The following is a 121,896-nucleotide window of genomic DNA, read 5'->3' on the forward strand; positions in this document are numbered from 1 at the left end:
AAGCCAAAGGCAGACGCCCAACGACTGAGCCACCCAGGCGCCCCAAAGGAATATTCTTACACAGTATGCTTTATGTGAAAATTTTCTACATCTCTGTATTTGCTGATTTTAATATTTTGGATTTTCCTTATTGTTAGTGCGTAGAAGGAAATGTTATTTTTTAAAAATGCTTTATACATGGTTTTCAAAGTAAGAGGTTAAATCAAGTAGGAACAATAGGATTGTGTCCTCATATTTTTCCTCTTTCTCCCTCAGATAGACTGAGGGGAGTCAAAGGAACAACAAAACTCCTGAGATGAGGAAATGGTGGGTATGGTCACTATCACAAATGATATACCCATTTCATCCAATTTGGGTAATTTAATAGAATCCTTTTGATTTTTGTGGGCCATCCCTACTTAACTGCTCCCAAAAATGTCATCGTGTTGTGTGTTTTTTTTTTTTAAGATTTTATTTATTAGAGAGTGTGTATGTATGTGCAAAGGGGGGAGGGAGGAAGCAGAGGGGGAAGGAGAAGGAGGGGGAAACAATCCCAAGCCTCTTCCCTAAGCCCAGCCTGGGGCTCAATCTCTCCAGCCTGAACCAAAACCAAGAGTCAGATGCTTAGCCAACTGAGCCACCCAGGTGCCCCTGTCATTGTGTTTTTAAAATCAGGTGTGTATAGAGAAAAATTATGCTTTTCTTGATTTTGGTAATATTTAAACCACTTTAAAAATATTTGGTGTTTCTGGGTTTTTAAGTGGATTTAAAAAGAATTTTATTAGAGAACGAGCAGGGGTGAGGGGCAGAGGGAGAGGGACAAGCAGACTCTCCACTGAGCAGGGGAGGACTCGATCCCAGGACCCTGCTGAAGGCAGACGGTTAACTGACTGAGCCACCCAGGTGCCCTAAATATTTGGTGCTTCTGGGTTCTTAAATGTCATTTTATAAACAAATGCAGATCTTGGGTTCTAATTCTTGAGATAATCCTTAGGATTGTATTAATTTTTGAAGTCTGCTATATTAGATTTAGTGACTTAATATAAATTTCTTCTTAATAGTTCTTGAGGTCTAAAGCTTGAAATCAGTTTTACTAGGCTAAAATTAGTTTCCTGGTTCTTTTTAGAAGCCCGGGGAAAATCCATTCCTTCCCTCTTTTAGCTGCTGGGAGTTGCCGGCAAGCATTCTTTGCCTTGTGGCCACATCATTCTCGTCTCTCCTTCCATCATCACATTGCCTGATCTTGTGTAGTGATCTCTGCTTCCTTCTCAGGGGATTTGTGATTATGTCACTGGGCCAACCTGGATAATCCAGGATAATGTCCCCATCTCAAGATCCTTAATCATGTCTGCAAAATCACTTTCGTATATAAAGTAATAGTCACAGGTTCTGGGATTATGAAGTGGACGTTTTAGGGGGCTTTTATTCAGCCTACCACAGCAATCCTCTCAAATTCATTGTTAATTTCAATTCTCCATGCTACACACTTAATTTTTAATCTGATAGTGGTACTTTTTGTTTCTTGTATGTTACCTACTTCTTTATGCCTTCCAATCACATGCTTCATTTAAGTCTCTGATTGACAAAGCTGAACTTGAGATCATTTCCTCCAGGTTACCATTTACTACAACTTCTTTGTACTGATGCGTAAGTAGCTAAGTTTTTGATACATAAAACATAATTCTGTGATTCAAAGACCTTGCTTACCAGTTTGTGAAAGAGTAGGAGAGTTGCAAGACAGTGGGGTGGAAGAATATTTCAAAAACCTCTTTGTACATAAAAAAAAACAAAGGAAGAGTTTAAAACTATAGCTTGCTGGGTTCTGCCTTTCGAAACTGATTTGATTGAGAATGGGAGGCTCAGAATGTCAGTTTTAAAGGCTTCCTGAGGGGCGCCTGGGTGGCTCAGTTGGTTAAGTGTCTGTCTTCAGCTCAAGTCATGATCCCAGGGTCCTGGAATCGAGCTCCACAGCAGGGAGCCTGGTTCTCCCCCTGCCTGCCTCCCCCCCACCCCCCTCCGCTTGTGCTCTCTTTCTCTGACAAATAAAAGCTTCACAAGTCCCTCTGATGTGCTATCAGTTTGGAAAACCACTGGGAAATTTAGGAGATGAGGTAAAAGGTACACCTATTTCAAAACAATGAGTAGTAATTGTAGCTATTGTTTCTTTAAAGAGAGATAAATCTGATGATAGCAAAAACATTCACTTCTAGGGTATGTTCCTAGGGGAAGGAGTGAGCTTGGGGCATAACCATCTGCTTTTCCCAGGGTTGCAGAGGGTGATGAAAGCTACATAGAGCAAAAAGGAGGGAGAGCGTAGCCCCTCAGCTGACCTTCTGCCTCTTACCAGATTGTTGTCAGAGTCAGTAGTTACCTTGTTTTGTTTTTTAAATGTGATAGACTATTTCAGACACGTTGAATCTTAATAGTTTGGTGGATTTCAAAAGTCTTTTTTTTTTTTTTTTTTTTTTTAAGATTTTTATCTATTTGACAGAGCACAAGCAGCTAGAGCGGCAGGCAGAGGGAGAAGCAGGCTTCCCACTGAGCAGGGAACCCAATGCAGGACTCGATCCCAGGACCCTCGGATCATGACCTGAGTCGAAGGCAGACGCTTAACTGACTGAGCCACCCAGGCACCTCTAATAGCCTTGTTTCATGAGATTAATACTATATGAGAATCTTTAATCATGGCTTTGGGGAGAATAACCCTCTTGTATTTTAGGTTGATTTGATTGAGGGAAATCAGGTAAAATTTCTCTCTATTTATATATTTCTTTGACAGAACACAAGCAGGGGGAGTGGCAGAGGGAGAAGCAGGCTCCCCACCGAGCAGGGAGCCTGATGTGGGGCTTGATCCCAGGACCCAGAATCATGACCCAAGCTGAAGGCAGATGCTTAACTGACCGAGCCAACTAGGCGCCCCTAAAAAAATTTTTTTTTAAAGATTTTATCCATTTATTTTAGAAAGAGAGCAGGGGGGAGGGGTAGAGTGAGAGGGAGAAAGAGTCCCAAGCAGACTCTGTGCTGACTGTGGAGCCTGACCGGGGGCTCAGTCCCATGACCCCAGGATCACAACCTGAGCCAAAACCAAGAGTTGGCCACTTAACTGACTGCACCACACAGGCACCCCGGAAATCAAGTAAATTTTAACGGATCTGTAATGTTTTGGCTGCTTACAAAGATTGCTGCCATTGCAGAATTTCCAGGTGCATTTCAGATAGATACGGGGTGGGGATAGAGGAAATTGCTATTTAGTTTTTCTTTTTGAAAGACTTGAGTATGCCCCATACCAGCTGGTCTGGAATCTTTAGGACACTTAGGGCCATCAGGCTTGTGCAGTCTTGTTTAGCACATTCTAGACCTAGGAACATATTTTTCTGCTTGGGAGCAGCATGGATGTTGAATCCATATCATCACTCTTTTTTTTTTTTTTTTTTTTTTTTTTTTTTTTTTTTTTTTTTTAAAGATTTTATTTATTTATTTGAGACAGAGAGAATGAGAGAGAGAGAGCACATGAGAGGGGGGAGGGTCAGAGGGAGAAGCAGGCTCCCCGCCAAGCAGGGAGCCCGATGCGGGACTCGATCCAGGGACTCCAGGATCATGACCTGAGCCGAAGGCAGTCGCTTAACCAACTGAGCCACCCAGGCGCCCCATATCATCACTCTTGAATCGCTTGGGTTTGCTTAATTTGGGGACTTGAATCTAAAGTAAGAGCTCTTCTTAGCACAACTGAAAGGGCTCTGTTATGCTGGTATTAGCAAATCCCAAGGAGAAGATAAGAAAATATATTTAGAGCCAGAAAAGAACCTTAGGAATTGGTGAGTTGAGGCTCCCTTGTCCTCATTTTACAGACAAAACAAAAACTCCAACAACAAACCAAGGCCAAAGAAATTAAATGCTGGTCCAGAATTTCCACAGATAGATAGTGAAGAACTGGGGTCTCAAATCCCTGAACAGTGTGGAAGTTAATGTAGAAAAGACGAAGAAAGGAGAAGAGTTCATCTGATGGGGCCTAGAACACCAGCATCCCTTCCCATATGACTTCTCAGTAGTACCAGTACTATAAAGATGCATCATCAGGTAATCTCCATTTTTTTGTTTTAAGACTCATGACTTCTATTTTATTATTATTATTATTTTTTTAAGCTTTTTTTTTTTTTTTAAGCTTTTTTTATTTTTACTTATTTGTCAGAGAGAGAGACAGAACACAAGCAGGGGGAGAGGCAGGCAGAGGGAGAAGCAGGCTCCCCACCAAGCAAGGAGCCCGATGTGGGACTCGATCCCAGGACCCTGAGATCATGACCTGAGCCGAAGGCAGCAGCTTAACCGACTGAGCCACCCAGGCACCCCTATTTTATTATTTTTAAATTTAAATTCAATTAATATATAATGTATTACTGGTTTCATAGGTACAGGTCTGTGATTCATCAGTCTTATATAATACCCACTGCTCATTTCATCACATGCCCTCCTTAATGTCCATCACCCAGTTACCCCATCCCTCCACCCCTCCCCCCTCCAGCAACCCTCAGTTTGTTTCCTATGATTAAGAGTCTCTCTCTTATGGTTTGGATCCCTCTCTGATTTCCTCTTGTCTTAGTTTTTCTTCTCTTCCCATATGAGCTTCTGTTTGTTCCTTAAATTCCACATATGGGTGAGATCATATGATAACCGTCTTACTCTGATTGACTTATTTCACTTAGCATAATACCCTCTAGCTTCAACCACATCATTGCAAATGGCAAGATTTCATTTTTTTTGATGGCTGAATAATATTCCTGTGTGTGTGTGTGTGTGTGTGTGTATATATGTAGCACATCTTCTTTATCCATTCATCTGTTGATGGACATCTGGGCTCTTTCCACAGTTTGGCTTTGTGGGCATTGCTGCTATAAACATTGGAGTGCAGGTGCCCTTCAGATCACTACATTTGTATCTTTGGGGTAAATACCCAGTAGTGCAATTGCTGGGTTGTAGGGTAGCTCTATTTTCAACTTTTTGTGGAGCCTCCATATTGTTTTCTGAGCGGCTGCACCAGTTTGCATTCCCACCAACAGTGTAAGAGGGTTCCCCTTTCTCGGCATCCTCACTAACATTTGTTTCCTGAGTTGTTCATTTTAGCCATTCTGACTGGTGAGAGGTGTATCTCATTGTGGTTTTGATTTGTATTTTTTTCGGTTGGCCATTTGGGTATCTTCTTTGGACAAATGTCAGTTCATGTCATCTGCCCATTTCTTGACTGGATTATTTGTTCTTTGGGTGTTGAGTTTGATAAGTTCTTTAGATTTTGGGTACTAGCCCTTTATCTGTTATGTCATTTGCAAATATCTTCTCCCATTCTGTTGGTTGCCTTTTGGTTTTATCGACTGTTTCCTTTGCTGTGGAGAAGATTTTATCTTGATGAAGTCCCAGTAGTTCATTTTTGCCTTTGTTTCCCTTGCCTTTGGAGACGTGTCTTGAAAGAAGTTGCTGCAGCCGAGGTTCTCTAGGATTTTTGTTCTCTAGGATTGCTGCTGCCTGTGTTCTCTAGGATTTTGATGGATTCCTATCTCACATTTAAGTCTTTCATCCATTTTGAGTCTATCTTTGTGTATGGTGTAAGAAAATGGTCGTATGTTCTTCTGCATGTGGCTGTCCAATTTTCCCAACACCATTTGTTGAAGAGACTGTCTTTTTTCCACTGGATATTCTTTCCCGCTTTGTGGAAAATTAGTTGACCATAGAGTTGAGGGCCCATTTCTGGGCTCTCTATTCTGTTCCATTGATCTATGTGTCTGTTTTTGTGCCAGTACCATACTGTCTTGATGATGACAGCTTTGTAATAGAGCTGGAAGTCCGGAATTGTGATGCCGCCAGCTTTTCTTTTCTTTTTCAACATTCCTTTTGCTATTCAGGGTCTTTTCTGGTTCCATACACATTTTAGGATTATTTGTTCCAGTTCTGTGAAAAAAGTGGATGGTATTTTGATAGGGATTGCCTTGAATGTGTAGATTGCTTTAGGTAGCATAGACATTTTAACAATAATTTCTCTTCCAATCTGTTAGCATGGAATGTTTTTCCATTTCTTTGTGTCTTCCTCAATTTCTTTCATGAGTGTTCTATAGTTTTCTGAGTACAGATTCTTTGCCTCTTTGGTTAGGTTTATCCCTGGGTATCTTATGGTTTTGGGTGCAATTTTAAATGGGATTGACTCCTTAATTTTCTCTTTCTTCTGTCTCATTGCTAGTGTATAGAATTGCAGCTGACTTCTGTGCATTGATTTTATATCCTACCACTTTGCTGAATTCCAGTATGAGTTCTAACAATTTGGGGTTGGAGTCTTTTGTGTTTTCCACATAGAGTATCATGTCATCTGTGAAGAGTGAGAGTTTGACTTCTTTACCGATTCAGATGCCCTTTATTTCTTTTCGTTGTCTGATTGCTGAGGCTAGGAATTCTAGTACTATGTTGAACAGCAGTGGTGATAGTGGACATCCCTGTTGTGTTCCTGACCTTAGGGGAAAAGCTCGCAGTTTTTCCCCATTGAAAATGATATTTGCTGTGGGCTTTTCATAGATGTCTTTTATGATATTGAGGTATGTTCCCTCTATCCCTACACTGTGCAGAGTTTTAATAAAGAAAGGATGCTGTACTTTGTCAAATGCTTTTTCTGCATCTATTGAGAGGATCATATGGTTCTTGTCCTTTCTTTTATTAATGTAGTGTATTGCATTGACTGGTTTGCAGATGTTGAACCACCCTTGCAGCCCAGGAATAAATCCCACCTGGTCGTGGTGAATAGTTCTTTTAATCTACTGTTGGATTCTATCGGCAAGTATCTTGGTGAGAATTTTTGCATCCATGTTCATCAGGGATATTGGTCTGTATTTCTCCTTTTTGGTGGGGTAGGTCTTTGTCTGGTTTTGGGATCAGGTTATACTGGCCTCATAGAAATTGTTGGGAAGTTTTCCTTCCATTTCTATTTTTTGAAACTGCTTCCGAAGAATAGGTATTAATTCTTCTTTAAATGTATGGTAGAATTCCCCTGGGAAGCCATCCAGCCCTGGGCTCTTGTTTGTTGGGAGATTTTTGATTACTGCTTCAATTTCCTTGCTGGTTATGGATCTGTTCAGGTTTTCTATGTCTTCCTGTTTCAGTTTTGGTAGTTTGTATGTCTCTAGGAATGCATCCATTTCTTCCAGATTGCCTAATTTGTTGGCATATAGTTGCTCATCATATGTTCTTATAATTGTATTTCTTTGGTGTTGGTTGTGATCTCTCCTCTTTCATTCATGATTTTATTTATTTGGGTCTTTCTCTTTTCTTTTTGATAAGTGTAGCCAAGTTTTTATCAATCTTATTAATTCTTTCAAAGAACCAGATCCTAGTTTTGTTGATCTGTTGTACTGTTCTTTTGGTTTCCTTTTTTTTTTTTTTTTTTTAAGATTTTATTTATTTGACACAGAGAGACACAGTGAGAGAGGGAACACAAGCAGGGGGAGTGGGAGAGGGAGAAGCAGGCTTCCCGCCAGGCAGGGAGCCTGACTTGGGGCTCAATCCCAGGACCCTGGGACCATGACTTGAGCTGAAGGCAGATGCTTAATGATTGAGCCACCCAGGCACTCCTGTTCTTTTGGTTTCTATTTCACTGATTTCTGCTCTAATCTTTATTATTTCTCTTCTCTTGCTGGGTTTGGCTTTATTTGCTGTTCTTTCTCCAGCTTCTTTAGGTTTAAGGTTAGGTTGTGTATTTAAGACCTTTCTTGTTTCTTTTTTTTTTTTTCTTTTTTTTAATTTTATTTATTTATTTGAGAGAGAAAGAATGAGAGACAGAGAGCATGAGAGGGAAGAGGATCAGAGGGAGAAGCAGACTCCCCGCCGAGCAGGGAGCCCGATGCGGGACTCGATCCCGGGACTCCAGGATCATGACCTGAGCCGAAGGCAGTCGCTTAACCGACTGAGCCACCCAGGCACCCAAGACCTTTCTTGTTTCTTGAGAAAGACTTGTATTGCTATATACTTCCCTCTTAGGACTGCCTTTGCTGCATCCCAAAGATTTTGAATGGTTGTGTTTTCATTTCCATTTGTTTCCATGAACTTTTAAATTCTTTGGTTGACCCATTCATTCTTTAGTATGATGCTTTTTAGCCTCCTGTGTATTTGAGTTCTTTCCTAATTTCCTCTTGTGATTGAGTTCCAGTTTCAAAGCATTTGGTCCAAAAATATGTAGGGAATAATCCCAGTCTTTTGGTACTGGTTGAGACCTGATTTGTGACTCAGTATGTGATCTATTCTGGAGAATGTTCCATGTGCACTTTAGAAGAATGTGTATTCTGTTCCTTTAGGGTGGAATATTCTGAATATATCTGTGAAGACCATCTGGTCCAGTGTGTCATTCAAAGTCCTTATTTCCTTATTGATCTTCTTTTCTTAGATGATCTGTCCATTGCAGTGAGGGGGGTGTTCAAGTCCCCTAATATTATTGTATTATTATTGATGTGTTTCTTTAATTTTATTATTAATTAGCTTATATAATTGGCTGCTCCCATGTTAAGGGCATAAATATTTACAATTGTTAGATCTTCTTGTTTGATAGACCCTTTAATTATGACATAGTGTCCTTCCTCATCTCTTATTACTGTCTTTGGTTTAAAATCTAATTTTTCTTTTTTTTTAAGATTTTATTTATTTGAGAGAGAGAGAATGAGGGACAGAGAGCATGAGAGGGAGGAGGGTCAGAGGGAGAAGCAGACTCCCTGCCGAGCAGGGAGCCCAATGCAGGACTTGATCCCGGGACTCCAGGATCATGACCTGAGCCGAAGGCAGTCACTTAACCAACTGAGCCACCCAGACGCCCCTAAAATCTAATTTTTCTGATAGAAGGATTGCCATCCCAGCTTTCCTTTGATGTCCATTAGCATGATAAATGGTTTTACATCCCCTCACTTTCAATCTGGAGGTGTCTTTGGGTCTAAAATGCAGACAGCATATTGATGGGTCTTGCTTTCTTATCCTATCTGACACCCTGTGTCTTTTGATTGGGGCATTTAGCCCATTTACTTTCAGAGTAACTACTGAAAGATATGAATTTAGTGCCATTGTATTACCTGTAAAGTCACTGTTTCTGTAGATTATCTCTGTTCCTTTCTGGTCTATGTTACCTTTGGACTCTCTTTTTGCTTAAAAGATCCCTTTTAATATTTCTTGCAGGGCTGGTTTGGTGATCACAGATTCTTTCAGTTTCTGTTTGTCCTGGAAGATTTTTACCTTTCCTCCTATTTTGAATGACATCCTAGCTGGGTAAGGTATTCTTGGCTGCATAGTTTTCTCATTTAGCACTCTGAATATATCATGCCCATCGTTTCTGGCCTGCCAGGTTTCTGTGGATAGGTCTGCTGCCAATCTAATGTTTCTACCCTTGTATGTTACAGAGATCTTATCCCATGCTGCCTTCAGGATTTTCTCTTTGTCTCTGAGATTTGCAAGTTTTACTATTAGATGTCAGGGTGTTGCCCTATTTGTATTGATTTTTGAGTGGGGCTCTCTGTGCCTCCTGGATTTTGATGCCTGTTCCCTTCCCCAGTTAAGGGAAGTTCTCTGCTTTAATTTGCTCCAGTATACCTTCTGCCCCTCTCTCTTTCCTCTTCTTCTGGGATCCCAATTATTCTAAAACTGTTTCACTTAATGGCATCACTTATCTCTTGAATTCTCCCTTCGTGATCCAGTAGTTATTTTCTCTCTCTTTCTCAGCTTCTTTATTCTCCATCATTTGGTCTTCTATATCACTAATTCTCTCTTCTGCCTCATTTATCCTAGCAGTTAGAGCCTCCATTTTTTGTTGCATCTCATTAATATAGCCTTTTTGATTTTGACTTGGTTAGATTTTAGTTCTTTTATTTCTCCAGAAAGGGATTCTCTAGTGTCTTCTATGCTTTTTTTCAAGCCCACCTAGTATCTTTATAATCGTTTTTCTGAACTCTAGTTTTGACATCTTATTTATGTCCATACTGATTAGGTCCATGGCAGTCAGTAGTGCCTCTTGTTCTCTTTTTTGAGGTGAGTTTTCCTGTTTTGTCATTCTGTCTAGAGAAGAATAGATGAATGAGAGAACAAAATACTAAAATGGCAACAACAACAACCCCATAGAAATACACACTAAACAAATCAGAAGAGACCCAAGACTAGGGGGGAAAAAAAAACAATGAAAAAAAAGAATATACTCAGACAGGTGAGCAGAATAAAGCAGTACACTGGATTCTGTGTGTATTTTGGCCTGTTTTTTTACAAAACTAGTTCCCAAAATTGTAAGAAAGAAAAACTTATAATGTACAAAAATAAAATTTGTATTTAATTTTATTTTTGTACATATATAGGGTGGATGAAAGGATAGAATGTAACTGTAAAAATGGAAATTAAAAGACAAGAAAAAACAAAAAGAAAAAAAACAACAAAAAAGGAAGCAATATAAACAAATAGGTGAACAGAACAGTGTAATACACTATCTCCTGAGTGTATTTTGGTCAGTTTGTTAGAAGAAACTACATCTCAAAATTGTAAAAAAGGAAAAACGTACATATACAATGATAAAATTAAATACATTGAAAGGCTAGACTGTAACTGTAAAGATGAAAATTTAAGGGCGCCTGGGTGGCTCAGTCGTTAAGCGTCTGACTTCGGCTCAGGTCGTGATCCCAGGGTCCTGGGATCGAGCCCCACATTGGGCTTCCTGCTCTGTGGGAAGCCTGCTTCTCCCTCTGCCACTCCCCCTGCTTGTGTTTCGTCTCTCACTGTCTCTCTCTGTCAAATAAATAAAATCTTTAAAAAAAAAAGATGAAAATTTAAAAAGATTTTTAAAAAGTTGATAAAATAATAAATTGGTTAAAAAGGAAAGAAAAAAATTAAAAAAAAATTAAAGATGAATGACTAAAGAATCATGGGGAAAAAAGCCATGAATTCTATGTGCAGTATTCCTCTAGCTCTGGAGTTCTGCCATTCTCATTGATTCCTAAACTTGGTCTTGGCTGGCTGTTCTTGCCGATCTTCTGGGGGAGGGGCCTGTTGCCTGGTTCCCAAATGTCTTTGCCAGAGGCGGAATTGCCCCGCCCTTGCCCAGTCCAGGCTAAGTAATCTGCTTGGGTTTGCTCTCCGGAGCTTTTGTTCCCTGCAAGCTTTCCGTCTGGTTTGGAGGATGAGAGTGAAAATGGCGGCTTCCCAATCTCCACCCTGAGGAGCCGAGAACTTGGGGCCCCGCTCCTCAGTGCGCCCCCCAGAGAAAAGCAGTCAGTCACTCTCGTCTCCCTGGTCTCCAGCTGCACTCTGTGCTCACCCGGCCTGTGACCGAGTGTTTCTATCTCTGGCGCACGACCCCCTGTGGAGTGTCCAAATGCAGCAGATCCCTGCGGTGTGCTCCCGTGCTGCTCCTCCCGGGGGAGGAGGGGTGTCTCCCCGGATCTGCCACTTCTTGGGTCCCTGCTGGAAGAGCAGTAGCCTGACTGTGCCGCGGATCACGGTTTATGGCAACCCTGAGCTGAGAGCCTGCGCCTTGGCTCTGTCTCTGCAGCTGGCTTCCCACTCTGATACCTGGGAGCTCAGCCGCACTCAGGCACCCTTGGTCTTTCTGTGACCCTGAGGGTCCCGAGACCACACTGTCCCAGCGAGGGTTTCACCCCTTGCTTAGCCACTGGAGCGACGTCCCTCAGCAGAGCAGACTTCTAAAAGTTCCAATTTTGTGCTCTGCTGTTCTATCACTTGCTGGTAGCAGCTGATGGAGGCCCCCTCCCTCGCTGTCTATCTTCCCATTTGTCACCTTGTATTCACTTCTCTGCATCTCCTATCTTGCAGGAAGTGGTGGCTTTTCTATTTGTAGAGTTACAGCTATTCTTTACTTAGATCTCTGGTTGAGTTGTAGGTGTTCAGAATGATTTGATAGCTATCTAGCTGAACAGACGAAATTAAGTTTTCTTGTTTCACTGCCATCTTGGACACCCCCCCCCCCCAATAATCTCCATTCTTAAAACACCCAAGTTAAATCCCATTTTAGATAGGATTCTCTAGTTGGGCTGCAAAGTGCTTCTTGGAGCCAGAGCTTAACAATGCAGTCATTATCTTAGTTTCTGGGAGCAGGTTAGAGGTTGGGAGTTGTGTGAAATCTTTTCATCTAATAGAGTATTTGGTACATCAGATGTAGTACACTAAATAGTAGGGATGTTTTGGGACTTCCAAAACTCCTGATTTATTTCTAGGGCATATCTTAATCACTACTGTGATTTTGGCTGATTATAAATAGCCTCTTTTCCTGCTTACAATTCTAAATTAAAAATAGGTCAATCATCAACTGGCTAAAATCCAGTTTGCCTTTAGCTTTCACTAGCTAATTTATAAGTATGCCAAAAGCTTCACAATGTACCCATTCTTCCCAGGGCTTCCTATACAACCAAGCACTAACCTGATGGATCTCACAAGTTGGACCTGAATGTGCTTCCTTCAGTCAGAATTGCTCATTGCAAGTGTTGTAACTTGGCTATAACCTTCTCTGTTTATGTATCAAGTGATTTAATATAAAATATGGAATTTCAAATCATCACCCTTCAAAAATTCAGTCTGTGATAATATAGGTCCAGTTGAGTGAATAAACTGAGATATTGTTAAGCTATTAATGCAAAGGACATATTTCATGAATGGTTTCCCTTAAAAGAAGCCTTTTTTTCTGATGAAAATACATTTGCATCTGTCTAGTTAGGTAAATGGATGAAGCATTTTCAGGACTGTATTTATGATCTTGAAAGCAAATTATAAAATAAGCTCTAGATAACAGCTATGTAAACAGCACAGTTTCTGGACATGAGAAACGAGATTGCTGGAGAAGAAAGAAACCGTGATGTCTCTGACCTTCAAAGTAGAGGAATAAGTTATGGAAAAGTGCATCATTAACTATAGATTTTCAATTTCTTCCTAAGTAAGTTCAGAATATCTTACAATATATAGTTTTTCGGTTCTACATTCTAGTGTTACTTGTGAAAATTGCCTTTACAAAGTTAAAAAAAATTAACTGAGTAACATACCAGCTGTGTGCTTTAATACAATAGTCCCCCTTTATCTATGGTTTCGCTTTCTGCAGTTTGAGTTTCTCATGGTCACCTGTGGTCTGGAAGCAGCTGACCTGCCTCCTGCCGTATCTTCAGAAGGTCAGTAGTAGCCTAATGCTGCATCACTGGGCCTCTGTCAGTCATCTCACTTCATCGCCTTATATAGATATTTTATCATATCACATCATCACAAGAAGGCTGATTACAGTGCAAGAGGAGACCCCATTCACATAACTCATTACAGTGTATTGTTATCTTTGTTTTATTAATTGTTATTCATCTCTTGCTGTGCTTAATTGATAAGTTAAACTTTATCATAGGTATATATGTATAGGAAAAAAACAATATGCTATATAGGGTTCAGTACTTTCCATGATTTCAGGCATCCACTGGGGTTGTTGGAACTTATCCCCTGCAGATAAGGGAGGACTACTGTAATGGCTTATGTTAATATCCTATCATGTCTAGTTAAAGAGTCTAGGTCTTGGCAACAAACTCTGTTAAAATATCCTTTTACTCACATTAATAGGAAGTTTTTTCTAAGCTTTATTCATACCCTGTCCATTTATCAGTCAATTTTCTCTGGTGGTATATCTATGCATAGTTATTTTGAACATCTGATCATAGTTAAGTGTGTTGATACAACAGGATTTAAAATAACTACTGGTGATTTAGGGGAATTAGGAGGAGAGGGAGTTTTCAAGCATTGCTTGGGGCAAGGGAATTATGGTGTGTGGCAAAATGAGCTTGGTGGTGAGAACATTTTGGGTGGAATGAATGGGGTTTGCTATTTCTGAATAAGATGTCAACTTTTAGGGCAAGGTTAGAGACTAAGTTTTTGTTATTATAATTAAATACCAATTTCAGATGTAGAGTAATCACTATGAGAAGAACCCATCAGGAGAGCTCAGATTGAGCAAGATAATAGCAAATAGAATGTGACCATACTAACTGTGACATTTCTGGGACATTATGAGAGGCCAGTCTGTGAAGTGAGGTGTTAAGGGTCAGAAAGGAGGGCCTCCTTAGAAGGAGATGCCCCTGAAGGGTGTCTTTCTGGCTGTCAAGGCCCTCCAAATTGAAGGCATCGTTACCTCTGCCAATTCTCAGACTCCACTCATTTGCAAGATTCAAGGGCTCACCAGTACCCCAGAGCTCATTATATACTCCCTCAGAAATAAAAATCATTACTTAGCTAGAATCAGAATTGAGTATGAAAATCTATCAAAGATGTAGCCTGGAAATGTAGTGGTGATGGTGAATGGGAGGCCAGGTGGAGGGTGACAGGACTAGATTTCTCTTAATGTCAAAGTCCTTTCAACCTACGGGAGAAGAATGTTCATCCTGCAAGTTCTTGATTGCCTACTCTCGTCTAGTGCCTGTGACATCCTATATCTACTGCTAAGGACCAATCTGTACCCTCTAATCCCAGGTCCTGACACAGCCATCTGCTGCTTTGTATGGTCTGAGATCCTGTGCCCTGAGCTACCTAAGACCTTAAAGTCAGACAATTTTAAGATCTTTGTAGGTAATGGATTCTACCCTGCACAAGACCAAATATATGAAAATGTAACCCCATTTCACATTAAATGTAATTTTTATATTTAAAAATATAAATTTGAACAGTTTTTTGTAATTGATTTTAAGAATTAATTACAATTACAACCAATCTCTGTTGGTCACTTAGTTTACAATTGGCTATGTTTTCTCATCAATAATCACACATTCTCTGGAATTTGTTGGAATTGAGAGAAGCCAATCTACACATTTTTTTTAAATTTTATTTATTTGTCAGAGAGAGAGAGCAAGTACAAGCAGGAGGAGTGGTTGGCAGAGGGAGAAGCAGGCTCCCCGCTGAGCAAGGAACCCAACTCAGGACTCGATCCCAGGACCCTGGGGTCATGACCTGAGCCAAAGGCAGATACTTAACCACCTGAGCCACCCAGGCATCCCTACACATTATTTTCAAAATTAAGGACATTTTTGTGAATATGAAAGGAACTAACGTTGATAAGTTTTATGTTTTATAGCTATTTAATTAAATATTTTAGTTTTGCAATTTTCATTATTTTTAGAGCCACCATATTTTTTTAACTGATCTCAAACTTTTTTTGGGACCCCTGAAAAGTTCATAGGTCTTCATGTTTAGAATGACCTGCTTATAATTTTATAACACAAACACATGCTATTGTTGGAAATATTATTTATCAATATCATTTGCTTAGGGAAGCCTTCCTTGACCTTGAATATATTAGGTTTGTCTGTTATATGCTCTCCTAGCAAATTTTGCTTTCTGTAAGAGTATTCTTTCCATCAACTACAATTTTATAATTATTTCTATTATTATTCATCTATCTTTCTCCTCTGCTAAACTATTGATTCCATAAGGGCAAGACTGCCTGTTTGTTCTCTAGTCCCTAGCGTGGTGTCTGACCGAGAGTCAATAAATATTTGTTAAATGAATAATAAGTCAAGCAGAGAAAGTCAATTATCATATGGTTTCACTTATTTGTGGAACATAAGGAATAACATGGAGGACATTAGGAGAAGGAAGGGAAAAATGAGGCGGGGGGGGGGAATTGGAGGGAGAGATGAACCATGAGAGACTATGGACTCTGAGAAACAAACAGGGTTTTAGAGGGGAGGAGGGTGGGGGATTGGTTAGCCCGATGATGGGCATTAAGGAGGGCATGTACTGCATGGAGCACTGGGTGTTATACGAAAACAATGGATCGTGGATCACCACATCAAAAACTAATGATGTATTGTATGGTGACTAACATAACATAATAAAAAAAAAAAAAAAAAATGAATGAGTGGATGAGCCAGCGAATGTGCACCCTCTCACAGGGGTCTGTTTCAGGAGGAGGGCTTCATCCCTGTCAAGGGCCTGAGCATTGAAAACTAAAAAGCATTCTTTTTTTTTTTTTTTAAAGATTTTATTTATTTATTCATGAGAGACAGAGAGAGAGAGAGAGGCAGAGGGAGAAGCAGGCTCCCAAGGAGCAGGGAGCCCGATGTGGGACCCGATTCCAGGACCCTGGGATCATGACCTGAGCCGAAGGCAGACGCTTAACCATCTGAGCCACCCAGGCACCCACTAAAAAGCATTCTTAAAATATATTCTCCTGCGTCTTCTACTAAAGATACCTGCCTTTAACAGCATCTGTGTCTCTAGTGATACCAGCATGCTTGTCCGCAGACATGATTTGCTCTCGGCTGCTGAGCATCTGGTCCTGGGTCTCTGGCTCCTTTGGAGATCCTGTGAACTACTTAGTATATGTGGTAAAGTCGTGATGAAACTTTTTATTAACTACATAGAAATATATTTAAGTGTTTGTGGATATTCACATTTTAAAGATGCCCTATATTTATTCTGGAGTTTCCCAGGAGTAATCTTGTTCAACACATGAAAAGGAACTTTTTCAAAAACTTAAAATTAGACATAAAGAAAAATTGGTTTCAATTTATTGAGCACCTATCTTGGTGTCAGGAACTATGGTAAGTATATTCCCACATGATCCCACTTAATCTTTATACAACTTAATTTGTTTGTTGCTATCCCCATTTTACATACAAGTAAACTGAGGTTCAAAGTACTTGTTCAGCATCCACAGGTGCAAGTAGCAGGGCCAGGATCTGAGCTCAGTCCCGGCTCCAAAGCTTAGCCTTTCTCCATTTTGCTGTGCTACCTCACATGTTTCTGAGCATTGCTGCTACCATCTTTGCAATACTGCTTTACTCCTTGTATGAGTAGGATTGCCTTAGGCAGCGTGTATTGCAATGGAGTGGCTTATCCATAAAAGATTTTTCTTTTTTTTTTGTAACAAGACCAGAGGTCAGCAATCCTAGATTAGTGTAGCAGCTCCCACTCTTTCATCAGTGTTCCAGGCCCCTTCTGTCTTGTTATCCCACCCTCCCTGGGGCCTGCATCTTCAAGGCTATCTCAGTGATTACTCCACAAGAAGGCCGCTCCTCTCTACTACACACTGGCCCACACTGGGTATTATCAATCTTTTTTAAAACTCTGCCAACTCAGAAGAAAAATGATCTTTTCTTTTTTTTGGTGTTTTGCAGTTTTTTATTAATGAGTTGAAATCATCTTGTTTTTTGGTTATGTATGTTTTTTTAAACCATCTATTTGTGTTGTTTGCAGTTTTTTCTACTTGGCCATGTATCTGTCTTTTTTTTTAAAAGATTTTAAAAAAATTTATTTGACAGAGAGAGAGACAGCTGAGCACCCTGGGATCATGACCTGAGCCGAAGGCAGACGCTTAATGACTGAACCACCCCGGCACCCCTGTATATCTGTTTTTTATTAACATCTCTTTGTATATTTAGAATATTAGCGCTTTGTCATTTGATCATTTCTTGGTTCCAGTTTTTTGTTTACCTTTTGATGTTGTTAATGGAGTGTTTTTCTCGTGGAAGTTGTAAATATTTAGTCTTGGCATTTACATAGTTTTTTTCCTTTATAGCTTCTGGGTTTTGAATTATGCTTTCAATATTTGGTCATATATTATTTCGGTATTTTTATAGTTTTGTTTTTTACATTTAAATCTTTTATTCATCTGGAAGATATTTTGGAATAAGGAATGACTCTCGTTCATTTTAACTTGGGTCTGTGGCAGTAGCTATTTATGAGATATACATAGATTGTCAGACTGCGCCTGTATCATAAAGCTGGACATTTTAATCTTACTTAATACTTTTGGAGGGGATTAAAAAATAAAAATTTTGAGACACATGGTTTCCCAGGAGAGCAAGTTCAAAAGAATATGTGGTTAAAGAACTAGTATTTTCAGAAAAAATATTGAAATGTTAAAACCCACTTTTTGTATGTGTAGTGTAAACATTAGACTATGCCTCTAGTCTGGGAAAGAAGAAGGAAATGTAAATAAAATATCCAAATTTGGTGTGTTTCTGCTTTATATTAATTATTGAAATTAAAAGACATGCTTTAAGAAATAGAAAATCACTGTACTAACCACATCTATTACAGTGATGTGAGTGGTTCTCTTTTTTGAAACTTTAACATGGGCTCACCCATGTGAGATGCCAGTTCACATTTGAAAACAACTTCATCCCTAAAGATTAGCATGCCCACTAAATTACATGTATTTAGTAGTTTTTTGCATAACTAACAAAAATTCTTATGTTGGAAAGCCTGGACTTCAGGATTTCCCACATGTCTTTTTGGGTGTTTTTGTTTTGTTTTGTTTTAAAAAGAAAAAAGGAGAGCAGGGAGAGCTGCAGGTGGAGCAGGCAGAGGGAGAAGCAGGCTCCCCGCTGAGCAAAGAGCTTGATGTGGGACTTGATCTCAGGACCCTGGGATCATGACCTGAGCCAAAGGCAGACGCTTAATGACTGAGCCACCCAGGCATCCCTATTTGGGTGGTTCTTGGCCAGCCCAACCCACGGAGCCAGCTCTACTAGCTCAGGGAAGCAGTGATTAACTGGGAGGGCAAAATGAACACTTGATTGAAACTCGTTGGTCCATTCAAACTTTCTTTCCATCCAGGCAAGTCTTCTAATTCCTCTGTTTTATTTAGTAATCCCATTTTTTAAAAAGATTTATTTATTTATTTGACAGAGAGAGACACAGCGAGAGAGGGAACACAAGCAGGGGGAGTGGGAGAGGGAGAAGCAGGCTTCCCGCAGAGCAGGGAGCCCGATGCGGGGCTCGATCCCAGGACCCTGGGATCATGACCTGAGCCGAAGGCAGACGCTTAACGACTGAGCCAGCCAGGCACCCCTAGTAATCCTATTTTTGATGAGAAAATAAGAATAACTTGATATACATTTCTTATTGGTTTGCTTCATTAACATTTTATGCCTTAGTACATGCTTTGGAGCGTCTTTTTCAGCAACCGAGATAATGTGAAGAAAGTAAAAAAAACACCAACTCTCTCTGTATTACTAGAGCTTTAACACTGATACAATATTATAATCTAATCAGCAGGCCATAGTCCCAGTTATGTTATATAACTTTCTGTTGACACACCAGCCACCCCTCCTGTCCATCTAGGATGCAGTCCAAGGTCATGTATTGCAATTAGTTGTCAACAGTTCCTATTGTCTTTCATGTCCTTTGTCTTTCATGACCGGGACATTTTTAAAGCTATGTAGGCCAGTTGTTTTATAGTATGTTTGGGTTCATCTAACATTTCCTAATGATTTCATTCATGCTCTGCATTTTTTGCCAGGAGTGCCACAAATGATATTGTGTCCTTCTCAGCATTTATCAGGAATCACAGGATGTTGGTTTGCTCCATTATTGGTGATTTTAACTTTTGATCATTTGCTTAAGGTCCAATCAAAGTCTGACTTGACACCATAAATAAACATGTGTGCTATGTTTGGGGAATCTTGAGCCTGATGAGTGCCGCCTGCCCAGGATCCTATAATACTCATATTCTGCATTCTGTAGAACCCAGAAGACTTATTCCCAAGTTGAGCACAGGCTCACCCATTGAGATGCCGATTCACAAGCAAGTCAGGAGAGGAAGAAAGTTGAACAAAGGGCAGTCATTTTGCTGAAAAGGATGGCAGCAGAAACACTTGGGTTTGGGGGCTGCAAGGTCCTAAAATAGTTGCAGCTGTGAACTAGTTGGATTCCTGGCAGTTGCCCTTGGTGTCTCAACAGGCTTGTTCTCTTGTGTAGGTTTGCACTTTGTCCTGGAAGCTTAGCATTGAGCTTGGTTCTCTAGTCCTCTGAAAACTCTGTAAATTCTCCAATCAGTATTTCTTCTATTAAGACACAATTTACACATAGTAAAATGTACCTAACTTAAGTATATAGTTCAGTGGGTTTTGACAATTGCATACACTTGTGTTATTTCAACCCTTTATTTGGGTTTCAACCAAATAAAGATATAGAACGTTTCTGTCACCCCAGAAAGTTCCCTATGTGCTCCTTTATAGTTGCCATATACTGAATGTCTGTGTCCCCCCCCCCCCCCAAGTTCAAATGTTGAAATCCTCAGTCCCAGTGTGATGGTGTTGAGAGGTAGGTAGGCCTTTGGTAGGTGATTAAGGCATGAGGGTGGAGCCCTTATGAATGGGTTTTATGCCCATACAAAAGAGAGCCCTTCCACCATGTGAAGTTATGGCAAGAAGATGGCTATCTACTGTTGTTCAACATGATACAGGAAGTCCTAGCCTCAGCAATCAGATAACAAAAAGAAAGGGCATTCAAATCGGCAAAGAAGTAGTCAAACTTTCACTCTTCGCAGATGACATGATACTCTATGTTGAAAACCCAAATGACTCCACCCAAAATTTGCTAGAACTCATACAGGAATTCAGCAAAGTGGCAGGATATAAAATCAATGCACAGAAGTCAGTTGCATTTCTATATACTAACAATGAGACAGAAGAAAGAGAAATTAGGGAGTTGATCCCATTTACAATTGTACCCAAAACAGTAAGATACCTAGGAATAAACCTAACCAAAGAGGTAAAGGATCTCTACTATGAAAGCTATAGAACTCTTATGAAAGAAACTGAGGAAGACACATAGAAATGGAAAAACATTCCATGCTCATGGATTGGAAGAACAAATTTGTTAAAATGTCTATGCTACCTAGAGCAATCTACACATTCAATGCAATCCCTGTCAAAATACCATCAACTTTTTTTTCACAGAACTGGAACAAACAATCCTAAAATTTGTATGGAACCAGAAAAGACCCCAAATAGCCAAAGGAATGTTGAAAAAGAAAACCAAAGCTGGTGGCATCACAATGCCAGACTTCAAGCTCTACTACAAAGCTCTAATCATCAAGACAGTATGGTACTGGCACAAAAACAGACATATAGATCAATGGAACAGAACAGAGAAGCCAGAAATGGACCCTCAACTCCATGGCCAACTAATCTTCCACAAAGCAGGAAAAAATATCCAATGGAAAAAAGACAATCTCTTCAACAAATGGTGTTGGGAAAATTGGACAGCCACATGCAGAAGAATGAAACTGGACCATTTCCTTACACCACACACAAAAATAGGCTCAAAATGGATGAAAAACCTAAATGTGAGACAGGAATCCATCAAAATCCTAGAGAAGAACACGGGCAGAAACCTCTTTGACTTTGACCACAGCAACTTCTTGCTAGACACGTCTCCAAAGGCAAGGGAAACAAAGGCAAAAATGAACTATTGGGGCTTCATCAAGACAAAAAGCTTTTGCACAGCAAAGGAAACAGTCAACAAAACCAAAAGGCAACCAACAGAATGGGAGAAGATATTTGCAAATGACATATCAGATAAAGGGCTAGCATCCAAAATCTATAAAGAACTTATCAAACTCAACACCCAAAGAACAACTAATCCAATCAAGAAATGGGCAGAAGACATGAACAGACATTTTTCCAAAGAAGATATCCAAATGGCCAACAGACACATGAAAAAGTGCTCAACATTGCTCAACATCAGGGAAATCCAAATCAAAACCTCAATGAGATACCAACTCACACCGGTCAGAATGGCTAAAATGAACAACCCAGGAAACAACAGATGTTGGTGAGGATGCGGAGAAAGGGGAAACCCTCCTACAGTGTTGGTGGGAATGCAAGGTGGTGCAGCCACTCTGGAAGACAGTATGGAGGTTCCTTAAAAAGTTGAAAATAGAGCTACCCTATAACCCAGCAATTGCACTGCTAGGGATTCATCCAAAGGATACAAACATAGTCATTCAAAGGGGCATGTGCACCCCAATGTTTATAGCAACAATGGCCAAACTATGGAAAGAGCCCAGATGTCCATTGACAGATGAATGGATAAGGAAGATGTGGTATATGTATACAATAGAATATTACTCAGCCATCAAAAAGAATGAAATCTTGCCATTTGCAACAACATGGATGGAACTAGAAGGTATTATGTTAAGTGAAATAAGTGAGTCAGAGAAAGACAAATATATGATTTCACTTATGTGGAATTTAAGAAACAAAACAGGCGAACATAGGGGAAGGGAAGGAGAAATAAGACAAAATCAGAGAGGGAGACAAACCATAAGAGACTCTTAATTATAGGAAACAAACAGGGTTGCTGGAAGGGAGGTGGGGGGATGGGGTAATTGGGTGATGGGCATTAAGGAGGGCACTTGATGTAATGAGCACTGGGTGTTATATGCAACTGATGAATCACTAAATTCTACCTCTGAAACTAATAATACACTATTTGTTAATTGAATTTAAGTTAAAAAAAAAAAAAAAAAGATGACAGCCATCTATGAACAAGGAAGCAGGCTTTCACCAGACACTGAATCTGCTGACAACTTGATCTTGGAGTTTGAGCCTCCAGAACTGTGAGAAGTAAATTTCTATTGTTTACAAGCCACCCAGTCTGTGGTATTCTGTTACAGCAGCCTGAATGGACCAAGTCAGCAGTCACCCCCCACCCCAACCCCACAAGCAGCCACTACTCTGATTTTCATCACTAAAGATTAGTTTCACTTTCTTGAATCTCTTAGTTTGTCTCTGACCAGATTTGGGAATTTTCAGCCACCCCATTCCCTTTCTCCAGTCCTCCCCCCAGAACTCTAATGATGGGAATATTACATCATTTGTTGTTTTGTTACAGTCCAAAGCCCTGAAGGGGCTGTTTTGTTTTGTTTTTTGTCTATTTCTCTCTGTTGTTCATTTTTTTGGAAGATTTTATTTTATTTTATTTTGACAGAGAGAGACACAGTGAGAGAGGGAACACAAGCAGGGGGAGTGGGAGAGGGAGAAGCAGGCTTCCCATGGAGCAGGGAGCCTGATGTGGGGCTCGATCCCAGGACCCTGGGATCATGACCTGAGCCGAAGGCAGATGCTTAGTGACTGAGCCACCCAGGGGCCCCTCTTTCTGTTGTTCAGATTGGGTAATTTCTATTGCTCTTTCAGTTCATAGATACTCTCTTTTTTTTTTTTTTTTGTCCTCTCCATTCTGCTGTTGAGCCTATCCACTGAGCTTTTTATTTTGGTACTGCATTTCTCAGTTCTAAAATTTCCATTTGGTTCTTCTTTATATCTTCTATTCCTTTGCTGATGCTTTCTATTTTTTTTCATTTGTTTTAAGCACATTCGTAATTGTTTGTTGAAGTATTTTCATCATAGGTACTCCAAACACTTTTACAGTTAATTCTGATGTCTCTATATTGTTGGCATCTATTTTTTGTCTTTTTTCATTTAGCTTGGGATCTTTCTAGTTCGTGGTTTGATGAATAACTGTCTACTGAAACTGGATATTTTCATATTATGAGATCCTGGATTTTATATATATATATATATATCTGTGTTTAGCTGGCTTTTTCTGACACGACTCTGGTGCAGGAAAGGGGGTACTGCCTGCTCAGTGCTGAGTGGAGCTAGAAGACCAAGTTCCCCACTCAACCTCTGTTGACACCTGAGAGGGGTGGGTGTTCTTCTCCACTGATGGGCGGGGTTGGGAGTTCCAGTTGCCTACATGGTCTCTACTGACACCTCTATGGAAGTGGCCTCATTACCACTGGACAATAGTTGAAGTCCTGACTCTGCCCTAAGCCTCCTCGGACACCACCACAATGGGGAGGGAGAGAGACGCCTCATTACTACTGGATGGGGGTGAAGTCTAAGCTTCCTACATGATCCCCACTAACACTTTGGGGTGAGGGTTGGGGGGCTCTTACTGACCAGTGGTGTTGAAATTATGGTTCCTGGCTTGTCTTTCTCTGACACAAGCCTAGCCAGGGTATTGGGGCCCCTTCATATAGACCTGTAAGGGTAGAAATCGATGCTTCCCACTCAGTCTGTACTGGTTTGGTAAGCGTGAGGTCGTAGGTTTTTCTGTGGTGTTTGGCTGGAGCAGAGTGGCTATTGTCTAAATATTTGCCATCTTGCTAGGCTTTTGTCAGGGTTTTTTGATCTGCAACATTGGCATTTCTAGATTGCTGGCTTCTTCAGGTCTCAAGTCTGAGATATGTGAAGAAAAATAAAACCAAAGAACTTGACACTGGTCATCTTATGTTTGTTTTATATATAATGTTCAGGGTTTTTAGATATATATACTTCATGGGAGGAATCTATTCCATCTTTCTGGAAGCAGAAATCTCTATATTTTCTTTCACTAAGTGTTTAAGCCTTTTGCCCATTTATAATTGGGTGCTGGGTCTTTTTGTTATTGATTTATAAGAGCCATTTATATATTCTTGATATGAATCTTTTGTCAGGTATGTACTTTGCAAACATATTCTCCTAGTCTGTTGTTTGCTTTTTCATTTCTTTTTTTGAAAAAGATTTTATTTATTTATTTGACAGAGAGAGAGAGCATAAGCAGGGGGATTGGCAGGCAGAGGCAGAGGGAGAAGCAGGCTCCCCACTGTGTAGGGAGCCTGACATGGGGCTGGATCCCAGGACCCTGAGGTCATGACCTGAGCTGAAGGCAGACGCTTAACCGACTGAGCCACACAGGCACTCTGCTTTTTCATTTCTGAAACTGTGAGTTTAATGAACAGAAGTTTTAAATTTTGATGAAGTACAATTCTAGATATCTTTTGAAATAACCTCCCTGAATGCTAAATGAGCCAAGGTCAATTTCTGTTGCTTCCAACCAAGAATGCTGGTTGATACAAGCCTACAAAGAATCACCTTGATACTTATACATACAATGATATTAATGCTCAAAACATTTTCAGAATCCATTTTTGGAATTGTCTTCACAAAAAGTTTATGACCATAGCAGAAACCAGGCTCATTATTTTAGAGTTTTAACTAATTTTCCACCTCAAACACATCTTAGAACTTAATCACCTGTCAGAACTGGCTCTATAAACTTTAGGTAATTGCAAAAATAAATTTCACTCTCAAGGTATGATAAATCACCACAACAAGTATTATTTAAATGAATGTACTCTAAATTCCGATAGTTTGCATTTAGCTAGCTTTCCTACATACCCACCAGTAAATTGATTTAACATGTTTAGTGACAGATGCTCTCCATTGTTAACACCTATTCCATTTGAATTCTCGGTTGATTAGTCTTTCCATGCAGGGATACTCTGGGGCCCTGAGGATTTGAGAGAAGGGAATCTTTTTTAGCCCGATGCTGAAAGAGCCACAGTCCTTCTAGCCCAGAAGGAATGGTGGTGAGGAATCAAGGTAGTGAGGAAAGGCTAGGAAAATGAGACAGCCTCTCAGCTCTTCCAGAATGAAAGAAATGAAAACGCATCTGGTACATTTATATTCAAATATATAAACACCTGGTCTGATAAATAATTTGGCGATAGTTGTGATTTGGATTGACAATAGTTCTGCCTCCTGCTTTTATGGGTGTCTGAAGAGTCTTGAAAGCCCATTTATCTTTTTCATTTATTTTATGCTGAAGGAAGTTGTGACATTGATAGAGCTGCTCATCAGCTCAGAGGTGATTTCTCTGGGGAGTGGGTGTTAGATGTTGCCCATGGAAGATAACAGGGTGACATTCAATCCAAACGGGAAGGAACTAACAGGTGGTCATTAAGACCTAAGACAGAAGTCCTGGAGATACTGCACCAAGGAGAATGGCAGAACTTGACACCAACATCTATGATCTTAATACTTTTTCATTATAATTTAACTTTTTCATTATAATTTATAGGTATTAGTAATTCATATGGCAGGGCCTCTAGAATTACATAGTGTTATGAAAAGAACCAAATATACAGTTGACCAATAATGATGAGTCACATTTACTCCTTAGGCATATAGAGTCCAAGTTTTGTTACTTTTTTTTTTTTTTAAAGAGTAGACTCAGAGCTACTTATATATATTTAAGATGCTCTAGAACCCCTTGGTCATTATTTATTCACTGTAATACAGATATGCCATGTAACTTAAGGGTAGTTGTTGGAGTAAATGCTTATAAAATAGGTTTTGGAGGATATAACTGATAAGTTTTTATAATAAGTTTTTTTTATTTTATTATTTTTTAAGATTTTATTTATTTATTTGAGAGAGAGAGAATGAGAGAGAGCACATGAGATGGGTTAGGGTCAGAGGGAGAAGCAGACTCCCTGCTGAGCAGGGAGCCTGATGCGGGACTCGATCCAGGGACTCCAGGATCATGACCTGAGCCGAAGGCAGTCACTTAACCAACTGAGCCACCCAGGCGCCCATAATTTTTTTTTTAACAAGAAGAAATAACACTTAGATTAAAAGCAAACTGTAAAAAAAAGATGCTTAACACAAATTAAAAAAATTAAGTGCTTAATATATTCCTGAGTTTTCCTTTAAATTAGAAATAGAAATTTCTATCTCAGTTTTTAATACTTCAAATCCCTTTGTATACTGACAAAATTACACAGGAGTCTCTTGTAGATCTTGGCATTGGGATCACTGACCTTTCTGAGAACATTCCCTGTGTTTCATAACTTGTGGCATTTTGTGGGCTCCAGAAGTAATGCTTGTTTCTACCCAAAACTCACCAACCCTTGAATATGGGACTCAGGTTCATCTGAAAATCAAAACAAAAAAACATTTCTGCAGATATTGCTGATAGCTATTTCCATGGAATAATACTAAACAAAATATTCTTCAGTTCCTTTGTACTTATAAAGGTAATGCTTCTGCATGGTAGAAGTGAAATAATTCCATGTTGATCTTATCAACAATTCATGGAGATTTTCCTGGTTTAGTCACACTATATATTTGATAACATGTAATACATTATCTGTCATATGTACAAAACATATTATGAGCATTTGTGTTAAAAAAAAACAATAGCCCAATAACAAATGACATTTTATTATTCAAATGATAATGTCAACACCAATGCTAATAAAAATCGATAATAGGCTGAATTCATCAATAGCGAAGTCAGTTGTATTTCACTTGAAGATTCCCAAATTTCAAAGTAAGCCTTTCATAGATAGATGAAAATCCTCTATTATGTAGAATTTTAATCTTTACCTATTAAAGGCTGGGCAAGGCAGAGCCATCCCTATTAGCAGAGCAAGAAAAGCAGAGATGGAACACATGGGTCTCCATACACATGGAGCTATGAGTACCTTTCTATTCTTGCAATTTAAGGTGAAGAAAATTCTTTCATTCTACTAAGGTTTTTAAATGTTGAGATTGTGGGTTCTTTTCATGTTGAATTTTAAGGGATGCTGCTTTGCTCTATTTTTGGGCTATTAGAAGCAATAAAGTTTAAGCTCAATGAAATCAGTACGGGGTTGGTAACATGGTGACCCTTTCTTTAAAAGCAAAGACATACAAAAAGGATGTTTTTGAAGAATATTTTAACAAACAGGAGTTGGCTTTGTATATACATGTCATCGTTAAAAAGACAAAATTTGAATTGTTATATTCAGGAAATAGGTATTTCATTAATTTGCCCTTTACATGTATATGAAAGAGGGGGATTTAGAGGGAGATAGAGATTGCTTTTTACCTTAACTAAGATTCTGACTTCCTGAGAACTTCCTAATTAGGCAAAATATTGGTTGATATATTTAGTCTTCTCATCAGGAACTGAAAGAAAAGTACATCCTGTACATTCATGAGAAACTGAAGTAGATTATTGGTTAATAACCTAATGAAACATCTGTTTAAGCAGATGTTTTAGTTGAGAGAAGTGTAAACATGATTCTAAATTTACAAATATGTTGGTTATTCTTCCTTGTCTGGGAGGTTGAGCCCAAGTTTATGCAGATTAGAGGAAAGCCAGAGTCTGGAAAAATTCAAAATATTACGTAAATGCAGATAAAGTAATACAATAAAATCAGTTGGCAATTATTTTAATAATTATTTACAGGGCCTTCTGTTGCTTGACTTCATTGCTCACATACAAGTGACTTGAGTCACTCCGTCTTCCTGGTCAAACTGTCCGTCGTCTAATTCCCGTAGGACACTGTCACTGCTGCTGAACCCAGAGAAGCTGCTGTACTGCGGTGGCCTCCTGTCCTTCGTCCAACATTCTCTCGAAGGAGAGAGGAGGCGCTCCTCAGCCAGGTTTCTGCTCTCTGCTGGTGGTGATGTGGCCGTGTCCAGTCCAATGCTCCTGCTGGTGACTTTGTTCCTGTCCTCAGCTTTTATATGCCGGCTAGCTTTCCTCTGAAACAAAAGAGATTGGCAACCAGGAGTTAAAAAGATGGGTGCTTTCCTGTCCTTCTGATCTAGCACAGACTGTACTCAGCCCGAAATGTCCTTTCCCTGCTTCTCTTCAAAATCCTAAAAGCCTTCAAGGACCAGCTCAGAGCCACTCTTCACATTCCCTTCTTCCCCCACCCCCCACCCCCGCCCCTCCCGGTAAGAATGAGCTCCTCTCTGTTTCACAACTCTTAGTAGCTTCTTGGCACATCCTTTTCCTCATTGACAGGTTGGTTGTATACATGTCTGGGCCCTCAATGATATCTCTGGGGAGAGAAACCTGTTGAGATCATGCTTTGGGGAACAAAGTAGAGTAGAAATACATTAAAGGTTCCATTTTTCTTCTTGGTGTTAGGTGGGATCCATACAGCAGAAAACGTGCTTCACTGGCCACCTCACACCCATTTCACGTAGAAATAGACTGCACAGAGGAGTCACAATTCTGACTGCGTTTATATTGAGGGAATGGCTGGAGGGTCCTCCTGGGTCAGGCAGGCCACTCTCCTTGTCCTGCTACAAACCGCTTCTGCCTGACCCAGGGGGAATGCTCAGCAACTGGAGCAGCTCGTTCTGCAGACTGTTTCATAAACTGTGGGTGTTTTTGCTGTGAAATATTTACTGAGGGCTGACAATGTCCTTGGTGCAGCTCAGAGTGAAGAGGACATGGTCTTTGCCAAGGTAACAAGTCAAAATAAGGCATATAAGTCAATGCAAGGAAATCTCAGGGAGAAAATTGTAGCAACTCAACAGGTGGATGTTCGGATTCCTGATGAGATTTCCCTACAAGGGCATCTTTAATACTGATAATGTGACATATTAGAATATGCTCACATACTCTTAGGTACAAAAATCTGAACAAGGATAAACAAAGATAAAGATAAAATTTAAAAAGATAAAAAAGCACAGTAATTTCCCAATTTACAGAGAGTTTATTTCTTGGAAGTTCACTTATATTGGTAGTTAGGAACTAGGATTATATTTTCCTAAATGCAAGAGCTACAATTATAAAACTTAGAAAAAAAAAAGTGTAGAAGTCAGATGCCCAGGCTGGTCTGATAAAAGTTTGTTAACCCATAGGTTTGTTGAACTGTAGTGTATAAAATACAAAAGTATTTTCTACTGGTTTTCATGGCAAATATACAAAGCATACAAAAACTTTATTAAATTAGATTTAATATGCTACCATGGAATCTAACCACCGTTTATGACGTTGCTTGTATAGGAAGAAGCAGCCCTCAGCATGCTGCATAGAAAGGCATGTGTTGGCAGTTCTTTCTTTTTCGCTGAGTTACTGGAGTCCTTGGGGAAGTTTAAGCGAACAAGTGGGTCCTGCCTCAATAAGAGCCTTCGTGGTCCCAAATCAGACATAGCTATGGTGGTGACAATTCCATTGGCCCCTTTGTATTCACCGGATGCAAATATCAGATCTCAAATCCGTTTCTTTTCTTTTTTTTTTTTAAAGATTTTATTTATTCACTTGAGACACAGAGATAGAGAGAGAGAGAGCATAAGCAGGGAGAGAGGCAGAGGGAGAGGGAGAAGTAGGCTTCCCGCTGAGCTGGGAGCTAGCCATGGGACTTGATCCCAGGACCTGGAGATCATGACCTGAGCCGAAGGCAGACGCTCAACCATCTGAGCCACCCAGGTGCCCCTCAAATCCTTTTCTTTTTGATTCTCATTCACCAGAAGTATTGAATTTAATACAAGCAGTGGAACCTGACAGCTTTATTCTTTGGGTGCTGGATTTGAGAATGGCATATTCTCCCTGGCACTGGGACCCTGGTCAGTGAGGATATGGCCCTGTGGCTGCAGGAAGGGCTGGTGAGTACTGCCAGGCTGGGCTCCTTTCTTAAGCCTGACTGCTGGCTCCCTTTCCCACATGCATAAAGAATGCATTTACTCTTGGATGACCTCTCAATGTTGACTTAGAGAAATAGGAAGGCAGGGATGCCTGGGAGCACTTGGGTGCCTGGATCTTTCCTTCCTCATCAGCAACAGGGTCAAATGTAAATATTGTAATAAATTCCTTATTGTATGCCAGCCAATAGAGAGAGGCCAACTCTCATATACTCAATGAGAATTTTCTTAATAAAATATGGGTGTTAGAATGATATGATATTCATAGTAATTTACTTTTAGATAAGTTTTAATAAGTGAGCAGCCACCAAATGTAAATTTCAAATATTAGAAGATGACAGAATACCTAGCATGGTAGGTAAGTCTAAAAAAGATTTCAGAACAAACACTTTTATTTTCTTTTTTACCATATGACTCTTAATACATCTTCAGCAATGCTATTGCCTCCCCCACTCTACTCCACTTTAATTAATAGCTTTTCCAACAGTTCAAATTGCAATATTCTCATAACTTAGAATGTAGGAGTCTGAAGCCCGACCAGTCCTGAGAGATCATCTACTATAAACCCTCATCCGACAGAGGTAGGACCCAGGCCCAGAAGGAAGACAGGATTTGTCCAAGGTCAGGGAACAGCTGGTCTCAAACTGGATCCCAAGTATCTTATCTCATTCTTTGCACACTATATTACCCACAGCTGCAAAAATATGAGTAGACTTAAGATCAAAGATTTGTGTGTTTCCCAAATACAATTTTCCTTCAGTTACAAAAATAATACATGTTCAGTGTAGAAAATCTGGCAAAGATAAAAAGCAAAACCCACCCACAATCCTATCTTGTAGAGATACCGCTGTTAAAATCTTAAGCAAGCTCCACGCCCAGCACTGAGCCCAGTGCGGAACTCAATCTCAGAACCCTGAAATCATGACCTGAGCCGAAATCAGGAGTTGGATGCTTAACTGACTGAGCCAGCCACCCAGGCACCCTAAGAAGCTCTTTAAAAAAAAATTTTTTTTAAAGATTTTATTTATTTATTTGACAGAGAGAGAGATAGCGAGAGCAGGAACACAAGCAGGGGGGAGTGGGAAAGGGAGAAGCAGGCCCTCCGTGGAGTGGGGAGCCTGATGCAGGGCTTGATTCCAGGACCCTGGGATCATGACCTGAGCCGAAGGCAGATGCTTAACGACTGAGCCACCCAGGCGCCCCCCTACGAAGCTCTTTTTGATGAGGTGGCCACACCCCCCCCTTATTAGAAGCCCTCTGCACATATGCACATAGAAGCTGAAGCAAACAGATGAAAGAGAACATCCTGGAAACTCCGGTGTCAGTACCTGAGGGTTCTTGTAGCTCTTTTTTTATGTTAAAAGCTATGCCAGTATCCTTCCCACCTAGAAGCCAATAAATTCCCTTACATACATAGGCTGTCTGAGCAGGGTTTCTGTCCCTTACACTTCCAGGGAGGGACATCAGTAGGTAATAACATGGGTGGCCTAGAAGAGAGCTGATCGCCAGCCTGAACCTTGCCCTGCGGCAGCAGGGACCACTCTTCCCCTTCTGCTCACACCAGGAAAAAGCCCATTTGCTTTGAGTGGAAAGCATTCTCTAGATGAAGAACCTCATTAAATATAAAAGCAAAATGCTTTTATCTTGATTTTTACTTAATGCTCTTTGAGATACTCGACATCCTCTGCTTACACTAGCACCTGATTGGATTTCACATGGACTTCAGTCGAGGATACTAACAGTTAATGAGTAAAGAATGACCCTTATGATTTTCAAATAATTTCAAATCAACTTCAAATGACTGAAAAAGTAAGAACAAAGTTTAATAATTGTCTCACTGTAAGGTAAAGAAAGAAGTTAATGTGTACATTAAATATTTCTTAGTGTTCGTATGATTTTATTATAGCTACTTTGGAAAAGATCTAATTTAGAATATTTTTCTGGCTGCTGCCTCTTCACTTCTTGGTTTGTGTTAGAGAAATGATTCAACAGATGTGCCCAAGAAGCCTTTACCTCCTGAAATCATTCATTTTGAGATACATTTTAAGGACAAGAATATTATTTGAATGTAAAACTGCTCTAAAGAAGAAAAATAAATTAAAATTGGAACCATTAACATTAAACTCCTGCCTCCCTATTCTCTCCATCTTTCTTTCAGTAACAGAACTCCTCTCTGCCAATGCCTTGCAACTTTTAGCTGGCCATGTGCACCAGCACGTGGTTGCCCAGGTGGCATATCCCAGCCTCCCTTGCAGACACTTGTGGTGGCATAAATAAGTTCAAGTCAATGGGATAAGAGAAGAAATATGTGACTTAGGGGTCAGTGCCTTCGGAGCATGCCTGGAATTCCTCTTTCCTGCCTCTTGCTGGCTGGACATGGCAACAACTGTGACAACAGTCCTGGGTCCAGAGGCAGAAGCCAAAGGTTGAGGGCAGCAGAGCTAACCAGTCATGAAGCAGAGCCTTGCCCCACCCTAGAGGGCCCTGCCCATCTGTAGACTATTACGAGAGAGAGACCCGTCTGTTGTTTTTAAACCATTCCTTATGGGCCTTTTTGGTATAGCATTTTAGTAATTAATTAGTTACTAATTAATAACTAATAAAAAGTTGTTGATGACTAATGCTTTTTAGCTTAATTTTCCCCAACTTTCTTTCTTTTTTTTTTTTTAAAGATTTTATTTATTTATTTGAGAGAGAGAGAGAGAATGAGAGAGAGAGAGCATGAGGAGGGGAGGGTCAGAGGGAGAAGCAGACTCCCCGCCGAGCAGGGAGCCCGATGCGGGACTCGATCCCAGGACTCCAGGATCATGACCTGAGCCACAGGCAGTCACTTAACCAACTGAGCCACCCAGGCGACCTCCCCAACTTTCTAATTATGAAAAATTTCAAGTAGACAGAAAGTTTAAAGGATAGTACAACAAACACCATATACTCATTACCTAATTCTAAACTTGTTAATATTTTGCCATATTTCATATATATATGTATGTGTATATATATACATACATATATGTTTTTTGGATAATCAAAAACTAATATACTACATTCCTGCATACTAGCTGAAGGTAATTTTTAGCTGGAGAAAATGGAGGGTCATTAGGAATTTCTAGATTCTTCTTCAATTTCTCCATAGAGTTATTGTAGTGTTTAATCATCTAGTATTGAAAGAAAAATGTTCCTATTGAAAACAAAAGCAACATTTCATATGACCAGGCATTGTGCTAAGCCCTCTACATGTATTCTAACTGAATCCTCCTCACAACCCTGTGGTAAGTACTTACATTGTCCACATTTTATAGATGAGGGTACGGAGGCTTGGAGAGTGTGGCAGACACTGGATGCACGTGCGTGTGGGGGTCCGTGCACACGTGAGCACTTGTGTGCACGTGCACACACATGCACCCCATCCCCTGGAATCCTTTTCATGTTCTGTTTTCTACTCCTAGAAACACCACTGAATGGAAACTCTACTCTGAGTTAGTTGAAACTAAATACCTTTTTTAAAAAGATTTTATTTACTTATTTTGACAGAGAGAGAGAGACACAGCGAGAGAGGGAACACAAGCATTGCTGCCTGTGTTCTCCTCCGGGATTTTGATGGATTCCTATCTCACATTTAAGTCTTTCATCCATTTTGAGTCTTTGTGTGTAGTGTAAGGAAATGGTCCAGTTTCATTCTTCTGCATGTGGCTGTCCAATTTTCCCAACACCATTTGTTGAAGAGATTGTCTTTTTTCCATTGGATATTTTTTCTTGCTTTGTGGAAGATTAGTTGACCATGGAGTTGAGGGTCCATTTCTGGCTTCTCTGTTCTGTTCCATTAATCTGTGTGTCTGTTTTTGTGCCAGTACCATACTGTCTTGATGATGACAGCTTTGTAATAGAGGTTGAAGTCTAGAATTGTGATGCTACCAGTTTTGGTTTTCTTTTTCAACATTCCTTTTGCTATTCAGGGTCTTTTCTGGTTCCATACAAATTTTAGGATTGTTGTTCCAGTTCTGTGGAAAATGTTGATGGTATTTTGATAGGCATTGCTTTGAATGTATAGATTGCTCTAAGTAGCATAGACATTTCAACAATAATTTCTCTTCCAATCTGTTAGCATGGAATGTTTTTCCAGTTCTTTGTGTCTTCCTCAATTTCTTTCATGAGTGTTCTATAGTTTCCCTTCTTTCTTTCTTTAAAGGTTTAATTTTTTTATTTGTCAGAGAGAGAGAGAGAGCACAAGCAAGGGGAGTGGCAGGCAGGTGGAGAAGCAGGCTCTTCACTGAGCAAAGAGCCCGATGTGGGACTTGATCCCAGGACCTTGGGATCATGACCTGAGTCCAAGGCAGATGCTTAATCGACTGAGTCACCCAGATGTCCCTCTATAGTTTTCTTAATGCATATCCTTTGCCTCTTTGGTTAGGTTTATTCTTAGGTATCTTATGGTTTTGGGTGCAATTGTAAATGGGATCAACTTCTTAATTTCTCTTTCTTCTGTCTCATTGTTAATATATAGAAATGCAATCAATTTTGTGCATTGATTTTATATCCTTCCACTTTGCTGAATTCCTGTATGAGTTCTAGCCATTTTGGGTGGAGTCTTTTGGGTTTTCCACATCTGTGAAGAGAGAGAGTTGACTTCTTCTTTACCAGTTTGGATGCCCTTTATTTCTTTTCATTGTCTGTTTGCTGAGGCCAGGACTTCTAGTTCTATGTTGAACAGCAGTTGTGATAGTGGACATCCCTGTTGCGTTCCGGACCTTAGGGGAAAAGCTCTCATTTTTTCCCCATTGAGAATGATATTCACTGTGGGCTTTTCATAGATGGCTTTTATGATATTGAGGTATGTTCCCTTTATCCCTACACTGTGCAGAGTTTTAATAAAGAAAGGATGTTGTACTTTGTCAGATGCTTTTTTTGCATCTATTGAGAGGATCATATGGTTCTTGTCCTTTCTTTTATTTATGTAGTGTATCACATTGATTGATTTGTGGATGTTGAACCACCCTTGCAGCCCAGGAATAAATCCCACTTGGTCATGATGAATAGTTCTTTTAATGTACTGTTGGATCCTATTGGCAAGTATCTTGGTGAGTATTTTTGCATCCATGTTCATCAGGGATATTGGTCTGTAATTCTTTTTGGTGAGGTCTTTGTCTGGTTTTGGGATCAAAGTCATGCTGGCCTCAAAGAAAGAGTTGGGAAGGGGCGCCTGGGTGGCTCAGTCGTTAGGCGTCTGCCTTCGGCTCAGGTCATGATCCCAGGGTCCTGGGATCGAGCCCCCACATCAGGCTCCCTGCTCAGCGGGAAGCCGGCTTCTCCCTCTCCCACTCCCCCTGCTTGCGTTCCCTCTCTTGCTGTGTCTCTCTCTGTCAAATAAATAAATAAAATCTTTAAAAAAAAAAAAAAAAGAAAGAGTTGGGAAGTTTTCCTTCCTTTTCCATTTTTTGAAACCACTTCAGAAGAATAGGTATTAATTCTTCTTTAAATGTATGGTAGAATTTCCCTGGGAAACCATCTGGCCCTGGGCTGCTGTTTTTTGTTGGGAGATTTTTGATTACTGCTTCAGTTTCCTTGCTGGTTATGGGTCTGTTCAGGTTTCTATGTCTTCCTGTTTCAGTTTTGGTAGTTTATATGTCTCTAGGAATGCATCCATTTCTTCCAGATTGCCTAATTTGTTGGCATATAGTTGCTCATCATATGTTCTTAAATTGTTTGTATTTCTTCGGTGCTGGTTGTGGTCTCTCCTCTTTCATTCATGATTTTATTTATTTGGGTCCTTTCTCTCTCTCTCTCTTTTTTTTTTTTGATAAGTCTGGCCAAGGGTTTATCGATATTGTTAATTCTTTCAAAGAACCAGCTCCCAGTTTCATTGATCTGTTCCACTGTTCTTTTAGTTTCTACCAAGGACAGACTTTAATGAAGGACAAAGACCTAAAAAAATGTAGTCTATGTGATTTATAAAGCAATCTTCTAATTTTTAGATTATTATATACTAAAAGTGTATAGTTCTATGAATTTCCACAGCCATGTATAGTTTTGTGTAACCACAACAGGACACAGAACAGTTCCATTATCTCCCCTAAAACCTCCCGTGAGATCCCGTTATCACTTCCCTTGCCCAACCACTGACCTGTTCTCCACACTGTAGTTTTATCTTTTTGAGACTGTCATATAAATGGAATCTCTGTAATATTTTTATTTCTTTATTATTATTTTTAAATTGCAGTATAAGTAATGTACAGTGCTATATTAGTCTCTGGTGTACAAATAGTGTTTGAACAATTCTATACATTACTTACTACTTATCACAGTAAGTGTATTCTTAATCCCCTTCACCTATTTTATCCATTTCCCCACCCACCTCCCCTCTGCTCCCCTCTGGTAACCACCAGTTTGTTCTCCATATTTAAGAGTCTGGGTTTTTTGTTTGTTTGTTTGTTTGTTTTTTGGTCTTTTTCTTTGTTCATCTGTTTTGTTTCTTAAATTCCACGTATGAGTGAAATCATATGGTATTTGTATTTTCTCTGTCTGACTGATTTCACTTAGCATTATACTTTCTAGCTCCATCCATGTTGTTGCTAACAGCAAGACTTCATTTTTTATGGCTGAGTAATATTCCATTAATGGTGTGTGTGTGTGTGTGTGTGTGTGTGTGTACCACACCTTCTTTATCCATTCATGTGTTGATGGACACTTGGACTGTTTCCATATCTTGGCTATTGTAAATAATGCTGAAATAGACATAGGGGTACATATCTCTTTTCAAATTAGTGTTTTCATATTCTTTGGGTAAATGCCCAGAAGTGCAATTACTGGATCATATGGTAATTCTATTTTTAATTTTTTGAGGAGACTCCATACAGTTTTTCACAGTGGCTGCACCAATTAACATTCCCACCAACAGTGCACAAGGATTTCCTTTTCACCACATCCTTGCCAATACTATTTCTTATCTTTTTTATATTAACCATTGTGATTGGTGTGGGGTGATCTCTCACTGTGGCTTTGATTTGCATTTTTTGATGACGAGTGATGTTGAGCATCTTTTCATGTGTGTGTTGGCCATCTGGATGACTGTTGCAGTATTAGGCACACTCACAAAAAACTTTTCCTCTACCCTCTTGTTTCAGTACCTGAGGCCTGCAAATTAAACTAACAAAAGACAGATTAACAGGAGAAAAGGTTTATTTTGGATGTCCATGGGGGCTTCACAGAGGAAAAGTGAAAACCTAAAGAGGCTGTTAGACCTGGGAGCTTATACATGATTTCAGTAAAGTGACTAGACAAAGGAACAGGGCTTTGGGCTTCTGTGGGCAGCGAATTGTGGAAAGGTACGTATGTGGCAAACCTAATGGAAGATAAGGGTTATTTTAGTAAGGTTTGTTTATGTAGACTCAAGTCAGTGCCGTCTCTAGCAATAAGTCATCTCTGGTGATTAGTAGGAGTCTTCTCCTCCTAGTACAGGAGAGGGGGACAATTTTACAAATGGAAATTTATGTTACCTTTTTTTTAAAAGATTTTATTTTTTAAGTAATCTCTATACCCAACATGAGGCTTGAACTCACAACCCTGAGATCAAGAGTCAGAGTGAGTTCAAGATCAGGAGTCTACCGACTGAGCCAGTTAACCTTTAAAAAGGGAAATTTATGCCCTGCTTTTTATCAGAAAGGGAGAGGATAGAAAGTTACTCCTATGTCTGTGTTTCTTAATTGCCTTCAGCTCAAAATAATCCTTTGCCCACGTGGCACATTTTGGGTAACATATTTTGATCCCCTTCAGAACTGTCTCCTGTCACCTGGTTACTGACATATTTCCTTTGTTGTTATATGTTGGCTTAGAGACTATTTCCATATCCACATTTCCTCATCTGTATTCACCATTTAAAATTACAGTGAGACTTTAAGGATTAAATGCTTCAGAAGAACATTTAGTTAGTAAAGCATCAATTTTACTCACTTCTGGTGTTTGAGCAGCTGAATTCCACATAACTGGTCTCTGAAGGAACACAATTTGCTTTGTAGCCAAATTCCCTTCACTGCAAATTAAAACAATAGTGTTAGTATTGGCAAATTAGTAATTCTTAATTTTACACTTGGCTAGAATATTCCACATGTATCCTTTGTAATATAATCTTCTGAACCAAAAATAATTATGAAATATGATTCTATATGAGTTGTAGCTGGAAAAACAAGAAAAAAAAATGCCTAAAAACTGAATATAGTCATTACCAAAGGAAAATTTGTTTAAAACATGTAATCTCAATGTGCTAATGTAAGTATTTTTATCTTTTTTTGCCCTCTCCTAGTCTTTATCAAAATGCGAATTTCCACAGTTCTGTAACCACTACATATTTGCATTTCTGTGTTCTATCCTTTTCACTAAACACCCTTTCCTTGTTTGTACACTTGTGATCATATTCTTAATAGCTGCAGTCTCTCAAAGAATTAAGATACTAAAATGTATTAAGCCTTTCCTGTATTATTGAAAAATTAGGTTGTTTCCAGTTTTCCACTAAATTTTAAATAACGTTGCTGTAAAATATGGATAGTCTTCCTTATTCTTTTGACTTATTTCCTTGAGATAAAGTCTCAGGAGTAGGATTATTAGGTCAAAAGGGTATGATTTAAGCTTCTTGGTATGCATTGTCAAATTTGCCTCATAAGAAGAAGAGACCAATTTAGGCTGTCACATGTGAAAGATTTTATATACATTTTCAGATGAGGGACTTGAGCCACAGCTAGTTTTATTTTCAGATGCTTCTTTGTAGTCAGCTACTCAGTATTCTCCTTATTTAACTATCATCATGGCAAATTACCCCTTGCCAAAGACTACTTGGGGTTTGTATTTCTGTGAAATGCTTTTCACAGTCTCCAGGGCTTTATGGGGAGGAGTGTCTGTAGCTAATGTTGCTCAGTTACGACTTTTATTATGCAAAAAACCCAAACAAAACCTCACTATTAGCTGCATTTTATGCTGAGCTCTTTTTCTGGAAAACAAATGCAACATTGAAACTCTGGCCCTAGCGGTATATGTTAACCCCGCACCATTTGAAAATCCCAAACTTACTGATACTGTTGAATTTTGAGAAATAGCAAAATTTCCCCCAAAGTGGTAATAAGAGACTGCTTCTTTTTTATTTTTATTTTTAAAAGAATGCTTCTAGTCTAATCTCATTTTAGTTTAACCTTGTCTTTAATTAGAAGAAAAGACTTGGTATGAAGTATAGTTGACCCTTGAACAACAGGGGGGTTAGGGGCATCAACTCCCTCCCCACTGCAGTCAAAAATCCACATATAGGGGGCACCTAACTGGTTTTGTAGGTAGAGCATGTGACTCTTGATCTTGGGGTTGTGAGTTTGAGCCCCAGGTTGGGAGTAGAGGTTACTTAAAAATAAAATCTTAAAAAAAAAAAATCCATATATATTTTGAACTCTCCAAAAACTTAACTACTAATAGCCTGTTGTTGACTGGTAGCCTTGCCAAATATATAAACAGTTAACTAACATATTTTGTATATGTATCATATACTGTATTCTTACAATAAAGTAAGCTAGAGAAAAGAAAATGTTATGAAAAAAATCATAAGGAAGAGAAAATACATTTACAGTTTTATACTATATTTATCAAGATAAATCTGCTTGTAAGTGGACCCGTACAGTTCAAACTCATGTTGTTCAAGGGTTAACTGTATATTGTTACTTTTGGGAACAATCATCAGGAGACATGGGTTGTGATGTAGGCATACAGGGAAGAGACTAGCAGTGTGCAGAATAGGCTGGTCTGTGTTTGGAAGTACAGAATATGCTGGAAAAGGCAGTGGCTTTGGAGCCAAGGAGATCCTGGTTTAAATCCCTACTCTACCATAATAGCTGATGATACCATTTTAGCAAAGTTTTTAAATTCTCTCACTTTCATTTCCTGTCAGGGCCTTGCGAAGGATAATTATGTTGATGTGTATGAAGACCTCCACTGTGCCTGCCCCTAGAAGGTGTACGACAAATGTGATTTCCTTCTACTTTTTCTATTTGTTTAATGAAATGTAGGGTGGAGTTAAGTGGGAGGGAAAAGTCTTAGAATCTAGAATATCTTCTAGAGAGAAAAGTCAAGGGAGAAGGTACCCGAGAATACAGAGGAGGTTTTGGGTAATGTTCAAAGTGTGTGATTCAGGTAGAGAATCCCATGAGGGAACCAGGCCTAGAACTATGCAAAGATGAGGAGGAATCAGGGCAGAATTATTCTTCTTGAATAGAAAGCAGGAGAATGTCAGGGTAGGGATTGTGAGTGACCTGGAGTGAGTTCTTTCCAACCCATTATATGCTGAGGCAAGTCTGAATGCCCAAGGATGTGATGTTTGACCTAGAGCAGGCTTCTCTGGGATGCCTGGGTGGCTCAGTGGGTTAAGTGTCTTTGGCTCAGGTCATGATCCCAGGGTCCTGGGATCGAGACCCACATCAGGCTTCTTGCTCAGCAGGAGCCTGCTTCTCCCTCTCCCTCTGCTGCTCCCCCTGCTTGTGCTATCTCTCTGACAAATAAATAAATAAGTAAGTAAAATCTTAAAAAAAAAAAAAATAGAGCAGGCTTCTTGACCTTTCCTAATGGGGTAAAACAGTCAATGAAGAGATGCCTTCTCAAAGGCTGACTATCTTAGGACAGTCTCCAGAAGCCCAGGTAGGACTGTGGAAGGTCAGCATTTTCCCATCTCTTGGGGAGGTCCTTAGAACAAGTGCCTCAATTTGAAATATGTCTGAGACTGCTATGTCCCTGATTTTCTGAGGGCCATTCTGATTTTTTTTCACATTGTTGTTGTTGTTTTAGTTTATTTATTTAAATAATCTCTATATCCAATGTGGGGCTTGAACTCACAATTCTGAGATCAAGAGTTGCATGCTTTTCCAACTGAGCCAGCCAGGTGCCCCAGGGCCATTCTGATTTAAAATGTGTCCTGCTATTTTCAGAACATCCGTGAGATATGGAACCCTTTTTGGTCTGGAGAATCTAAGCATGGTAGAACTAAGGGGAAGAGGTCTGAAGCCTTACAGAGGGACAACTGTTTGGCAGGGCAAGTGCCTCACGGTCTCCAGTGGCTCCTGAGGTAATTCTATTTACTGAGCTGGGATGGAATGTTTGCCTCACAGCACAGATTTTGAAAGTATTTGACTGATGGTGTCATTATAGGACTGGAGAGTAGTTCAAATGTCCTGGATGCTCAGAGGTCAGGACCTATTCTCCTATTCCCTGCAGCAATTTTCATCCAAAAAGTTAACTGAGTAATTTTGTATTTTCCTGCAAGGAATTTAAGAATCTTCAACTTCTCTTTTAGACTATTATTAATAGGCAATCATGCTTTGATGTAACAGAAATGAAGGCAGCTTTTGAGAAACGCTAGATTTACACATAAGCTCTGAAAGAGCACAACCTGTGTTGGTCAAGAGTGTAAGCTGCAAGGATAAGCTCGTCAAGGGAATAGTCTGCAAAGATACGAAAACATCCATTAGTTCTTCCTTCCTGAGGGCAGCAGATAATCCCTGGGCCCCTGTTAGCACGAGGGCACAGGCAGCACGAGGGATGGGTCAGCCAGGGCAGGCCTGGGGGGGCTAAGTTCCCTGCAGGCAATGGTGGGGAGCAGCATGAAGGGATAAAAGGGCCCAGACTGGGGAAGGGAAAGAGGGTCATTAGTACAGAAGAAGGACCAGGAGAGCATCATGACTCCAGAGGCCAAAGTCCATGTAGGACCTGGGGCACTGATCCAACCTAAAGGAGATAAGGCAAAGGTCAGATCGGTTGAAGTAGAGTGAAAGGATAAAGCCTCAGTCAGCTCTTGGTTCATACCTAGGGTCAGGCAAAAACCAGAGGGCAGGTGTAGACCTAGAAGAAGTAAGAGAGACCACCAGCATTGCTGCTGTCCCTGGGACAAGGGCCTTTTGCTCTCTGTCTTGGTATTACACTCACCTTTTAATGTGGGCAGACACTAGTGTAGGATCTGGGGAGAGTGAGCCAGGGACTGTATTTACAGTATAAGCAGAGGAGTGAGGCCACAGATGGGAGAGAAAATGGGGTTTTGACCAGCTCTACAGCTTCACACTATGAAATGTGCGGACACATCGTTTGTTGGTGACATATTTATTAGAGAGGCAGTTGAGTGTGGGGGAAACAGCACGTATGGCTTTAGAGTCAGACCAACACTGGGTTTGCATCCGAGTGTTGCCACTTACTAGCTATGTGATGCTGAGCTAGTCACCAAGACTTTCTGAGCCTCCTGTTTCTCTTCTGTAAAACAGAGGTGGTGCTAACAATATCAGTGAGGTGGTGGAAGTAAAATTCTTAGCATGGATCCTGAAGCATAGCAGATGGTCAATGAATGTTTCCTTCTCTCTTCCTTACCTTCTTCTATGCCTTTCATATGAAAACAAAAAGAAGACTTTCTATTTGGGTGTTGTTTAAGGGAGCAGGGTTTGCTATGGCATCTACAGACTACCAAGAAAAAGACTGGCTTCCCAACAACAGAAGACCTTATGGACTAAACTAAGAAGGGTAACTTGGATTTGGATGGTGCTTTTGGTGTACTGAGTCCTTTCCTTGTAAATGAGGACAGTTGTTTCTTATGATAGCCCCCCCCTACTTCTAGAAAGATTTTATTTTTAAGTAATCTCTACACCCAACGTGGGGCATGAACCTACAACCTCAAGATCAAGAGTCACACACTCCACTGACTGAGCCAACCAGGCACCCCTCTTATGATAGCTCTTTAAGGTGGGCACAAAGGTACTATTTTCCCCATTTTGTGGATAAGGGAATTGAGACCCAGAGTTTTTAAGAGTTTTGTCTTGAGGCTCCTCTATTTCCCACACCACCATACTATCTAAAGGAACTCAGTAAAGCCCTGATTACAGAGAAGAGTGACCTAATTTAATTCCATTCTGACTGGAAAACTTTGTAATGAATGGATAAGCATAGACTATTTTGCAAAAGTTCAGATATTTATGTAGCATCTCCCAAATGTATCATTTCAGCTTATAATGTTTAGGAGTTGTAGTGGAGAATAATGAAGAAAATAAAGACAAGTGTTCATTTTTTTCCTGGACCAATTAGACTATTTAAACAGACCACACAGGTCCTAGTGTTCGGATGGCAAAAGCAAAGAGAGACAGGAGCAAGATCTTGGCCCATGGCATTTAAGTGCCACATAAAAGGTGGATCATTGAAACTGTGCCTTAAAAAATTCACCCCATGAATTCAGTTAAGAGTGAACAGCATTACTAAACAAGCACAGAAACAAAATTAAAAAGCAGTTCTATCACAGTTTGATAATATCTTTAGTGGCATTTAAACTTTTAGATTGTTTTTGCAGGAAGTAATGAGGACAACATGAACTTGTGCTTGGTCTAATATTTGCTTATGATTTCAAGTATCTTTTAAAGATTTTTTTTTAATTTATTTATTTGACAGAGAGAGACACAGCGAGAGAGGGAACACAAGCAGGGGGAGTGGGAGAGGGAGAAGCAGGCTCCCCACAGAGCAGGGAGCCCGATGTGGGACTCAATCCCAGGACTGTGGGATCATGACCTGAGCCGAAGGCAGTCGCTTAACCAACTGAGCCACCCAGGCGCCCTCAAGTATCTTTAAAAAAAAAAAAAGATTTTATTTATTCATTTGACAGAGAGAGAGAGAAAGAGAGAGCACAAGTAGGGGGAACGGCAAGCAGAGGGAGAGGGAGAAGCAGGCTACCCGCTGAGCAAGGACCCTGATGCGGGACTCGATCCCAGGACCCTGGGACCATGACCTGAGCCAAAGGCAGACACTTAACCATCTGAGCCACCCAGGTGCCCCTCAAGCATCTTTGAAACAGACCTAGAATGCTTAGAATTTATGGGTAGGTGGGAGCAAGTCTTTCTACATTCTTCAAAATATAAAAAAACCAAGATCATGGTTGATGGTCCTGTGTGAATTGTAAGTTGCTCATGTCTAGTCTTGGAATTCCTGCTTATGGTATTCTCCCACCGGAATGCCCATGACATCACCTCTGCCTCTTTCCAGGCTGCCCATCTTTTGAGATTCATTTCAAGGTGACCTCTTTCAGAAAGTCTTCAATGATCCCTCAACTGAAGAGCAACACCTCCTTTTTGGGACTCCCATGGAACCCTCATATGGAGCTTTACCAGGTCTTGCTGCTGGTACACGTTTCCCTCCTACCACGTCTGAGCTCCCTGAGGATCTTGTCTCCTCATCTTTGCATCTTCCATGTTAATTAACAGAAAGTCCCCTTTCTAAATGGTGCTCAGCAAATATTTGAAGACTCAAAGACTGTATGAAAAGGTGGTCATATGGTTTCTGTGATAATGTATTGATGTCCAGAACATGCATAAAAAAAATCATAAAAGTGAGCAAAGTCTTGGAGGTGAAATAAAAGGCTTCTTAGGTATTTTTACATTTATGATGTTCACTGACGTTTATTATGACTCTTTTAAGCTTTAACTATTCCTTTTCTTCCTCACAAAACCTACCCTTCAGGCACAGCAGCTTATGATAACTGTAGCTTAGAGAATTTTATGTTAATTAGAGACATTAAAATGGCCCATGTTATAGCCAAATTTAAAAATAATTCACTTCTCCCCTTCCCTAGCTGCTTCAGGAAAGGGGAAAATTTTCTTAAATGATATACCAAGAAGGGTAAAAGATAGATACATTTGGGGGTGCCTGGGTGGCTTAGTCGTTAAGCGTCTGCTTTCGGCTCAGGTCCTGATCCCTTGGTCCTGGGATCGAGCCCCGCCTTGGGCTCCCTGCTCGGTGGGAAGCCTGCTTCTCTTTCTCTCCCACTCACCCTGCTTGTGTTCCCTCTCTGACTGTGTCTCTCTCTGTCAAATACATAAATAAAATCTTTTAAAAAAAAAGATAGATACATTTGCCTATTTTAAAATTAAAAACTTCTGTTAATCAAAAGACATCACAAAAAGAGTAAAAAGACAAGCCACAAAGAATTAGGCAAGATAATTACAACACATGTAACAAATAAAGGACTGATATCCAGTATATATTAAAAAATTCTTATAAATAGAACTTTAAATGTGGGAAAAAGATTTAAATAGGTGCTTTATAAAAGAAAAATCCAAATGGCCAATAAACATATGAAAATGTGCTCAATCTCAGTAGTAACTGGGTAAATACAAATTAAAAGCACACTAGGATGGCAAAATGTAAAAATTTGACAGTATTTTTATTGGAGCAATGGGAACTTCATATTCTGTGGTTAGGAGTGTAAACTGCAACATTCCACTTGGAAAGAGTTTGGCATTTATCTAATAAAGCTAAAGAAATGCCCCATGACCCAGCAATTCCACCTCTAGATCTATACCCTCGAGAAGCTCATGGCTGTGTGCACTAGGATCCCTGCTCATGTTCAGGACAGTGCTGCTTGTTATAGCCAACCACTGGAGGTAACCAAATCACTAGTAAGCAGGATGGATAAAGAAACTGCTACACACAACAACAAGGGTAAATCTCACAAACAATGTTAAGTGAAAGAAACAACACGTTGAGGTATATTTTATATATGTATATCCATATGTATAAAATTAAAGAACAGGCAAAACTAAATTGTATTGTTTAGGTATGCATGCATGAGTGATCAAACTCTTAGGCAAAGCAAGGAAGTGATTATCCTAAAAATTAGGATGTTACCTGTGAGTGAAAGGAGTAGGAAATACATGGGGGTGCTTCTAAGATGCCAGCAACAGGTGGACTGTTTCTTGTCCAGTGGAAATTATACAAGTGATTACAATTACACCCATTTGTGTTTTGTGCACTTCCTACGTGTCTGTTTAAGACAAATTGTTTTAGGAGTACGTGCAATGGTGACATGTGGGAGAATGTTTGTAGATTTACACATGATAAATATGCTCCCTCCCCTTTCACATTTATTATTTGGTAAAAATCAGTCTTGAATTCTTGGGTTTTGAATTAGAAGAGGTCTTTAGGAATTCATTGGCCTGTATTCATTTTCCCTTGAATATATGCTGCACTTTCCTGTTTTTTTGGTTAAGATTGCCAGAGAAAGGAAATAATTTGTGGTATTCGTACCTTAACTTTCTACATTCTACGCACATGGCAGACATCACTAATTGGTCCCTGCAGCCTTTTTGCTAAGCCTGGCTCTAGTCTCAGAATCCTTGGATTTTATAGCGTTACAGGCAGCCACTACCAACAGATCAGTGCTGCTACAGGAGATGAAAGTGAGTAATAAATAGTTAGACCTATCTGCCACCAGGAGTATTCTGCTCTCTAAAACTGCTTTTGGAAGATCTGTTCTTTCCTAAAGGTCCCCCTCAGACACCACAGTTTTCACAGACCTGCCCTCCTCCTTCACGGATGTCTTCAAGCATATTCACCTGCCTTATGCTCAACTCTTTTCATTATTGCTTCCTCAAGAAGACTTTTTTAGATATTTCTCCTCTAATTCCCCACATCCCCCATTAGATTTTTTTTAAATATTTTATTTATTTATTTATTTATTTATTTATTTATTTATTTATTTATTTATTTATTTAGAGGAGGAGGAGGAGCGGGGGCAGGAGCAGAGGGAGAGGGAAAAGCAGACTCCCTGCTGAGTGCAAAATGGGGACTCTGAGATCCTGACCTGAACCAAAGTTAGAGGCTTCCCTGACTGAACCACCCAGGTGCCCCATGCCTCCTTCCCCCCTTTAAATTTTAATACTAAAGAGGGTCACCTGGGTGGCTCAGTTGGTGAAGTGTCGGACTTCGACTCAGGTCATGATCTCAGGGTCCTGGGATCAAGCCCTGAGTCTGGCTCCTTGCTCAGCAGGGACTCTGCTTGTCCCTCTGCCCCTCCCCCTGCTCATACTTTCTCTCTCTCTCTCAAAAAAAAAAAAAGTATCTTTAATACTAGAGATATGCTGTGTTTGTGCTTAGGTACAGTGACCTTTTGTAGGGCCACAAACCACTGTAGTATCTTAAGATTTCTTCACCTCCTCCCACAACCAATTTTCACTACCCTGGGGCAGTATCACTCCTAGTGTGAATACAGACTGTAGACCTCCACTGCAAGACCTGTCGTGATCTGTTCTGCATTAGTTATGTGTGTGTTTTTAAAAGATTGTTTATTTAAATTCAATTTAGTTAACATATAGTGTATTATTAGTTTCAGGGGGAGCTGCATTAGTTATTTGTAACCATGTTGTGTCTCCAACCCAGTTATGAAGCCAGAGTCAGTCTCTAGAGTGGATAAAATATTACCGTTTACATACCAGGCACTCAATAGATACTTGAGTTGAACTGAAAGAACATTTTAAAATAAAATGTGAAAATGTGATTCAGTTTGAATACAACTGAGCTCGTTTCAAATGAGTGGCTTATCTGCAACTGCTTGGTCGCTTGTGAAATAAACATACTCTTATAAAAGCTTTCATTTATGGTTCCAAAGTCCTTTAGACTAGAGGAAACAGAATTGTTACGTTAATTTATATTTTTTGATTAGTTTTGTATCATTTCATTCATTAACTGCCATGTTTAATGTCACAACTCAGAAATGAATAAATTCTTGCTTTTAAAATATGAAATAAAATTCACTTTTTAAAAGCAAAATTATAAATTTTAGCATGCACCTTTATAGCTATGTGCTTAGTCACAAAGTTCCTTTGCCTTATGACCCTGGTTTGTTTCTCAGGGTCATACTCATATTAGTATGCTTGCGTTAAGAACTAAAAAGAGCACTCCCACAATTTAGCTCCTCCCAACCCCTCCGCCTGACAAAATGTTAAAAATTTAAGTTCAGATGAGGAAGCGATAACTGGAAGTATCTACAGTAGACAAGTTGACTATTTTAAAAAACGTGGCCTTATCAAAATGCTGCTCACTGCAAGATTACTATGAGCTTAACTCTGAATTACACCATACTGTTTCTACAGAATTTAAATTAGAAAGGGAAGAGAACTGCATTAAAATGGACCAGACATGAAGCCCTAGCCTTTCTCTCAACTGTGTATAAATATGCAGCTTCTGCTATGGCTGCCACTTGAAGGTTGAGAGGAAATCCCTGGGGCACTTAAGTGCCTCAAATGACTATGTAGACTTCTTGTGCTTCTGGGCTGCGGTGACCGCAAGGCTGTGGAGCCTTTTCTGCAGGGGCTGCAGAGAACGCAAGACAGAGCAGGGCCCCCAACATCACAGCGAAAAGATAATTTTCTCTTCTTGTTATTCAGATCTTGTTCTTAAGGACCAGACTTGTTCTGTATTCTCAGAACAGTATAACTTGATTCACTGTACCCGAAAGACCCTGTCTTTAAATTCTGTCTTCTGAGATATGAGGGTGTACACCTTTCTTCTATATTGTGTTCTAAAATGCTTTCTCTCTCTGTAAGGCTATAATTCAGTGTTTCTGAAAGTACATCACAATCACCTTGGGTTCTTGTTAAAATGCTCCTCCCCCACCCCCATCCCTTTCCAGATTATTATTCAGGAAGAGGGGAATGAACCTGCTGGTTTGAGGTAGCTAAACAGAGGGAACTTGGGCTCCTCTTACATTTTATTCTGGTGATTATTTTAAGGTCAGCAATATTAACTGCTAGTTGGGCTAATTTGATCCTCTACCAGATTTACCCTAAGAGTTTAATGTCAATTTTCACCTTGATTTCTCGAAAAGAAAATAATTGGGCCCATCTGTATAATCACATAGTGATAACGATTAAGAAGGGATGCTGGCAAGTTTTCACAGCTGACAACAATAACCCTGGAATAATGTAGTGCTATCCGATTACCACATTATGATGTTTCCATGGCAATGTCGCTTTAAACAGTGGTATGATATTGCCTACGATAATGAAGCAACAACCTTAGTAGTAAGGACACACTGGGAAAATATTTTTATGCAAACTAGTAACAGAATATAATTGAGTAATGAAAGAAATGGAAGGGAAATACCTTATGTATAGACAGTTCAAGTTATGGTTTAGGTGACAGAAGAGTGGGAAAAAGTTGAAATTGCTTAAGACACTATTGTTGTATAAAAGGCAAAAATATTTAAGGAGGAAAATTTTTACTGGAAAGGGTTCTAAGTCATGTGGGCCCCCCAAAAAAGATCATGACAGATACTGGTTTTTCTGGGTGTGGGTATACTTGTAAGTCTGTATCTTTATAGTGTTATTTATTTCTGTTCCTTTATTTGGCTTGTAATCCTCAGTGCTGATTTAGTATACAGTGAACTATAGTATTTACATTTTCTGAAATATCCTGATTTAGGACAGGTTGAGCAATCACCCTTGCATAATTGGTTTCAACTTCCTCGGGATTTTGGTTCTGCTAAGGGATTAGGTCCCATAAAATAGCTCTAATTTTATGGTCTTGCTTAATCATCATGACAATCCAGTAAAGCTGATATTATTGTGCCATGTTCCAGCTGAGGAAAATGAGACTTAAGGATTTTAGGTGACTTCCCAGGGTCACATGGCTAGTTCATGGTGAAGTTGAAATTAAAATGAGATCTGTTTTTAGTTCACAGCCTGGATTCTTCTTCTAGTTTTAGAGACAAAAAAACTTTCCGGCTCTATCATCTCCCTTGACCAAGATGAACTGTATGTAGTATTTTTCTTTATATTTAAAGATGACATGGCTGACAGTGAGTACTACCTTTGTGTGTACTGAAGCAGCTAAGACAAGCATATGATTGTCACAGAGAGAGCGTATTTGGACAAGAATAAGAAGGCAGAGGATTAACAGGTTTTATCAATAATCTTTGTTACCAGATAATAACAATGAACTTTCACCTTCATCCTAGGGCGTCTACCTTGCAGGCACCTAGAAGGACCCAAGTTACAAAATGCAAAGGAACAAAATAAATATCAATATTACACAATGTTCCTGGCATATGGAAGAACAGTAGACATTGTTCTAGTGTGCCTTGTTGCATAAGGGCGATTATTGTTAAAAAGTATTTTTCTACTATTTTCTATCCAGGGTAAATAGCAGATTCTAAATGGGGATCTGTTAAATGGTTATGATATGAAGATTCCATCCAACTTTGGCAGTTTGTATATTCTTTTTACTGCTCCTATACAACCTATACTTGCCTAGGTACATAAGTTTGACCTGCCTCAACCCGAATGCAAGCCTGGTTATGTACTAAATTTAAGCTTAACCAGCCATAGTCCTTCAAGACACACTATATATAGTTTCACATCTATTTATTAATTAATTTTTTAAAAAAGATTTTATTTATTTATTTGAGAGAGAGAATGAGAGAGAGCGAGTACATGAGAGGGGGGAGGGTCAGAGGGAGAAGCAGACTCCCCGCCGAGCAGGGAGCCCGATGTGGGACTCGATCCCGGGACTCCAGGATCATGACCTGAGCCAAAGGCAGTCGCTTAACCGACTGAGCCACCCAGGCACCCTAATTTTTTTACTTAAAAAAAATAACAATAGATATGTGTTCCTTGTAAGAAGTCAAATCACAGAAAATGTGTAAAGACAAAGTAGTCCTGTCCCCCATCCATAATTCCAAGAGCTGACCATTTACTAGAATTTGCTGTATAGCTTTTTAACCTTCACACACACCACTCCTTTTGATAGACATTTATATTGTGTCCAATTTTTTGCTCTTACAAAGTTGTTTAATGAGCAGTCCTGCAAGTGGCCTTTTTGCTATTTTAATTACACATAAAGATGAGCCTTCACAAGGAGGGCCTGAAAGTCCTACTCTGACCCCACAGTGCCTCAAGGGGTCCTAGGGATACAGGAGAAGCTGGGATGGTGGTGGGGGAGTGGTGCTACCTCTGCTTCAAAACCCAGTGTACAGCCACTCCTCATTCCACCGAGCTGGGCCTTCTACTCACTGGAGACAGTCTGTGACCTTATGCAGTTCGACACACAGGACAAGGTGGTTAAGTCAAGTGTGGCTCCAGGTTCTACCACCTTCTCCCTTCACATTATACTTGAGACCTCTTTTTTCCCACCTGGTAGGCTAGACCTAATCAGTGCCCAATCAGTCATTCATACCATCTTAAGAAAATATTTTTTAAAATTTTATTTTTAAGTAGCCTCCACCCTCAACATGGGGCTTGTACTCAGGACCCTGAGATCAAGAGTCACATGCTCTACCGACTGAGCCAGCCAGGTGTCCCCAGAAAAATGTAGACTCTTAGAGCAGAATCCCTGAGTGAATGGGAGGGAGGTGATAAATATATTTTTCACTGGGGAAAAAGGAACATGAAAGGTTCAAAATTTAGAGTACTTTTAGGAAGAGCTAACTGTAATGAGCTAGATGACCCCCTAAATCATACACCTATGAGAACCATCAAAAAGAGATGAGAAGGCCACGTACACAAATTATTCTTTTTTTTTTTTAATTTGAGAGAGGGAGAATGAGAGAGAGGGAGTACATGAGAGGAGGGAGGGTCAGAGGGAGAAGCAGACTCCCCACTGAGCAGGAGCCCGATGTGGGACTCGATCCAGCGACTCCAGGATCATGACCTGAGCCGAAGGCAGTGGCTCAACCGACTGAGCCACCCAGGTGCCCCGTACACAAATTATTCTGAGAGGGGTGGGGAGTGGACTAGACCAATGCTTGGGCATGACTGTGAGGGGTAGAAAGGCAGGGATGAGGAGTTCCTTTCTCACTACCTTCTGCAAAATTCCTCTAATGTTAAGGAGCTTCAGGGGCTTGTGAAAATGCAGATTCATGGGTCTCACCCTCAAAAGCTTCTGACTGTTCCATTGAGGTGGGCCTCCAGCCCTTGTATGTGCATAGGCTCCCCAGGTGATTCATACTGCTTGGTATGAAGACCGAATCTTGAGAATTACTGCTGTACTGTGACCTGACAGGAATGTCACAGATTTAAAACGTTGGGAAATAACGCTTCAGGGAGTTGTCACTCATAATTTGAGAACAGTTACCAATAGATCTTTGAGAAGCAGCTTAATTGCTTACTTCTAACCCCTCCGTTTAAAGCTTGAGTATCTTTACTCTGTATCAACCTTTGTCCCTCTCCCTGAAGAATATGTGGTTTTATTATAAAGCCATGCCAATCTAATGTTTTAAAATTTTGGGGAAGTTGGGATACTGGACAGGGGTAAATTGCTAAGCTGGAAAAACCAGAGAAGGCGGGAGGGTGGGTAAGACTGAGAAAGGAGGAGTTGCCACCTCGAGCTGCACCTGACAATTACTCAGTGTTAACTGGTCGGTCATTGAGGCTGTGGAAGGGGAAGGCCACTGGGACTGTGCTGTCCTCTGCAGGCAGCTGTGGCCCAGGCAGAACCTCATTGGCACTCAGGCATTTTCTGGAAGCCAAGAAGATAGAGGGAACATCGCTGAGTCCAGGGAATAGCAAAGCACTTTATACAGAAGACTTAATTGGTTTCTCTCTTTCTCTCTCTTAAAAAAAAAAAAAAAAAAAAGGTGTGATTCACTTTTTCCTTCCCAGGAAAGGAAATAGGGAAGGTCAGCAAAAGGAGAAAAGGAAAGGTTGGTATTGGTGAAGTAACGGCATTTTGGTTCTAATGTGTGCACTTCATTTGAGTGGAAACAGCGAACAGGTCTGTGCTGGGTGGGGGGCAGTCAGCCACCTTCCTGGAGGGGAGGAGCAGAGACCGCAGCCTGTGCTTCCGCATCCAGGCCTCGCTGGCCTGCACTGCGTCCTGACCCTGGCTGTGCACTCTGGTGAGGGTGGTTTTGCACAGGCAGTGCTGAAGAGGAGGACAAAGGGTCTACAGAGGGGGCTGAGTTGTTCTGTTTGCTGATTGACCTCTCCTCAATCTTCACTCTAGGACCAACTGGTATCTTGAGGGACCCTGAGCTGGGAGCCAGTCTCCACGCCCCTGCCTGGCTCTGCCCTGTGAACGTGAGCATGGCCCCCTGGGAAGGAGATGTTGTAGCTTGTCCATCTGTAACTTGAGGGGATTAGATGAGCTGATCTCCCAGGTCCATGAAATCAGATTAGAAGTTCAGTGAAATGCTTTTTGTAGACGTTAAATAAGGATTTGTTGAACCGAGTTATCCAACAAACAAGCTATGTTTTAGGATTAGAGGCGCGTTTGTGAGGATCCTTTGGCCTTACCTGTCATGTCGTACTATAGGCGTAGGTAACACGCTTGTCAGGAGCCATCCAAACTCAGCCAGAGTGTGCAGCAGAGGGCCGTAGTCCGTTTTGATCTCCCAGCCCTGCGTGAATAAGCATAAGCGCTCATATTCCTTTTTTTTTTTAAAAGATTTTATTTATTTATTCATGAGAGAGAGAGGCAGAGGCAGAGGGAGAAGCAGGCTCCCCGCTGAGCAGGGAGCCCGATGCGGGGCTCGATCCCAGGACCCTGGGATCATGATCTGAGCCGAAGGCAGATGCTTAACTGACTGAGCCACCCAGGCGTCCCAGAGCTCACATTCCTAAGGGCAAAGACCACCAGCTACACGGGTGATTACAATAACGGGTAATGGCTGTGACAGTAAAGGGAGTTCACACTCCATGAAATACAATTTCACCAGCTGCACTCTTCCTGGGCTTTATTTTCTGCTACCTGCTGCCTTCTAACCATTGAACCAAGGTAGGAACACTGGGGATCAGAGTGGAGAGAGGTTTCCATATGGTTCTCCAGAGTTTGGACCTCCCTTCTGTCTTGTTCCCTTGGCCTTGTTCAGGCATCAGACTTTAAGGTGGGGGGCTCGGGAATCTGCCTTTAAAAAAGCTCCTTGTGATTTGGATCCAAATAGTTTATAGACCACAGTTTTAGAAACACTGGTCAAGGGACTGGGAAGTGAGGACAAGAGTTGGAAGTGAAAGTGGGGGAGTGAAAGGTAAGTAGGGCTTAGATGCCGAGTCACCTCCCTGCTTTTTACTCACTTGGAATTGATTTTTACTTGGAGTTTTACCTCTATCCCCAAATCCTTTCCTCCCCCTCAGTGGGATTTCGAGTTTCTTTGAAAATGAGCTATGCCTCTCTCTCTGCCCTTATCAGGCCAGAAAGGCAACGGTGTCCCGGAGAGAGCCTGTTGTAAGGGCCTCACACACACAGCACATCTGAATTCAGAGGGTACGACAGCATCAGCCATGTCATCTCTGATTAGGAAGGACAAGGCTGTGTGCACATTATCTGGCCTGGCGAGAGAGAGAACACCTTTTGGATATTTTTGCCTTTGAAAGTCAATTCACAAGGTAAGAACAAAGTCAGTCACATTGGTTGCTTGGAGATAAAATGGTAGTTGTTGACTGAGTTTTTCTCAGTTTCAGCCAGTTGTCATGGCATGTGTAAAGAGAATCTCAGGGCCAGGGAACTTTACTTAGGATTAGAATGTCAACTCTTTGGGAGTCTACTGCTATCTAGATATAGGTAATTATTTTGCTATCTTATAATGACGTTGAACATTGAGTAAAGGAAATCAACTTTTCACAAATCTGAACAAAGTTTGTTTATGCATTTGTGATGAAATTCTGAACCCTGCACAGACACGTGTTTGAAGGATACTGTATGTATTAGGCAATGAAGATCTTTGTCATGTAAAACTAAATATAAAATTTAAGCTAAATTGTCAGAAAATTGTGGCTTACCTCAATAACGGTCCATTGTTCTACTACGATGGCATCATTTCCTTTCCTAATGGAACCTGGAACGCCAGAGCCTTCTTCTTCGTAGATAAAGAATCCTTCCAAAGATTTAGGCAAAATGTCGCCTATGAGGAAAAGGATACAATCAAGAAGAGTTGCAAATACTGAGTGTTTCTTAAGTTCATTTAAATCCTTAGATAACCCTTTTAGTAAGCTGAAAAGCATATAAATTAATAGGCACTTGTTTTGGCTGAATCAACAACAACCTCCTCCTTCTCATTGAAGGTTATTATTATTATAATTTTTTTGGGAAAGCTCAAGACAGGTTTGCACTTCACTGAATTAAAATCACACTGTAAATATGAAAACTACAATAACAAAACCAAGATAAAATAATATTGTACAATGAGAAGCAAGTGGATTTCCTAAGCCTAAAAAGCATCGGGAAATGACCTTCACCTTGAAATCAAATTTTGGTTTCCAATCTGTATGTTTATGCATATTAATTACACCATTAAGAGAGAAAACATAAAAAATGTTAATCCTTGAAATTACAGGTGTGGTATTAAAACTAAGGTAAGGTAAGACCACTTCAAAAACTATAAACACAAAACAATTCTTTACCTCCATGATGCTTTAAAAAAATAATAAAAGAATGGTAACAGGAAAATCCTAAACAGAAGTCATTGTCAAAAGAATTCCTGCTGGGAAGGAAGTTTTAAGGGAGGGCCTCTCTGACATTTTCTTGAATAGCTGACAATAACCAGCTGGTGAAAACTAAACTGATTTTATGGACATTCTTTTGTCTCTTATTTTGCAATAGGAGACAATTTTCCCATGGTCATGTGCCGGTTAAACATTTTATTTTTTTATACTGTACAATGTCACATCAAAGTCTCCCTGGTGGACAGTGATCTAAATTATAACCTACAAAGTTTTCAAGTGATCTCTTAAGTTTAAAGATAAAGAAGACAAACATAATTTCAATGTAATTTTTAGTTCTGATTTTTATTAACAGGCTATAAACTTTAAGAGAAAATCCTTATTATTATTATTTACATCATTTACAGTTAGGGCAGGTCATCATGAAGAATTTACATTGTTCAGACTGGTTCCCAAAAACCCAGTAAAGTTTAATTTACTAGTTGGAATTACAGTATTTGTATATGTTCCATTTCCTTTAAATGTACTTGTCCACTGTCACACGCAAGTGACCAGTGGAAGTAAACCTTTCTGATTGTAAGTTTAGAGCATCAGAAGACCATCTATAAAACTATGTATGCCCCAAGTCCTTTTTTAGCATGGGGGGGGTATGAATTTTAGAAATAATAATATGCTGTGATAATTATGTAATTATAATCTGCCTCTTATTTACTTGGGGATTATATAATGTGAGAACCATCGGTTTTTGTGGCTCTGTGCCTGTTTTCTTGTTTTTAGTATTGGGGTACCCTAGTACTTCTAAATTTCTTTTGGTTTAAAAGAATGAGAGTGTGGTATAGATTCATACAATGCAATACTACACAAGAATAAACAAGCAAGACTCACTGCTGTGTAGCAACATGGATGAATTTCAGATACTATGTTGGGCAAAAGAGGCCAGACACAAAAGAGTACATACTGTATACTTCAACCTATGTGAAGTTCGAGAACAGGCAAAACTAATCTATGGTGGTGGATGTCAGAATAATGCTTACTCTGGGTGGGAGGATATTGACTGAAAAGGGGATGAAGTGGTTTTCTGGGATGATGGAAATGTTCTGTACCATTTTTTCCCCCTCTACATTCCTCCCTCCCAGCTTTATTGAGATATAACTGACATATAAAGAGATGTTTCATATCCTGAACATTTGTGTTCTATTCAGCTGTACACATAAGATTAATGTACTTTACTATATGGATATTATACTTAGGTCCCTCCTTCTCACTTCAGAGCTCCTAGAGCTCTCGCTGACCTTCTTGGGGCCCATGCCAATCCCCAGAGCCACTGATGAAGGATACTTACACGGAGAAAGTACTTATATCTCCTGAAAAATTCTCCCTAACAGAAGTGGTGGCAAGTCAGGGTGGCAGGGAAGGTCTCATGGAGAGTGACTGGGTGCTTGGTGTGTTAAATCTTTCAGGTAATGTGGTGAGGTGATAATTCTGAACAATTACTTAATAACTGTTCCTGAACAGAGTCACTTCTTAACATTACACATCCCAGAACTTCCCACCCAGTATGCCTTGGCCCACTGGTATGCTGAGAACCTGTTATAGAAGTGCCAAGAATAGGGTGCCCCCTCCTGCTCAGAAAAGCTTTATCCTCTTATACCTGTATGCTTTTCTATGTGTGCATAATGTGAAAAAGTTACAAGGCATTGACCTGATGATGCACTGCCTCTTAATTTTTTTTTTTTAAGCCAAATACCACCAATAGCAAAGGGTAGTATACCTGTATCCTTGAAGGATGGTCTCCAAGTACAGTGTGAAGTGATTTGTAGCAAGAATAAGGTTTCTTTAAAGTCTAATGTTGTATCTTAAAATCCATGCAAACCTTGCATTTTCTTTTTTTTTTTTTTTTTTTTTTATTTTTTTTTTAAAGATTTTATTTATTTATTTGAGACAGAGAGAATGAGAGACAGCATGAGAGGGAGGAGGGTCAGAGGGAGAAGCAGACTCCCTGCCGAGCAGGGAGCCCGATGCGGGACTCGATCCCGGGACTCCAGGATCATGACCTGAGCCGAAGGCAGTCGCTTAACCAACTGAGCCACCCAGGCGCCCCGCATTTTCAACTATATTCCTATTATGTAAAAAAGTACAGTTCTCCATCTCCCCATCTTAAATAATATTGACATTCTAGGAAGAGGTTTATTCTGTGAACCTTTGTACTCCTGAGCACATGGCTGCATACCCCCAGAGTACTTGGATTCTGGTTTGAGAAGCACAAGCTTAAAGGACATGTGCTCTGACACATTCATTTCAGCTACATATGACATTGACATTTCTGTAAATGTGAGGAAAGGTAACATTCCATTTTAGTATTTTTGGTCCACGTGTCATTTTTGGCATTAAACTGCCTAGAGATGGGCCTGGGACCATCTCTGAGAACTGGAGAGCACATATATAAACTCTTACCTCTTCTACCTTGTCTGGAGCCATTCTCTCTTCATACCCTGCTCCAGAGACACAGACCTTTTCCCTGATCCTCTTTCCTGCCCTAGGGTTTTTGAACATCTGGGGGGTGTTTCTTCTGCCTAGAATGGTCTACCTCTGGCTCTCGAATGCTGGCTTTCCAGTCTCAGTGTGATTGGTGCCTCATCAGGCGGGACCTCTGGATGTCTCCTTACAATGTCATGTTGGGTAATGTCACAACACTTCTCTCAATTTTGAAATTAGTCATGTATGTTTCCATACCCATTGCTGCCTGACTGCCTTATGCCACAAGTCCAGCTTTTTGAGAGTAGGGAATATGTCCATTTTGCTCATCATTGTAAACCCAGTGCCTGGCATAGGGCCTGGCATATACATATACGTGAAGTGAATTAATACATGTTTCTTTGTCAGTACTCTACCCTATTCCTCATTCTGATACAGCTTGCCTGCTACCTCCACACAAGCATTTTTATAGGGGCGAAGAGATCGAAATGAATTTAAGTCTAAAAATTCATAAAAAACGGTATGTATGTATGTAGCCTTAAGATGTGGGTGTACTAAACGTGGGAAGAGACTATTCTCTGACATCGATGGGGGCATTTATAGGCTAGTAAAGTATGGGACCTCATGGGTGGTGTGTGTGTGTGTGTGTTTTATACCAGCTGGCAAAGCTGCTCATCTCAGCCCATGCCAACGGCCCACTGGATCTCTACACATTCTGGTAAAATAAAGGGTTTTGTCTTTGTTGGCTCAACTGGGGAAGCCTGTTGAGGGTGAGGGCCCAGCAATGCAGGAGAAGGTCAAATGCAGGAGGCCATTGCAGTGTGAACCCTCAGGCTGCAAGAACAGCAAGATGGCCACTGGGTGCCTCTCCTTTGGGGCTTTTTGAAGCAGGAAAGGCTTGGAGAGTGCGTGGGAAAGGGCACTGAAGAAGAATTCACAATCTCACAACCTCTCCACTATGACTCCACCAAAGGAGAAAACTTTTTAAAAGTTTTGTTCTTCCTCTCTCTCTTTCTAGAGGAAGATATTTTATAAAATGAGATTTATGGAGTAATGTATTTAAATGTCTGTGCAATGTCTGGTTTTGTACTTCTATTCTTCATGATAGGCTGACTTCTGACAACATTCTGGAAGAGGATGGAAGCAAGACAAAATACACATTGTCCCCCATGTGCTTTAGTTGTCAGGCATCAACTGTCCCAGAACAAAGCAACCAATTCAGCCCTGCTTCCTCTGACTTGCTTCTCACAGTGACAGAGGCATGGGTCACAATTTCCCCTCTGCAGCTTCCCTGTGTACTCGTAGGGAAGTCCAGAGTGACACACCCAGTTGCCAGACCCCACAGACCGTGGTGGCTCGTTAGGGCCTTGGCATGGCCTGGAATGTAAAATGTCTAATGAGACATTCCAGAGCTGCTGAGAGGAAGAGATTCTCCCCTGGGCTCTCTAAATAGCTTCTGAGGCTTTGGGAACAAAAGCCCTACAGAGCCTCTAGCTGGCAACTGCTGGGGCTAATTTTATTTTCACCAGGCAAAGCCCAAGGCAGGGATGCCTGAAATGGATTTTGAAAGGAGTATTTTTCGTTTTTCTTTCAGCAGTTGGTCACAAACCAAAATTTGAAATGGCTCCAACTTAAACTTTTTTTTTTTTTCAACTTAGACTTTTTGGAAGGAAGAGAAGGAGAAAAAGAAGAGAGAAAGAGAAATACATGAAGCATAAACTGATCTCTAAGTAGGTGATCCATATGAAAAGTACTGTAACTGCACAGTAAGCCACAGGAAAGAAAACTAACAGCAGAAAATAAGCTCTGGCAGTGGGCGAGGCACTGTGGAGTCATTTTGTACATACTATAGTTTATTAAATTTTCACAGCAGTAAAGTAGGGAATATTTTTATTCGCCTTTTAGGAAAATGTGGCTCAGTAAGCTCCCTAACTTCTCCAGATCACCCAGCTAATAAGCAGAGGACATGGAATTTAAACCCTGGTCTATCTGATCCTAAAGTCCATGCTCTTCTTATTAGATTTTGCTGTTTCCATAAAAGACCGACTTGGGAGAAGTTTCTAATAACCAAAAATACTAAGGAATATCTGTCACGCACCTGCTATGGGCTGTGTGTTATGGGCCATATTTCTGGGTGTTCCAATGGGCTAGATCCTTACTCTTGGTTTCTAGTTAAAAGAACCTATTGGACCATGATTCTTGATAATTTTAAATAATTACCCAAAGTCTTTAGTTCTATTAGTTAAGGTATCCCTGATTTAATGATAGGCTGATTTTCTTTTTTTTCTTTTTTAAAAGTTTTTATTTAAATTCTAGTTAGTTAAACATGTAGTATAATATTGATTTCAGGAGTAAAATTTCATGATTTGTCACTTATATATAACACCCAGTGTTCATCATAACAAGTGCCCTCCTTAATACCCATCACCCATTTAGACCATCCCCTGACCACCTCTCCGCCAGCAACCCTCAGTTTGTTCTCTACTTGAGAGTCTCATGGGGCATCTGGATGGCTCAGTCATTAAGAGTCTGCCTTCGGTTCAGGTCATGATCTCAGGGCCCTGGGACTGAGCCTGCATCAGGCTCCCTGCTCAGTGGGGAGTGGCTTCTCCCTCTCTCTCAGCATCCCCCCACCCCCACTCATGCTCTCTTTCTTTCTCAGATAAACAGATAAAATCTTTAAAAAAAAGTCTCTTATGATTTGCCTCCCCCCTCTCTTTTTTACTCCTTACCCTATGTTCATTTGTTTTGTTTCTTAAATTCCATGTATGAGTGAAATCATATGGCATTTGTCTTTCTCTGACTTATTTTGCTTAGCATAATACACTCTAGCTCCATCTAACATTGTTGCAAAAGGCAAGATTTCATTCTTTTTGATGGCTGAGTAATATTTCATTGTGTATATATACCACATCTTTATCCATTCATCAGTTGATAGACATTTGGGCTCTTTCTCTAATTTGGCTATTGTTGATAATGCTGCTATAAACATCGGGGTGCATGTGTCCCTTCAAACAGTATTTTTGTATCCATTGGGAAATACCTACTAGTACAATTGCTGGATCGTAGGGTAGTGCTATTTTTACCTCTCTTCTTTTTTTTTTTTTTTTAAGATTTTATTTATTTGACAGAGAGACAGTGAGAGAGGGAACACAAGCAGGGGGAGTGGGAGAGGGAGAAGCAGGCTTCCTGCCGAGCAAGGAGCCGGATGCGGGGCTCGATCCCAGAACCCTGGGATCATGACCTGAGCCGAAGGCAGACGCTTAATGGCTGAGCCACCCAGGGGCCCCTATTTTTAACTTTTTGAGGAAACTCCATACTGAATGATAGTCTGATTTAAGGATAATAAGGTATATTGAGATCTTATTTGCTTTTTTGTTCTTTCATCTAACCTCACTGAGGTAATTAATTATCCTGTTTTTCATAGACTTCATCCTTCTTAATTTATTTTTCAAGTCTCCTAACTATGAATTTTTCTTCTCTTTTAGCACTAATCTGTTTTTAAAAACACTTTCCCTAGAAAGTAATTTTTGGCAAGTTTTGTTTGTTTTTGTGATAGACATGAATGATTACATATTCTATTGTAACTAAAAGAGGAAGGCTAGGGGAAGTTGAAAGATAAAAGGAGGCAGAAATAAATAGAGTCCATATCATTTTTGAACCAAAGATTATTTTTCTATACAAATTTTAGAGTCAGATATAGACTGGAGTACATGGTAGATAGTGACCAAAATTGGGATAGTGTATAAGTTTGGACAGTAACTGTCAAATGCAATTATAATCCTTCTAACTGGGCTGTTATAATACATCTTATTTGGAAAATCCTAGTCAATCATACAGTGTTTTGTCTATTCCTGACAGTTACAACCCAGCAGCAAACATTACATTATAATTCTACCACGCATGATGGTTAAGCTTGCATCTATTATCTCTATCTATCATCTATCTATCTATCTATCTATCTATCTATCTATCTATCTATCTATCTATTATCTATCATCTGTCTATCTATCTATCTATCTATCTATCTATCTATCTATCTATCTATCATCTATCTATCTATCATCTATCATCACAATCTCTTTATTATGATTCATAGTGGGAATTCCCACTGGGAGCCTCTGGAGCATCAGCTCCTTCAGGAGTGAAGGCTGAGCCATGGGGAGGAGCATGCAGCTGCAGTGATGGGAAGACAGGGCTTGGGGATGTTCCCCTCAGCTTACTGTCAAGTTACCTTCCACAAAAAAGAACATAGGAAAGGCATGAGGGATCAGAGGGCATTGGATCCTCCAGTTACTTAGTGTTCTCAGAGCCCCCCTCACAAGCCTGTGTTTGGCTGGAAGACAGATCATAGGTCATATCTTCAAGGAGGCTAAGCTTGAAGGCCTTTGTTTCACATAGATATGGAAAGGCCTTGCTGCTTATACCTTGATGTTCTCATCTATGAGCATGCCAACCCATGCCATACAAACTGGAATGTGACTAGGCTTCTTAATCACTGGTCCAGACCAGATGTGACACACTGTCCAAAATCTGGGTCATCAGGACATGTGGCTCAGAGGGAAGAAGTTTTTCCTTAGTGCTAGTTGGGTCTAGTGGAAATTCTGTCATCTGTTTATTTTCTTTCCTTTCAAGGTTGCTAAAAGCAGTGGCAGCAGGAAAGCAAGATAGTTAAGCTTTTAAATTAAAGCTACATAGCTGTGTAATAATTGGAATCTAATTCCTAGTGAATAATACCTGTCCTTTTAGCCACTGATTTTGAGAGGCAAAAACATTTGTACCAACTCTGACACAGGTCAAATTCTTTAGTTATCAATATATCATAATATAAAACTTACCTTTAGATGTTTCCCAGCATACAAAAGAATCAATTAAAGACAAGCCTTGTTTATAATAAAATGTAGTTAACTCCAGCCAATCAGCATCAAGTGTACTAATGACAGATCCTTTTCTTGTTACTTTCATTGACAGGATGCCTTCCTGATAGGTCCAACAGGTTGATTCATCATCAAAAACATTGAATACTGTATACAACTTGTTATCTGGGAATAGGTGTTCAGAAAGAAGAAAAAGTATTTATTTATTCATTTGTTGAAAAGATTCCTAAAATTTTTTTTTATTACTCATGTATTTCAAGCAAACAGACAAGCATAGAGAATAATAAAATTACCTACCACTCAGCTTTATTAAATGTTAACCTTGTGCCTTGTTTCCTTTAGACTTTTTTCCAGGAAATGAGAAATGGATGTAGTTGAGACTCACTTTGTAGTCTTCCCTAATCCAGTTCTCCAGAAATAGCTACTATAATGATTTGGTGTTTATTATTCTCATTCTAGCTTTTACTCTTTTAATGCACATTTATTTATTTATTTATTTATTATTTATTTATTTATTTATTTTTTAAGATTTTATTTATTTATTTGAGAGAGAGAGAATGAGAGACAGAGAGCATGAGAGGGAGGAGGGTCAGAGGGAGAAGCAGACTCCCCGCCGAGCAGGGAGCCCGATGCGGGACTCGATCCCGAAACTCCAGGATCATGACCTGAGCCGAAGGCAGTCGCTTAACCAACTGAGCCACCCAGGCGCCCTAATGCACATTTATATACCCATTAATATATATTATGTTTTGCAGTTTAAAAAACTTTTAAAGAAGTATGATATTGTATATATGCATTTATAAATTGATTTTTTAAAAAGATTTTATTTATTTAAGAGAGAGAGAGAGCAAAGTGGTGGGGGGGAGGAGCAGAGGGAGAAGGAGAAGCAGACTCCCTGCTAAGCAGGGAGCCTGACCTGGGGCTGGGGGAGGGGGGAGGGTGGCCTCGATCCCAGGAGCCCGAGATCATGACCTGAGCCAAAGGTGGATGCTTAATTGACTGAGCCACCCAGCCGCCCCTACAAATTGATTTGTTTTTATGCTTGAAGTTGAATTAATACATATAGACCTTATTCATTTAGTTAAACTGCTACATAATATTCCAGTTTATTATTCTCCTGTTGATACATTGTTTCCAAAATTTTGTTATTGTAAGCATTATTCATGTCTCATATTTGGGAGTGACTCTAGAATACATATTTAGACATGGAACTGAGGGGTCATATCTACTGGTTTTCCATAAGTTGGCAAATTCTTAACTTGGGGAGTAGTCTATGGACCCACCTATATGGTTATGTTTAGGAAGTCTAACACCACTTGTATTGCGCAAGTACTTGGGGGTATGTATGTTATGTGCATTTTAAAGAAAGATTTTATTTATTTATTTATTTATTTATTTATTTATTTATTTATTTATTTATTTATTTATTTATTTAGAGAGTGCTCGAGTCGGGGGAGGGGCAGAGGGAGAAGGAGAGAGAGAGAATCTCTAGCAGACTCCACACGGAATGTGGAGCCAGATGCAGGGCTCGATCTCATGACCCTGAGATCATGACCTGAGCCAAAAACAAGAGTCAGCTGCCCAATGAACTGAGCCACTCAGATGCCCCTATGTGCATTTTTCTGGATTGAGTCTCCATGGATTTCACCAGATTCTCCAAGGGGTCTTTTGTGTGTGTCTCCCCCCAGCCTCATGCTGCCACCATCCCACACCTGCACACAAAATTAAGAACTATTGCCATAGAGAAATTTTTAAGAAGTATATGATTTATATTAAGAAGTTTATTATTAAGAAGTATATGATTTAAGGAAGTGGAGTCTTATTATTATTATTAAGAAGTATATGATTATTATTATTATTAAGAAGTATATGATTATTAAGAAGTATATGATTTATATTATTAAGAAGTTTATTATTAAGAAGTATATGATTTAAGAAAGTGGAGTCTAGGGTCGCCTGGGTGGTTCAGTCAATTAAGCGTCTGACTCTTGATTTCAGCTCAGGTCATGATCTCAGGATTGTGAGATCAAGCCCTGGGTTGGGCTCTGCGCTGGGAGTGGAGCCTGCTTAAGATTCTCTCTTTGCTCCTCCACCTGCCTTCTAAAAAATTTAAAAAATAATTAAAAAAAAAAGTAGAATCTAAAGATTGATAATTAAGTTAAGTAGCATATTGGATTTAGAACTTAAAAGGACTGGAAGTAAACACCTGATCTAATCAAAGTTAAGAGGGGAACCGGCAGGAATTTAAAGGTAACATTGCGTGGAAGATAGCAAATAGGTCTCTGACCATAGCTCCAACAACTCTTTTGTTTCTAAAATGTTTACACTGCAGGAAAATCAGGATGGTTGTTAGCTAGGGAGCTGGTGAAAAAATGGGATGGTGGTGGTGGTGAGGAGGGGTAAGATGATGAATTAGAAAATGCTTCTGGTTTGTTCTTAAAAAGACTGTGCTGACCATGGTTGAGTGGGTCTCTGCCATCCTCAGAATGCTGAGCATATTTCACTACAACCTAGAAGGCCAATGTACGTGTGTGCAGTGTGTTACACCAGAGTGTGTCTACTACTACTTCTCACAACAACCCCCTTTCTGTGAAGAAATTGAGGTAGTCTGACGCCAGAACTCTTAATTCTAAGGTATGCCTCATCTTTGACTTTCTCTAGTAGTGCTTTTTAAAGCATGCCTGCAAAGGTAGCAGAAAATTCTGAGCAGGCCAAAATACATGAAAAAGTAGTCTCAGTTTCTTGGGAGGAGTTGCCAGTTGGCAAAGTAGAATAAAACTAATGTTTAAAGTTATTTTAGGATGCAGGCAGTATTGTTATATTAATTGTTTCATCATGATGTGCATTTTCATATTCTAATTGATGATCAAAAGAAGCCAGTTAACTTCAAAGGCGAAAACCATCCATGAAGTGGGAAAGGCCAAAACTAAAATTCCCACACACTGTTTTTAAAAAAAACATAGAACAGCTTTCTATATTTATAGAATCACTTTCTGTATACACACACAGCCTCCATTTTATAGGGGAGTTGGTGAATGACTAAATGGGAACAAATTTTCAAAACAAAATTTCCTTATGTGGATGGCATTGTATGACCATGCCAGGGACAACTGTTTGAAAAACTGCCCTACCTTATTTTTGGCTACAGTAATTTCAAAAAAAATCAAGACAAGTTTATATTAGTTTATTCAGCCTTGATAATCTTTGGAAATTTACTTTGCCTCATGTTTCTAAAAAAATCAAAAACTTATTTTTGCTAAATTTAAACTAATATACTCTTTCTACTTATCTTGTCTATTACCTTCTCCCTTTCTGGATTTAGAGTAACTGGGGCTGCCATCTCGGTCCATCTGACACTGTCCACTTTCATGATGAAGTTCTTCCTCAATTCCACTCTCAGACGATTGCCCACTTAATGTTCCTTCATTCCAACTTTTACAGTTTTCCTCCGAAGTGTGTCTCACAGGCAGTGTTGATTCTGTATCTCCATCGTGATTGCTTCCATTGCAGAATTTAAGTGGTGGATAAGGTTGTGATATGAATCCAACAAATTTCATTCCTCTCTTAGCAGCTATATTAATCTGAAAAGAGATTGTAGAACAAAATGTAAAATTTATTTACATTGATTACTTTATCAATTAACCTATAGGCTTATTAAGGAAATCCACAAGAAGTAAATTGACCACTAACTAAAGACCCATTCATACACAAAGTAATAACCTCTCATAAAGCACTACTCCTAAGACTATGTCACACTATTGGGGCGCCTGGGTGGCTCAGTTGGTTAAGCGACTGCCTTCGGCTCAGGTCATGATCCTGGAGTCCCTGGATCGAGTCCCGTATCGGGCTCCCTGCTCAGCGAGGAGCCTGCTTCTCCCTCTGACCCTCCCCCTCTCAAGCTCTCTCTCTCTCTCATTCTCTCTCTCAAATAAATAAATAAAAATCTTAAAAAAAAAAGATTTCATTAAAAAAAAAAGACTATGTCACACTATTATTGTGACTTCTTCAAACAGAACTGATACACTTTAGAAATTAGGAGAACAGGAATCATGTTTTTCTTCAAAAGGTTACTATTTGGGAAGAACTAATAATTCTATAACATGATTTTTGCAGACTTGTTAACAGTGGTCTCTCCCATTGGGGCAAAATTAAAAACTATTCCAAGAAATCCTCAAAAATAACACAATCTTAATTAATAAAGAAGAAACATTAATTTAAAAGCAAAAACATACAGCATTGTTTGCTTGATGTGGATAAAGAAAAATGTCACAAGTCTAACTCTTGACAAATGTGTATGTATAATGCATAGGCCTGATTCACTCTCAGGAAGCTTTCACATATGCTTATATCTTTTTTTTTTTTTTTTTAAAGATTTTATTTATTTATTCATGAGAGACAGAGAGAGAGAGAGAGAGGCAAGGAGCAGAGAGCCCGATGCGGGACTCGATCCCAGGACCCCGGGATCATGACCCGAGCTGAAGGCAGACGCTTAACCATCTGAGCCACCCAGGCGCCCCCACATATGCTTATATCTTGATGCTCTTGTCTCCTGTCGGGCCAAACGCTCATGATTAGATTCAATCATATAAGTTAAAGAATAGGATTCAGAAGCACGTAATATAATGCCAGTGAAATAATTTGAGACCTTGAGAGTGGTGATTTTCATGCTGGGCACCTTTCCCTTTCTCTGCTTTTGCTTCATTTCTTTGTTCTTTTTGTATCCATGTTTTTCTCCTCTGTTAAACTGGCAATTCTTTTGAGGACTAGGACTGTGTCTTAATCATTTTTGTACTGTGCTGTTTTGTACCTGTGGGTGCTCTATAAATACTTGTTAAATAAGTAAAAATAAAGAAATAGCAACATCTTTTATTTGGTCACTGTTTTAAACATTTAAATTGAATGATTTTTTTAAAGACTTAGTTCTCTGATAGAGAGAAAGAGAGTGTGCAAGTGGGGTGAGGGGCAGAGGGAGAGGGAGAGAGAATCATCAAGCAGACTCCTTGCTGAGCGAGGAGCCCAATGTGGGGCTTGATCTCATGACCCTGAGATTACGACCTGAGCCAAAACCAAGAGTCAGAGGCTTAACCTACTGAGTCACCCAGGCAACCCTAAATTAAATGTTTTAAATGTTACTTGGGAGGGGAAAAAGACTTATGGTGGCAGTTGTAAATGCAAACACCTATGGTCAGAAATGAAATAAATGAAAAAGGCCAGGAACATTTGGGGCAAAACCAGACAGCAGGGCGCCTGGGTGGCTCAGTTGGTTAAGCGACTGCCTTCGGCTCGGGTCATGATCCTGGAGTCCCAGGATCGAGTCCCGCGTCGGGCTCCCTGCTCATTGGGGAGTCTGCTTCTCCCTCTCCCGCTCCCCCCTCTTGTGCTCTTTCTCTCTCTCACTCTCTCTCTCAAATAAATAAATAAAATCTTAAAAACAAAAACAAAAACAAAAAACAGACAGCAATGCCCACAATGGTCACTCAGCTCCAGCCAATGAGGAGAATTCCGAGCACAACGGAGGTGTAGGCGTGTGGAGCTAGGATAGAGGATGACACTGACACAATATCATTGACTCCTATAAATGAACATACTGAGGTTGTAATAATGCATGAAGCCTTAAAAGTAACCATAAATTGTCCTTTGTATCAAATGTCCTGGGAGAGGAGAAAGAAGTGGTAAGGAGGCATGGTATTCTGCAGGTGGGAATGGGTAAATTTATTGTCAGTTCTTTCTCTAGGCCTTCTTAGTTGATTTGGGTGAAAAAGTGCAGAAGGCCTTTTCTATTTTCTATTACTAGAAAGTTTCATCTGGAAAAGTAACAAATAGAGTATTAACATTTTTTCCATTTTTATTGAGTTGGAAGATTGATATTTTAAATTTTTTTAAGATTTTATTTATTTATTTATTAGAGAGTGAGAAACAACATGAGAGGGGAGAGGGTCAGAGGGAGAAGCAGGCTCCCCACTGAGCAGGGAGCCCGACGTGGGACTCCATCCCAGGACTCTGGGATCATGACCTGAGCTGAAGGCAGTCACTTAACCAACTGAGCCACCCAGGCGCCTGGAAGATTGATATTTTAAAAATGTTATTTTTATTTAAAAATCCTGGGAAAAACACTTATAAACCTAATTTTAAAAATAGCGAAAATATTGATATAATGGTAAAATGACTTAAAATCTAGCTATTTAACAATAAACTCTTTATGTAAGACAGCTGTTCCAAAATAATATTTGGCATTCATCTGTTGCTCTTGTTCACACGTGGGGCAATGTTCAAATAGTTCATGTGCTATGTTTCCTGAAGGTTTTCTCTTCATGAAATAACCCCATTACTCTAATTGCTGATATAACAGTACTTTCCTGTTTAAATAGATCTTTAACTGTGTCCAGGAAGTTAAATGCAAAACAAGGGCTCTGTTGGTGATCTATTAAGATTAAATTAGTAGTTACATTTTTGTTTCAAAAGAAATTTTTTGGAGTGGATTTATTCCCAGAAAAACAAATTGAAATTTCCCAGAATAGTAGTAGTAAACAGTATGTGTAACTTGTTTATAAAAATCTAGTCTCAAGGACTGTTCCTGAAAACCTTATTGAATGGTGACTTTATACCTAAAAGGGAAATATCATTAGCAGCTATAACTGGCTATACACAAAACTACAGATACACGTGGCCATTTAAAGCTCAGCAACAATAATAAAAACAATGAACAAATTTCTTACTTGAAATGCCTTAGGTTTTTGGCTGTATTTGCTTAAATAAAACCTAAACCTTACAAATATGTCAATGCAACTAAGAACAAACTTTCACTTAAAATCCTATCAATTTAGAATACTTATGAATGTACAATTTTTCTTGGTTTTAATCAATATGTATATATAGTGTTCAATTTTTCCTTTAAGTTTCAATTAAGTTATATTGTATAGACTTTTCTAGCCCAACAGTCAATATAGTTGTTATGTTCAATCCCCATAAACTGTTACATTGTATCGATGTACCATTGCCTCCTCCTCAGTTTTCCAATTATTGAGAATCTGGCCCCCTACTCACTGTTCATTAAACTATCACTGTTCATTAAACTATCTTTGAATAAAAATGACTTTCTCTCTTTTCTTTCTTTTCTTAAAAAGATTTACTTATTTATTTGAGAGACAGAGTGCACGTGCATGAGTGGGGACTGGGGAGGGGGAGAGTCAGAGAGAAAAGGAGAGAAGTAGACTCCCCGCTGAGCATGGAGCCCCACTTGGGGCTCCATCCCAAGAACCTCAGACCATGACCTGAGCTAAAATCAAGAGTTGGACGCTTAACTGACTGAGCCGCCAGGTGCCCCAAGTTTTTCCCTTTCCAGTTAATTTCTTGGAATAGATTCTAATAAAAGAAATAAAATGGGATTTATGATTTTTATGACCAGACTGCTATTCAGAAACACTGTACTAATTCATTACAATGCCAATTGCAATATATGAATGTTTTCTTAAAGCTCTTCCAACACTGGATTTAATATCTTCAATTTAATTTCTCAGTTAATATTGGTGAGGTATTAATACTGTAAGTTACCTGTATAATATAAGATATACTTAATATATTCAAACTCCTCAACCTATTCATAATTGAGTATGTCTACTCGGTATACTCTTTCATTTTCTTCTGGATTTTTTATAGGTAAAAAAAAATTACCCCTTTATCTCATTTGAAATGTGTGGAGTCTATTTTCTACAGAACAATTATCCATTTTCCCAGTAGCACTTACTAAATGATGGTTGTTCCCCCATTTTATTTCATCAAGTTTGTTACCAAACTTCTCATATGTGTGTAAATTTATTTCTGGCATTTCCATTCTGTTTCATTGGCCTGTATTTCTAACTGTACAATTTGATATATGTGCTTCAATATGTTTTAACCTCTGGTAGAAGTCACTCACCATATTTCCCTGTTCTTTTTTTTTTTTTTAATATATGTTTTATTTTATTTTTATTTTATTTATTTATTTTTTAAAGATTTTATTTATTTATTTGAGAAAGAGAGAATGAGAGAGAGAAAGCACATGAGAGGGGGGAGGGTCAGAGGGAAAAGCAGGCTCCCCGCCGAGCAGGGAGCCCGATGCGGGACTCGATCCAGGGACTCCAGGATCATGACCTGAGCCGAAGGCAGTGGCTTAACCAACTGAGCCACCCAGGCGCCCCTATATGTTTTATTTTTTTATTTGACAGAGAGATAGAGAGCACAAGTAAGCAGAGCGACAGGCAGAGGGAAAGGGAGAAGCAGGCTCTCTGCTGAGCAGGGAGCCTGATGCAGGGCTCAATCCCAGGACCCTGGGATCATGACCTGAGCCGAAGGCAGCCGCTTACCCGACTGAGCCACCCAGGTGCCCCTTCCCTGTTCTTTTTAAAGTAAGAAAGGAAACTGATGAAGAAGAAATACCAAATATTTCTTGATATCACATGAAAAAATGAATACATGTAGTACCTTTTCTATCAGTTCTTTTGCTATGTCATTTGTTTGTGTCTCATAAGTTAGAGGATATTCCTCAATCACAAGCCTTGGGTGTCTTTGTCCACTGGGTACTGCCGAATGCTTCGGGCTGTAACAGAGAATATATTCATGGTTGGAAGTTAGTTGATTATTTTTAGCTAATATGCTCAATGTAAAAATGAATGAGCAACTCATAAATAAGGTCAAGACAAATTTTTTTTTTCGAGCCTAATGGTTGTCTTCTTAGGTAAAAATACCAGAAAAACAGAGTAACTTTTATTAATTTAAATTTTCTTAGTTTAAACCTCTATTAATTTAATTTCTAATTTAATATGGAAGAAAAAAATTCACCAGTTGTTTTACTAAAAACTGTGAGAAATGATTTTAGATCACTGTTGTATCTCATTTTTATACAAAACACAAGTAAGCGTCCTATTTGAATGCAAATAAATATCATCCTGTCTTTTTCCTTTTTTTCTTCTCTGATCTTTACCCCTTGTTATTCTTAGCCTTGTCAGAGCACTGCTAAGTCCACTGGAAGTAATGCTAAAAGAGGAAAAATAATTTATACATAGTTTATAAGATTTGTAATTAGGACATAAGTGTTGCTACCATGTGATAAAATGGCATGTTTATTTAGTAATGCTTGAAATACTGGATGAGGTTCCACATCATGGTGAAAGCTGGGGCCCATACAAACCCTCTCAGACATCTATAAGTTGGCAATTACTCAGTAGCAAGGCAGTGTCCCTTAAAAGAACAACTGGAATTTTTTAAAGTCTTTATTTTTTTTTCAATTTTCCTGTTTTCTCTCTTCTTATTTCATTTTTCTTTCCTCGCTTAGCTCTTTCTTAGTTAAAGTGATCAATAATTAGTCCATCACTAAAAAGAGAAAACAGTTTTTACCCTGGTCTTTGAGATGGCTTGATATAGTTCAAGAGTTGTGTAAAAAAAAAACCTGATGTGTTAAATACATTGGTTTGGTTATTTTCATTCTTCTTTGGAAAGGGCAACTGTAGTTTGAAAACTATCAAACTTACAAGCTAGGCTGGCAAAAATAGTTGCAGTATTGTTTGGGAAAGCAGCTACTAAAAAAAAAAGAAAAAAAATGGATGGTTTTTACATCCTACTTTTTTGGGAAAAAGCTGGTAAGTCTATCTGATTTGTGAGAACTTGGAGGGTAGATCTTTTTGCTGTAAAAGTTTTAGAAGGGAGAGATAGTTTCTGTTGCCACTATAAATAAAATAATATAGGACAGTTAAAAAAAATGCTCAGTGGAAGTGGACTTTGTTGGTCCAGTCAGCTCTTTTAGTCCAGTGATAGGACCTGTAGCTGACGGTTACTCAACTGAAGCTTCTAGGTACTTCTTGAGTCTATTTTCCTTCTCCTCTGTTCACTGACATTCTCACCTAGGACCCATTTGTTTGCAAGGGGCTAAAATCAATGAAGAGCTTTAAAAGGAAGGGGGTGTAAGTTTCCTTCTCTCAATCCAGGTTCAACTACCGGAAAATGTGCTCTAAACCAAACTCCCTAATTATCCTTTATTCCCCATCACTATGTTCAAACTTCCTTTTCTTTTAGCCAAAGAAAACTGTCTCAACTGCTTCCTAGTCTGTTTCCTTAAGCACCAGGCTTACCTTAATTTCAAGCGCAACAGCACTACTCTGTACAGGTAACTTGCAGGTAGGTGTTTCCGCTGCCCCACAGGTTGTATAACAGGATGAATAGCCCCAACAATATATCCTTTAAGATAGTAGTCTTCCACTTTTGTTACTATATCTGAAATTGAATTTATCTTGATGACTTCTGGGTTTGGTGAAGCTGAAATAGCAAATGCAATGAGAAATTGGCACATTTATAAAATATTATTTTATAAAACATTATTTCTATCTATGTGTGATAATACTAAAGAATAGAAAACATATTCGTATGATTTAATCTCAAAATTACCCTAACATGTATTACACCTAAATTAATTTCAGAAAAAAGCAAAAATAACCTTATAAGCTGGTAGATATGTAATATTACCAATATGTTTTAAAGTAGAAATGCCTTACACATATTTTTCAATTAAGGCATGTTTATTTTTTAGGATTTCATTTGAGTGACTGTATTCCACTAATAGATACTGAAGACATACATAAGAGAAACAATATTAAGTGGAAGAGCTAATTGTTTTTATAATTCTGAACAGGATAAGATGCATAATTTTTTAATATAAAATTCATACAAATCTAAAAATTACAAGTGGGGGTAATGATATTTAAGCAGAAATTGTCAAGTGCTTTCTTATTTCTATCACTTAAGTGTAACACCCAGTGCTCATCCTAACAAGTGCCCTCCTTAATACCCATCCCTCCACCTTCCTCCTCTCCAGCAAGCCTCAGTTTGTTCTCTTAACTATAAAGTCTCTTATGGTTTCCTTCCCTCTGTTTTTATTTCTCCCCTTCCCCTATGTTCATCTTGTTTTGTTTCTTAAATTCCACATGAGTGAAATCATATGATATTTGTCTTTCTCTGACTTACTTTGCTTAGCAGAATACTGATTGCAATACTTATATAAATGAGGAAAGGAATTGAAAAAGTAAAGGTATCCAGAAGGTCTTTTTTTTAGAGAGAGGGAGAGAGAGAAAAAGAATGGGGAGAGGGGCAGAGGGAGAGAGAGAATCTCAAGCAGGCTCCACGCCCAGCACAGAGCCTGACATGGGGCTTAATCACACAACACTGAGATCATGACCCAAGCGGAAATCAAGTGTTGGATGCTTAGCTGATTGAGCCACCCAAATGCCCCATAAGTTCTCTTTTAATAAGTAAAATTCCTAAATGTAGAGGAACTTCAAATGCAAAATTGATATGCAGTTTAATTATCCCTTTGAAGCAGGGTAAATCTATAGAAACTATAGAGCTGTCCAATGTGTACAATTTTTAGTAAAAGGAAAAGGATGTGTTATTTGGGAAAATGTTCTTTATGTTCAAGCAGAATTAATTTAAAAAACAACTATTTTCTGCAACAATATTCCTCATTTTCTGGAAAACAATCAAGAATTAATATCTAGAAATAGACCTGCAATTTGATTATCTTGAGTAACAAAACATACGAAATTAATTCCAGATATGGGCAATGCTGGCTGTTGGCCTTCTGTCAGTTTGGTCAGGGGCATCCAGCAAAGAACTGCAGCTAATTGCCTGAACACAGGAAGGAGGTTAAGAAGCAGACAAAGAAGAAGGGTCAGAGGAAATCCCCATCTCCTCTTACACTAATATCCACGTGATGGAACAGAAATCCACCAACACTGGGTTTTCATGCCAACTTCTCAAAAGAAAATAAAACACTCAGTAGGAAAGTTATATAAACCAAGACAAATCCATTTCCACAAATTCTGATCCTCTTGTAGATTTACACTAATCTATTTACAATATATCTTCTTTATCATTATGTGTAAGAACAACAAAAAAAAGAGAATCATCTTGGACTTTGAAGAAACAGCTGGATTTCATTGCAAAACGGTCCTGTTGTCTGTGGTTGTGTGGCAATCACTCTGTGATTCATTTGGTTTTACTTTTTTTTTAAAGATTTTATTTATTTATTCATGAGAGACAGAGAGAGAGAGAGAGAGAGAGAGAGAGGCAGAGGGAGAAGCAGGCTCCCAAGGAGCAGGGAGCCCGATGCAGAACTCGATCCCAGGACCCTGGGATCATGACCTGAGCCGAAGGCAGACGCTTAACCATCTGAGCCACCCAGGCGCCCAATTTGATTTTACTTTTTAAGTATTTTAACTAAACCCTGATTTCCAAACAAAGAAAAGGAAAAACTATAAAACAGAATAAACTGTTAAGACTAAGGAATGAAACATAACCTAAACTTTTTACAATTATATACTAATTCTACAAAAATTTTTTTAAAATGCAGTCTTTTAATGGATCTTGTTGCATATTGTAGAAAGTGGAAATGCTTTAGCCTGACACCAAAGAATCTTCATAGTCTGGCCTCTTTCTTCTCATTCAAACTTCACTCTTGTCACAGGTTTTCTTGTGTGTCTTGATTTGGCATTCCTGTTCTACTGCACTTCCCGAATCTTGGTTGCTGTTTCCTGCCGCCAGGCCTTGATTTCCTTTCCTGCTCCCTGCGCCTGGTTTATTATGGCTTCCCCTGTGCTGTGCATTCTACTAGTTCCCTTTCAGACGTCAGTAGAGTTACTTGTTTATATGTTTATCTCTGCTGTTAGACAGAGAATTCCTTCAGAGCAAGGAACCTACCTTATTTCTCTTTCTATGCCCAGCATTTTCCTTAGGTTATTATGTTAAGTTGGAAATATTGTTCATAAGGGGAACTATGAGGTGAAATTATTGCATAAAGGAGGGAAAGCCATCAAGGTTAGCTAATGGAAACCAAAAAAGTTAGCCAGTAAATTCAGGAACAAATGTACAGTTTCTCTATGACTTGTTGGAGAGAGACACAACAGGGAAAGAACACACAGGCAGTGTTGTGGGATTGTTACTCTTTTGATTATAAAAGTGAAGGTGGTCAATGGGCGCCTGGGTGGCTCAGTTGGTTAAGCGACTGCCTTCGGCTCAGATCATGATCCTGGAGTCCCTGGATCGAGTCCCGCATCGGGCTCCCTGCTTGGCGAGGAGCCTGCTTCTCCCTCTAACCCTCCCCCCTCTCATGTACTCTCTCTCTCATTCTCGCTCTCTCAAATATTTTTTTAAAAAAAAAAATAAGTGAAGGTGGTCAAGAACCTGGTGAGAATTCAACCAGGTGGAGTTAAAGGTCATATTCACTTCAGAAGGCTCTAGCTTCAGGCCCCATTTCATGTTCCTTACATTAATAATATTGCAATGAGAAAACCACATAGAAAAGGAGGTAAAAAGGAATGAGAGGTAGAGCTACATTGGGTGTAATTAGCTCCATCTTGGAGTGAAATCTGGAGAATTTTGGGAGAGGACCATATCACATACAAAGAATAAGACTGTAGGCTTGGAGAGCTTCTCGATCCTGCTGGTCTTGCTTCCCTTGCTGTCATGCTTGGAGTCACTGTTTGGTCCCATGTTGTCTCACCTAGTCTACTCTGGTGCCACTGCTTGGAAGGAAACCCCAGAAACCAAGAACTGAGGATTGGGAAAAGTCCCCTTTCCTGGAGCTCTGGGTTAGAGTGCAGAGCAATTTACGCAGCCAGTGCTCTGCTTGTTCTCTGTGATCTTGCCACGATCCTGGAGAGTGGAGTTCTGCAGCAGCCAATATATAAAAGGTAATTAATGGGTTCAAAAGGCACTTCAGTTGTTAGTAAATATAGAATATTTGAAAATATTTCAATTATTCTGTCGTTTTACCAGATGCTCAGCAGTTAGTAATTAATATTATTTGATTATTTTAGTTCTGTAATACCACCTTTATCATTAAAGATTATATGGTATCTGCTTATAATGTGGTGATGGTTGCACAACAATGTGAATGTACTTAATGCCACTAACTGTACACTAAAAAATAGTGAACGTGGTAAACATTATGTATATTTTACCACAATAAAAAAGGTTCTATGTCAAAGACAATATATATTAAATATGTACGTATTAAAATCTACTTTCTGGGGGCGCCTGGGTGGCTCAGTCGTTAAGCATCTGCCTTCGGCTCAGGTCATGATCCCAGGGTCCTGGGATCGAGTCCCACATTGGGCTTCCTGCTTGGCGGGAAGCCTGCTTCTCCCTCCCCCACTCCCCCTGCTTGTGTTCCCTCTCTCACTGTCTCTCTCTCTCTGTCAAATAAATAAAAAAAAAATCTTTAAAAAAAAAAGGAAAAAGGGGCGCCTGGGTGGCTCAGTCGGTTAAGCGACTGCCTTCGGCTCAGGTCATGATCCTGGAGTCCTGGGATCGAGTCCTGCATCGGGCTCCCTGCTCAGCGAGGAGTCTGCTTCTCCCTCTGACCCTCCTCCCTCTCGTGGTCTCTGTCTCTCATTCTCTCTCACAAATAAATAAATAAAATCTTTAAAAAAAAAAAAGGAAAAAGAATTAAAAAAATAAAATCTACTTTCTTTCTTTCTTTTTTTTTTTAAAGATTTTATTTATTTATTTGACAGAGAGAGACATAGCGAGAGCAGGAACACAAGCCGGGGGAGTGGGAGAGGGAGAAGCAGGCTTCCTGCAGAGCAGGGAGCCCGATGTGGGACTCGATCCCAGGACCCTGGGATCATGACCCGAGCCGAAGGCTTAACGACTGAGCCACCCAGGCGCCCTAAAATCTACTTTCTGCTTCTGAATTTGATGAACTTAGATACTTTATACAAGTAGAACCATACATTACAACTGACCCTTGAACAGCATGGGGCTTGGGGCATCAGCCCCCATGCAGACAAAAATCTGCATATAACTTTTGACTCCCTAAAAACTTAACTACTTGTAGCCTACTGTCAATTGGAAGCAACATAAATAGTTGATTAACACATATCTTGTATGTTGTATTATATACTGTATTCTTACAATAAAGTGAGCTAGGGAAAAGAAAATGTTATGAAGAAAATCATAAGGAAGAGAAATACATTTACAGTACTGTACTGTATTTATAAAAAATCTGCATGTAAGTGGACCTGTGTAGTTCAAACCTGTGTTGTTCGTGGGTCAACTTATTTCGTCTTTTTGTGACTGGCTGATTTCACTTAATATAATGTTCACCCATGTTGTAGCACATGATAGGATTTCCTTTCTTTTTAGAACTGAATAAGATTCCATTGTATGTATATACCACATTTTGTTTCTCCATTCATCCATCAGTGGACAGTTGAGTTGATTCTACTTCTTGGCTATTGTGAATACTGCTGCTGTGAATCGGGATGTGCTAATATCTGTATGAGATCCTGCTTTCAGTTCTTTCAGATATATACCCACAAGTGTGATTGATGGATTATATGGTAATTCTATTTTTAATTATTTGAGGAATGGTCATATTGTTTTCTGTAGTAGCTGCATCATTTTACATTCCCATCAACAGAGTACAAGTGTTCCAATTTCTCTACATCCTTGCCAACACTTGTTTTTTGTACCTTTTTTTAAATAGTAGTCATCCTAATAGGTATGAGGTGATATTTCATTGTGGTTTTGATTTGCATTTCCTTAATGATGAGTGATGTTGGACATCATGTGCTCATTGGTCATTTGTGTATCATTTTTGGAGAAAGGCCTATTCAAGCCCTTTGCCTATTTTTAAATTGGGTTATTTTTGTTGTTAAGTTGTAGGAGTTCTTTATATATTCTGGATATAGTATTTGCTCCCATTTCATAGGTTGACTTTCCACTCTGTTGATTGTGCCCTTTGATGTACAGAGGTTTTTAAGTTTGATATAGTCCCATTACCTATTTTTGCTTTTGTTGCCTCTGCTTTTGGTATCATATCTGAAAAATCTTGGCCAAATCCAATGTCATGAAGGTTCTCCCCTATGTTTTCTTCTAGGAGTTTTATAGTTTAGGTCTTACATTTAGGTTAATTTTTTTTTTTTTAAGTACAATGGCACTAGTTTATTGGTTTAAAAAGGTATGCTATGACTTCTCCCTCAAAATGATGACAGAAAAATAAAAAACTTTGATGCTTTTCTGTTGGTTTTACATGATGACCTTGGCAAGGTAGACTGTAAAATGAAAACTTAAAAATTCATGAAAGTATAAGAAATCTTAAAGTTTATGAAAAATACTATTTACCTGACAAAAGTGAAACACAGAAATATGTAGATTATAGCTGATAACTTAAAAATATATGAGTAGAGGGGCGCCTGGGTGGCTCAGTCGTTAAGCGTCTGCCTTCGGCTCAGGTCATGATCCCAGGGTCCTGGGATCGAGCCCCGCATCGGGCTCCCTGCTCTGTGGGAAGCCTGCTTCTCCCTCTCCCACTCCCCCTGCCTGTGTTCCTGCTCTCGCTATCTCTCTGTCAAATAAATAAATAAAATCTTTAAAAAAAAAAAAAAATATATATATATATATGAGTAGAGATGAGCATTTCATTTTTATGAAAGTGTGTCTTCATAAATTACAAAATTCAATACAAGAATAAAGGATGTGCCTTGGCTTGGAAATCTCTCCTGGCATTTTAATCACTACTGTTGGCCAGGTGATAATTATAGTGGGTATCACTACCTGTGTGAAGTTGGGTTGTTTTTCCATATGGCATGCCTAGACAGAGTGCTTGAGGTTTCACTCAACAAACTATTTAAGGATCACTTGAACTACACTATGAGTCCTAGTTCCCTGGTTGTTGCCTGAAAACTTGCCATTGGTAACCTCTGGCAATATCAAGGAGCCTCAGTCTCAAACTTGCAGAATGGGTATCAGGTACTTCAGAGAAAAGCCCAGCACTCTTTTAAGGAATGTGGCATTTCCAATACTCCTGACAGCCCAGAGGAAAAATAATGTGGAAAAAAGGGGCCACACGGGCTCTGAGTTTGAAAGTGATTTAGAAGAATTGGGGCTTGAATGTAAAGATGCTTTAGGGATATCTTTATTGCACTTATTTTTCCTTTTTTTATGTATGTAGGAGAGAGATAGAAGGAATAATTAATGTTTAAAAATGTCTAATGGAGCTTTTACCACTGGTAAGAATTAAATTACTAAGTGAGAAAGTAGTAAGTCATAGTTTAATTCATACATTTTTTTCTTCTCTTAGTACATGAAGAAATGGTGTGTTTTACAATCAACAATGTTTTGGAGTCAATGAAAAATGATAATTATATAGCAAAGAAGTGGTTTGCAAATACACTGGCTAAGAAAATGAGGATTTGAAGAACTCTTGGTTTGGTGGTATAAATGTTCCAAAAAAATTTTTGAAAAGGGATAAATTCTTAGTTCTTTTCATAGTTCAAAACACAGAATGAGAAAAATCTGATTTAATACATGCTCATTTGGTGGGGGAAAGAGGAAACCCTAGAGACTTTAGCTGACTACAGATTAATTATAAATTAGCAGTTAATCCAATGTGATCATGGTCATCTGAAAGAAAATTGCCTCCATAGGAAGGTGGCTCACTGAATTCTATGCTGAGTACTGAATTCCGTGCTAAGTATAGCAACATTGGAATACTTCCTGTTTATTTTCCTTCCCTTACACATTTATCACCATCTAAATAATAATCAGAATATACTAGTGTATTCACCTGGTTATCTTTTTTTAAAGACTTATTTATTTGAGAGAGAGAGAAAGAGTGCGTACCTGTGCACACATGCCCATGTGAGTGGGGGAAGGGGAATAAGGAGAGAATCTTCAAGAAGACTCCCCGCTGAGTGTGCAGCCCAAACTGGGACTTGATACCTTGACCCATGAGGTCATGACCTGAGCCTAAATCAAGAGTTGGAGGCCCAACTGACTCAGCCACCCAGGTGTCCCTCACCCCGTTATCTCATTTAGTATCTGCCTCCCTCACCAAAATGAAAGCTCTGTGAAGGCAGGGGGATATCCACATTTTGTTCACCGCTATTTCTTGATACCTGGACAGTGCCTACCACATTGGTGCTCAGTTAATATTTGTTGAGTTAATAGGTGGATTATGTTCAATTTAAGGGCCAAATTAGAGGCAGTTTCAAGCTGGAGTATGTTAAAATCAATGTGTTCAGGAGAGTGAGGGGTCTGAAGACCCTTACAGGTGTTCTGCAACTATATGTCAAATAAGGGAAGAACAGGATACCACCTGGATATATGTGAAGGGCTGTCCCATAGAAGGAGCTGGCTGGTGTGACTGACTGAACAGTGGAGGAGACAGGTACCTAGAGGAGTATTCACCCAAACTGCAGGTGGCAGGGAAGAATAGTAGGACTCTGACATGCTCAGTTCTTTAAATATATGTATGGTTCTCACAAAGTTCTCACAAAGATCATCCACTTTTTCATGAGAGGCATGGAGCCACCCTCAGCTCCCTTTACTACCAAGTGTGTATTGGACTGGGGTGGTGTATCCCAAACTTAAGTCATTGAGCACACTTTCACAATTTTTATCATATCTGAGTACCATCTGTATTTCCATATTCTTAAATTTCCTCTTTTAATTTTCTTTTCTTTTTTGGTTTTTAAAGTTGGAGCCCAATGCGGGGCCTGAACCCACGACCCTGAGATCAAGACCTGAGCTGAGATCAAGAGTTGGATGCTCAACTGACTGAGTCAACCAGGTGCCTCTTAATTTTCATTTTAACTTCCATTTATTTCAAAAGGAATCTATATTTCTCATTTGACCATAAAAGCAGAATCACTTACCGTAAGTAGAAAGCTGTCATACAAATGAATACAACAAAAACACTTGTTAGATTCTAGCCAGATACTGTTATCTACCAAAGATTCTGAGCCACAGCTCTGTTCTCTCTTTGTTGAAAAGGAAAATTAGCCGTTAGAGAGGTGTTAAAGATATATTAACTCCAAACTGATTGGAAGGCTTAAAAAGAATTGACAAGGGCACAACTTTCTGTCTATGAGACTCAGTGTTATTTAATTCTCTGCCTGTGTGTACAACTTGAAAGTATCTCATGTCCAATGCCAAGTGATTTGGTTGAGGCTCAGAGACCCGCTAAGAAGGAGCAGGGACACAATGGTAGTAGCAAGGGAGATGACATCAGAGGTAATAAAATGAATTATAAAACTAGATAAAAGAACTATAAAAACTTTACAGTTTAGGGTCACTTAATGGGCTTTCTACACTTCATTGTCCCAAATTGATAATGATAATGAACGCATTCCCTCCATTCTCTTGTTTCAGAATATGGTTTTCAAAGGCAGAGTTATGTAACATGTTAAAAACAATCACCAAGAAGATAGTTATAACAGAATAACATCGGTGCTTAAGGGAGTTCCTGTTCAGGTGGAGAATGTATTTCTAAGGAACACCTCATTTTCTGGTTATGACAATGGAATAAATCCAGCTTTCCAGGTCGACTCCACACCCTCTTGCACTCTCTCTAAAGTAAGGTTATTGTCTTGAGTCTCAAAGTAAAAGAAATGTTAATGCACTAAACACACACACACACAAACACACACAGCAGTTTTGGGAGGAATTACAAACTGAGAAATCTAGAAAATTTAGAGAGAGAGAAAAATTATACAAATATATCTTAACATAAGTTTATGTTAAGATCATGTTTGTTTGGGCTCAGTTCCTTACATTCATTATTCAACCACCTCAAGTGTATATGTTCTTCTATCTGGAGGTCTGTGTCTTTTGATAAGTAGCACTCAGCATAGACATGACAATTACGGCAAGTGCTTAAAAATACTTATTAAAGGACCACAAATGAAAAAAATTAGGTTTAACATATTCAGTTAACAGAGCTCCAGGGTACTCGTGGAGCATCAGTTTGAAAAACAGACTCTAGAACCTGGGTGCAAATTCCAGCTCTGCAACTTACTAGCCTGGCAAGGTACTTTGTACCCCTGTTCCCCACTTTCCTTATCTGCAAAGTGAGAATAAGAATAGGATCTACCCTATAGGATTGTCAGAAGGATTAAATAAATTAATATTTGTTCCTAGAAGGTATCTGGCATACAGTATGTGCTATATAACTGTTGCCGCTTTTTTAAATAAATAAGGTCCTCTCCTCTGGAAAGAGACGCAATGCAGTATTTTACTAAGAGCATTAGACTCTTGAAGCAAATCACCTAGGTTCAAATCATGATTCTGCCATTTACTAGATCTGAAACAAGTTACTTTGCCTCTCTGAGACAAGGATAAATAATTGTAGTACCTCATAGAGTTGTTCAATAGTAACTGTAAAACATGAGCCCAGTGTCTGGCACAAAGTAAACACTTAGATACCAGGGGTGTGCCTGTCTGTTGGTGGTCCAGTTCAGGAAAGAGAGCTTTAAATGAAGTTGTCTTCAGAGATAAGTCATTGTTGGTTTAAAAAATCTCCAGAAAGAAGATCATTGTAGAGATTTGGATTTATTCCAAAAACATGACCTGTAGAATTCTAGAGGTTCCTAACTCACACTCTAGAGCAGAGGCCCTAATGCATGCTCTAGATCTCATGTCCCAACTCACCCTGTGGATTAGGTGCCCCTAAGCTCACACTCCAGATCAGGGCTTCCTAACTCACTGACCTACTACATTGAGCCCCACACTCAAATGCCTGAAGGCACCAGGCTGATAAAATGAAGAAAGGACCTGTTCTGGAGGGGGCTGTGGGACCTAGAAAAGACTCAGAACCTCATCCAAAGAGGGCAGTAGCTCCGGCTCAGGGCTGCCATATAAGCATGTGGGCCCAGTTGTTATTAGACCTTCTAATTTTTAAGAAGACTCCCAAGTCCAGATTCTTATGTAATATTTACCAATTTTAAAAAGTGACAGTTAATTCAAATATTTTAATACTGTACACATCAAGTGAGACCTGTCTGAAGGCTGATTATGGCCCATTATCTCCTTGGTTTGCAACTTCTGCTATGGGTCACACCAGGGACTCTGCTGACCAGAGCCTGCTCAGGTCCAGGCCAGGCCACCTAGATCACATTAGACAGTGTTCAGCATCCTAGGATACAGAAAAAGTGATCCAATTCTTCATTAGTGGGAAGAGGAGAAGGAGAGTGATAGATGGGCTAGGGTTCATTCTTTTAACAAATTGTCCTTCTTATCCAACATTGGGACTTGCTTTAAACATGCCAGCATCATTCAAGAAAAGTAAACCCAGGAGCAAAAAGAGGAAAAATAAATCCAGGAATTTTTATGAGAACTTCCCTTTATGTAATTCCCTCGATTCTTACTAATGTATTAAACTGTGCTGCAAAGAGGCTAGAAGCCTGATTCAGCTGAGAGACGTGAGGAAGGGGAGAGTTGTGCACACAGAGTGAAGAATTTTCATCAGTGCTGCCCAGAGTGAGTAATTACCTCTCCACAACAGGCTCGGTGCTTGAGACCAAGCCTTTGATTTGACGTCCTCCTTTGATTTGATGTCCTTGTACTAGAGCAGTAATATCAGAAGCTCAATTACTTTTTTGTTGTTTATTTTTTTAATTACTTCTTTTTTTTTAAGATTTTATTTTTAAGTAATCTCTACACCCAACATGGGGCTTGAACTCACAACCCTGAGATCAAGAGTCACATGCTCTACTGACTGAGCCAGCCAGGTACCCCTTGGCTCTATTACTTTTGAAACCAGGAAATTCAGGGGGAGGCGGTAGTTGTTTTGGCTAGAATTTGAACAGCATAGGCGGTTAACAGCAGCTGCAAACCATCCGTCTTCCTCCTCCTAGCTCCCCAGCCGCCATCAGTCCTTGCTCAACTCTTTGGAAGAAGGAACAAATGGTGCTGTTCACAGCATTATTGGGTGTGGTTGATTACTTTTAAATTGACGCTACATGATTTGTAAATGCTTTATTATACCTATTGTGAATTGCTGATGAAAAAAAGCATTTTGTCATTGCTTTGAAAACTGTACAAATGCAAAGTAGATTTTTATGATTAAAATTGAAAAACACTGAAGGTCAGCAACATTCTATCATTTATCCTCATAGTTTCGAAAATAAAATGTCAATAGACTTTTTTATGCTCATTTGCTTAAAAGCTTCATAGACAAAAATCAAAGTTTAGAAATAGATTCACCTTCCAGTATAAAGCTAAGAACTTGCTCAATGCCAAAAGCTTTGCTCTGATGATGTAACTCTATGAAAACTGTCCAAGACATATATATGTTCTTTCCACCAATTTACTTCTGAAGATTGCTATGTGTTTTTGAAATATTTATGAAACACTGTTTCCTCAGATAAACATGCAATGTATAAACACTGGCAAGTAATTTCACCGTATTTTCAAAAGGGAACAGACTGTCAATCTCCATATATATTTAGCAATTATAGTAAAAAATAATAGGTATACCAAGTCCCTATTCTGTGCCAGGCACTATGTGAAATGCTTTATATGCCTAATCTTAATTAACCCTTACAAAACTCCATAAGGTAGATACTATCATTATTCTCAGATGAGGAAACTCAGGAAGAGAGAGATTTGGTAACTTGCCCAAATTGCTAGTAAGTGGTGAGGCTATGATTAAACCAGACAAGATGACTCCACAGCCATACACTTTAGTGCCTACAAGAAAGTAAAACTTCATTGATTTGGGTCATGTTAAGAATTTGTGAAAATTCAGACATGAGCTAGGCTAAAGCTTTTGGACTATAATAAATTGTTAAGCAATTTAATGTATGGATATTAAAAGGAATATTTGGTTTACTCTACTTATCAAAATGCTTAAAATTGGGCACCTGGGTGGCTCAGATGGTTAAGCATCTGCCTTCGGCTCAGGTCATGGTCCCAGGGTCCTGGGATCGAGTCCTGCATTGGGCTCCCTGCTCAGCGGGGAGACTGCTTCTCCCTCTGCCTCTCTCTCTGTCTCTTATGAATAAATAAATAAAATCTTTAAAAAAATGCTTAAAATTATTTAGCAATATGAACTGCTATATGAACAATATCCAAATTATGTAATCTTTTTTTTTTTTTTAAAGATTTTATTTATTTGACAGAGAGAGAGACAGTGAGAGAGGGAACACAAGCAGGAGGACGGGGAGAGGGAGAAGCAGGCTTTCCGCTGAACAGGAGCCTGATGCGGGGCTCGATCCTGGCACCCTGGGATCATTACGTGAGCTGAAGGCAGATGCTTAATGACTGAGCCAACCAGGCGCCTGCAAATTATATAATCTTTTATGTTTCCAATGAAAGCTGCCATTTTTATAGTCACTCTTTAGTATATTTAATTGAAGTAATGTAACTGTAGTTTTAAATATGCCAAAACTCTATTGAACTACATGGTTCATTATTATATGCAGAAATATGAAAGATGAAATTAGGACCATTTCAGACTCCTACAGCCTTATGTTTCACTGCTGCCTCCTTCCTGTGCTACTCTCCATCCATTCTGTTTTATTTGTGGTTCCTGGACAGACCATGAAATTTCATCTCATTTCTGAGTCTGTATATCTTGTCTTTCAGCCTTGTTTGCCTTACCTGTACTTCCTACTTAGTCTTTTTAAAAATTTTTTTTTATTTTTTATTTATTTTATTTTTATTTTTTTATTTTTTTGTCTTTTTTAAAAAAAATCTTTTGAAGATTTTTGGGTAGGGGTAGAAATGTAACTAACATACAAAAAACAAAACAAAACAAAACAAAACATAATTAACACTGACAACACTTGGGTAACCACCATCCATTCAAAAATCAGAACATGGTGGGCACTCCAGAAGCTTCCCATTTTGTCCTTTCCAATCACAATCCCCCTCTCCCATTCTGTACTATCTTGAATTTTATGGTCATCATTTCCTTTCTCTTCTTTTTAGTCTACCATCCAAGAATGCAGCCTTAAACACTATAATTCAGTTTTGCCTATTTTTTGTTTTATATAAATGGAACCATATGGCATATACTTCTGTGTCTGACTTTTTTTTTTTAAGTTTTTTTATTTTTATTTTTTTTAAGTAATCTCTACACCCAGCATGGGGCTTGAACTCACAACCCTGACATCAAGAATCACACACTCTATTGACTGAGCCAGCCAGGTGCCTCCAGTGTCTGTCTTCTTTCACTCAACACTATGCCTGCGAGATTGTCTCATGTAGCTTGTGTAGTTTTAGTTTACTCATTTTCATTGCAGTACAGTCAAGGTTGGCAAAGTATTGCCTATGGCTTATTTCATAACATATGGTATGTTGGTACTACAATGACAGAGCTGAGTAATTGTGATGGAGACCACATGGCTCACAAAGACTGAAATATTTACTATTTGGCCCCTCACAGAAAGAGTTTGCTGACTTTTGCAGTATAGTGTTCCATTGTGTGAGTATACCACATTTTATTTTTCTAATATCTTGTTCTTGGATTTCTGTGTTCTGTGTTCTGTGTTCATACTTTTGGGTTATCATAAATAACACTTCTCTGAACACTCTTGTATGTGCCTCATGGTACACATGCGCACACATTTATATCAGGTATATCTTCAGCTAACCAGATAATGCTAAAGCCTTTTTTTCCCCAAAATGGTTGTACCAGCTTACTAACATGTGGTATTAGCAGTCTTTTAAAATTTTAGCCATTTTGGATGATTTATAGTGGTATCTCACTGTGGTTTTAACATGCATTTTCCTGGTTACTAATAAGGTTGAGCACAGTTTCATATGTCCATTGACCAGTTAGATTAACTATTTCGTGAAGTGCCTGTCCAAATTCTTTGTGCATTTTTCTCTTGGGTTGTTTGTTTTTTCCTTATCAACTTGCAGTTGTATTTTCTCTATTCTGGATACAAACTTTTATCTAAGTCCCACTCATTCTTTACATCTCAGATTGAGGTGATCCTTCTTTTAAGGAATCTTTCTGGATCCCACCAATCAGGTAGAGGGTGCTCTTTTTTCTACTTCTATCACCCTCACACTTCTAGCATAGCCTGTATCATAGTATACACATTGTAACTGAATGTCCCTCAGGAGAATGCTCAACTAGGGTGCCGGTTCATAAAGAGCAGGGACTAGGCTTTATTTATATTTGTATCCTAGCTCTTAGCTCACTTGGTACTCAATAAATATTAGTTCAGTGGATGAGTAAAAATGTCCACCCAGATATAAGAAGTATATGTAAGATAGAAAATATAAATTACATTGTCAATATAAACATATATGTATTTTCTCTCAACAACAGTATTTAAGTGGATCAACTGTATGCTATTATCAGAGATTCTTTTCTCTCCTAGTTCAGATTGGGATCCTTCTCTTCCACAAGAGTCTGGATTTGTGAGGTTTTATTCTTCTTCTAAACCAAATATCTCACCGTTTCAAACATAATGGAACTTCCTGTATAGGTTTTATCACCTGGTAGGAATTTGGGCTAGGTACTACAACAGGGATTACATTGATGCCTCAGTAAATTCAGTCACTTTTGACTGTTTGAGAAAATGTTCATGAAATTATTAGACTCAGACAGATACAGAAAATTTAGATGGACCCACCCTTCCTTCTCCCATCCTCTTCCTTCCCTCATTTCTGATCCTTTATTCACGGCTTGTTGATTCTTTAATGCGGTCTCTTCAGTGCTGCATCTTCATTCTTAAAAGTTCTCTAACATTTGAAATTACTGACCATTTCTTGCTTTTTGAAGGCTTCCCTTTCCTTGTGTTCTCTGGTGCTATACAGTCCTATCTTCATTCTCTGTCATTTTTGTTGAATTGTCCTCAATACGGCTAAATATGCCTGACAACTCAGCCCAAGATGCTTATGCTTTTCCCACATTCCTTCTCTTTAAGACTTTACCTATTTCAATTCCTCCTGGAAATCACCATCTCCAGCTATGTATCTGTAAGAATCTCTTATAGAAGCAGTCCCTTATGTATCTGTAAGATGTCCACTGCCACCTCAAAGGCAACATGCCTGTGATGGAACTGCTTTTTCACCACACATTGACTGTCTTTGGGATGCCCTTCCTACTGTAAGAGGTATCATTATTTCCACAGTTACTCAGGCTCAGTTATACACTTACTCAGAAGCAGGAAGTCATCCTGGATTCTGCATTCTTTCTGTCCCTTCATATCCAGTCAGCCACAAGCTAGTAATTTCCTTCTTCATAATGTCTGTTGTATTTGCCCCTTGCATTCCATCCTTTTGCTGCCCCCTACATGCATGTCCTAATTGTCCACTTGTAGCCTTGACCACTACAAGAGGCCTTCTAAATAAATGTCCTCACTTCCATCTCTTCCCACTCAATCTCACATTAATCTTCTAAAAATACTTCTCTGTACCTATTGACTATTCATTCAAAAGCCTTTTACAGCTACTTAATTCCCATAGAATCAAGGAATCCTTCCTTAGCCAGGTCACAGCATTTCATACTCCATTTATTTCCAACCTCATTTTCTCCCTCTCTCCAACAAAACCCCCCTTAGCTCACTGCCCTAGTCAGTAGTCCTTGAATATACCTCAACCGCTTAATCTTTTTCTGACTAATAAGCCCTATTTGTTCTTCAGGGTCAGTTAAAGTCCTAGTTCCAGTTCCAACTGATCCTATTCAAAACTGATTTTCCTTTTTCTGACACCTCTCATATCTTGTATTGTAATTTTTTATTCATTAATTCAACAAAACTTATTGGCCATTGTTCATGTGCCAAGCACTGTGCTAGACACAGGGAATACAAAGGTGGATAAGATATAGTTCCTGACCTTGAGGAGTTCATGATCTTGTCCAGTTTGACAACTTAGAATATGAAATACTTGAGGGCAGAAACTGTCTTATTCCTCTTTGTATTTCCAGTACTTATCAGCATCTTCTACAGAATACATATGTCATATGTATTGATTGCTGTTAACAGGGTGATAAAAAAACACGGAGAATTTGTTTTAATAATAAGGAAGCAAGTTAGAGGCCAGCAAAATTTTACTTAATATATTTTACATAATTTTACTAGAAATTCAAAGCTACCATCTGTCCTTCTGTTGGGTTTTTAGTATTGTAAAAACTCTTTTAATCTTAAAGGCTATTGTTATTCAAATTCTTTTCTGGGCTTTAAGGATGAAACTAACACTTTTGGATCATTTGCAGAGTTAATTTAACTATTCATTAAGAAATTCTGTAACACGCTCATGTATACACTCACACACTCTCATAAATACACATTCATAGATTCCTATACAATAATCCAGAAAACTTATCACAAAAATTGTACCAAAATCTCACTAGTGCAGTTGGTAGATCTGGCATAAAGCCAGGACGGATAATAATAGTTAACTTTTATTAAGTGGATTATCTTGTATTATCCTCTTTAATCCTCAAAACAACTCTATTATGTAGGCAACATCAGAACCCTTCTTTTTCAGAAGGGGAAACTGAGATATAGCAACATTTATAAACCTGCCACAGAGAGTGAAAGAGCCTAGATTCAGAATCAAGGAACTTTGATTCCAGAGTCTTATGTGCTTAATGACTATGCTATTATTTCTCCCACGGAGATGTAAATAATGGCTCAAAGTCCCCCTGCCCACCCCTGCAAAAAAAGTGTGGGGAAGCAGAGAGAGAGAGAGAAAGTGGGAGAGAGAGGGAGAGAAATAGAGAATGGAACTGAATGGAAAATAAATAAATTGTTCATGGTAATTAGCCATCCTAACTCAGGGCACTGGAAATTTCAAAGGGCCTCCTCCTCTTGCCCCACTGAGACTTTACTCTCTGTCTCATGTCCTCTGTTTGGAAAAAACGGAGGAAAACAAGGTAAGAGGCAGGCTGACCATGAGCACACACAGCTGTCACCAGACCATTCTGTTTCCTGAAAGGTTGCTCACAGTGGCCTCTGAGAAGCAGGAGGTGCCACTATTCAGTACTTACAGCAATCCCAGGACAGAATTGCCAGTGCTAGATAGAAGGCTGGCATGTTCCACCCCACTCCCCAACCCCCCTTGATTCATTCCTCTATACACTGGAGTGGCAGGTGGAAGTCAGAGAACAGAATAAAGAAAGGTGGTTTGTGCAGTTTGGGAAATACAGAGTTTGGCTTCTGAGGCAAAGGCAAAGGCAAAAACAAAAACAAAACAAAACACAACAAAAAAATGTGGAAGAATTGGACAGAAAGGGGCACCAGGAGACTAGGCGCCTCAACCAAATAGGAACCAGATGCAACTTTAAAGTATGTGCCTGCTGTCTGTGCTAACATTTGTTATCCATGCCCATACTTAACACTTCATAGTGTAACACTCTATTACCTCCTCCAAACACCTAGAGTGGAGGTAGCGATTATATTCCTTTCACAGAGAGAAGGGCTTTTGATAATATAACAAAACCAAAATGACTTCTGAAGAAAGCTGTAGATGTTTCTAATTAAGCATGACTGCATTTATACATATTTGAGATTAACATGGTTAGAAGGAAATAAATCAGAAAAAAAATGTCAGGTTACTTTAAGCCCTATGGTCCTATGGTGGATTGTGCAGCAATTCTTAAAGTGCAGATCAAAATGGCTCTGGCCTAAAGTTTATGAGTAGACAAGGTTTTAAGGTTAAGAAAAGTGTTTGTGTCCTATGGATTTACAGAAACTTGCCCTAAAAATAATTGATAAGAACAATGAATGGAGAAAACATGGCACCACATCACAAATATTTCTCAAATGATGGTTTTTGAAAAAGTATAGAAAAAATTCGCATGATTGGTTAGTTCTCTGATTATCACTATTATCTTAATCCACTTTTAACTTTCATAATTAAAAATAAAATTAAGAATATTGACATTTTTTCCTTTGGTAGCCTTAGCCTCAAATAAAAGTAGAAATGTGAATATGTTGAAAGTATATGTACAGATTTTGTGTATGTCCCTGGAAGAGACTTTGCTTGCTGGCTAGCTCAATTTTTGACAAAGAAAAATGGGCTGCTCTTGTTTCTAGCACAGAGATGCCCTGTTCACAGAACAAACCAAAAAAATGGAGAATTTGTGTTTAAGTTGAAAAGAAATTAATATCCAACATGATAATTTATTCAGTATAAACTTTCTATTAACTGATAAAATGTGTACCTTATTAGAATGAAAAGTGTAACTTTGTAATAAGAGCTTAAAATACTGATATCTGGAAATTCTAACAGCAAGCAAAACATTCTAAATTTCATTTTCAGTACCCCATAATTAAAGATACTGTTCTGCTTTTTAAAAACTCAGTTTTATCCATGCAGTTGTATACTCTAAGGTTTCCAAAAGAAGTTAGGCAAAGTATTTGTGAGTTTGAGCTGCCTCTGTTCCTTCCGCAGGGCTGCCATCTGGGCTTGTTTATTTGTATTTCCAACTTTCTGGAACAGGGAGTTTCTCTGTTAGGGACGGGGCACCAAGCAAAGGAAGTGTCTTACAGAAGACTTTTTTTTTTTTTCTTTTTTTACTGTATTTTCAAACTTCAAGATTAGCTTGGCCAAAAATATAAAGTGACTAGCACAATCACAAAATTTTACATAGTTGGAAACCTCAGAATTATCTTAGCAAATATTCTGCCACATGATGCAAATCATATATCCTACATGCTACCTTCTTGTGACTTCCAGATCTTTTTCAAGACCCAAACTGTCATTAAGGCTATAGCTATTTGGCCGGGAAATCAAACATTTTTATATATCCTACAAATAAGCATTTGATTTAAAAATGAAAGAAATAATTCCAAGCAGTTTTTCTAATTTTACAAAGTGCACATGAGCCATATTACAAAAAATGAGGCAAACAAAACAAAGATCTTTCAAAATATAATTAAGAAACAAAGCATTATTGTTAGATTTATACAATCTGATTGTGAAGAATAGTTTAAAAATTCACAAGCAACTTAAAAAAACTAGTGCCTTCTCTTTGAAAGATTTCATTTAACAAATAAAATAGAAGCAAAAATTACCTTGTAAAGTAAAATCCAGCAATACATACTCGTAAGCAAATTCTGTCTTTGTTTCCACTTGCGGTCTCTTCAGGGTAGAAAATATTTTTCCAGGACTGCTATCATCAGGGTCTTCTAGCTTTCTAAGTCCGCACCCCATAGCAAAATCTGTAAGGAATTAAATTGCAGGATAGGGGAGGCAGAGCAGCAAATTCTGTTGTTTAAGCTGCAAAAAGAAAGTTACAGACTTAACTGCTTTGATTTTTTCAGCTAAACCATGGATAGTCAAAAAGAAAACATTTGAATCCAAAGAAAGGAGCTGAAGACTTTTTCTATCCATTTTTCTGTAAAGTCGTTGGACCCATGATGATTAAGCTACAGTTCTAGGAGGCTGGGCTTGATCTTAGGAGAAACATGCAAGCTGCTACAACTTAGCGGAGAATTTCCATGCCACGTCAATTTACAGCCAGCCCCCTACCAGAGTTCTGTCGCTCAGGGCACCAACAGTGCTTTGTCTGTCCCAGTTGGCTGGATGATAAAAGAGGTGTCCAAAAACGGAAATAAAAGGCAAAAGTGCAATTCGGATGGAATTATCTACAAGTAAAGGATATATTCAGGCATAGTGGCATGCAATTCTTTTTCTGTTTTCTCTTTTCCCTCTTTCCTGTGCCTACCCCCTCCTTCCTCTCTGCTATTACCAGAAAAGCAAAAGGAGGGAGGAAGGGAGGGAGAAAGAGAAAGAATAAGAGAGAGAGAAGGAATAAAAAAAAATGGATTCTCAATATGGTTGGAAACAAAAATAATTTCCAGAAAGGAAGTCAGCTTTAGGAGGAAACTGTTTCTGGAGTCTAAAAGGAGAAAAGTAGTTGTTTTTTTTTTCCTAAACAAACACTTTAGTCTTTAGGTAGCACTTTTGAGGATTTCTTTCCACAGGAAGACTCTTTCCACTGGAAAAATCATATACTAATGAAAACTGCCAAATATAAAAACATTTATATTACAATATTTTAATAATAATGTTTTATTTAATTACAAAGGAGGACAGTTATGTGGATAATTAGTTTCCTCAACATCCTTAAAGTTTAAAATACTCCACAATTAGGCAGCATATGAGAGTAACTATTAACACTTTTACAGGTCCCAAAGTATCCTTAATTAAAAAAAAAAAGGCAACAGGGCGCCTGGGTGGCTCAGTTGGTTAAGCGACTGCCTTCGGCTCAGGTCATGATCCTGGAGTCCCGGGATCGAGTCCCGCATCGGGCTCCTTGCTCGGCGAGGAGTCTGCTTCTCCCTCTGACCCTCCCCACCTCATGCTTTCTCTCTCTCTCAAATAAATAAATAAAATCTTTAAAAAAAAAAAAAAAAGGCAACAAAACTGACAACTTGATTGATTCAGTGTTATAAATTGCCATTTACCTGAAGTCAAGAACAATTTAAAATGGACCAATTGTAATGAGTGTTTACTGCATTTTACCATGTACAGCTCAGGTAGTATGGTGCACTCATCACAACTGTGAGTCCTGGAATCAGACTGCCTGGCTTCAAATTCTGCTTCTAATGCTTACCACAGACGTGATCTTGGGCAAGTTACTTGACCTCTTCAAGTTTCAATTTCCTTCCCTACAAAATGGAGTTAATAATAGTACTTACTTCATGGGCTAGTTATGAAGGTTGAATGAGATAATCTTATCTCATATCTTAACACTATGCTTGGCTAATAGCACAAAATAAATTTGTTAACGTGCTTCCATTATAAAACAGGGTTGAGAATAATAATAGGGAGGAAGTGATTATGCCACCACTCCCATTATTTACAAAATAAACCCGATCACATTTCAGATTCTAGAGAACATAAGCCAGTAAAGATTTTTTGATTACATTGAAGAGTACATATGAAAACTCTCAAAAGGGGGTGGGAAGGGTGCCTGGGTGGCTCAGCCGGTTAAGCATCTGCCTTTGGCTCAGGTCATGATCCCAGGGTCCTGGGATCGAGCCCCACACAGGGAGCCTGCTTCTCCCTCTCAAATAAATAAATAAAATCTTAAAAAAAAGGGGGGGGATGGATTAGTTTGTAGATCACTAGGATCTCTTGTCTCGTCCTTCTGCCTACTTGTCTTTAAATAATATACTTCTCAGAAGTGATTTTAACAGAAGAAAATTCCATGGTCCTTCATTCTCATGGATGAGCATGGTTGATGGTAAGCAATTTCAATTTGGCTAAAAAGACAGATGACTCTCACCCAGTGTGACTCATCTGACTATTCACAGTGCTTTCATGCCTGCCATTTCTCATGTCCTCTTTTGTATGGTGGGCTGTGAGCTCCTGGGTGGCAGAAATTGAATATATGAAGTTCACTAGTACCTGTTGCAGTACCTGGAAGATGATTTATTAAGTACTCATTGTATTTATTAAGTGCCTGCTGTATTCCAGGCACTGAACTAGATGCTGGCTGGTACACAAGATGACTAACCATGACTTCCGCCCTAAAAAAACTCATGGTTCAATGGAGAAGACAGACTTATAAACAGATAATTTCAATACGATTTGGTAGCTGATGAGATAGAAGTATGCAAAGGATGCTACAGAAACCCAAGAAGGGGCCTCTAACTCAGTTTGGAGGATGACATTTGAGCTGTCTCGAAGGATGAATATGAATAAGATAGATAAAGGTGGGGAGCATGTGCCAGGGAAAGGGAAAAGCTTGAGCAATGTCACAGAATCATGAACAGTATGGCATGAACTTGAAAGAACATGAAGCAGTTGCAAATTGCTAGAACATAAAATTTGAAAAAGACTAAGCTGTAAGAGAGGGAAGAGCTAAGTTGTAATGGGTCTTATATACCATGCAAAGGGAATTTGGACTTTATTTGTAGGCAAGAAGAGAGAATCAAATAATCAAATGGAAAAATCAAAGGAGTAATTTGAAGTAGGCAAGTAACATCACTTTGTATTTTTGATGAATCACTATGGCTGCCTTGAGGAAAATTTTTTTTTTTAATTTTATTTATTTATTTGACAGAGAGAGACACAGCGAGAGAGGGAACACAAGCAGGGGGAGTGGGAGAGGGAGCGGGCTTCCCACCGAGCAGGGAGCCCGATGCAGGGCTTGATCCCAGGACCCTGAGATCATGACCTGAGCTGAAGGCAGACGCTTAAGGACTGAGCCATGCAGGCGCCTCAAGGAAAATGGTTTTAATGGATCAAGAATGGAGGGAGACCCAGTCAGGAGAGTATTGCAGTAGTCCAATTGAGGGCAGATGATTTAATAAATGAATGAATATGGTACATCATTATGTCCTTAAATATATTTTTTTAAGTCTTTAGTAAAAGAAACTACAGTTCCTTTTGTTCATAATTGAACCATCACTTCCATTTTTCTCTCCAAAATCCAACAAAATAAAATTTTCTTTGACACATCATTATCACCCAGAGTCCATAGTTTACATCATGATTCACTCTTGGTGTTGTCCATTCTATGGGTTTTGACAAATATATAACAAATATATGTACAGTACCATACAGAATAGTTTCACTGTCCTAAAAATCTGTGCTCCTCCTATTCATCCCACACTTACTTCTTGCTTAACTCTGATGCATCTGGCAATTGTTATATAAAGGGTAAAATACGGATTAAAGTCAGTTTCTCCTACCCTGATATCCAACTGTCACAACCACATTTGTTTCCATAGATAATTTTTTACCAATCATGTTTCCTGAGGCCTGTCATACATTGAGTACTTGTAGTAATTAGGATACATTTTTGGAATAAATGTTTTCTATCATTGGTCATTTTTTCTGTATGGAATTATATATGTTTGCTGACAATTCTAGATTTCAGGGACAGCTTTCAGTTCTGTATTGCAAATAGGGTTTCCCCAAGTGCAGGCTCGTATGTGGCTGGATATGATGAAGATATATGATCAATTCTTGTTTGTGTTCTATTATGGGTTCACTTAGTCCTTGAATGAATGAATGAACCTTATGAAGACAGTCTCCATAACTGGTAGCAAGTTATTCTCATAGTTACTACTCAAGTCTGGATCACTTAAGTTCATTAAAGTCTTAAAGCTTCTAAGAGATAGTTATGTATCATCCAATCCATTTCCTACAAAGTTTTTGCATAATAGTAACTTTTAAATCCAATCCATTTTATGTGGCCCTGATCCCAAGAAATAAATTCAACAATAATTCAACTAGTTTTTATGGAGCACCAACTATATATGTAGGGCACAGGTGGACACAAAGATGAAAAAAGCCAGTTTATGTTCTCCAGAATTCACAAGCTAGCAGGCCAACATTGAGTTTTAACTAATGCACTATTAGTTTCATAATGCAGTCAAATTTCCAAAGTAACTAATGACTTATTGAAAGCACTACTTATTTTAAAAAGGCTTTCTTTAATGATTAGAAATGCCACACTCATGCATACTTAATAGTTGCATAGCCTAAGATTTTATTTTGACTTTTTATTTTGTTCTATAGTCTGGCTTCTCAACATTACATACTTAAAAAATTTTTAATGACTGTATAATTTTTCAGTGTCCCATAGTTCACAATATTATTCTTTACAAAAAAATTTTTGGGGTGCCTGGGTGGCTCAGTTGGTTGAGTGTCTGCTTTTGGCTCGGATCATGATCCCAGGGTCCTGGGATCCAGCCTCGTCGAGTTGGGGCTCCTTGCTCAGTGGGGAGCCTGCTTCTCCCTCTCCCTCTGCCTGCCGCTCTCCCTGCTTATACTCTCTGTCAAATAAATAAATAAAATCTTTACTTAAAAAAAAAGATTTTATTTATTTATTTGAGAGAGAGTGATGGTAAGAGACACCACAGAGGGAGAGGGAGAAGCAGACTCATTGTTGAGCGGAGAGCCAGATGTGGGGCTCAATTCCAGGACCCTGAGATCATGACCTGAGCTGAAGGCAGACCAGATGCTTAACCAACTAAGCCACCCAGGTGTCGCTATTCTTTTAAAAATTTATTGAATATTCTTTTTTTTTAAAAAGATTTTATTTCTTTATTTGAGAGAGAGAAAAAGAGAGAGTACGAGCAGGGGAGGGGCGGAGAAAGAGGGAGAAGCAGATTCCCCACTGAGTGGGGAGGTCTGACGAGCCTGATGTGGGGCTCAATCCAGGACCCTAACATCATGACCTGAGCCCAAGGCAGATGCTTAACTGACTGAGCCACTCAGGTGCCCCTTATTGAATATTCTTAACTGTTTATTCTTCTAGATCAGAAGTTTTTGAACTATGTATGGCAGAGCCCTCTGGTTCCAAAGAGAGTCAGTTTTGGTGAAGAGAGGGGGCTTTGATCATGAAGAGAGGTCAAGCAGGCAGGGCTCCGGGTCCACCATACCACTCTTTCTTCAAACCGAATAGCTTAACCTTCATCAGTTTCATCAATTTAATATACCAGTAACAAACAATTAAACCCCCATAATTTTCAGAAAAGGATGCCATTTACATTATCAATAAACCATGTGGTTTCTAGGAATAAATCTACTGAATATAAGCCAGACTTGTATGTATAAAATTATAAAACTTTACTGAATAGCATTAAAGGAGTGGCCGGTAAATGGAGAGATATAGATAGTCCTTTTTAGGAACACTTACTACTGTAATTATCTCTCTACCTAGCCCTTGACACCTGTTGTTGAGCTATAGATTTAATGCAATGGTGATCTTAGCCCTAAAAGGTTTTTTGCATGGAATCGCTCAAGTTGATTTTATGTGGAAGATAAAAAGACCAAGAATGTCTAAGATACTTCTTTTTTTATTTTTAAAAAGATATTTATTTATTTATTTATTTATTTATTTATTTATTTATTTATTTATAAAGCACAGGGAGAGGGAGAGAGAGAACCTTAGCACAGAGCTGGATGCGGGGCTCAGTCTCACCACCCTGAGATCATGACCAGAGCTGATATCCAGAGTCAGGTATTCAACTGACTGAGCCACCCAGGCGCCCCTAAGCTAATTCTGAAGAAGAATAAGGAGGAGATATTAAGGCTATATATTAAGATTTATTATAAAGTTATAGTAATTAAATCTGTTTTTAGTAAGGCATAGACCAATTAACCAATACAATAGAATAAAGAGCCTAGAAACAGAAGCCTGCATATGTGGAAATATAATATATGATGGAAGTGGCAATGGCAGATCAGTGGAGAAATGGAGCTGGGACAATTTATCATCTATATGGGGATGAAATTGGATCCCCACCTTGTATCATATATAAAAATTTCAATTTTACATGAAGAATTTGAGCATCAAAAGCAAACTCTACATTTTTTATATGAAAATATGGATATGTATTTATTCTAATATCAGAGTACTAAAAAGTATTTTTAAAGCAAAAAAATAGAAAATAATCACGATTAATCATAAAATGACAAGCATAAGATAAATTTTGATAAATTCTACTATATTAAAATTAAGAACTTCTACTCATTAAGAAGTTTAATGTGAAAAGGCAATATACAGTTTGGTATATGATATTTATAAAATATCAACCAATAAAGGAACAGCATCAAGAATATATAAGAACCTTCTGAAAATAAAGAAAAAGACAAGTCAATAGAAAGACACAAAATATAAAGAGGCAGTACACAGGCAAAGAAACATATGGTTACTAAACACACAGAGATGCTTAGCTTCTTCTATTTCAGTAACTGCAAATTAAGATCACAGTGAGATAGCACTGATTGTGGTAAAATACACTTAAAATTTATCATTTTAACCATTTTAAAGTGTACAATTCAATGGCGTTAAGTACATTCACAATATTGTATAATGATCATCACTATCTAGTTTCAGATTTCTTTCATCATCCCAAGAGGAAAACCCATTATCTTTTAGGCTTTCACTCTCCATTCCAACTTTCCCCTAGCTCCTGGCAACCACTAATATCCTTTCCATCTCTATGCATTTATCTATTCTGGATATTTCATATAAATGGAATCTGCAATATGCAGTCTTTTGTGTCTGGTTTCTTTTATTTATTTATTTAAAAAAGATTTTATTTATTTATTTGTCAGAAAGAGAGAGAGAGCATGAGTGAGCATGAGCAGGGGGAGCGGCAGGCAGAGGGAGAAGCAGGCTCCCTGCTGAGCAAGGAGCCCGATGCAGGGCTAGATTCCAGGACCGTAGGATCATAACCTGGGCTGAAGGCAGACACTTCACCAACTGAGCCACCCAGGCGTTCCTGGTTTCTTTTATTGAGCATAATGTTTTAAAGGTTTACCTATGTGATAGCACGCACCAGCGCTTCATTCCTTTTTATGGCTGAATAATGTATTGTATGGATATACCACATTCGTTTATCCATTCATCAGATGATAGACATTTGGAGTGTTTCTACCTTTTGGCTATTGTGTGTAATGTTTCTATGAACATAAGTGAGATAATATTTTATACTTATGTAACTGGCCAAAAATTAAGGAGGTACTATCATGTATTGGAAAGACCTCTTCAATGGTATGTTGCTGATGGGGATGTAAATTTGTTTAACCATGTTGGAAAACATCTTAGCATTATCTTGTGAAATTGAACTTTCGTATCCTCTATGATCCAGCAATATTACTCCTAGATATATACCTAGAGAAACTTTAGCATGTAAGTACCAGGAGATTTATACAAGAAAGTTAATAGTAGTACTGTTCCTAAGAGCAAACAACTTGAACTCCTCAGATGTCCATCAATAGCCATTTCTTTCAAGGAATCTGCTATAAAGGGAAGGAAAGTAATGGAGCAGAAGTAGTGTTTGAGAGTTTCTTTCTTTCTTTCTTTTTTTTTTTTTTAAGATTTTATTTATTTCTTTGACAGAGAGAGGGAACACATGCAAGGGGAGCGGCAGGCAGAGGAAGAGGGAGGAGCAGGCTCCCCGCTGAGCAGGGAGCCCGATGTGATTCGGGGCTCGATTCCAGGACCCTGGGATCATGACCTGAGCCGAAGGCAGATGTTTAACCGACTGAGCCACCCAGGCGCAACCTAGAGTTTTTTTCTCTTTAAAACAGGAGAAAAACTAGCATATTTTTATGCTAAAGAATTGATTACATGGAAAAGGGGTGGGGTGGGGGTCGTGGAAAGTTACTGGAAAACTTGATTTCTTAGACATTTAGCCTGGATTTGTCTCCTTTTCTGGAGGGTGCTGTACATACCCTCCAGTTTTAGGTTTTACCTGTTCTTCACTTTCCTTTCCTAAGCTGCTAGATCAAATAGAGCATATCAACTAAGTACTCAAAGAATATTTGCTGTTACCTCTTGTAACTTGTTTAGAGAATTTGATTGCTCTACTTTCCAAATCACCATAGAAATCCGATCCAATTTACCAAGTGCCTCCATTCACAAATTATTATTCAGCAGTGAAAAGGAAGTAACTACAGTTACAGAAAGAAACATGGATGAATCTTAGTAACAAAACGTTGGGTGAAAATAGTCAGTGGAAGAAGAAAGACCATATGTAGCATGAAATCTTTTCTTAGACTGTTTAAATACAAGCAAAAGTAAACAATATGTTGCTTAGACATACTATATATGTGATAACATGAATGCAAAAGTACAGAATTTAGGATAATAATGACCTCTGGGAGGAAGACAAGACAGGAGAAAAAGGAGCACATAGATCTAAATCACTGGTAATCTTCTAGTTAAGTGGTTCTCAAACTTGAATGTGCATCAGAATCACCTGGGGAGCTCATTAAAACCTGGATAGCAGGGTTCCACCTCCAGAGTAGGTGGGGGGGGGGGCGGTGTGAGGCCTAATAATATGCATTTCTAACAAGGTCCCAGGTGCTGCTAATGCTGCTCTTTTGTAACCACAGTTAGAGAACCACTTCTAGTTGTTAGGTTGGGTTGTGGGTTCACAGGTGTTGTATTGCATTTTATTATTAAGTGAACATAGTATTTAAAAAAAAAAAAAAGCCAATCATAGACCAAAGATGAGAGTGTTTCACAAAGCAAGGATTAATATTAATCCAATTCTGGTCTCCGGAGGCATCCACCCCAAAAGAACTAGGGTTCCATTACTAAAAGCAAACTTGAAAAACACTGCTGTAGAAGAACTGCAAGGCCACTTCAAACGAAAATTACAAACAACTACTTTGAGAAATAAAGTTGAAGGTTGATTTTTCCTTGCCAATGACAACAGACTGCATTTCACCTCTCTGGATCTCAATAATCTTTGGCAAAGACTTGGCCCATAACAAATCTACCTCCTTGGTTGATTCAACAAAAGTTGTGTTTAAAGATTTCCATTAGTTTGCTGATTCTTATTCTTCCCTCAAGTGCTTTAGGTAATTATTTTTCATCTTTTCTCGCTCCTCCTTCCAGATTTATTGTGTCCGCTAGGTTCTGAGGTAAAATTTAGATGATATTTCAAATCCCTACGTTGACCAGGGCGTATGTAGAGTGCATACTCTGTTGTCCTGCAATGTGCCAGCCACTGACTGGGGTTTGAAAGATGTCTGAATATAAACTTCTTGGCCCACAAGCAAGTCAGCCTAGCGAGGAAAACAGATCCACAAATACCAAATTACAAAAACCAAAGCAGGGCACTCAAGATGTTATACAAAAACGTGCTTTCATAAGCTCGCCTAAACCCTGTTCCTTTAAGCCATCTTTCTCCCGCGCTCCCACTTTCACAACCACGACGTCCAGGGCGGGGGCAGGGAGGAGGGGCTGCCGGGCGACAGAGGGCCGGCGCTAGGGGCCCCCACCTCATTGGCTTTCCAGCCGGCCGGAAGCGGCGGTACGCCCCGGCTGCGCATGCGCCCCTCACACGTGCTGCCAGAACGCCCCCTCCGCAGCTGCGGCCCGGCCGGCATCATGCTGCGAACTTCTGTGCTGCGGCTGCTAGGACGCCCGGGGGCGAGTGGAGTCTCGCTCCTGGAGTACTCTAGCCCACGCCACTACAGTTCGGGCCCTCTCGGTGCCCCCGACGATGGTCGCGGCGCGCGCGCCTTCTTCACGACACCCATTTTCTACGTGAACGCGGCGCCGCACATCGGACACCTGTACTCGGCGCTACTGGCAGACGCCCTGTGCCGCCACCGTCGCCTCCAAGTTCCCAGCGCTGCCGCCACGCGATTCTCCACTGGTACCGACGAGCATGGCCTGAAGATTCAGCAAGCAGCAGCCGCTGCGGGCCTGGCCCCCACCGAGCTGTGCGACCGAGTGTCTGCCCAGTTCCAGCAGCTTTTTCGGGAGGCTGGCATCTCCTCCACTGACTTCATCCGCACCACGGAAGCCCGGCACCGGATCGCTGTGCAGCATTTCTGGGGACTGCTGAAGGCCCGGGGTCTGCTCTACAAGGGGCTCTATGAAGGTTGGTATTGCTCCTCCGAAGAGTGCTTCCTGCCTGAGGCCAAGGTCACCCGGCAGCCGGGTTCGTCAGGGGACTCGTGTCCTGTATCTCTAGAGAGTGGACACCCCGTATCCTGGACCAAGGAAGAAAACTACATTTTCAGGCTTTCTCAGTTCCGAGAGCCGCTTCAGCGGTGGCTGCGGGGGGACCCTCAGGCAATCACTCCCGAGCCATTTCATCGCGCAGTTCTTGAGTGGCTGGAGGAGGAGCTGCCGGACCTTTCTGTCTCTCGAAAGAGCAGCCACTTGCATTGGGGCATTCCTGTGCCCGGGGACGATTCGCAGACCATCTACGTATGGCTAGATGCCTTGGTCAACTACCTTACTGTAATTGGCTACCCAAATGCTGAGTTTAAATCTTGGTGGCCAACCACCTCTCATATCATAGGCAAGGACATTCTTAAATTCCATGCTATCTATTGGCCTGCCCTCCTTTTAGGGGCCGGCATGAGCCCACCACACCGCATCTATGTCCACTCTCACTGGACGGTCTGTGGCCAAAAGATGTCTAAAAGCTTGGGTAACGTGGTGGATCCCAGGACTTGCCTTGATCGCTATACTGTGGATGGCTTCCGATACTTTCTTCTTCGGCAGGGCGTCCCCAACTGGGACTGCGATTACTATGATGAAAAGGTGGTTAAGTTGCTAGATTCTGAGCTGGCAGATGCTTTGGGAGGTCTCCTGAACCGGTGCACTGCCAAAAGAATAAATCCTTCTGGGACCTACCCGGTTTTCTGCACTACCTGCTTTCCCAGTGAGCCAGGGTTGGTGGGGCCATCAGTTCGTGCTCAAGCAGAGGACTATGCTTTGGTCAACGCAGTGGCCACTTTGCCCGGGCAGGTAGCTGACCACTATGATAACTTTCAGATCTATAAGGCTCTGGAGGCAGTGTCCAGCTGTGTCCGGCAAACTAATGGCTTTGTCCAAAGGCATGCACCATGGAAGTTGAACTGGGAGAGCCCAGTGGATGCCCCCTGGCTGGGTACCGTGCTTCACGTGGCCTTGGAATGTTTGCGAGTCTTTGGAACTTTGCTCCAGCCTGTCACCCCAAACCTAGCTGATAAGCTGCTATCCAGGTTGGGGGTCTCTGACACAGAGAGGGGCCTTGGAGAGCTCTATTTCTTGCCTCGATTCTATGGACATCCATGTCCTTTTGAAGGGAGGAGGCTGGGACCTGAAACTGGGCTCTTGTTTCCAAGACTAGACCAGTCCAGGGCCTGGCTGGTAAAAGCCCACAGGACCTAGAAACTTAGTTCCTAATCAGCTTGTGGTAAAAAAGCAAATGTGTTATCTTCTTATTTTGCATTTTCAGGAAAGTTATACTAATGTTTTCTAAAGTGTTGCATCATATGAGCACATGAACAATGTCCCTGTGAAAAGAGGGACCCATTAACCACTGTACCCATTAACCACTATCCTTTGTACACCAGTGTCTTTAAGATGTCTTCAGGGTAAAGATGGGTAAGAGAAAACTTTGCTGATACTGTTCCTTCTCATTGTGCCTCCTTCCAAGCCACAGTTAATGTTATTTGTCCAGACTACCTCTTAAGGCTTTTCATTGGCCTGGCCTCTGCTGGGCAAGTTAGTGAAGAGTGCGGGTTGGAGGCCCCTACCTCAGCTTTTAGTAGTCCAACTTTGTTATATATGTTGGGCTTCCTCTTAGAAAGAGATTCTTTTATTAAACCTTTAAAAATTTCAGTGTCCTAGATTAGATGGTTTTTGCCCATGTTTATATTTTCAGTTCTTACAACTATAACTTTACTTTTTTTTTAGTTAATAGTCTAATAGCTGTGCTTTGTAACATTACACTTCAACCAGTAGATGGCCCTAAAGTCTCACATATTTAATTGACATTGACATTTCAGAATATTTAGAATAAATTAGTTTTCTGCTTTATAATTATGCAGAATTTAAATTTAAGGAAAAATTTTATTGCTTTTCTTAAAATAAGGGATGACTGTAGCCACTACTGTTTTACATAAAGTAATAAAAAAAGATCAGAATCCTGTTTTTTTCAAACTGCTGAAAAAGGACATTTACTCTATTAAATGTTTAGTAAGCTAATAAGTAAATGTATCACATTTGTTTGGACTATCTGTGATAAATTATAAAGCTCTCGAGGTAGCTGGTATGTTAAAATTTTTAAACTTTAATAACATTGGGTTTACAGATAATGATTAAAAATCTATAAACAGTTCAAAATAGTTACATTTTCTTTTTATTTCTTGGTCATAATTTTGTCACCACATATATAATTTACCTTATATGATTTCTTTTGGTCAATCAGAATCTATAATACAATATAGACATTGTGTGAATAGTTCTAAATGTTAATACATTTACTTTCAAGTACTTTTTACTGATTATTTCTTTTGCTTTCTTAAGTTATTAAAGTTTAAAAGTTTGTGAGTACCTTATTCAGATCTGTTCTGTTGAATTTGTTGAAGGTGATGGTGAAGGGAGGAAATGATCAATGCTCCAGGAATCTCAAACTGGATTTAGGGATCTCTCCAAGGCTCCATAAGAGAACATCACAGAGAAGATGTTAAGGTATCAATTTATACAATGACTACAACACAGTAAGCCAGCGTTATATCTCATAGGTGATTGGACAGCTAGGCCAAAGTTTAAAATGAGAACTTGCCTTGAAAAATCCATTCTAAGCATGGTAGCAAGCAGAGAGGGCTCACTATTAAGTAAACTATTGTGCTGAAAGTTCCCCCAGATTTATTCTAGGTGCTACTATTCAGTTCCAGTTTCTTTTTATTAATCAGTGTGGTGAGAGATTTCTGGTTGCTTGGAAACATTGCTTAGAAAAGAATGCTTGAAGGCATTCTAAAGATGGAAGGACCATTTCTACAAATGTTCCTTCAGATCCTCCTTGTTCTTCATAATGGAATCCTTGGCTTTCAACATGACATATTCTAGTTACATGCTGGGATTAGTGGGGCTGATTACTGGGGCCTATGAGGGAGTATAATATTTGCTAGGGATGGATGGAGCAGAGTGGTGAAAGAGATGAGATGTGTTTATATGAATGAATAAAAACAGACTTGGAAAACCAGTGGAATGATAACCTCTGCCTTTGAAGTCCCCTTACAGCAATCTTACTGAACCTATCATGAAAGGAGAGACAGTGTCTTCCACTTGAATGTTCTTTCCTATGGCCTAGTGCTAGTCAGTACATTGGACCTTAGCTTTCTGGGTGTTAATGGAGTTCCTTTCGTGCAGTCTGTCATTTGTGTGGGAATATTTATGGTACCAAAGGGCACAAGAAAACAGAGGAACCAAAGAAGAGAGGGCATAATTAATACAGAAGACAGGATACTTTTGAGTGAAGAAGTATGGACCTAAGTTATTCTGTGGTGATATGGAAGGTGAACCAGTTGGATTCTCTGTTGGAGGCAAGATAGGTAAAGGAGATAGCCTTTGGGTTCTTAGTTGGTGTGTTTGGTTTGATCCAGCAGTTTAGGAATGACAAGTGGAGGACAGGTGAAACTTAAAACTGGAGGGCATGTACTTTTTAGAGAGGGCATCTTGTGGATCCCTTGACAGAAAGGAGGTTTCTCCCAAATTACAACCTTGAGGCTCGTAATATTCATTTTGGGGTATTCTTAGGGGCAGAGTTGCAGAAGGTGATAGAGCAGGTGTTCACAAGATGTCAGATTAAAGTAATATGTCAACTCAGTAGGCTACACGCCTATCAGTGAAATCATGCTAGAAGTTGTGGTCAATGTATATGTTAGGTGGCATCACTGATAATGGAGAACCATTCTACAAGTGAACTCAGATTAGGCACCTCAGAAGTCGGAAGACCCATGGAGATCAAGAATAGGCAGGAACAATAAATAGATACAATCTCTGATTTCATTGAAATCTCAAAGTTATTCTGAAGTAGGCCTCATTATTTTTCTTAACCTGTATGACCTCTATAGGGGCTGAGAAAAGCCTGATAAGTTGAATATTAAGTTGATGTCAAAGTGCTCATGAAAGCCTAGGCCGGAATGTGGGCTGTAAGACACACGTTTTTTTTTGCACAGTTGTAGGTGTGGTTGGGACATAGCTCTTTATTTTTAAGTAATCTTTACAACCAACATGGGGCTCAAAATTACAACCCCCAAATCAAGAGTCACATGTTCTGAATGAGCCAGCCAGGTAGCCTGGGAAACAGCTCTTTAGATCTGGGAAGTTCCAAGACTGAAGTAAAGCCAGTGGTTAGTCAGGCTGTGGGCCTCCAACTAGGATCCTTATAATCGGGAAGTAGCTTGGGTAGCGGGTGGCAGTACCAAGCATTCAGCAGATTCCTCCACGGGCATTATGGTAGGGATGGTTTCCTGGATCTCTGACTGCCCCACACCTGGTAAGTTGCATTGTTGGCCTGCATTAGTGTAACCCCGAGTTATGGGGGAGGCCATGCCTCTTGACTTATACTTAGTCCATAAAGCTGCTATATGATGATCTAAAATTGTCTCCTGTAGGCAACTATCCATAGTTCTACCAGATATAGATCAACTGTTCTTGTTGGTGAAGTCTGGGGTACTGTAAACCTGGGTGAGTCCTTTCCCTCCTCCTTTGCCTTAGTGAATAATATGAGTGGACCTATAAGGGTTTAGACATATTGACAGCCATGTATCTATTTTTGCAGCAAAGGTTTACTAATCCTGACAGCTTGGAGGGAGCTAGGGCATAGATTGGGGTAACCAAGAGCACAGGTTAGGGGGATCAGTTTTAGAAGAAAGCCTTTGAGTCCCTTGCAGAACTAAAACAGTATGAAATATGTCATTTCCACACAGCAGCTAGCTGGTCCTGACCCTTCCTCTTAAAGGAGCTTTGTATAGCATTGGTTAACTTTTATCAATAGGAACACACCAAATTTGGGGGTTAATATTGCTGGAAGGGCCAAACGGTAACAACCAAGCTAATTACGATTAATAAGTGGGGATCTGAACCTTCCAAGAGGAATGTCTTACTCTTTTTTGAGACAGAGGATAAGAGAAACCCAGCCTAAGCTACTTTCCTCTATCACTAAGAACGACTTTGAGCTGAGGGGAAGGGACTAACCAGTTTATAGGTGAAATTGTTGCTTTCTCTTAGTTTTTTGATAGTCCTGGGTTACCCAGTACAGATCTTGTGAATTAAGAGAACCATCTAACAGGGAATAGTTGATCACATTTAAAATACCTTCCTTAAGATTATATGACTTTGGGGTGCTTGGGTGGCTCAGTTGGTTAAGCGGCTGCCTTCGGCTCAGGTCATGACCCCAGGACCCTGGGATCAAGCCCTATGTCGGGCTCCCTGCTCAGCAGAAAGCCTGCTTCTCCCTCTGCCTGCTTGTGCACTCTCTCTCTGTCAAATAAATAAAATCTTAAAATAATATATTTAAAAAAAGATTGTATCACATTAATCAGTTTCTACTTACATTTTCATGATGAGGAAAGGGAATTGGGAAGAGCTACACAAGAGGATCTTCCTGGGGCGCCTGGGTGGCTCAGTCGTTAAGTGTCTGCCTTTGGCTCAGGTCATGATCCCAGTGTCCTGGGATCGAGCCCCGCCTCGGGCTCCCTGCTCGGCGAGAAGCCTGCTTTTCCCTCTCCCACTCCCCCTGCTTGTGTTCCCTCTCTCGCTGTCTCTCTGTCAAATAAATAAAATCTTAAAAAAAAAAAAAGAGGATCTTCCTATGGCATCGACAATTAGAAATAATATACTGTCTACTGTGCCTCTTTTCATGAATAGCTATTGAGTTTTAGCCATACTTGCATCTTCAAAGTAAGGTGAGACTAAGCACAGAGGTTCCATCCTTGGCTATTAACTGAATTTCACCCGCATTTGGTTTATGGCATAGATTACTCACCATAGATTTTAAAGTCCACAGCTCCTCACTTAAGAACAGGAAGGTATGAGATGTCAGGATGTTTCAGGAAACCAAGGGTGCCATCTGCAAGAAGAAAATTAGAGCTCCAAAGAAAGATGAGCTCTGCTTTCAAGTTATGAAGGATTTTTGGATGAAACATCTGCAGAGAGCCTGGAAGACTCACTGCGTAAGCTGGAGGGACAGCTCTAGGAATAACTGGAAATGGATGATGCCACCTTTCTTAGTGTACGGTATGGGGAAAATGGTACTGTCCTTACTGTGCTACCATACCTAAGGCCATGCCTTGTGCATGTACCCTTCATTAGTTGACAGTCACTGGTTTATGGGATTTAACATGAAGATGAACCTTCAAAAACTAGTTTATGGTTGACTGTTAAAGATTAGAATTTCTGTTAGTACATTCAATAAAAATATAACTACACATTTTTCCTCAACATATTTTAAAAAGTGTAATAACATTTTGGAAAACATAAGATAGTTTCAGTAATTTGGCTTCCTTTGAACTAGTGTAGAAGAGTCTCTTGGTTAAAAAGCTATAAATATTAAAGATATAAAGTTAATAAGAATGTTACACACTTTGGGATAAATCACTAAAATAATACAAATAGAATGTATTTCTTTCAAGCCAGATGAAAAATGTTAAAACTCAATCCAACAGAAGTCAGGAAGGAGAAAAATGAAAAATATGGTAAAAGAAAACCCATAATAAGACGTAGAAATAAGTATAATTACAAATATTTTAGAATTGTAATAAAATATAGGATGAATCTTCTTTCAAAAGACAGCAATGTTCATGCTTAAATTAAAAAGTTAGCTATATGTAGTTAAAAAGTATATACTTAGAAAATGAGACATGAAGAAACACTAGGCATATAAATAAACCAAGAGAAAGCTGGTACTGTAATTTTTTTTTTTTTAATTTTATTATGTTATGTTAGTCACCATACAACACATCATTGGTTTTTGATGTGGTGATCCACGATCCATTGTTTTCGTATAACACCCAGTGCTCCATGCAGTACGTGCCCTCCTTAATGCCCATCACCGGGCTAACCAATCGCCCCCCGCCCCAAAAACCTGTTTGTTTCTCAGAGTCCATAGTCTCTCATGGTTCATCTCTCCCTCCAATTCCGCCCCCCCCCCATTTTTCCCTTCCTTCTCCTAATGTTCTCCATGCTGTTCCTTATGTTCCACAAATAAGTGAAACCATATAATAATTGACTTTCTCTGCTTGACTTATTTCACTTAGCATAATCTCCTCCAGTCCCATCCATGTTGATGTAAAAGTTGGGTATTCATCCTTTCTGATGGCTGAGTAGTATTCCATTGTATATATGGACCACATCTTCTTTATCCATTCATCTGCTGAAGGGCATCTCGGCTCTTTCCATAGTTTGGCTATTGCGGACATTGCTGCTATGAACATTGGGGTGCATATGGCCCTTCTTTTCACTACATCTGTGTCTTTGGGGTAAATACCCAGTAGTGCAATTGCTGGGTCATAGGGTAGCTCTATTTTTAAATTTTTGAGGCACCTCCACACTGTTTTCCAAAGTGGCTATACCAACTTGCATTCCCACCAGCAGTGTAAGAGGGTTCCCCTTTCTCCACAACCTCTCCAACATTTGTTTCTTTCCCTGTCCATTTTTGCCATTCTAACTGGTGTAAGGTAGTATCTCAATGTGGTTTTGATTTGGATTTCCCTGATGGCTAATGATGATGAACATTTTTTCATGTGTCTTTTAGCCATTTGTATGTCTTCTTCAGAGAAGTGTCTTTTCATATCTTCTGCCCACTTTTTGACTTGATTATTTGTTTTTTGGGTGTTGAGTTTGAGAAGGTCTTTATAGATCTTGGATACCAGCCCTTTATCTGTAGTGTCATTTGCAAATATCTTCTCCCATTCTGTGGGTTGCCTCTTTGTTTTGTTGACTGTTTGCTTTGCTGTGCAGAAGCTTTTTATCTTGATGAAGTCCCAAAAGTTCATTTTTGCTTTTGTTTCACTTGCTTTTGGAGATGTATCTTGAAAGAAGTTGCTGTGGGTGATGTCAAAGAGGTTACTGCCTATGTTCTCCTCTAGGGTACTGTAATATTAATAGTAGACAGTCTATATTGAGAGGGAAAACCATTACTAAAGATAAAGTGAGACTTAATATAAAGGAATAATGCACCAACAGGATATAACAATTAGGAACTTGTATGATCTAACAACATATTCTCAAAAGGTAAAAGTATAAAATTGAAAATAACAAATGTTCAAGTCTGCAAAAAAATGAAGTCGCCATTCATGAGTTCAGAGAAATTAGGCAATTAGAAAGTAAAATCTTAAACTAGACATTAGTAGTTCAGTCTTTAATGTTCACTACCAAGTGTATCATTACTGCTAAGTGTAGAAAAAAATAAAAATTTTACAGCAGGTAAGGTTTTATGACTCTAAAACTTTGACTTTTTCCATATACGCCTCTGTGAAAATATCTTGCTTTTTAAATAGAAATGTCAGCAAATATACCTGTTCGGTAAGTCCTCTCTTTGGATTAAAAGGGGAGAATCCCATGGTCATAATTTTGCCACATTTTTTTTGTTTTTAGTTCACAGTAACAAAGGTGAAGGGAGAGAACCAGTGGTTCTATGTTCCTTGATTGTGTTCTCTCATTTTTTCCCCCATCAACTCTGAAGTATTTTTCTTTCTCTGTTTAGTTGGGGCACAGCGAGATTAAGTAATTTGGCTAGGTTATAGCTTGTAACCTATACAGAGGAGCCTGGACTCAGATTTGTCTTGATGCCAGAGCTGCAGCATCAACACCACAACCAATACAACCACTGAGTATACTAAGGGCATTGTATTGTGGGAAAGAGGAAGGAGTATAATCAGAGCCAAAGATCTGAAGATGAAAAGTCTAAATAAGAACCCTTAATTGAAATAAAGCAATGAATGTTTCAAGATGAGGAATTATTCTTGATAGCTAGATTATGAAATCGATGAGTGCCAAAACAGAAACTTAGGAAAAATACTTACCTTTATCATGAAATATATTTCTCTCTTGCTTTCATCATGAAGTATGATATATTCTCTCTTGCTTTCAGTAGTTTCCTTTATATCCTAAGCCTGCTTATGTGTGCTGGTGTAAATTGTTAAATATTTCAATAACTATAGTCTCTTTTTCTTTTTCCTTAAGATTATTTTGTTATTTTCAGAACACTGTTCCAAATTCTTGAATCCAACAGTCCTCTAAATGAAAGTATGCTGTCATAAATTTATGAATCTAAGTATTTTGAAATACTTTTTTGAATGAATACATTTTACTAATACTGTAAATACACATTCATCTCTAAACATGAAAACATGCCAGTATTCAAAAGTTTTATTTGAATTGACTATTATAGTAACCAAGCCAGAGAATTTTATTAGAGCTTACAAACACCAGAACTTTTTCATTTCATACATACAGTTTTACTACAAGTGAACTTATGAAAAGACTCATCTATTTACTAACAGTTTAAGTTCTATGAATTTACTGAACATTTATTACTGTATTCTTAGGTCTTTCCTCACAAGCCTGCAGAAACCAGATTAAATGCCCTTTGACTCCAGTTATTACCAAAGCAAATACCTCCCTGTTAGCTAAAATGCTACATATTGAATAATTCCTAGTAAATTATCTCATACATGACAGTCAAAACATGTTCTAACTTCCCCTAATTAGAGATTTTATTATGAACTGCACAAAATGTCATATTTTACATTTTTATTGAAACATAGCTATTATCTTGGACATATGCTACACCTTGAAGAAGTGTGATGAAACTTATGTTTATATGGATCTTTAAGCTATCATTTAAATTGTAGTTTTATGAAAATGTCTAAAAAAGTATTAAAGTCCTTGCTAACTTGGAAGCCAAGAACACCTACATCTTTATTCTATGTTTTAAATAACTTCTTCAGAGCTATGTTTAAATTCAAGTTACAAAGTCCAAGTTAGCAAGGCATGATGGGTACTTTTTCAGTATTTTTTGCATGGTAGATTATGACTTGTTAATACAATCAAGACTGGTGTATTATAAAAAATATATAGCATTTATAAAACTCTTAAAAAATATATATATATATAATTTTTTAGGTTGTCTTTGAAAGTCACTTACTGAAGCAGTTTATAAAGGCTTTCATTAAGCAGAGAATCTTTAGTCCTGAATTTACTGCATTAACTTTTTATATTTAAATCTGTAAAACTTATTTTATGGAAACTCCCTACATTTTTTAAAAAGCAAACCTTTTATTCCTGAGTTCAGTTTCATTTTATAACTCAGCACTGGAATGTAATTAAATAAATCAAGTAACAATGTGTAAGAAGCCTATTTTGGTATTATAGAAGAAAAATGTAAGCACTGAAATGAATTATTGAAAATATGTATGGTTCATTGCATGAAAACTGATGGTTGGATTTTCATACCATTTAAAATATGGACGGAGTATTTTTTGCTGAATATAAAGGAAAAAATCTTAACGTTCATTGTGACATTGTGTGACCTAGCATTAAAAAATAATTTGTTAGTTAGTAATCCTCAAACTAGAAATATTTTTTATTTAAATGTTGCCCACATAAAAATCAGCCTCTAGAAGATAGTTAATTTATAGCAAATTTTAAATAAAACATTTTTGGATGTAACTGATGTCATAAAATTAGTTTTCTATCCTAAGGAGAATATATAGGACTTCTTCCTTTTTCCATAATCTATGGAGACCATCTAAAAGTAGAGCTATCCATTCTGGGGCACAAAAGCCAATATAAATGTATAACTAACTGTGTGTAGCTAAGTGTAAAAATTAGGAAATCAACCTGATCTCAGAAAAGCAAAGGAAAAATAGCGAAAACTTACTGCTTAACATCAAGAGTAGTGAGAAGGGGACTAGCCAAGGTCAACCAAGTTATCAAAACCCATCATTAGTAAGTCTGTAGAGGTAGATGTTTTAAATACTCATAAGGGAAGGTAGATTAAGTACTCAAGATCTCAAGAGTTTTAAACAAGTCATTCTCTAAAGATAGATACATAGGGCACAGGCATAAAAATCTAACTGGTAAAACATTGTTGCTGAATTTATTTTCAGTTTTCCTTTGGCATAGACATTTAGGATATTATATGTGTTATTTTAATTGAAAGCTATTCTCATAAACAGTTGGATATAGCCTGAATAAAATAATCCTAAGGTTAACTTTAATAGTCAGCATTTAGATAGTATAGGAAAAATTTACTTGTATTGGTATCTTTTAAAAATAATTTGCACAATAGGTCAGATAATAAGGATTTTAGAAAGTTTCTTTTATGTGTTGCTAAAAATATTTAAGTGTATATACTGTATAGTTTGCTTTGGTACCAAAGTTAGACATGTTAAAAACAAAGATCCTAAATATGATTATCAAGAAACACATTGAAAGTATTAAAACCATCTCAAATTGTTGATGTATATTTTAAATTATTATCCTTCAGATGTTTTCTCTAAAACATCAAAGGAAAAAAATACACTTTTTTGGTAATACTTTTTGTGTTAAGTATTTCCTTTATATAGTATTATTGGTCATTTCAGAACTGTGTGAGACTAAGGATGAAGGTTTAATCTCTATATCTTTGTCCATTTTGATATCCTGATTTGTAGCAAAAAGGACCTTGATAGTTAAAAGCTAAAACATTTATCTCTTTAAGGTATTAAATTTGTTTTTGCTATTATTGGTATCTTACATTCTCTATAAAATAAGAGCCAGACATCACAGTTTAAGCATAACAGTGTTTTGGTTTTTTTTTTGTTGTTGTTTTATATTAATGACTTTCATACCATCTCCATTTTTCTGTAATTTATATCTAGAGAGAAAAATGAAGTAATATTAATATAATCTTTATGGAAGTGAATTAATGCTCTGTGAAAGTATATCAGTACGTTTTGGTAAAGAGTACAATTGCCTAAAATAAATTAGCTAAGAAAAATACTTCAAATAGAAATCTTTCTTTGAAGGAAAATGCAATTACTCTTGGACTCTTGAAATTTACAAAAGTTTTAGAACAAAAATGCCTTGGTATGTACTGAATAAGCCTGAATAACAAATACAGGATTAAAATGAAAATGCCAGACAAGTGGAGTATTAAATAGAATATTTCATGATATTTTTGACTAGGGCTCTAATTATAAAATACTGGACCTTAACACATAGCATGTTACTTTCAGAATAAAGGTAGCAAAATAAAATATTCTCAATAGATGGAGTGGACTTAGGATGTGCCAGAATAATTAATATGACCATGCTATTACATTTTATTCCTCCACCTAAATATTTTAGCATAGAAACATTTTGACAATATACTCAAAAAGTAGATACATCAGTGGATAATTCATTATCCTTTATGAGGCAAGATAAAAAAATTAAGTTATAATGGGTTATCTTTCTAACATATGAAGGTTTTAATATATAATATTATATATAATAAGAATATATATAATTCTTACTCTTTTCCAACAGAAGTGCAAACTAGCTTTAGTTTTTGTAGTATACATGAAATTAAAAAGTGAAACAATAAGACTCTTTTCTACTACTGTGCAATCAAATTTCAATAAATGCTAGAATAAATTTACATGTAGTCAATTTAAGTGTTGCTTATTTATGTAACTTTTAATTGTTTTATTATCAATCCAGTTTTGTATATAAGGAATATAATGTTTTTACAGAAGAAAGTTGGGATATACATTAAACAGCATTTAAAGAAAAGTTGGCATGGCAATTTTTTAATTTTAAAAAGTTCTACCTAGTGCTGCATTTTTTAATTATAAAAAACTTTCAATTCTGAAAGAGCAGACAGTCATAGCTTCTTTGTATTTAAAAGATGAAACATAATGTTATGGGTTAAGTTTTATTCAAAGTTAACATTTTGAAAGCCTAGAAACCTCACAAACTAAGACCTGAATGAAAGATAAAAAGGAATAGTGATAGTGTCACAGTGTTAAAGGAAGAAATATGTATTGAATCTGACATGATATATGCAGTGAATACTTATATACTTGCTAAGATGCTATAAGAACCCTTATACTTTTGGTATGAATGACAAAAGAGGGCCAGAAATAGAGATATCTTTAAGCATATTTAAGAGTAGTGTCTACTCTGGTCATAGTAACTGGTATAAAATAAATGGTCATAATATGACAGATTTCCAGATATTATATATACAAATTATCTTTTACATATATTAATATCTGTCAAAATTTCTAATGTAAATCTAGAGTTTGAACTGTTTTATAAAAAATATTTAATGTAAGTGAAATAAATATACACAAACCTAAATACAGCAAAGTCAAAATGATGTAGAAACTAGAATCTTCTACATACATTCTCTCTCTAGCAAGAAGTGTTTTTTTGAATTTGCCATATTTCAGTAAATGGCCTGTTGCTATGTATATTCTGTATATGCTATGGTTATGTCTACAAATATGAAACATTTGGAATAAATCTGAAAAATCCAAACACCAAAAATGTTTTTAAGTGCTTATATAGACGTTATCATGTTGATAAGATAGCCAGATGATGACCACATTTTTCAAACTTTCTCAAAATACTTGTTGTTTTATAGATATAACCTTTGTTCTCTTTGTTACAAATTATAAGTCTATGTTACTTAAATGTGTGTGAATTAATAAAGGAAATCATGATTTTATCCTGCACCTCCAATGTTCTGGCTACTAAGGTTTCTTTAATGCCCTTAAAAAAGCAAAAACATTTTATGTTAGGCACATCCAAACCCCTCATATTTGTTACCAGACCACACATGGGGCTAGTTGTTTTCTATTATTGGATAAAATAGTTATCTAAGACTCACTTAACAGAATCAGTAGAGGAAGGTGGAGTAAGAATTGAATCCTCTGCTCTGAAATCTTTTCTAGGATGAAATTTTGGGCTTCAGTAATATCGAGGTTGCAAACCTACAGACGAAGGTTGAGAAAAGCTTATTCTCACAGAATGTAACCTTGGTTCCTATTAAGAGATTTAAAGAAAATTAGGGTTTTAATGCATTTTAAATGGTTCTTATTTTATAATTACTTAAGGGAAAAATTTAAAAAATAGTATTAACTGGGCCTGGATTCTGAGGAGAGGTGTGCTTTAAGAAATTCCCACTATAAAGAGTGGGCTACCTTAAAACCTGCTGGGGGACCAGGCTGTATCCTAGGGCTTTAACAAAGACTCACTACAGAGGATCTGAGAACGGCCATATCTAATGGTATTTCTAAATTATTAGGTTATACTTCCTTTATGTCATCCCTGAACTTTGGTAAAGATATGCTTCAAAGGAAGATTTATGTACTTAGTTATATATAAATTAGATCCCATGGTTGAGAAAGCAACTATCCAGAGAAAATCAGGGAATTATTAATAAACTTTCATATTACTAGAGTAACATTTTATCCTGTTAAGTAAAACCCAATGAACAGATTGTGTTCCAACAAATGATTTTTTTATTTGATCCACCACTGAACATAATGATTGTTAGAAGATACTGCTTTGGTCAAGATAGTTGAGAATAGGAAAATTTCAGCTAAGGTGTTTTTATAATGAGTAAATGCCTACTTTAGAGCATCAGTGTTTAGCCAAATCCTTTTGCCTAAAAATCTCATCATTTGTTCTGCTTTAAATTATCTGTGTTTGAATGTTGTGATTCAAGAGGAATGCATGCATCAAGCCTGAGTTTATCTAATAAAGCTGATTAAAACTTCAGAAATAGCATGAAGTCTAAGTCAGTTGCCCAGCCTGAATCTGACAACAGAAGTTTAATGCCAAGTGTTCAAGCACTTCTTCTAAAAACTTAAATGGCAACTTATATATAGTTAGGGGAAATGAACTGAAACTTCTAATATAAAGGGTAAAATTTCTCCAAAGAGGCATGGTTGATTATATATTCTGCTTTCTGTGATTTGGGCACAGATGCCACTCTACTGACCTAGCAAGACTCTGAGCATGTCTACTAACAATGTAACAACTTGCAATGTAACTTGTAACAACTATAAGAATAGGTTAATTATCAGGAGTAAGTCATAAAAACAATAGATAATTTTATAGTGTATCAAACCTAAATGCTTCTAGGGTTAAATTTTTTTAAATTTTGGGGTTACACTTCAGGATAATTTGTGAAGGTTTAAAATAGTCTAACCAGAAAAGAAACATTTATAAGGTATAAGTTAAAGATAGTTACCAAAAACAGTGTTTGAGAAAATTTACTCCAATGATGACATGCTGTACCTAACCTTAGGCACTGTTTCAATTTTTGAGCTAAGGAGACTTTAGTAGGCAATTATGATAATGATCCTTTTATCTTAGAATCACACATCTTATCAATATAAAGAGTGGCATGAGTTTGACCCTTGTATTAAGATGTAAAAAAAGAAAACTAGAATAGTCCTTTCTCAAAATGGCAAACAATACATGGAGGGTCTATACAAAGACTGATAAATGTCTACATTGCAGTTATTAGCAAGAAGAATGGAAAGGAAGAAGAAAAGCAACCAAAGGCTTGTTTTTGTTGGTGGATTTTATGCTTCCAAAAACGCGTGGAAATGGCCATGTTCCCAAAATATAGAGTAGATGGCACCACTTATGGGTATCTTTTGCTATCAGAGGGATTAAAATTTTCAGAGATAAGCTAAAAGGCCCTTCTTCTCACTTTGTGTTCCTTCTTATATTTCCCAGAATGCTGAATTGCACAGCACTTTAAAAGAAAATTTTGATTAACAATCTAAAAAATAAAATTATAGGGCAATTCTGTTTTCCACTGTTTTGGTTAGGAAGCTGTTCATACTTCAGTTACTGGCTAAAAGCATGAGTGAACAGTTTTATGTTTATCATAATTTGGTTATTTTAGAATTGAAATATTTTCTGATTCTGAATCTCAGATGCTTAAGGGATTAGAATAGACATTTTGATCTAAGATTTAATTTGTATAAGATTTAATTTTAGTGATTCAACAAAAGATGGTCCGTAACTCTTGGACTGGGCAAAAATTATTTCTAAAAAGTATTATGTTCTCTAAGGATCCTCCCCTCTCAGCTCCTCTACTCCCCAGAAACCATTTGCCTCCTTACTGGTGAAGTTTATTAGTAATCAAAAGTCTGGGTTCTGCCACTTAATAGTAATGTCATTTGGGGCAGTTCTCTTACTCTAAGCCTCACTTCTTTTATAAAAGTTGCCTGATTATTTCTCAAATATATTGAATGGACAAAATGAGATAATATACATGAAGTCTTTGTAAATTATAAAGTGCTATAAAAATAAGGGGTTATTCTTGCTTTGGAATAAAAAGGTAAGCAAAAATATAAGCAAGATTTTATAGCAAATTATCAACAGAGTTAATATAATTTTTATAAGGAATATTATCATGGACTTTAATCTTCAATGACTAAACCAAAGCTTTTCTTGAGAACTACCTAGTTATCATATAGCAAATTTAGTTACAAGGTTAAGTTACCAATATTTTAAGACTGATATCTTGAGTATTTTCCACAGTTGTAAACTTTGTAGTTTTCAAGTTAATATGATTCTATGATTTAGTGTTTATAACATAGGGAAATAGGCTTATACCTAAACATAATTCAATTTATATAGCTGTTATCAATGGCTAAACCAGAAATCATAAAGCTTCAAGGGCTAAGGTAATAGAGGAATTAAGGCCTATCCCTTGAGGCTTAAACCCTTTCTAACTATACTTTTTGATCCCAGTTTAATGTTACATTCATTTTGTAGTATATTAATAGTGTTACCAACATTCCAATTTCCCTGGGGCATTCTAGGTTTATGCCTATATATTATTAGAATATTTTTGAAAAATAGTCTTTGAATAGAATGATTTTATAGGTATATTATTATCAACTTCTTCATTGGTTAATAAGTATATTTCAAAAAATTGTATCATTTTAATTACTTTTGGTGTCCCCTTTCACTCTCAAATGTCCTGATTTAATGATGAATATATCATTTCCACATATAGTAAGAACTTGGAGCAGAGATTAGCAAAGTCGAGAACGATTTCTACAAAGAAAAGTGAAAGCAGAACTTCATATGATTGACAAAACATCAGAGGACCTTGTCCATAGGTAAATAGCTTTGATTTCTATAAAGGTAATCAAATCAAGCCTGTCTGCTGCTCATCAATGAAGTTGGGAGTGAGATTCAAGAGGAAATAAGTGCTGGAGAACAAGGACTCCTAATTCCGAATCCATATAATCATATTTCAGAGAAGGTTAAATCTAATATTCATATTAGAACTTGGCGAATCTCTGAGTATGTAATTATTTGAGAAAAAATGTAGTTACATTCTTACACATGACTCTATTCAGATAGACCCTAATTAAATTTTGTCTTATTATAATAGAATGAATTGTACTTTATTAACAGTAGAGTCAAGATTCTTTTGAACCTGCATGACCTGAGATTAAATCATGTCAGTGAAAACTATATTGTTGGTTATCTTTACCTACAGAGTATGACTATGTTTAGTTTGAAGGATGTTTAATAAAGAAAGGCCAAGTGAATGATTTATTTGAAGAAATGATCTTTAGAATAAATTTTGGATATTTTCCCAAATAATTTATCATTTAAAAGAAAATAAGAAAACTAAATTCTTTGTATTGGATTTACAACATTTAAGCAAAGGTGACAATGATGTAGAAAATAATTTTCAAGAAGCAAGTGAATGATTAAATGAGTTGTATAGTGTTAGGTTTATATCATAAATCAGAATCTTCAAAAGAAGTTTTTAACTTCAAAAACAAATCTGCTAAAGTGCAATTCAGAATGTCGGCATTTCATTATTATCTAGGGTTGCACCTACGAAATCCTTTGAGGAAACAGGATAGCCTTTTTGAAATTAAGAATAAGACATAGATGTACAAAAAGATGTGTATTAACTAACATACTCTGTATAGTTGCATCTGCTCTTTAGGAGTTAGACACAGAGGGAACTCTGCCTGATCATTATCTTTTAAAATTTCCTTTTTATATATTTATAATATATAAAGCAAAATAAATTAAAGATCAAAAGGATATAACATTCCACGTTAAGTAAAAGCTATCTTGGTTCTCTCTTTTTTCATACTTCCAAAATGCTCACTCTGTTATTGGAAAACACTGTGAGAAAAATAGAGCTTTAAGAGTACCAATAAGCTCAGAAATGAAAGAAGGAAAGAAGCTGTGAAAACCAATGACGACACTCTTAAGCATGAATTAGCTGCTTTTAAGCTGGATTCCTTAAGTCAAAACATCTTTCCCCATATTGCCTGATTTTTTTCTTTTATGTTAGATTATACTGTTAAAATTCTACAAATTGGATTGTTTGGTTTCATTGGAATTCCCTTTAATCCTATTCTTAGTCAAGTTGAAGCAAGGAAAGATCCTTGTTTTCTCTCTTGCTTTTATTTCCAAAATCTAGAATTCAAGTTAGTATTATTAGATTATATGTTTAGCCCAGTGTAGATATCTTCTGTAGGAATATCCTGTGAATTTCAACATCATTAAATATGGTTGGAATGGGGCAAAACTCTTCCAAAATTAAGTATACTTGATTGCATTTCTTTTCTTTCAGTTTAGAGCCACATTTGAAAACGAAACCAGAGATGACTGCATAAATAATGACTACACAGTAAATATCCTTAAGCCCTATCATTTTAAATCCAAGAAAGTTAATTGAATTGGGTAGATAAGAAAAGAATCAGGGTCTCTAAAAATTTGGAGAAATTCTATCCAAAATAGGAAATAGAGGTACCTCACAATGCTAATAGCCAGAATGGGGAAAAACCAGATGGAGGGAGGTCTTTCTCATTGTTAGCACACTCAGCTGTTTGTTTTTTTTAATTCATTCAAACAACAGGGATATGGTACTTGGAAAACAAGTTGGAAAGTAGACATTCAGATGAAAAGACAGGGAATTCTTTCCGGATCGAAAGAGGACAACTGGTAGGCTTAGGGAATTCATGGGACATGAAGAGTACAGTTTGATTTTTAGCTTGGAATTTTCCAAAGGGAAAACTTCTTAAAATATTGAAACCTATCAAAGATCTAGAGAAAAATGCCAGAGGAAAATAAATGCTAAAAGCTTTGAGACATTTATTTTGAAGCCTTTAGACTTTAGAGCAGAAACTTGACTCTCCTTATAAAACAAAATAACAACACAAAAAATTACCATCTTTTCAAAAGTGTTACTTTCCCCACAAAAGAAAAATTCTCGGAGATATATTTATCTTTTCTACTCCATGAAGGAAGAAATGAAGAAAAAAGTCAGTCTAATCAAAGGACATTCTTATTAAAAATTCACTTTTTAGGCCTACTGGAATCTTGTAGGTATATTCCAAATAAGT

The 121,896-nt window shown here is 38.6% G+C and overlaps 2 protein-coding genes and 1 long non-coding RNA gene across 5 annotated transcripts; 2 read left to right on the plus strand and 1 right to left on the minus strand.

The window, feature by feature from the left end:
• Positions 1-27,762: 27,762 nt before the first annotated feature.
• On the minus strand, positions 27,763-93,015 carry RFTN2 (raftlin family member 2). Its single transcript, XM_045868288.3, has 9 exons — positions 92,316-93,015; positions 72,630-72,813; positions 70,987-71,101; positions 65,828-66,107; positions 62,488-62,691; positions 54,515-54,636; positions 53,033-53,136; positions 37,932-38,010; positions 27,763-28,094 (listed from the first exon to the last, which is right to left on the minus strand). The coding sequence occupies exons 1-9, from the start codon at positions 92,452-92,454 to the stop codon at positions 27,822-27,824; spliced, it is 1,500 nt and encodes a 499-aa protein (XP_045724244.1). The 5' UTR covers positions 92,455-93,015; the 3' UTR covers positions 27,763-27,821.
• LOC135363909 (uncharacterized) lies at positions 52,180-81,199 on the plus strand. 2 transcript variants are annotated; one of them, XR_010410260.1, is made up of 3 exons: positions 52,180-52,816; positions 53,925-54,121; positions 81,035-81,199. It is a non-coding gene; the product is annotated as an uncharacterized LOC135363909 (long non-coding RNA). The 2 variants fall into 2 exon arrangements; XR_010410261.1 differs by lacking the exon at positions 81,035-81,199 and adding an exon at positions 59,308-59,454.
• Positions 93,016-102,044: 9,029 nt separating the features above from the next.
• Positions 102,045-121,627, plus strand: MARS2 (methionyl-tRNA synthetase 2, mitochondrial). Of its 2 annotated transcripts, XR_010410262.1 has the most exons (3): positions 102,045-105,199; positions 119,532-119,637; positions 121,125-121,627. XR_010410262.1 is itself a non-coding variant. In XM_064586872.1 (1 exon), exon 1 carries the CDS (start codon positions 102,053-102,055, stop codon positions 103,892-103,894), a length of 1,842 nt encoding a protein of 613 aa, XP_064442942.1. In that variant the 5' UTR covers positions 102,045-102,052; the 3' UTR covers positions 103,895-116,227. The 2 variants fall into 2 exon arrangements, 1 of the variants encoding a protein (XP_064442942.1); XM_064586872.1 differs by lacking the exons at positions 119,532-119,637; positions 121,125-121,627 and having other exon boundaries at positions 102,045-116,227.
• The last annotated feature ends 269 nt before the right edge of the window (positions 121,628-121,896 follow it).

Source organism: Mirounga angustirostris, unplaced genomic scaffold (genome assembly GCF_029215605.1).
Source record: "Mirounga angustirostris isolate CCGP_5_RB_7025 unplaced genomic scaffold, mMirAng1.0.hap1 SCAF_3, whole genome shotgun sequence".
In the NCBI taxonomy this organism is placed as follows: domain Eukaryota; kingdom Metazoa; phylum Chordata; class Mammalia; order Carnivora; family Phocidae; genus Mirounga; species Mirounga angustirostris.

What these genes read in the sequence shown, in the direction of transcription:
- RFTN2 (XM_045868288.3), bottom strand. Translation starts at nt 92,454, where the DNA reads ATGGGGTGCGGACTTAGAAAGCTAGAAGACCCTGATGATAGCAGTCCT. An exon ending in GCTGGATTTTACTTTACAAG is followed by an intron (nt 72,814 to 92,315) that starts GTAATTTTTGCT and finishes TTGCTATTTCAG; the next exon opens with CTTCACCAAACCCAGAAGTC. An exon ending in ATGCTGGGAAACATCTAAAG is followed by an intron (nt 54,637 to 62,487) that starts GTAAGTTTTATA and finishes TTTTCCTCATAG; the next exon opens with GCGACATTTTGCCTAAATCT.
- MARS2 (XM_064586872.1), top strand. Translation starts at nt 102,053, where the DNA reads ATGCGCCCCTCACACGTGCTGCCAGAACGCCCCCTCCGCAGCTGCGGC.